The 144,179-nt window shown below is 40.1% G+C and overlaps 6 protein-coding genes across 13 annotated transcripts in view; 2 read left to right on the forward strand and 4 right to left on the reverse strand.

Moving 5' to 3' along the window:
* Positions 1-18,751, forward strand: part of LOC121325227 (glutamate dehydrogenase, mitochondrial-like) — a 24,224-nt gene extending 5,473 nt beyond the window's left edge. The window contains exons 2-13 of the mRNA XM_041267604.1: positions 3,067-3,147; positions 3,700-3,755; positions 4,930-4,993; positions 6,248-6,342; positions 9,060-9,239; positions 10,285-10,422; positions 10,812-10,949; positions 11,429-11,509; positions 13,218-13,341; positions 15,429-15,520; positions 16,884-16,946; positions 17,742-18,751. Of these exons, the coding sequence (XP_041123538.1) occupies positions 3,067-3,147; positions 3,700-3,755; positions 4,930-4,993; positions 6,248-6,342; positions 9,060-9,239; positions 10,285-10,422; positions 10,812-10,949; positions 11,429-11,509; positions 13,218-13,341; positions 15,429-15,520; positions 16,884-16,946; positions 17,742-17,861 (1,232 nt within the window). The 3' untranslated portion in view covers positions 17,862-18,751. The remainder of the gene's footprint in view (positions 1-3,066; positions 3,148-3,699; positions 3,756-4,929; positions 4,994-6,247; positions 6,343-9,059; positions 9,240-10,284; positions 10,423-10,811; positions 10,950-11,428; positions 11,510-13,217; positions 13,342-15,428; positions 15,521-16,883; positions 16,947-17,741) is intronic.
* Positions 18,752-27,565: 8,814 nt separating this feature from the next.
* On the reverse strand, positions 27,566-34,381 carry LOC121325147 (synuclein-like). Of its 2 annotated transcripts, XM_041267458.1 has the most exons (6): positions 33,983-34,381; positions 32,408-32,449; positions 31,572-31,699; positions 30,547-30,564; positions 28,922-28,984; positions 27,566-28,308 (listed from the first exon to the last, which is right to left on the reverse strand). In XM_041267458.1, exons 1-6 carry the CDS (start codon positions 34,101-34,103, stop codon positions 28,297-28,299), a joined length of 384 nt encoding a protein of 127 aa, XP_041123392.1. In that variant the 5' UTR covers positions 34,104-34,381; the 3' UTR covers positions 27,566-28,296. The 2 variants fall into 2 exon arrangements, with proteins under 2 accessions (XP_041123392.1, XP_041123393.1); XM_041267459.1 differs by lacking the exon at positions 30,547-30,564 and having other exon boundaries at positions 33,983-34,378.
* A 5,708-nt stretch (positions 34,382-40,089) lies between these two features.
* LOC121325645 (multimerin-2-like) lies at positions 40,090-49,598 on the forward strand. Its single transcript, XM_041268480.1, has 8 exons — positions 40,090-40,637; positions 42,746-42,868; positions 43,224-43,330; positions 43,614-43,697; positions 44,319-44,462; positions 44,889-45,265; positions 45,831-47,403; positions 47,895-49,598. The coding sequence occupies exons 1-8, from the start codon at positions 40,381-40,383 to the stop codon at positions 48,287-48,289; spliced, it is 3,060 nt and encodes a 1,019-aa protein (XP_041124414.1). The 5' UTR covers positions 40,090-40,380; the 3' UTR covers positions 48,290-49,598.
* A 3,421-nt stretch (positions 49,599-53,019) lies between these two features.
* LOC121325704 (bone morphogenetic protein receptor type-1A-like) lies at positions 53,020-107,976 on the reverse strand. Of its 4 annotated transcripts, none has more exons than XM_041268573.1 (13): positions 107,735-107,976; positions 82,394-82,537; positions 68,731-69,064; positions 60,016-60,178; positions 59,573-59,675; positions 59,190-59,289; positions 58,975-59,071; positions 57,488-57,626; positions 56,752-56,944; positions 55,931-56,228; positions 55,000-55,175; positions 54,422-54,552; positions 53,020-53,564 (listed from the first exon to the last, which is right to left on the reverse strand). In XM_041268573.1, exons 3-13 carry the CDS (start codon positions 68,786-68,788, stop codon positions 53,439-53,441), a joined length of 1,584 nt encoding a protein of 527 aa, XP_041124507.1. In that variant the 5' UTR covers positions 68,789-69,064; positions 82,394-82,537; positions 107,735-107,976; the 3' UTR covers positions 53,020-53,438. The 4 variants fall into 4 exon arrangements, with proteins under 4 accessions (XP_041124507.1, XP_041124508.1, XP_041124509.1 ...); XM_041268574.1 differs by lacking the exon at positions 107,735-107,976 and adding an exon at positions 101,144-101,165; XM_041268575.1 differs by lacking the exons at positions 82,394-82,537; positions 107,735-107,976 and adding an exon at positions 78,443-78,616.
* Positions 107,977-114,904: 6,928 nt separating this feature from the next.
* Positions 114,905-124,174, reverse strand: LOC121325180 (LIM domain-binding protein 3-like). 2 transcript variants are annotated; one of them, XM_041267503.1, is made up of 8 exons: positions 123,433-124,174; positions 119,732-119,794; positions 119,211-119,323; positions 118,381-118,720; positions 117,942-118,122; positions 116,917-117,037; positions 116,275-116,390; positions 114,905-115,665 (listed from the first exon to the last, which is right to left on the reverse strand). In XM_041267503.1, the coding sequence occupies exons 2-8, from the start codon at positions 119,779-119,781 to the stop codon at positions 115,576-115,578; spliced, it is 1,011 nt and encodes a 336-aa protein (XP_041123437.1). In that variant the 5' UTR covers positions 119,782-119,794; positions 123,433-124,174; the 3' UTR covers positions 114,905-115,575. The 2 variants fall into 2 exon arrangements, with proteins under 2 accessions (XP_041123437.1, XP_041123436.1); XM_041267502.1 differs by having other exon boundaries at positions 123,379-124,174.
* Positions 124,175-132,946: 8,772 nt separating this feature from the next.
* LOC121325181 (LIM domain-binding protein 3-like) overlaps positions 132,947-144,179 on the reverse strand; it is a 30,012-nt gene continuing 18,779 nt past the window's right edge. Inside the window, exons 6-10 of one of the 3 annotated variants that reach the window (XM_041267505.1) lie at positions 142,700-142,903; positions 140,126-140,155; positions 137,804-137,976; positions 137,399-137,435; positions 132,947-136,466 (exon numbers count right to left, since the gene is read on the reverse strand). In XM_041267505.1, coding sequence (XP_041123439.1) covers positions 136,376-136,466; positions 137,399-137,435; positions 137,804-137,976; positions 140,126-140,155; positions 142,700-142,903 — 535 coding nt within the window. In that variant the 3' untranslated portion in view covers positions 132,947-136,375. The remainder of the gene's footprint in view (positions 136,467-137,398; positions 137,436-137,803; positions 137,977-140,125; positions 140,156-142,699; positions 142,904-144,179) is intronic. The other 2 variants (XM_041267507.1, XM_041267504.1) reach the window with 2 other exon arrangements.

Consider the following 144,179-nt stretch of genomic DNA (forward strand, 5'->3'; position numbering starts at 1 on the left):
ATTTTGCCATTAAACCTTCTCTCAAGTGCTGCAAACAGTCGGCTGTAATGTACTGGCACTGATCAATCTGTCTACCTTCCTTCAGCCAAAGGAAGGGGATTCAAATCTTAACTGTTCAGAAAATCATAAGTTGATCTGCTCCATTTGATTCCTAATTTTGGGATCCTTGTGCTATAATTGCTGTATTCATTGCACCTGGAGGGATTCTAACCAAAACTGTCTCCAAGCTTCAAACTGAGTGAAACCAAAACATGTTGAATTAAAATACTGTGTTTCCTGACTGCCTTTAACGTTGATAATACTTTTTTTTACCTTTTGGTTTATATGTAAAAAAAAAAAAAAAAAAAACCTGTACTGTGGCAACACAAGACTAAAGCTATATGTATAATAAATATAAATAATGTCTTAATCTTCTTGTACTCTGTGTTCTGACCAGCTGCTGGCTTGTTGGTCTAACTGATGTAAAACATGTGACGCAAAGAGATGGGGGGTCAGCTGTGGGCTTTGATACCTGAGCCAAAGGCACCCAGCCGTTCTTGCATGTCACAGTATGACAGGGTTCCTGTTAATCGTGCTCACGCACCCACCGACCCACGCACGCAGATACAAACACAATGTTAAAAGGACACTGTGTAATATTACTTTACGTTTGTTTTAAATTAAGTTGCCAGCATTTGTTGGGAATTTTGGTTAAGGTGATCTAGCTGGGCTTTGCTTTCATCAAAATGTTTCTATTTTTGGTTTTAAACATTTTGATGCTTGATGGTAAAGTAGCTGAGTTAAGTCCTGTGTGTTTCTCCAGACAGCAGGAGTAGCACAAATGGTGGCACGTAATGCTTTTAAGCAAAGTTGTTTTTAACTCTGTATTAAAGTATTATTTCAAACCTTCACGGTGGAATTCGTACAGAACCACACAACTTTTTTTTTTTTTGTATCCATTTTAAGTATTCTTTATGCAAACTCCCTCTACAAAACAACATTTATGCAGGCAGCCAGAAGGGAGAGTCACCCTGCTTGAGGTTTAGCAGCATGCTGATTTGAGACACAAACTCTTTTCCGGTTTCTGTTTTGGGCAGGGCTGTGCGTCCATTTTAAACAACTAAATGAAGATTGCACATCTATTCTGGTTTGCTGCAGCATATGAAAATAAATTCATGATACAAAATGTGTACAATACTTTTAAGTTCAATTGCATTTGCAGGCTCAATGATTTACCCTAATACTGCTCTCTCTAATATACTGTTCAAGCTACTGTTGAATTTGCTTCCTTGGATCACCAAGATTGTTTGTTCTGTAGAGTGCACATATTTAAAATACAAAGCTGCAGACAAACTGCTGCATCCTGGTTACTGTTTCTGTTGATTGCATCTAAGCCATTGTAAGTTTGAACTGCACCACCTGAAGGATTAGGCACCAGTATTGCTTTTTGAAATATCTTCCAAGTATAAAGTACATGTAAGGAACAAGAAGATCCTAGTGGTAACATGAGATAAGAAAATGCATTTCAAAACCTTAGCTAGCACTTCTTTAATAGATCATGCTGAATGCCTGTTGATCCCAGTTCTGTGCAGCGATACAGACTTTTGTTAGAGGTCTGGATACTTTGTGTGAGGTTGAGTTTCCCTGCTCTGAAATCCCCAATTTGATAAAAACACTCCAAGTGGCACATCTCCTGCTTCATTCTTTAGACATTTTGTTGTTGTCTCATGGGGGGTGAAACTGTATCTTGAACAGACTGTGTGAGCTTTTTGTTTTACCTTGAGGCAAACGTATTAGGATTCACTTCTTTTATAAAACTCACGAGGAGAGGTGAATATGATGTGGGTTAGGAAATTCAGAAACTGCCACAGGCAGATAGCGAGGCATTCAGTATATCTACTACAGTACAATAGTAGACTGTTCACTGCTTCCTACAAAATGTCCACCTTATCTCTTTCCACACGTGCTTCCCATTTATATTGAGTCTTTCTAGCGACATAGAATGATGTAGATATTTGATCTCACCACAACAACAATTTAAATATTTTGCCTTGTGAGCCATTTCATATCCCGCCCTATTGTACTTTACCCACACAGTGTACTGTACAGGGTTTCTGTCCTTTGTTTAAAAAGTAATTTGATGTTGGGTTTGTTTTTTGTTTTTTCAAATATTTTAACTTGAGAAACCCGAGCTGGCCTCGTCACTGGTCCATTATATTCCTACAGCGCTTGTTCTCCTTCACTGCAGTTGTTCAGTCATTGACTGCTGCACGCTCTTGGTAAAGTTCTGATCAATAATTCTCAACTTTTGTGCGGCAATAAGTGAATCGTGCAATGCTGTGCTCAGACACAGCACTCCACAGTAATTTCATCTCCATTCAGGGGCACCGGTTACTGCACGCAACGATCATACCGGATCAATTTATTACGTAGGTAGAACATGTGAGTGCAGCTTACAGCTCCCATATTGGTAATCCATCTTACAAAAAAGATTTCTTCTTTTCCCTGGGGATGAAATCTTGAAATCTTGTGAAAACACTGTCCCTACACATGGATCACTTCTGAAGACAACGTGCATGCGCGTCCAAAGTTTTGGCATAAGTGTGTGGTGTGTGTCACATACACTATATATATCTATATATATATATATATATATATATAATATATATATATATTAATATATATATTACAATATATATATATATATATATATTATATATATATATACCCGACTCGGTTGTGCAATTGTCATGAAACTTGATATTAATTTTCTATTTGCTTTTTAATATTTAATCCTTAAACTAGTGACAAACTTGGCGCACCAGTCAAACTTAATTTCCACTGTTATTCAAGCAGTGCTGGAAAATTTGCTCTGGTTTGTCTCTAGTAGTTTTGTAGTTGTGTCCCAAGCATTTGATATTTTGTAATCAAACAGGAACATGGAAATGACTTGCCTGTTTTCAGATTTTGTAAAATACAGATTTAGAAAAAAAGATGCTAACTGTAGGTAATGATACAGTCCGGGAAGAAACGATTGCAGCCCGATCAAAACAATTCTCAGTCGGAGTCTTTTGCTTTGTGTTGCAGGTATCCGTTACAGCACGGATGTGTGCGTGGATGAGGTGAAAGCCCTGGCCTCCCTGATGACCTATAAATGCGCCGTTGTTGGTGAGTATTAGCAATGTTAACAGTTTGGAGTCTAGGTGTTGTGAAGCCTTAAATGCTTAACTGTTGTCAAATATAGAGGTCTGCTGTAGTGTTTATACCTTAGCATGAGTGCTATATAAGGTAATTTATTTATTCAAAGTCTTTTCCATGTACATCAATTTTGTACAAATAAGTACCAGCACTCCAATGGGTGGCGCTTGAATGGTATCATTTAGAATCTGTTAAAGTCTGAAATGTGTTTTTCATTTAGACGTTACTCAGAACTTGCATTCCTAATGAGTATCTATACTTCTAATGAAGCTTGCTTATAAAATTAGGCCAACGTCAGTCTTCTGTCCAAAAGATCTTTTTTATGTTCAGAACGAAAGTGAGAAGTATTCAAGCAGGCAGATCCAGACTCCAGAAGAAATGCGTGCCCACTGCCTGTAAAGGTTGTCGCCCACATTTAGGCAGAGCGTGTCGATTCTTCCTGGCTGCCTGCCAGCCTTGCCTAGATCAGGATACCTTGCTGTATAGGAATCCAGCTAATTTGTGTGTGTGTTTGTATTTCAGATGTACCGTTTGGAGGAGCCAAGGCAGGAGTGAAAATCAACACAAGAAATTACTCTGTAAGTCCTCTGATGCATTCCAGACTTAATCAGCTGAATGTGGTGTTCTTACTCAGACAAAAACGTCAAATTAAAACTTTAACTGTTTTATTTATTTATTTATTTATTTTTAGAAAGGAATTGGAGCAAACTGCGTGTGAATTCGCTCAGAAATGCATTAAATGTGTTTAATACTGTAGCTTGAATGGCATTCAATATTAAAGAACACTTTTACCAGTTATTCATGATGAAGTAGTTTGGTATTTGTTGGCACGATTACCTGAGTACATTTTTACAAAACAACCTGAAAGTTGATAAAGTCAGAACCTTATTGAAAAGACATTCTATGCCATGTTTCAAAGTCAGATTTACTGTCCACCCTCATCAAAAAAATAAATACAAAATACAGATGGCCATTTGTTAACACTGGTTAGCTGTCCTGCACCATAAACTAGTGTACATTATAAATCCTGGTTCTCACTGTGCACCATGTTTTTCTGTGCGTCCTGCTCCTTCCACAATGTACTGAGGTACGTACCTGCTGTAGTTCCAGCTCTTCCCATATCCAGCCAGCCTGCCCTTTTACTAAGAACTGGTGTTTCCTGTAGATGAGCAATTTGCTTGGCATCTGAGTTGAAGGACTGGGATTCTAACAGAAAGCATCTAAAGAGAGTCTGCTCTGTTTGAATGCAGGGGCTAGGATGTGCACTGTAGGGTTCGCATTTTCCATTTCCTAGTAGGACTGGCCACAAATCCAGTAACCAGTTTTCACTACAGTTTATTATTAAGCGTATTTCACACAGTCAGAGTTCCAATATTATATATATATATATATATTTTCTTGTGTTGATCTTTTGGTTGTTTACGTGTGTTTTTAAATATATTCCGGACATGCAAATATTCAGCAGCAACTGTAGTTCAAACAGTGCTGCTGCTGGTTACCAATGTCTTCCTGTGCTGTAGGTCAAACTCACTCAAGTGGTCTAGCAGGACTAATATGCAGCAGTTTATCTGTTGAATAGCATTTAAAATGCTTGCATATCCTGATTTTGTATTGATAAGTGGAGAACCAAAAGATTCCCATCACAATTCAAGGGGGGTGGATCAGTGATGTCAAAGTTAAAGCTTCTGAAGTGAAAAGTGTACTGCACAAGAGCACTAAAATGAACAGTGTTGACCTTTTTGTCTTGCATAGGACACTGAATTGGAAAAAATCACAAGAAGATTCACACTTGAGCTGGCAAAGAAGGGGTTTATTGGTAAGTTAAGTTTTCCATTGAGTTGTGCATATTTTATTTATTTATTTTTTAATCCATGCTCTAACCATACTGACCTGTATTAGACTTGTATGTGGTGCTTTTGGTTGTGACTTCTCAAACGTTGCCATATTGTATGCACAGTAAGACTCCCTGCAGCAGAGGTAGATCCATCCCAAACTTGGTCCCCTCCACTTCAGTCTATTCCATTTCAAGATTTTCTTCCAGCTGGATCCTACATTTCTTAATTGATGTTTTGCCCGGTCAGTTAAATAAGGGAGCAGGTTGGAACACATTGTGGCAATGGGTAGCCAAGGTTCCCTACCTGTACACACACTAACACACAACATGTTAACATGAGGATCATACTCAGGGAATTGTATTTTAAAGTTTTAAAATTGTGCTGAACTGTCGCATGCACTGGCTCCATACACAGTAATTTTGACAAATTAAAACAGATTGATTGTCTTTTATGCAATTTTACAATGTGATGTAACCAGACTACAGAAACGGCTCCCTTCTTGTTTTCTCTGAGAGTTCAAAGAGAGAATGAGATTGATGTACTCTGCAGTTAGGACCCACGGAATTCACCCGGGCTATAAATAAAGCAGGGAGGCCAAACCATGTCACAGTTCAGCCTGCCAAGCACACATGGTTGTGGATATCAGAGATAACTTCCTGTTCTCGGAGCTGAGTTCCTATCTTTCCTCTCTCCTCCTCTTCCTGGTCTATATATGAAAGTCCTGTGACACAGATCGCTTTCTAGGAGCCATATTTTTTTTCCCCTCAATAATTTGACCTGACACAGAGAGTGTATGATGAAGTATTGCTGTGTGGGTATGCAATCTGTTTTGCTTTAGTAATTGTGTGACTTTGGGCCTCCAAAACCTGGAAGGGGGGTATGGACTTAAAATGAAAATGAAATAATAATTTAACTGTGGCAGACAATCCCAATTGTAATCATTTACATGAAAACAAACTTATTTATTTCTTTGTCCAAGTGGTGGTGCTGCATCACTGTTGCAGGCAAGAAAATAAGACTGTCATTGCTTTTAGCAATTTCAATGAGTTCTATGTTTTCTTATGAGCTAAATAAAGCACAGCACAAGGGTCTGGTTTGAGCTCTCTGTAGAACCTGGAACAGCTCAAACTACTATGCAATGGGAGTCTTATTTCTATCCCTGATAGTGGGAAAAGGGACACTAGTAGGAATTGCCTGAATCGTGGTTTCCTCCTCTTCCCCCACCCCACCGGCAGGACCTGGCATCGATGTCCCTGCCCCTGACATGAGCACTGGAGAGAGAGAGATGTCCTGGATCGCAGACACCTATGCCAACACCTTGGGGCACAATGTAAGTATCTGCCATGCTTATTAAACACTCAGCCATGAGGTCTGTAATGGTCACCTACAGCATTGCAAAGCTCTTAGCATTATGCTGAAATGATTCCATATTTCACACTATGTCTCAATCCAGGTAGGTGGTGGAGGTCATTATTACGCAGGTGAGGGATTGTGGGAAGTCTTCAGTGTTTGGATTTATTGTCTGTTTCAGTGTTCTAAAACCAGCTGCTGCTCGCAATGTTTAATTTTTACTGCTCCCACCTGCGCCTAATGTTGCTGCGGCTAATTTCCTAACATTTAAAGGTTGGGCTTTGTATTGGAGTTTATTTTTTTAAAAAGCATTTTAAAATAAATAAATGTTGTTGTATGTGTACACGCCGAAAGCACACACAGCATTGTGATACTCAGCTGAGGTTAACTGGAGTGAAGATGGTTCAGTCTGTATTTTGCAACCCAAATTTTCTTAATCGGTGATGGCGCAGGGGTCCTTCCTTCATCTCTGGTTTAGTATGCCAGCTTTCCACAAAAAAAATGTGGCTTACTTTAGTCTACCATCTGTGGGAGATAATCTTTGAAGCCTCTGTCTCTTTCGTCCACCTACTGAGTGCTTGAAGGATCAGCTCTGAGTTGCAGTGTGTTGTCTGTGCTGCTTCATTAGAGTTCTTTAAAATCCCATTGGGGGCATGTGGGGATGAGAATAAATATTTTACTAGAATAACCTGATCAAATCTTGGTTGGTGTTGGCTATTGAGAGCAGTTTATAATGGTGCACACAACATTTTAAGTATCCCTCCACAAGCATCCAATGGAAATTTATGTGCCTTCCGCCCTGTGGTGGACTCCGAACAAAACCTTACATATCTCACCCTCTCTGTCAAAACTTAATTCCACATTCCATTCTAGGGCAATGGTCTCAACTTTTGAGTTGTTTATTTGTGGAGTGCCAATAGCTTTTCATTTTCATTCTAATATATGAATAAAAATGTGTGTAGTATATCTGAGCCTTAGTGTTTGTTCCCCTGCTGTTAACCCCACCACTCTAGTAATACTAAAGGAAGTTTCTAGTCAATTTTCTATTTCTGCATATTCTACCACAACAGTTGAGGGTTTTATAGTTGTGGATAAACTTAGTGTCTTTGTGTGTGTGTGTGTGGTGTTTTTTTTTTTTTAATTCTGTAACAAGAATATTTCGCCTCTGGAGCGGAAAAAGATTCAACTACCATGCCAAGATTGAGATTGAAGAAGTTTGTCTTGCATAAAAGTTTTGCTAGTGCCCTTCCATCCCAATTGAAATGCTCGCTTAAGGTGATTTCAGCTGCTCTGGCCTGCACAGGAAACCCTGTTGCTACAGCAACAAAGGAAGTTCTATCAGGATTGTGCTGAAGTTGATTTCTGGAGCCCAGTTCCCATAGTTAACCAAGAAAACAAAACTGATCTCTAACTTGCAATGTCTTCTAAATGGCAAGATGGTGGTTTTTTTTTTTTTTTGTCCTTTTTTAGGTTTTTAAAAGGCAAACAGTATCGACATTGTGTGTCATCTGCATTTTAAGAAAAGGCTGCTTTTTAAATCAAAAAGTTCAGGGTCGAATTTGGCTGGTTTTGTGCCATGGTGTACTAGGTCAGATTTTTGTTTTTCTGAACAAAGTACACTAAGTACGCCTCTGTATTAAGGAGTCTTGCAGCAACTTATTTTAAGATTGGTCTGATTGCTCTAGCTGTTGTCTCCTGATCATCTCAATACTGTGTCGAGGGTAGTTATGATACTCTGGACCAGTACGAGTTTGAAAACCTGAACTCTCCTGACTTGGGTAGTTACCTACCTAGGAGCCTCATTGTTTGCTGTATTTACCAAAGAGAAATTCCTATACATCTGTAAGACTGTGCACACACATACGCACAGAGATCATTTTAAAATGAAAATCACAACCATTCATATAAGCATCTTGTAACTCCTGGGAGTAGCTGTGGGTTTGTTTCGTGTGAACATTGCCCCTCTGAGTCAGTCTCCAAATTTTCGTACAGATAAGGATACCATGGAAATGACAAACCACATCCAGAAGGGTAACAAAACTTTTCCTTTACACAGCGGCTCGCATGCCATAACCCTTAGTAACACGCTCTAAATACACAAGCCAGAACAAACTCTTTTAATGTTCTTTTAATAAATTAAATCACAGACATTTACACCACAGTGTGTCTTTTTCTTGTATTGGTAATTTTACATTTTAGCGCTATTGTTTTAATAGTTATGGATGTTAAAGTAACCAAACTTTTGGCTGTCAGACTTTTAATTGGTGACCTGTTTGGAAATGTTCATGAGCTATCTAGTGGGCTGAGGAGGTGTCTATTGAACAAGTTCAGGGTTGTTTAAACAGATACCTGATTGATCAAGCCCGGTCATTAAAGTTATAAATCTCGAGGAGCATTTTGAGGTTATCTTAACATCTTTTTAAACAGTCAGTCGTGTCCCCCCATTTATTTGTATGATAAACCTGCCCTACCTCCCATTGCAGAGCTGCAAGAACAATTAAAGAAGCATCTGCTTGAATGCCAGCTTTTCTCTTCAGAGGCTTAGAAAAGCTTTTCAAGTATCTCTTTCTTCAAGTGTTTCAACTAGAATAGCAAATCTAACAGCATTGACCTCCCCTGACGAGTATCATAATAATTAGCAGCTGTGGTGTGGTGGTGTAACAGTGTAACCATTCCCCCGCTGTGTGTCCTCTGCAGGATATCAACGCTCATGCCTGTGTGACTGGGAAGCCCATCAGCCAGGGAGGGATCCACGGGAGGATCTCGGCCACGGGCCGAGGCCTGTTTCACGGCATCGAGAACTTCATCAATGAGGCTTCCTACATGAGCATGTTGGGCCTGAGCCCAGGGTTTGGGGACAAGACCTTTGTCATTCAGGTACTATACTAGGAGCTGGGGGTGGGGGAGTGGGGCTGGCTTTAGATACAGGCTCAGGAGGAGGTTGTGATGTACTTTGCATGGTACCCATCTTTGGGGACATTGGGTATACGCTAGTGTGTAAGGGAATGATTTCAATACACTGTATAGTTTGTGTGGGATTATAGTTCAGAGCAATATTAACAGTAAACTACAATAAGGATTTTCTGTCTGTTTCATTTTCAAGACAATGTCAGGCTTTATTTAAACGCCGTATGCAGCCAGTGTTGGCCTTATGTGAAATCCCCATGCAGAGCAAGTTAATGTAATGCTTGGATCTGTTGCTGTTGTGCAGGGATTATCCAAAGTCTCTTCTGAGTCCTTACGCGGGAGGGATTTACTTAGTTGCGCAACTGTTTTATTTTTTAAGTCTCTTTTCCATTTTTGGAGTTTCACTTTTAAGTTGGTTTAATACATTGCGTATTTCCTGCACACTGTGTCCACAGCAGCTAAAATCATGTCGCTCTCAATGAGAGATGACTTTAGTTCTGTGTCTGTTTGCAGATAGGGGAGTGCCATTGTCCTTTGTGTATTTGCAATCCACCTCTTAGTAGTAAGGTTTTTGTAATTTTCTGTTACACAAAAAAAAAAAGCTTGGGTTTTTAAAATCCATTTCATTATCTCTTCCTGAAACTAGCAGCATTATCACTGCTGCCCTTTTCAAAAGAGTGAAAATCAAGATCGAGATGCATCAAAAACAAATAAAGAACCAAAAGACCTCGGCATAATGATTTTTTTAATTGCAAGTAGCGGTAGGAAGAACAGTTCATTAGTTAACACCTCTTTTAATTTATTTAACCTATTGTCTTCTAGCTGTTTCTGCCAGTTTAATTTCCAAAGTTTGTCATGGCTAAAGACTCAATGTTTTACTAAGAATTTATTTTTTAGTAATCAGGTTGTCTTGTGTGCATTTTAAATACTTTTGATGTGTTGGTATATGTGTTTTGGCCTTGTGATTTCCCTTACACACTCTCACCCTCTCTCTGTCTCTCTCTCACCCTGGCAGGGGTTCGGTAACGTGGGTATGCACTCCATGCGCTACCTGCATCGCTATGGAGCCAAGTGTGTGGGTATAGGGGAGGTGGACGGCTCTATCTGGAACCCCAATGGCATCGACCCCAAAGAGCTGGAGGATTACAAGCTGGTAAGGACTACAAGCTTCTCCCAGGCAGGAATACACAAATATTCCTAGCCAAGGTGGGGCATCTTGGAGTTCAACTTTTTCAACTAAGGTTGTAACGATTCGTCTTCGAACAGTGAGGACAATCCTTGTCATCATCACCTTTCTTGTTTCTGAAATGCATCACTGGGGCAAGGTCGCCATCTAGGAGGGTCTCTGTGGAACTGCATGTGCAGTCCTTTTAAAACCAAAGCACACTTTTCAGGCCATCTGCTGTTGTATAACGAATAAATAATAATAATAAAAAAAAATAAAAAGTCATGTTTGTTATACTTTTCATAGGTACTCCTTGATAAAATAAATTAAACAAAAGCGTAATAGTTTTTATTAACGTTTTCTCTTGTCCCTTCCAGCAACACGGCACGATTGTGGGGTTCCCCAACTCCACCCCCTACGAGGGAAGCATCCTGGAGGCGGATTGCAATATCCTGATCCCTGCAGCCAGCGAGAAGCAGCTCACCAAGGCCAACGCACACAAGATCAAGGCCAAGGTGAGGCGGAGGACGAGAGCATAGCTAACCTACCCCCACGCTCTTTATACCTGCTGCACACACTAATTTTTCACAACTGTGCTGCCACACAGTAGCAGTTATTAAATAATTACTTTTCACTGTGTAGTAGATGTTTCTGCCAGTTAATTTCCAAAGTTATCAAAGACATTGATAAGGACTGTCACAGAACTATGCCCTCTATGCTGCTGTACAGTTCTAGTACAGGAACACACCGGCACACAGAGAGCTATTCTCTTTGTCCTGCAAACACTGCCATTCAAACTGTCCTACCTTACACTGACTGTGATGCATGTACATAAACGCACGCACACACAAACCTTTAGGCAATGTAAATTTGTTTCCTTTACACAGTTTGCTTCTAGGCTTTCTCCTGCCCTAAAATACCCTGCTGCTGAAATGCATCATGTCATTTTTGTGATCCATCCTCTGTGTAACTCTGGCCACCTCTTTGTGTTCAGATTGTCGCTGAAGGTGCTAATGGCCCCACAACCCCTGAAGCAGACAAGATCTTCTTGGAGAGGAACATCATGGTTATTCCGGTAAGAGCTGACAGGACCCTGTCAATCAGAATACTCGCCTGTCTAAAGGGTATGAGCGATGGGCCCAGATGCAGCTTACGAAACACTTCACCAGTCACTAGAACTGCAGGAAACCATTAATTTAGTGAATTAATCTATCTGTTATTGCTTTCGATTTATTCAGAAATATAACACGCTGACAGACTATGTATTTACATATTTTAAAGATGTTTATTGCATACTGCAGTATGCTTGATTATGTGTGTGTCTGATTTACTGCAGCAGTACAACAATAAAGAATCTTTACAATTTATTAAGTACTGTTACTAATAGTCATTGAGGGTTTTTAGCAACCATATTGGGGGGAGGGATAGTGCATTGAGACCAAAAAATGCATAACAAAAGCACCGATTGGTTAGTAGTGTGAGGGGAGATATGATTTAATAGATGTATTGAAATATTAATGTACTACTAAATACAGTATTAAGGATTGCAATAACCATTGTAGCACTACCTGCAAGGTTTTATTTTTAACCAAATTTTATTAATCGAAACGGTCTTTAACAAAGCAATCTATAAAACAGTGTTTCTTTTGCATAGGGCTCATTGTAACTTCTTTTTTTGCAAGTTTTGGTTTAACCGCATGCAGCCTACTGCAGTGGGGTAACTATGTGCCCTTGTGCTGTACCTTCTGACTCTGCAGTAGAAGCAGCCATTTCCTCCTGGTTTTCAAGGGTGCTGAGGAAATGAATCGGCGGAGGGGCTGCGGAGAGCCAGGGAAGGTTAATGTGTTGATGCAGCAGAGTATGAGATTGAATACCTGTCAGTCGGACTGTGCTGCAACCAATTCAGTGATCAGTGCACACACACACAATCACGCACCCTCTGAAACTAAGCAATAAAAATGTAAATGCTAGTCTGTCCTATAAAGTGTATTTGCCCAGTATATGTGGTACTTTTGTTTCCTGTAATCCAGATGCTCTCAGGAGAATTAGCTAATGCAAAACAAGAAACCACAGATTGATAATGAAAGAACAGGTTGATTTAATGTTGGTTTACTGGAGAGGAGCAATGCCTAAAAAGTAATTTTAACGCTTCATTGTGTGGACGAAGGGGCAAAAAATAAATTGAAAGCGCTCTGAAAGTCAGTTAAATGATATTAGCCACTCCAGGAAAGTCATAATAAAAAATAAAAAAAAACACATTTTAAAAGCAATTAAGTCATTTAAATAATAAATGGTAGATTTGAGGGAAGGGAGGATTAATAAAATAAAATGTAATATTAGGTCCCCGCTGCCAAGTTCTAAATTAGGTTTCGTGAGATCTGTGGAATATAAAAGGAGTGTAATTTGAGGTGCTTTTTTTTATTGGTTTGTAACAAGTGCAATTTAGAGTCAAAACACAAACTGTAGAATCCAAGTACATAGTATTCATTAAATGATTTCCAGATGAATGTACAATATGTACATTAATACAGTACATATGTTTTATTCTTGCCTATGTCTTTCATATAAATCTACATGGTATGGCAGAAAAACTGGTACTGCAGTTTCCTGATTGCATACTGTATTTACATTTTACGCTTTTATAATACAAAACAAAGAGCAATTGTATGAGATAATTAGATTATTATTATTATTATTATTATTTTTATTTTTTTTACAACAGTGCATCGGCTTAATTGAAATGCCTCTGCAATGAAGGTATTGTCTGTATTGTCCCTCTGCAGGACCTGTACTTGAATGCTGGTGGTGTAACCGTGTCGTACTTCGAGTGGCTGAAGAATCTGAACCATGTGAGCTACGGCCGCTTGACCTTCAAATACGAGAGAGACTCCAACTACCACCTGCTCAGTAAGTCACTCTGGAGGGGGTGGGGACTGGGGGAGTGAGGCAGGCAGGGAACTGGTCAGACATCTTTTGACTTGAAGTCTTTCTCAATGTCTTGTGTGCTTGAATCTCTCACCAAGCCTGCTGGACCCAGTTCTGGATTTCAGAACTACCATCAATTAAGTATGTTTAAATTCTCAGGATCCAGGAGTTCGATGGTAAATTTAAATTGTTCCTCCTCATGTGAGTTTCAATCCCTGTGTTGTAAATGCTACATACAATAAAGTCGGTACATTTATTAAACTTAACAAATCGTTTTAGAAATGACAAATGCATTTACTGAAGCAGCTGTGATTTTCTGGGTGTTATATAGAGCTCAGTTTATAATGCAGAAGTTGCTTGTTTCATCTTTTTGGGTAGACTTTATCATACGGGACATGCAGTAAAACACCAGGTATGTGATTTAATCGATTGTTCACATGCTTAGTTTAAAATAATTAAAAGAATGCCAAGGAGGTGTGTTTTTTCAGGGGGGTAAATCTCCTATTGTGCTATAAATCTGCATGTCGTGCCTAGCCTTCATTTGTGCAGCTGTGAACCACAAGATGGAGCACTACATTGTCATCTGAATCCTTCACATGTCATTAAAGCACAAACTGCTGAATCCTGCATGGCGGAAACATATTTATGTATGTATGTGTGTGTTTTCATTTGGAATGGTTTTAACCATGATATTCCCTTGATATGAAACCATTTGTTTCTAAATCAGGAAGTCATTTGAGAGCTCATATTTGAAATTTTAAAATAAAAAGGAAAGGATTAACTGGAAACAGCTGTTAATTAAGCTTTATGCTTTCTTTTCTGTACATTGTACTTGGAGTCATTCATTGGTGCTGACTCCTTCTAAAGCAGGGGCGTCCCCACATGTCCTATTGTAAATTGGGATTAATGTGCCTGCATAATAATGCCAAATAAAACTTGGCAGACGTGCAGAGCAGATTATAACTTAATTTACTGTAGTCTGAATAGCACAGAAACTCAAACTACATGTGAAGGGAGGGGAAGCAGGGAAAAGAGATTTAAAAACAAGTCAGACTTGGCTCTGCACACTCATCTTTGAATTCTCTCTCTGCTGGGCTCAATGGGGTGTGGCATCCCAACCCACAGTGTAATAAATGTCCGATCTGGGCAGCACTGTGTGCCGGGGCTGTAGAGCCTTTAATGCATGTGTATCTCCAGCTCTCCCTCCATCCTCTCATTAGATTTGTCAATAAAAAGAGACTAAATGTTTGATGCCCAGAAGAGCAAGGAACGCTGCTCACATCCACTGGCCACAATCTTACATAAGCAAACAAGGGTCTTTTGTTAATCCCTAGCATAACAATAGCAGGCAAAGCTTTATGTAAACATGAAGACTTGTTTGTTCTTTCCTTTTATATATTTGTCCCTTCAAGGCATGACATATAGCCATCTAGAAATATCTATAAGCATATCAAACACTGCAAACCACAGTCCATCAACCGATCCCTAAAGCTAAACCATTTTGATCAGATTTTAAAGCATTGATCGTTCAATCTTTTGAAAGTGATTCTTCTTGACAACTTTTGGTGTAACTGTACAGACTGCGCACGCGCGCTCTCTCTCTCTCCCCCCCCTCTGTGTAGTGTTTGATTATATGTTTTTAATTTTTAGATTTTGTTTGGATTTTTAACTTCTAAAAAATGTGATAATTCAATAATTGCACACTACAGAACAGTGATACCTGTATAATTTGCAACACTGAACAATAAGAATGGTGGGTTGAAGCACAGATTTAGTTTTCATGAAGACATTGCTTACAGCAGTTTGTATTGTGCCATTTATGGTTTCCAAAGTACACTTTAAGCCTTGAGCTACCTGCAGTATTATACATACAAATTACTTAAATGGGGAGAGTTCACCAAATTACAGAAAGCTGTAATAGTTGGAAGTCAGCAGTTCTGTGGAGGTAGAGTATTATGTGAGTTGCAGACAGTACATGGTCTGGATCGGCACGCAGATGTGACACATACCCAGCTTGTAAGTCGCACCCACGTATCCCTGAATAACATTTCCTCTGTTTCCTCGTACAGTGTCTGTCCAGGAGAGTCTGGAGAGGAAGTTTGGGAAGGTTGGTGGGACTCTTCCAGTTGTACCCACAGAAGAGTTCCAGGCCAGGATAGCTGTGAGTATTTACTGTTACTCATATACAATGTAGATAAAGATGCCATACAGTACACATGTTTGATTCATTTTATTACATAAATAATAATATAATGATGGAATATTCTGTTAAAAGGCATATCATTTAACAGTCTGGATGATAACGTTTCAGTGGACATGCACATTAATGAATAAAGTCGGGTCAAAGACTTTCCAATTTTTTTACGTAAATTGTATATTTATAACCAGATAAACAACGCACTGGATAAAGTGCTAAGTGCAAAACTAAACACCTGTCAAGCTAGTATTTTAAAATGTGTTTGAGCACCAAGTTCAGATCGGAATGTTTTGCAGACTTAAAAATCCTTGTCTAGCTTTTTGTGTAACTCCCCCCCCCAGTTTTTGCAGCTGCTTTCCACATGCATTTCATTCTTTTTGATATAGTTCAGATTAGGGCAGTCAGGATTACCAGGGTTCAAATTTGCTAGTCTGTTTACCAGTACACTTTACCACTCTATCATACAAACATTACCTACTTATGAGAATTTAAATATCAAGGAGGTTATCTTAATACTGATACAGTACTACTTTGTCTGCTTATATTTTCTTGTGCTTTGCAAACTGAAACAAACCAGCATGACCAATTAAGCAAATCCCCGCCCCCCATTTTTAATAATGTATTTAATATTTTTTTGTGTTTTTAGAGTGCTGTGATCTGCCTGTGTCTCATTGCACACAGTGTTTTTTGTAGCGTGCTTGTTTTGCATTGTGCGAGACAGACAGGGATTATTGCGAGTGCCGCAGGAAGCATGTTTTGGCTACAGTAGAAACAGGTTAGGCAGCTGGAACTGGCAAGCACTTCACAGAATAATTTTTGTTTATGACTCTTCTTCTGTACTCTGGGCGTGCACTGCAAGATGGCAGCCTAAGGGTTCAGATGTACCCAGCATTCTTTGTTATAGAAACATGCAGGGTTTTATTTTTAAACACTTATTAACTTAAAGGAGAAATCCCCTTTTTTTTCTGTGTACTTCTCAATTTTACTCAGCAATGATGATCATACCTCGATTGCAAAAATTTCTCACATGCTGTCTTCTGTTGATTAAATCATGATGCTGGTACAGTGAAGTATACTGGTAAAACAAACCATTTTTTTCCTTTTGAAATGCAGCTTTTTAAAAATAAATAAATACATGTTTTAGATCTAATCTCATTCCATAACCCCTGCCCCTTCCAAAACAACCACATTTACTTTTCTTTCTTGTTACACGTCCTTATGCATGAGAAACAGTACAAACAGAGAAGATATCAAAGGTAGAAAAACTCCGTTCAGGTAAAGCATGCAGCACGTGAATAAACTGGAGTTTTATCTCTTCTGTGTCCAGGGTGCTTCAGAGAAGGATATTGTCCACTCCGGCCTTGCCTACACCATGGAACGGTCAGCCAGGGTAAGTGATCATCAGGGTTATTTGTTTGCATTATGTTGGTTGTGTTTTTAAATGCAACCACAGGACAACACTACTGCCAAGCTACATTTGTTTGCGTAGTTTTATTTATATAAACGCATCATTTTTCAGTAGCACACACTGCAACCACTTGTTTAACGGGTGCGTCTGTATCCAAAACAACTTGGAGGTTACTGGTGATTCACAGGGGAGGAGGAATTTGACCCACTTGTTTTGCATTTGATCACCTTCTTAGCACTGATGCCATCTCAATGGTCATGGTGATTCCTTTGATTTTGAAACTGTAAAACAATCGATGAGGTTTGCAAGGGAACACCCAACATTCTGCTATTCTTTTTAAAAAGGGAAAGAAAATATTTGATGTCATGCAAAACGGAGGGGAGGGGCGAGATAAAATGTAAAATTTAAAGTAAGTGGCTTTTGTTCAGGATGCCTCTAATCTCAGCCCATGCTCCAAGGTAAGTGTGAGTCTTCCTTGTGGTATGAGAGGTATGCACACATACTCCAACTCTTACTGACCATCACTGTTTGGAGCAGTGTTGTTAAAGGACTGGTTGAAGCTTCATTATAAGAGTTAATTTAAAAACAACCCAGATTTATTGCAAATATGGTACACTCAAATTATGTACTATGATGTGCATGGACATTTTGCAAAAAAATCCTATTTAAAAAAAAAAAAAAAAAGAATCCACCACTTAACCTTTTGGATCCCCAGTTTTAAGAACTCTGCTGTATTGTATTTCAGTTCAATGATAGGTCTTTTTTTTTCTTTTCCAGCAAATCATGCGCACCGCCATGAAGTATAACCTGGGATTGGACCTGAGAACTGCTGCTTATGTCAACGCCATCGAGAAAGTCTTCAAAGTCTACAACGAGGCTGGGCTGACTTTCACATAAAAGATTCCTGTTTATCTGCCCTCCTCTCAGTCAGACCTGGGACCTCCACCCCCAACCCAACCCAATGCAGCCTTTATAACATAACGTATCAAGTTTACATATTGTGTATCTGTACTTATTTACGCTAAATGTAACCAGAGAACCGTCCCAGCTTTGTGTTTTTAAAAAGTTCCTTAAAATTATATATAGTGATGGTTAACTAGCATTCTGAGCATGCCCAAAGCTAAACTGCACACTGTACCCCACCTCATGTTTAAGAAAGATAGATTTTTATTGTTGACCTTTTCTGTTTCTGACTTATTTTAATTATTATTCCTCCTCCCTATCTTTTTTTTTATCATTCTGTTCTTAGTCGGCATCCATGGAAAAACGTGTGTACCAAAATGGCTGAGCCACTGTTAACACACAGTGGTTAGCTGAACACTGATGAATTTGGATGTACTGTATGGTAGTATACAGTCTCTTTGCCAAAAGTTAGTTATGGCAAGGTTTTAACACCATGCCAATTTTTGTTGTGTGTGGTTTTTTGTTTGGTCTCTGGTTTCACAGCTAGTGTCCAAAAAGTAATGCGACATTCACTTTGCCTGTAATAATGCATGGAAATTTTACAAAAAAACAAAATCTTCAAAAATGAATCCACCCACCATCTTCTCCCACAGGTTATTATGCAATTTCAAGATCTTGATTTGATGCAGCGGAGCCCCATACGCCCCCATCAGTCTTAATCACCAACCACTTCAGAAAGACTTCACAATCTTCTCCTTAGTAGTAATGCCTCTGAGGTTTTGTTTTCTAAGCTGCCATGTGAGCCTTCATCTCCGATCTGCCTTGAGATGATCGGTTAATTTGTACTGCCATTTCTCAAACAAAATACAATTTATAGACGTTAACCATGTGTTTTGTGTTTTCTTTTCTTTGTTTTTTTTTTTTTTTTGGGGGGGGGGGGGTTGTGCTTTTGTGCTGGGTTTGTATTAATCCATGGATTAAAAGTATGTTTGCATGAGATGCTTCTAGACATAAAGTCCAGAACAATTTCTTGAATATGAAACTTTTTTTTTTAAAGTCTGGTTTGAAGGCACTTGTGAATTTTTTAAAGCTGAACAAGGTCTGCAGTAGCCTTCTCAAGAAGCTAGGAGATTTAAAACCTTAACTGCCATGCACAGAGTACAGCTCTGCCCTGCATGCTGTTCCCGCTCCTGCCTTGCTGCTTCGTGCCAGACCCTTGTGCTAGGTATAAAGTCGTTCAGTTTAAACTCTTAACAAAATTATTTAAATTCAAACTGCTTGCACGGTGTCTTGAAAAAAACAAATCACTACCCAGAGCTACAGAAACAATATTGTTTCCATGCTGTAGAAAGGGAAAAAAAAACAAGAATGCTGTAAAAACGACATATCAAGAAAATGTGCTATACAGCAGAACCCTTACATTGTACCCTACAGGTTGGGGGCTGCCTGCTATTGAGCTGGGAACAATAAGCAATGCTCAGCAAAGTGTTTGTGAACAGATATCAAACTGAAGTGCCTCCCACCCCCACCCCCCATCCCTTATGAGTAAGTTAAGACAACAAAATATCAAAATATATAGAAAAGCTGTGTGACAATGCAAAGGTCATACAGCTGTGTTTGTGTTTATTGTATGTCTTTTCAAAGGTGCGTTTACGCAAAACAGAATAGACTTTTTGATCAATTGACTTATTTTCAGAATCTTTAGTGAGACAGCACATACTGAAAGAGAATAACCTAGTTCATGTCAAAAAAGCATCTGCTGGTTGTTATTAACTGAACTAGGCAGTTATTTAAACTAGTACTATTATTAACGGCAACAGGCTCAGGATCAGTTCTGTGTTTCTATAAAAAAAAAAAAAAAAAAAAAAAAAACAAGAAAACAATTTAGCGGTGGGTCCAACAGAAGTTACAAAGGATTAAAGAAATGCACACACACACAAGGAAAGATCATTATAATTTTTATTCCAATATATATGTTGGAAGGTAGGTTCCAGTCAGGGGTAGGGGTAGGGTCAGGGGCTGGTTCTTGCAGCCGATCAGAAAAAACTCTTTGCCAACTTCAAGGGGTCCACAGCAGCATTCTCTGTCTGTTTGGTGCCTGAATCCTTCATTGCTCCCATCGCAGCATCCTGGGCTGGTTTAGCCAGATTGGATAAGAGACTGCCAGCATTACCGCCAGCACCTCCTGGGAGGGGAGGGGGGCACGAGAGAAAACAGGCTGGTTAAGGTTGGTTTACACTTCAATCGTGAGTCCATGATTAGGCCTGGTTTCTTTGTCTGCTGATCCAAGGATGACTGGTCAGCAGAGTTGGCTCTAGCTGGACTTCCTGGTGGTCATAAGACTGACACATGAACCAGACTTTACAGAATCTGAGCTTTTCACATAGCACAGCTTTTTTTTTTTTTTTTTTTTTTAAGAGAGGGTAAAATAAAAATAAAAAACCTAATATAATTGCCAAACCAGAAAAATACAACCCAGACATTAAATTCCATCCCAAAACGCTGTTTGATGTTCAATTGTGTGTATTCATTGTTTTAAGTTCCCAGTTACCTAAAAAAAAATATTTGCCTTATATATAAGATGATAAATAAACTAATTAATTATTTGAATGATTTAAACTTATGTTTTGGAGAAACCAAAAGTTATTAATACAAAATATTCCATCAGTTTAGCTATCATGCCTATAACTGTGTTGTGTCTGTGTCTGCTAAAAAGATGAATTGGTGTCAGCTGAGTGCTAGTTTCAGTGTAGCATTAGTAATGTCCAGCACTTATATAAACGGTGGGTTTTGTTTAGTGTGTTTATTGTCGTCAGGGTTTGGAAAAAGCTCTGGGGGCTCTCGTTTTACATTATGCAAATGTTTTGTTTTTTTAATTTTCAAAGGACAACATCAGGCTAATTAAGAATTTAAGCTTGTACAGATGAATGCACCCTTAAAACATTTCCACAATATTTTTGCAGTTTTCCCATGGATATAATATGCATTTACCATTATTTACCCTGGTTTGCCATGTTTATTAATATATTTTACTAAATCTTGCAATACTTTACAATGCTCACCTATGCTAAACCATGCAATCACTGCGCTTTATTACACTTTGCTGTGCTTTTCTATGGGATGCTTTTTCTAAGGAATTAATAAAGGCAGATAGGTGTGAATGTCTCAACAAAGGAAACTCACACAGGGCAGAAGAAGAGATATACTAACAGATGTGGTAAACATCTGAAATAGGAAGTACCAGTTAAAAGAGTAAGAGGGGCACACTAATATGCTGGCTGCTTAAATCCCAATTAAAAGTTTCATGTTCAGCTTTTTTTCAAGAAGTTTTGTTACCTGCCCCAGGTTTCTTCTGTCCACCTCCCATCATGTTGTCCACCATGCCCTGAGCACTTTTGGCTGGTAAGGAAAGAAAAAAATACATTAGAATAAATAAATAAATAGAGCAGCGCTAACAAAACAGCTCGTTTTCTGCAGAAGTAACTGTACATACACCTCTGCCCCCTGCTGGACATAGATGCCAGCTTACTGAATCAATAAAAGAAAAGAGCAGTCTCTTCCATGTCTTTAAGCATTCAGTCATACACTATGCAGTGGTACTTCCAACATGATTTCCAACAACCAGGGCGGGTGTCGGGGTTGCAAAGGACGCAACTGCACCCGGTCCCAGCGTTTGGGGCAGGCCTAGCCCCAAGCCCAGTTTTTTTTTTTTTTTTTTTTTTTTTTTTTTCTGAGCCCAATTTAATGACTAGACGTAAAAAAAAAAAAAAAAACATAGGTGCTGTAATGTAGTATTGGTGGACTGTCAATCAAAACACAAATTCACAAATTACAGCTGACAGATTGTCTGTCCCGCACTTACCTCTGGAAAAACTGCAGAAATACAGTGCAAAAATGTACAGCGGTAAACTTTTCTAGAGAAACTCAATCAATTGACATGCATACCATTTTTTACTATAGCCTCAGAGACACTTTAGCTCTGACCTTACATTGCTTGAACGTAATGAAGCAAAAACTGCAGAACTGATCAAAAATAGTCCAACCCATCTGAATTATACTATCACTATCAAAGTGAAGAATCAAATAATCTCTTTGTTATAGTAAACTGTTTTGGATCCTCTACTATAATATATATATATATATATATATATATATATATATATATATATATATATATATATATATATATATATGCATACCCTTCACAATGCAAGTACACTAACCCCGCTGTGCTTACGATGTCGTTACATTATTGAATACACATACTTGCAACAAAATGATAGTCAGGAAAACCGCTGTATTAAATGCATGCTGTATTCAGTGTGTATGGGGTCCTGTCCTCACAATCACAGAATCATGCGCTTAGTGCATGTAGTAAATATCAATGATAACTTCAGTGTAACTATGTGTATGCAGTGTGCCTGTGGTTTTAAATATGTTGATTTACTTAGAAGTGCCCAGCTGTCTGGGCAGCAGTGTGAATTAACAGTGCATAGAAAGAGAGAGATGAATGAAGGATGTCAATTAGACAGGAATTCCAGCACATAGACACTTTAATGCGTTCTGATTAAAAACATGCACTCTCTGTACCATGTGATGCAAAGTTGGATAAAAACAAAAAGTCCATGGATCGGATCAAACACCTCTAACATGGTCTGAACTCTAGTGTTCAGTCTGTAGTGTATTGATGTAAATGAAAAATAAAAAGATCTTTACAGATATCTGTCAGTAGCCCTCATTCCTGCCCCCTCCTCCCCCTCCCCCTCCCCCCTCCCCCTCCCCCCCCCCCCCCCCCCCCCCTCTCTCTCTCTCTCTCTCTCTTTTCTCTTCACCCCCTTACTCACTCTTCCCATCTCTCTCACTCTTTTCCTCTCATTCTCCCTCATTCTCTTCTACTTCTTTTCACTTCCAGTATTATTAAAAACAACCCCCAAGTCCCTTTTCAGCCTCCTCTCCCCAGGTCTCCCTGAAACTCACCAGCTTCGGTAATGACCACATTGGCCTTCTCCCTCAGCATCTCCTTTCCGAACTCCATCTCTGTGTGTCTGTGTGTCTGTCTGTCTGTGTAACTGTGAGAACTCTGACTGTGTTGGCTCCTCTTGCTTTGCTCACTTTTGATGTGTATCTCATCTTATAAAAGCTTAACTAGACCTGACCCTGCCCCAAGCTACAGGACCCGCCCTGCCCTGGAGCCCCTCTCCCATTGGACAGTTGGCTTTGGAGGGGTGTGCCACTCTCAAACTGAAACTGGAGTGAGAGAGAGAGAGGGAGAAGGAATTGAGGAAAGGAGGGCAGGGAGAGAGGGAAGGTAGAGTCTTGTGCATAGGCAAGGCTTCCTGTGATGTTATTTTTTTTCTTTTGTTGCTGCTGAATTCAGAGTTCGTTTTTGTTATGTGAATTACAGGCATGTCCACTGGGGGCTGTATTGAGACCTCTGACCCAACCTCATTCCACATGTGACCTAAACTAACTCGTATTGGAACACAGGACTCCAGGGAATTGCATCTGCGTGTGATATTCATGAAATTATGAAACTTATTCTATAATGTCGTTAAACATGCCAACTACAGTCTACAGCCAGGGGCATGGGCAAGGCTGCTGTATATATATATATATATATATATATACTTATACAACGCACGTGATTATTTGTGCTTATAAAAAAAGAATATTTGTCCTGCGTGTGGATGGTTTTCATCAATAGAAGTACATTTTGCTCCTTAGCTGAATCTAATTATACTGTTTTTCATTTTAAGATGAACTGTAGTTTTTTTTTTTTTTTAAATATGTGGTAAAAATCACTTTTATTGTTGAATTATAGTTGGTTAAAAACATTACAATATAAACCAAACCCCTTTGATGTCCACAGTATGTTTTAAAAACAAAACAACAACAAAAAATACCATTATAATTGTATTCGCGAGGTAAGGACGGGTTGTATGCTGATGTCAGCCTTATAAACTGATCAGCCGCTGGGTGGAGATGCATTACAAGTGGTTTAAACTTCAGTCGTCACAATATTCCCAGGTAGCCTAATGTATGGTCTCCCTGCTGCTGACTCTGCACTGTCCCCTGGACCAACCTGCTTGTAATGTTGAAAATAAATTCTGAATCCTGCTGGGCAATGCAGAGGAATATGCAACAGTGTGCAACCAATAGTGTTCAGTCAATAGTGTGTTCAGTCAGTCAGTAGTGTTCAGTCAATAGTGTGTTCAGTCAATCAGTAGTGTTCAGTAAATAGTGTTCAGTCAGTAGGGTGTTCAGTCAATAGTGTTCAGTCAGTAGTGTTCAGTCAATAGTGTGTTCAGTCAGTCAGTAGTGTTCAGTCAGTAGTGTTCAGTCAATAGTGTGTTCAGTCAGTCAGTAGTGTTCAGTCAATAGTGTGTTCAGTCAGTCAGTAGTGTTCAGTAAATAGTGTTCAGTCAATAGTGTGTTCAGTCAGTCAGTAGTGTTCAGTCAATAGTGTTCAGTCAATGTTCTGCCCCCTATGAGCAGTGCCTGTTTATTACCTTGTACTTTTCACAATCACCTAACCGATATCTGATAATAGTGCGTTCTTGACAAACCGTGATATCAAGATGTGAAACTTAAAGTCAATGTGATGTGCAAACCTCACTAGTGTTTCTGGTTTTGTTTTCTCATAATTCAAGGTTGAGTGCTTGAAGGTATAGAGGATATAGGGTGACACATTAAGATCAATATTATGCGAGATCACAAGATAAATTACATAAACACTGGAACAAATTCTTTATCTTTCTTTACACTCAGTCTATAAGTCATTTCAGTGCATTTCTCTAAATCAAGGAAATTAACGTTCAAAAACCCGTTTTTAGAACCACCGTACTCCTCCCCCCTTCCTCACATGCACCCCACAGCCCCCAAGTCTACCGATACTCACCAGCTTCGTTGATTACAGTTTTCGCCTTCGTCTTCACCAGGTCCTTTCCAATCATATCCATGTCTGTCTCTCTGTTTGTCTGTGCCTCTAGCAGCTCCTGTTGATCCGTTGAGAGAGGGAGTGATGGGGGCAATGTGTTTGGCATGCCACAGCGGACCAGTCTTATACAGACAGATAGAGCCCTGGTTCAGCCCCCATCAGGAGGGGGTTCCCTGGAACCGGACTCCCATTGGACAACCGGTCTGGGTGTCAGGGATCTGGATTCCAGCCAAGAACTTGGGCTGGCAGGGCCAGGGGCATGGGCAAGGCTGCTGTATGTTCTGTGATTTTTTTTTTATGTATTTGTATTTTTATTTTTAATAGTTTTCAGCTCTTGTACAGGCAGGCAGATTTTTGGCAAACTTAATTTCACCGTACTGTTTTACAAAGCAAGTATGTTAGCAAGAGGGCCAGTAAATCTCTGAGTTAAAGAACGGCGGTGTTACGATCCACCACTGTTTAAATCATTCAGATGTACTCCTCTGTGTTCAGTTTGAGAATTGGGTTGAATTGTGTTGGGTTTGTTTCATTGTATAGTACTGTTGCCCCTTTAGGAGTACATTGCCTATGTATGATTGAAGTTCATAAACTCAGCACAGAAACCAGGACCAGAGGACACAATTGGAAATGAAGTGGAGCCAGGCTTAGGACAGAGGATTGAAAGACACTTGTTCACACAAAGAGTTGTGAGGGTATGGAATGGGTTATCAAGTTGTGTTGTTGTTACTGAATCGTTGGGCTCCTTTAAGACCCAACTTTAAAACCAATTTCCTGACCTCTTATTAGCTCTGGCAGCCTTGTCACTCCCACCCCCCTTTAAAGGGGTGCTAAGGAAGGCCTCTTTAAAGAATCAATTTCACTACCCATTGTTAGCACTGCTAAATATCTTTGGGTGATATTGTCTGATTTTTGTAGTTTAATTTGGGATGCACCGGGCGCTGATAAGATAAAAAGTGACTTTATGCTTATACTCTCACTTGAAATCCACACGACTGAAGAATTTCTATCAGCTGACACAGGATTGTTTCTCCCCGCATTCCTGCTCAGGGCTCTGTCTCTGTGCCAAGGCGTTTCCAGCACACTGGTTAATTGCTGGTTTCAGGGCAGAGCCGGTTTGAACAAATACAATGTTTACTGTGGTGTGTTGTTATAAACAAGGCTCTTACAAACAAAGGGGTTTGGTAAAGTCTATTTTTTCTATAAAACAGAAAATGTTATCCCTGTTTGGTAAAGTTCAGGTTTTACGTTCATTCTGTAATAATAATAATAATAATGATAATAATAATAATAATACCTCATATTGAAGAGCAGTTTGAGAGCCAGTCCAGGTTTTACTGTAATCACAGGATAATCTTAATTGCAAGTAAGACATTTTACATTGGAATGAAAACACCAAGATTCAACTGTTGAGAGACGTTTTGTTCTGCTTCACTCTCATTAAGAAATTGTTCAAATGACAATCCTCCTAAAAGTTGTCAAAATTAACTTGTGGAGTCACTCATTTTTTAATTATTAATATTAAGGCTCAGTAATATTAATAGATCAAATAAGTGAGTTGGTCTATGATGTCATAGTCGTACGGTAAGCCAATTATTGACTTGCGCAGTATTTCTGACAAAGTCTTTGTTTTAAACCACTTTACCAGGCTTCCACAGATTTGGATTGGACATCTCATTGTCTCCTGGCTGGAGCCCTATCAGTACAAATGTAAACATGCATTAATGCAAACCTGTAATTTAAAGGTGTGTAGACACACGTTTCAAACATAGTGTGACCACACATTTCAAACATAGTGTGACCAATACAAAGGACTTATTTGTTTCTGTCCTACACTATTACCTTTCTTACCACAGTAAAAACAAATCTCCTTCAGCAAACTTTACTCCAAAGACCGTTTCATTTTTATTTTGGCCAGATGTGTTTCCTGGACACGCTGCTGCAGGTGCTCTAGCCTGACCTATGGTGTCCCTTCCGGGTAGTGCAGGTGGCTGACACAGTCTCTGTTTTTGCTTGGGGTGAAATAGACAAAATGACGGCTAATGTCTTTAGTGCAGGTGTATAGGTCTGTTGTAATCACGGGCGGGGCACAGGTGAAGGATAGCTGAAACGTTTGCCTAACTGACTCGTTCTCATTAGATTTACCTATGATCGAGTTGGCAGATAGTCTTATCTTTTAGAGGGATCCCTCAGCCTGCCTCCCAGCTTTCTCATTCCACTCCCAGTCACCAAACTGGTTTAGCAGCGTGCACAAAATATAAATAACGAGAAAAGGAGTTTAACTGCTGGGTGCGGACTGGGCGTTTACTGTCACTAGCAGATGCTGACGAACATCCCCGTTATGCAATACATACAGAAACGTATTTTACAATCTCTTGTATGTTTGTGAAGTTCCCTGTGACTTGCACATTGCAGTGACGAATAGCATGAGTTATCTGATTCTTTTCTAAAAGTTATTTTATTTTTTAAATGATACAAATCTAAGTTTATTCAAGTTGCTGATATGGAACGTTCATTGACTCTCACTATATTTTTATTTACTATTTCTAACTCCAGTCAGACAAAACTCCACACAGGGTGAAACTCGACAACAAACTAAATATTTTGGCAAATTTAAAAAAAAAAAAGGCATATTTAGGTCTCAAAAAGGTGTTTTACAGAGTGGGGACATCCCCACAACCTCCTTCTTTCAGGAATTTCTCAACTTTTGTCCACACATTGTAAATAATACCTGCGCGCGCGCATAAATACCAGGATGCCAGGGTTTGGTTTAAACAAAACAATTGTATTTATTTTAGTAGGTGTATTTATAAAATCAACTTCTTCTGCTTTGTATTGTTAGACGCCAGCAAATGTATTTTAAGGCAACATGCAGTCTTAAATTTCCATTGGCTTCAAAATAATAACAGTAGAGGTTTTGTCTAGAGACCTAAAGCAGACACAAGGGGACAGACATTGGACAAGGACAGATACAGTAATTGGGGACAGAGGGACGGGATCTGTTTTGGACAGTCCTAACAAGCAGGCTCCCCAGCACTGAAAACAGTGCGCTTTGAAATAAATAAGTTAATATAGAGAGAGGTCAAACACTGAAACTGAAAAGGGGCACAGATGTATTGCAAACATGTCGGTCTCACACACAATTTCCAACCAAAATCATTTTTTTAATACACTTAAACATGCTTTTCTTTTTGTAAACTTCTGTTAAAAAATGAAACAGAATCTTGCTGTCACCCCTTGTTTGATACATTTAGCTGGGGGCCTCATTTGTTTTGTTGGGGGTTGTGGTCACTGAATGGAAGAAGAGACCCATGGTGAGAGGGAGGATTTTATATATATATATATAAAATCAGATTTCGGTTTCCTTTAAATCGGAACAAACATTGAAGTCGACACCTGGGACTGTGGGGGTGGAGAAACAGCTTCCTGGGGTCCCCTGCTGGCTGGAGGAAAGGGGGGGGGGGGACTCCACGAGACAAGGCCTGAGGGAGAGGGCTAGTATCCAACCTGTGGAGAGAGGAACGGAGAGGAGAGATCATGCCAGAAGCAGTTCCTCTGGACGGTTGCTGCTCTGCCTTGCTGTTTGTTGGTAAAAACATTTAATGTGGCAGGAAGCGGCGTTTTTGTGTTTCAGAGGTGGAAACTCTAATACTGTTTTAACTTTAAGGACCGTTTTTAAGGAATGTTAAAGGGACTATTCTCATGTTTAAAGCACTGTTTAATCATATGGGCCAATTAATATACAGGCAACATACTGTATATTGTCAATATTTTGAGGGCATTTTCACAGTGACTGTATTTTTACAAAAAATGGCATACTGTACACCCATATATTTATTATACTGGATACCCATTCACAGTTATTATAGTGGATACCCACATAGTTATTATACTGGCTACCCATACAGTTATTACACTTCTGATATATCCCCTTTGGACACACTTTTTTTTTAAATGTAATTTTTAGAAATATTTCAAACTGTTTAAGCGGTATTAATAATATGGGGTAATAGGAGCTGCCTTGAAGACTGTATCTGCACAGATTGGAAATGTTAGAGTGGTGCAATTACACACGCAGTCACTGAACAGGGTTGTAAGTCTGGAACTCCAGTTCCCTCACCTGCTGTCCCCCGTCTCCAGCCTGCTCAATAGCACCCTCTGCTGCCTGGTAGGCTAAGTCCTCCTATGGAGCGCACAGAGAGAATGTGAGCCAGTCATAGAGGCAGATGCAACTGCAGCAGCCCTTATAAAAGTTGATTTTTGCACTTGCACTTTTCTCATGCATTTGTTTACCCTGGTTTGCCATGTTTATTAATATGCTTTACCATACCTCACTGTGCTTTGCAATGCTTACCTATGCTTCAGCATGCTTTCACTGTGTTTTTTACACTTTGCTACGTTTTTACAGTGGGAAACGTTCGCAAAAGTTAGTTTACCATAGTTTGTTTTTTAATATGTTTTACCATACCTCGCTATAATGCTTGCCTAAGCTTTGCCATGCTTTCACTGTGCTGTATTACACTCTGCTTGCTTCTATTATGGGACACTTCTATAATGGCATGGAGAGATGCAACGAAGAAGGGAAAAAAGCAAAATTATATATATATATATATATATATATATATATATATATATATATATATATATATATATAAATGAGAAAGGATTTGGGCAGTGCTGGAGACTGCTGTGCAGATAGTAGGGTGCAGTGCAGGCAGCTCAAGAAAATAAAACATGGCAGGAGTTGCACTGACTGTTCTTTTTAAGGGAGATGAAAAATGTGCCGGTGTTTAGTTGCTATTTAAAGCCTCCTCAGACTGCAATGCAGTTAGTGCAAGGTTTCTGCTGAGTCACGGCAGTAGCAGGTTAATGCATTCGTGCAGCCACCTCCTCCCCATCCTCCCGTCTCCATGCACTCCTCTTTCTCTCGCTCTTGCAGTCGACTGGTTTCAAAGCTGAATGTCTATCTGAGGCAGTGAGGAAGTGTCTCGGGGGGGGGGGGGGGGGGGGCTCTGCAGAGAAGAAGGTTGGTTTAAATACAGACATTGATTTTTGGGATGTTCTTATGGAAACCAGCAAATGGAGATTTGAAAGAGACAGAGAGAGAGAGAAGAGGTAGAAGGATCTTAAGGGAGGTCACTGCCTTTTGAATCAGAGCAAACTTAAGAGGACAATGCCTCTCAAAAACCTGACTGTGATAGCATCTAGCAACCCCAAACATTATAAACCCCCAGTTTAGCAGGATTTACCTAATAACAGCCTCAATGAATGCTTGGTCTTTGATACCTAGTAGTAGAGATCTTTTCGCAGTTGCCCATAATGCCCTACGCATGGCAGGGTTCCAGTTTGAAACAGCTTAGGCTTTTAATCAAAATCAAGTTGGGAGATTATTGTGTTGTTCTCCTGCACAGTGGTTGCTGTTTATTTGCACACGAGATCACAGGCAACTGCAAAATCACGAACCGAGTAAAAGATGAAACTGCTGCTTCCTGTTACCGAATCACTTCCTGTGTTGTTACAATCAGATCACATAACCTATGGCTGAGGAAGTGATGGGATACCAGGAACCAGTTACTTTCGAAGCAATGAACCAAAGATATTGTGCACAATGAGAGCGGGGAGCAACCAGCAGAAGCTGCCGTGACGTTAGTACATCACTACATCATTACATCATGACTTCGTTACATCATTGCATCATGCACCTCATCCCCCCCCCCCCCCCCCCCCCCCCACAATAAACAGCACCTGGTTCACTGGTACATCCTGAAAGGAGGGAGACAGACACAAATCAACAAAACACAAAGGCTAGCAAAACCAGGGAGAACATTTCATCCAAAAAAAAAAAAAAAAACAACTGCAGGAACAGGGATTTAGGGACAGAGGCAGTATAAATAACTGGTCCTGGGAAACAGTTACATTAATTCTGCTCTACAAAAAGAACATCCTTGGAGAGAGTCCAGCAAAAAGCATCTAATCTCAGGGTTTAAAGGGTATGCAGACAGGTGGAGGGAACTGAGTCTGTTTAGTTTGGAACAAAGAAGGATAACATATTTTTATGTCATTTAGTTAGTAATACAGAATCTAATACATTTTCAAGTAACAAAAACATATATTGAATGTATTGGCTGATGCCTAAGATTAGTTTAACAGTTTAGTAAAAAGCTAAACGTTTAACAGTATTAAACACACAACACAGTTAAATATGGCAACCTCTTAAACTGGAGTCAAATCTTTGCCAGGGGAAAAACTGTTATTAGTTTTTCTTTTTTGTTTGCTTTTTTTTTTAAAACTTTGACATACATTAAATCTCCTCGACTTTAACTCACAATTTTATCCCAAACCCAAACCTTCCTATAAATTACTATCAGATATTGCTAAATTGCTGTTATTACATCCACTAGGGACAAAAAAGTGTTGCAGTGGGGACTGGTTTAATGGTTACACCCAGGTGTAGCAGAGGTTAGACCAGATTCTGAGAGCTTGGTTTGAGGAAAGCGATTCTCAGAATTCAGCTGTTTTATTTTGTTTTATAATTAAGATACTTTCGTTTCAATATATTGCACTTGCTGTTATATAAACCAAATGCCCCATAAACACACATGGAATATGTGCAGTTCTCTGTGAATGTTTATGGAATGCTTGCAGTTCTCTGTGAATATTTATGGAATGCTTGCAGTTCTCTGTGAATATTTATGGAATGCTTTCAGTACTGTGTGAGTGTTCATGGGGTACCCAGTCTTCATTTATCCCATCATGTTAGGGGCACTCACCGGGTTTACCAGTCCTGTAGATGCCGCCACGTTCTCCACCCCTTCTACTGTCTTGGTGGAGACCTCGTTAGCGCCTGCCACGATGGTGTCGCCCACAACGTTAGCCTGCTCCCTGGTCTTGTCAGTCACTGAGCCCCGGGAGAGAGAAGAGGAGAAGGTAGGTGCATTATCATAAAGCAGTAAAACTTTGATTATCTAAACCCTGATTATCCAAACCCCTCTGTTATCCAGGTAGCCCCTTGTTACCCTGTCATGTTATGTGCTGTGCTCTTCTGCCCTGCTGTTACAGGGAATGCACTAACTAGCCCTCAGTCTCTGGTATTTACAGCACAGTGCAGTGCTGTAGGTTATGTATTTTTGGATTGGGAAATGAATGTGAAAGTTCCAATCTGCATCAGTGCTTGCCCAATTACTAGTAGCAGCTGATTGATCTCAAAACCTTGTCAAGCTAGGTAGCCCTTTCCATTCCCTCAGAACTCTGGGTGCAGAAGTGACTCAGACCCTCTGTCCTGATTGCATCTCCACTTCATTTCCAATTGCATTCTCTCTGGTTCTGGTTCCTTTACTGCGCTTAATTACGATTTTTAGACTATTGTTATGTATGTGGTGTAATACAAGTTTTTAAAACTTTTAATTCCATCACAGGGATGGAAGTAAGACTCCTACTGCATAGCAGTTTCACCCATTCCAGGTTTACCTACAAGCTTGATAAGCCCCAGTGCTCGGGTGTGTCTTACTAATCTCATAGTAAAACCAGGAAAGGATCAAGCTGCTGTGCAATAGGAGTCTTATTTCCATCCCTGAGTTCAACAGCAGTACTGCTGTGTGTGCCATACCTGTGTTTACACCCTGCACCATGCCTTCCTTTGTCTTTGAACCTGGAGAAACAAAACAGACAAAGCACTGTCAGTCTCTTGCATTGGATTTCAAAAGGAAATGTAAAAGTAAAGCTCTCTGTTAAAGAGAGTACCATTCAACTGCATTGTGTTGTTGTTCTTCTAAATTCCAGTGCTAACCAAGGATTTCAATTCCATGTGTTTTTTCACATCATACCTGAACAGTCAGTATTGTATTGGGCATGGGCATTATTCAGGGTATGCAGATATATCAAAAACCATGCTATGGGTGAACTGCTACATTCTGGTACCATTGCTGCAGGTCACGTGGTCGGATCCCAGCTGGACCGCTGGACTGAGTCTGACCTACAGCACATGATGAAGTGCTAGGAGGCAGCAGCAACAATCACACATACTGTAGTCTTTGAAGTGGGGGGGGGGGCAGAGGGTTACAGCTACAGTGAATCTCTACAGTGATTCTATTGAGATGCTTTTAATTAAGCTGACCTGGCTCCGAAGAGGACTGATTTCTCGCTAATTAATAAAGCCAGTTGCCTTTCAGTAGGCTGAGTGAGTAGGACTCAGTGTCCTCACTCTGCCAGTGGTATACTGCAGCCAAAACTGCACTGCAAGCTAAATCTGATTACAAGAATAAGAAAATAAAGTACAGGGTTTTTTTTAATTATTATTTGTACTTCATGCAGCTTAAAACACATTTAGATGTTGCTTATCTTAACTGTAGAGAGCAGTAAAAGCCATCTGAGATGTAATGCACACAGTAATACTGTCACTGGAGGTCTGCATTTTCTCTGCAATATCTAAACATGTCATCCTCCTTCTTGCTCCAGCTCGCTGCATTTTTACTGCAGTTTGAACTGCATGCAACCCTCAAGCTCCAGATCGCTGGCTATTTGCATGTCGTTCACTGCCATCCAGTCTATTTCCTAAGCTTGCTAGAGGTGTAGCATCGCCCTGTTTTGACCTCTGCACTAACCTTGCCCTCCCTGATCCCCCGCTCTACCCCACCACACCCTGTCTTCTCTCTCTTCTGTCCCACACCACCACTTAAAAAGAAAAAAGTCAACAGCTGTAAATGACTGCACTGCCAAAAACAAGACCTGCACATCTTTTCAATTATGTGACATTCAGTATTTTTGTCAGTGCTGTGAAAAAAAAAAAAAGAAAAAAAAAAAGCTGATTTATTGTTAGAATTTTTTTTTTTTTCAAAAGGGGTCGCACCAGTAGAGGTCAACACTCCTCTTCCCTCTTCCTCTCTCTACACCCCCTTCTCTCTGTGTTTGATACCCCTCAGTTTCAGTGCTTCTCACCCTGGAAAGCCTTGGGGTTCAAAGAAGGGGTGCTTACAAAAAATCCTCTTATGCGAAACGACTAATAATGATGCAGTAAGAGGCTGGCTCTATGACACTTTACAGACATTAAATACACATTGAATATCCTGCTGTCACTGCGAATCAGCGTTTCTTTCTCAGAAATCAGTTATGGTATTTTTGCATGGTACTTTTCCATGGTATTTTTGCATGGTATTTGCTGCAGCTTTATTTTCAAGGTACCTACCTACATACATGACCCCTTCTTTGGTCTTGGCTGCAGCCTCCTCTACTCCCTGCTTGGTTTTTTCTGCAGCAGCTACCACTCCTTCCCTGGCCATGGAAAACCCTTTCTTCAGCACGTCCATCCTGCAGACTCGGCTCCTTTCCCTGCCTCACGGGGTGGAGGCTTCGGTCTCTTCGTCTGTGTTTTGCAGAGCGTTTACCTTGAGATTCTCGATGGGTGTAGACAGGTATGCGTGTGTGTATGTCAGCTACAGGACAGCTAGCTGCTGCGACAAACACAGGAGAGACAGAGAGAGAGAGAGAGACAGCGATAGAAGGAACCCTCAGCAGGGACTGGATAAGTGAGTGAATGAGTGAGAGAGAGATGGAACTGTGGATGCTGAAGTACAGTTGCTTCTGGATGCTGCAGCCTCTATTTATGTTGCAGCCTCCCCCACCTCCTTCTTTAACCACTCCCTCTCTCCATCCCTCTCTCCCTCGCCTTCTCCCTCTCCCCCTCTCCCCTTCTCCCTCTCTCCCTTTTGCTCTCCCTCCCTCTCTCCCCCTCGCCCAGAGCGCTCTCTCTCACACACACACACACCCTATTCAAGCAAATGTCAAGCCTGCTCTGTTTACATTATTAATAAGATTGATTTTTTTGGTTATATTGAATACTGTTCTTTTTGTGTGTGTGTGTGTGTGTGTGTGGTCCTCTCTGATTGAGTGTCTGCTTCGATCTGTTTTATTTTGGTCATCATTCAAACGTGGATGAATGAGGGATATGAACTGATCACGTCTGTCCGTCCATTTGTCTTTCTTTCTGCAATGACACACTGAAAATAATAATAATAAGGTGAAAATAATAATGGCATTTCCATGTTTACCAATATTCTCTAAATGTTCATCATAGACTCCTAACTTAGACAGCTTGCATTTGGGGAACATCAGACACATTACTGATCCTATGCACATGTTTAACCTCTGCTGTACTGGCTGATTTTTATCCAGCCTAGTTCAGATGATGGTTTCCATGTGCCCAACCAGTGCTTGCTAAAATAGTGTGGGACTGCGTCAGAAAGCCACAAGTCTTGTCTATTGATTTTTTTTTTCTGTGCCATGCTTTCTAAGGGTAATGAGTTGGAGAGACTGCATATAGTAGGCACTCTAGCTATCAATTATATAGCTCCTGCTTGTTTATTTTCTTCAAAGAAATCTATTTTTTAGTTAAAACATGACTAGAAAAACAAACACCACGTGTCGAAACAGCGGTCTGTTGATTGTGGTGATCGTGACTTTATAGTGACACTGCGGCTCTAGTTTTGTATTTGTTGTAGGTCACTAACAGTCCTTTATGTTTGATGACTCGTGTTTCACTTCATAAAAGTTTATCTCTGTAATTTTGCACAGTAATTTTTCCCCATTATGAGATTTTGCATTTACCATGGTTTACCGTGGCTTTTACTATGCTTTACAATGCTTGCCACTATAGTTTATTACACTTTGCTGTGCTTTTACTAGTAAACTTTGATGAGAGTTTTATGTGTTTTCTCTTTTAGTAAAGCTGTGGATCCTGTAGAATTCCTATGAGGAAACTCAACAGCAAGCAGGCCCGTTTTGTATTTGTAATTGATAAAAGGGTAGTAAGCTTCAATCCAATAGCACTGCAGGAGAACTTCTGTGCTTGAAATCTGAACTCTCTCTTTGCTTTGACGCTCTTTCTCCGTGTAGATTTAGTCTGATTGTTACACAAAGCGGTTCACTAACGATGTCCATGCCTATTTTAACAAACACAGAGAGGAATACATTACAGGGTCGCTCTCTCCGACCATCGCCTCTCTTTCGTTATATAGCCTGTCCTTCCCGGTTTGGGTTCCAAACTGCTTTTCTGACTTAATCTCTATTAGTTTAGATATGTTTTAATTAATTCTATTGGTACTCCAAAAATTATTACATTTGAGCTGGGTTACATTTATTCTCCACAGGGTTTATAAATATAAATACACGTTTTAGGACACCACTGGAAACGATACCCTGTTATAATAATAATAATCAATAATAATAATAATAATAATAATAATAATAATAATAATAATAATAAAAGCAATTTCGTAGAATTGCGTTATTAAACGTAGTAGTTTTCTATATACATCTGTACATTCCTATTCCACTGAATACGCTAATATAACTATGTATGTCAGATGTAATGAAAAAGTATTATTTTTAATGTATTCTTTTTTTACATTCTCGATTATTGTATTTCGCTGTTGTTTTGCGATTGTTTTGAGTGTCCACGTCTTTCTCACATATAGATTTCTCACTACGGGCTGTCGCTTAAACGTCTGAGCTGAACGAAGGTCAGAAAGAAAAAAGCTGCATGTTTCAAAAAATCCCTGGCCTGCTATGCGTGCCTTTCCCTCCGAGAGTGTGAACAGACTTGCATAGTGAAAGCGCGTCGGCGATGGTGTGGCCCCTCTTGTTTTTAGGCACCCCTCTCTTCTCATTGGCTCTCAGCCAGCGCAGTCTTATTTATAGAGGTGCTAATTTGCCAACACCCTGGCACATTGCCTGTTTATTTCAGGTGGTGTGACTTTGTGCTGATTACCACTGGTGAAAAGAGCCCACCTCAGCAGAGTAGCTCGGGGGTTAAAGGTCACGGACATCATTTGACACCTCTTTGTGACATACCCAGGCCTTTCATTCTTGCAGGGGTATTACAGAACAATTTCCTAACTCGCTTTGTTATCTTTCATGGCTAGGATAGGATTTTTTCTAACTTGGTCTTACAGAAACATTTCCTAACTCAAAAGTGCTTACAATTTCCTAAGTGTCTTCTCCTATCCTAACATTAGTTAGGAAATCCTATCTAACGTTATCCATAAACAACTGATCAGTGGCACTAGAACAATTTTTAAAGTGGGGGTGCTGAAAGCCATTGAACAAAACTGTAACCACTGTGTATGATGGAAGCCATGCAAAGCCAGCGATCCAGCGCCCTTGCAACTGATCGGGTCTGAATAGAGCAGGTTAAGAGTACATAACACGAACCACCACCTCAAGAGGCAGGGCTAGATCTAGACGTTACACAATAAGACCTAAACGCACAGAAATATTTGCCCAATACAAAACTTAAAATCTAAAATACAACAACAATAATAAATGTGCATATTTTTTTCTGTTAGGAGAGAAACAGGAAATGACTAAGTTGGAAACTTTCTGTAATATGCCATTTCCTATCTTAAATTAACATAGAAAAATACGCTAGGAGTGCATTTTCTGTAATATCAACTCTCCTAAACTTGTAGTTAGGACACTGTATCTCTGAAAATCAGATAAGAATGTCACTTAGGATGCTTTTGTAATATGGCCCCTGAACATGATCGTGGATAAAAGAAAAACAAATCAAAAAACTAACTAAACAGCAGCAGCAGCAATGAGGCCAGTCATTAGATCTGGATTATCTGCAGATATTACATGGGGCGAGCTCCCTCAATCACAGCACTGAGCTCCCAAACCCTGCAGCGGCTCAGGGTCACGCTCAAGCGTGAAACAGCTTTCATAACATCAGCCTCTTGTGTTAAAAAAGGCAGATAAGTAAAAACAAAATGTTTGTTAGCGCTGTATTTGATTTGGAAAGTGCAGCACTCATAACCCCTTCGTAAAGGCTACAAAACACCCCGGCACAATCGGTCATAATTCCTTTCAAACCCTCATGACATGCATACATGGGTGCACAGCATATCTTATTATTATTATTATTATTATTATTATTATTATTATTATTATTATTATTATTATTATGTGTTCTGTTAATCAGCAGAGGATGCTCATCCTAGCTAACCTGCTGCTGCCAAATTCACAAATCGATAAGGAGGTTCCTTAAAACTAAACAGAGATTAAATATATATGAAAACAGCCCATTAGTGGGATTGCACCAAGAAAGTAGCGTAGGGGTTGAATGCACACAGCCTTCCTGCACTGATTTCTCTTTTATTATTTTTGAAAGGGTGTTAGTAAACAAGAGCTGCTTGGCTTGGTAGAGCTCAGCAGAGGTGTCTGTGCTGCTGCTTGGCAGCTAAGGATTGTAGCTCATACAGCACAGAGGATCACTTTTTTGAGCAAGAAATAGATCTGTGTACAATAGCAAGGAGTACTGAACTTTGACAAGGATGAGGTTTCAGGTACATTATTATCACCTCAGTTATGGATCAGCTAATTTATCAGTGTACTAAAATAGTTCTGCGGTACGAAGCATGTAGATATCACAGCTGAACAGATTAACAGATAACGTAGTGCCCCCCTTTCCCCCCCACCTCCCTGGCTGGACCAATGAAAATGACACTGCAGCATCCTGCTTATATCACCCACAATGCACTGCTCCTGCTGCTGTCGCCACGCCCTGTCAACTGCTGTAACTGCAGTCACTCCCACAATCCCCTGCTCCCCTGCTCCATACAGCAAGAAGATGCAGAGACAGCAGTTTTGCAGCTCTAGGGAGAAGGGGGGAAGGAAACAAAATCAATACCTTGAACCCTAATAGATATTAACTCATGACCACTGTCCAACATTAATTGTTGTTTTGTAATCCGTCATGTCAGAGTACGTCTGTAACAACACTCCTCATCTAAATATATAAGCAGCTCTTTAAAATACCTCTCCGTCAGATCAATAAAACAAGCAGTCATTAATTTCCTTTTTACTGTCTTGACAGAAGAACAAGATTCAGCATTACCTGAGAATGTGTAGCTTCTGCCTCGTCAGGCTGTTCCGTGCTTGTGAAGGTGCCGCTGTTAACTTGGTATACTATCAACGTCACATCTGGGATTTTAAAGGCTTGTCCTTGTTCATTTCATCTTGTAACAAATTCAGAACCTTAGGTCCAGTTTAGAGAATCTGAGAAAGCTAATTCAGTACAGTTTAGTATAAAGAACTCAACGCTGTCCTGAGGATCAGCCAGCTAAATCAATAGAGTTTAGAGAACTCAGTATTATACTGGGGATCTGAGAGCCAACTATTTCAATATAGTCTAGTATAGAGAACTCAATACTGTACTGGGGATCTGAGAACCAGCTAATTCAATAGAGCAGTCTAGAGATCTCAGTGCTGTACTGGGGATCTGAGAGCCAGCTAATTCAATAGAGCAGTCTAGAGATCGCAGTGCTGTACTGGGGATCTGAGAGCCAGCTATTTCAATACAGTCAGCCCAGTACAATACATTTTCTTATGTATTAATTTTTGTGCTTCAGTCTGACAGCTTTATTGGTTGGATGATTACATTTTTGTGAGCTGAAACAAATTGGTTTTGTCATGAAATTTGAACAGTGACTCTTCTTAGCCAAGAGGGGCGGGGCAGGGGGGGGGCAGTGTCACCCTCTGCATGTAAGTTTGGTGCCACCTGCTGATGGCTTCTGGAAGAGCATCAGTTAAACAAGGGTCTAAACTTTTATGTTTAAAACAGGCCATGTGACCCTCCATGGCTAAGGCATTAGGAAGCAGCTGTTGACCAGAGCACTGTCCATGGAGTTACATAGGAAGTACTGATCACTGCTCAACTACATATTAAAGTAATAACACTGGGAAGTGTTTCTTGTGCACAAACATGAAGGCATGTTGGTGTAGAGCCAGGGCTAAGGCACTGTCTCAGGAGCCTCCACAGTTGGTATTAAGTGGAGATAGAATAGGGTCAGAGATTAGGATGGGTTTTTTTGTTGTTGTTTTTTTACACAGAGAGAGAGATGAGGGTAATGGTTGCTAAATCATTGAGATCATTTAAGTTTTGAGATCATTCAACTACAAGGAACCAGACAAGCACAGCTGGGCTGAATCGTGGCCTCCTCTCATTCGGAAACTGTTCTTATGTTCTTTAAATTTGTAGAATTAAATAAAAAAAAATGTAAAAAGCGTTTGGAAATTTGGCCATTTATCTCTCTCGCTCTCTCTCACACACACAATCTTCCCCTTCCTTCTCTCTCTCACACACACACACACACACACACACACACACACACTCTCAAGATTTCCAGTAACATCCCTTTCCTGGTCTTGTGAAGAGAGGAAAAGAGGGAGTGTTGATAAGAATTCCAGAGACCTGCCAAGAGCAATGAACAGTTTCCTCAGGGCTCCTCGCACTGTCTTCCCTGCTCCTCTGAGGACCCGAATTCCCTTCCTCTCTGCTGCTTGCTTGCTCTCTCCTCTGCAAACAGAGCCAGCTGCATTGCTCGGGTCCTGTGACCTTCTGGAGAGAGGCAGGCGGTTAGGAAACTCATTTCCGATCATTGTTGGAGGCTTTGGATGGGGGGTCTAGGAGAGGCAAGGGAGGGAAATTCCAGGGACCCTAAAGCAACTCTCCTATAACTTTAAAGCAGAACTCTTCAGATTCATAAAAGGGAAGCAGCACAAGTGTTGAGCTAACTGTGAGGAGACATGATTTTAAAGCTGCTCATTCTGTTGTCCCTGGCAGTGCTGGTCCGCTCTGACCTAAGAGCGAGGGACCCAGGGTTAGAGGAGGAACCCGAGGAGGAGCTCCTGAAACGGGGTGACTGGCACCCCCAACACCACTTTGGGGTACAGCCTGAGACGCATGGGTTTGTGACCCCTGGGGAACCCCCAGCAGAAAGCGCACCAGAGCTTGCGCCTCCCACAGGAGAGACAGCAACACAGCAGCTTACAACCCGGACCGGGTAAGTCAAGCGCTGTGGCAACAGAGTTACCAGGAGATAACGCTCATGTTTTGTGTTTTATGTGTCTTTGACTCCAGAGATCTTGCTGTTTTACTGTTCCTCGAAATAATAGGTTACTTTCAGCATTTGATGAAGTTTAGCATGTTGGGCTGCAGTGTGGAAGACTTTCTTTCAAAGCTCCTTCCTCATCTGGGCCGTTTCAAAGTAAAGTGAGAGGATCATGGGAATGGGTACCAGGAATCTGCTCCCTCTCCTGGAAAGACTTTGCAGGTTTGCCTTGGGCTGTGCTGTTTCGACTCATCGATGTGTGATGTATACAAACATGGGTCTGTCACCATTGCATTTTGCCTCTCTGCTTTACAACTGCTGGCATGGTGACAGTCCTAGACACTTCCAATCCATGTTAGCAAGTGAAGTTAATGAGCATTTAAAGAATATTCCTTTTATGAGAACAAAGATAGCTAGGCCAGACATGTTTAATGTAAAGATCTCCTGAGCACTGGAATCGGTTACCGCTTGACATTCACTGCGTATTTGGTTTTGGTTTGGTTCAAATATTTGGTTCATAATGACTTTCTTGCTTAAAGTATATGTAATTACTGACGAAGGAGAAATGTGTGTGTGAGAATGGATGATCTTAAATGTATATTTGTCTGCATTATGTTTCCTGGGTCCCTCTTGAAAACAAACCAATGTTTTAGTTTTATGGTGTGTGTTTGTGTACATTTTTAAATAAAAATTAATAAATAAATAAATCCGAGCCAGAGTCCTGTGCATTGGAAGCTGCCAGGTTTGGGGGCTGGGGTAAAGTGAAATTTTTGATCATAATCAATTCTTCAATGTTTTTCTAATGCTACTTCATGACTGGAAAGAGGGAGGGCTGAAGATTGAGGGGCAGGCTGTGTTACCACTGTCTCCTCTCCAGTGTATCTTACCGTGATAATGAACCCTGGACATGATGGGCCCAGCCTGGCCAGTCTCTGCCTGGGCTCTAACCAGCAGGGCGGTGCTGAAGAGCAATGATGAAGTGAACTACCCCCAGCAACCCTGCAAGAGCAGAAAGACCCCTGCACTGCTCCATTTGTGCTCCAAACCAAAATCAGCAACTTGGAGCAACCAGGCTTACATGATTCGTCCTGCACTCCAAGCAGTGGTGCTTTCACTAGAGCAGACTGTCTAAAGAGACTGTAAAGGCAATAGTTAGTGACAGATGAAAGAGCATTCAGCGAATCTAGCTGCTCTCCTATAGTTCAGTACATTGTGTGGGGTGTCTCTTCTGGTACAGGAGATTACGAGCAGTTTGGGGGCAAAGCAAAGTGGAGCTGCTCAAACTGTGCCAAATAATTTTTTTTTATGATACTAGACTTCTGCTTCACAAAACGAAATCACAAAAACAAAGACCTATCATTAATCATAAAAATGTGGTGTTTTTTTAATTTTTTTTAAGTTTAGAACTAAGCAGTGCATTCTATGCACAGGATGACATCTGTACACAGGATAAGATACAATGTAATAGCGATTGGCTGATTTCTCATACTTAACTTGACAACTATATTACAATATATAAAGCGGGCAGATGCCCAGCAAGGCAACCAGTAATCCCACCGGCCCCTAGAAATCAGGGGCTGTTGCAACTTGTATATACTGTACTGCCACTGTGTTACAATCAGCCTGACATCACTTGGTCTGTGGGAACAATGAAACAATAGGGCATTTTTCAAGACAGCTATTCATTGCAATTAAACAGAAGTGCAGCCACTCTAGAGGCAGTCTAAGAAAAGCTGTATTGTGACTGACCCCTGGGAAAGGACTAGGTCCAGGTATGATGTAATCACAGCTGTGTGTGTGTTGGTAACTGCGTCTTTTTAATTGAATTCTTAATTTCGAGAGTTACTTTTTTTTAGTTTGTTTATTATTTGTTTACAACTTACTAACGCGTTAACCTGTTCATTTTTTTTTTATAGTTAATTCATAAATAATTATTAACTAATACAAAAAATGCCAGCTGAAATTGTGTATGGTTTATCATTGTGTGCTTACCTATGCTGGTTTTCACTGTGCTTTTACTCTGGGATACTGACGCTGTTTGCGTTCATGTTGTCCTTCAGGAACTGGTGTGCCTTCGTCCACTCTCGCATGGTGACCACCGTGGTGTCCTGCGGCACAGAACAATACACCATCCGATCCCAGAAGCCCTGCCCCTATGGCACTCCTGACTGCCAGCTCGTAATGTAAGATTCAGACACCACTGCCAGTGATGGAAGTAAGACTCCCTGCAGAGCAGTGTCAGCCACTCTCCAGTATCAGTGCTCAGGGTGCACTTGCACTCAGACAGTAGGGAGAGGGATTTTGGACTTTGGCAGTTTGTTTAAAAAATGATCCATAGCTTTAAAATAAGGAAAAAAAAAATGAATTGGTTGTTTTTATATTTTAATCAAATGTCTTATTTAGTTGTTTTTTTTATGTCATTTGGAAAGTAAATTCTCCCTTTTTAAAAGCGGTATTTATCACAATGGTGTTGCCAGTGAGGCTGACGCTGTACTGTGCGGTGTTGAAATGAGGCGCTGTCTCCTCGCTGTCTGTCAGGTACAAGCTGTCCCTGAGGCCAGTGTATCGGGAGAAGCAGAAGGTCTTCACAGCACTGCAGTGGAAGTGCTGCCCTGGACACACGGGAGCACACTGCGAGGAGACAGGTGTGGCTTCACTAGCATTACTCTTACTGATATTACTACAATTATTACTCTTAACCCTATTACTATAACTATACTTAGTCTTACTATTACTAGTATAACTACTACTACACAGTACAGTTTGGGTAAACACGTCACAAAGGCTCCCACTGACAGCATAATGACAGCAGCCAAACTCCAGAAAGATGTCAGTGATAAAGTCTGCTTCTCTCTCTCTCTTCACTCACTCTTCCTGTCTCTCATTCTTTTCCTTTCATTCACCCTCTCTCTCACTCTCTTTTCACAGTTGCAGCTTCGAGCTACGTGTCTGTACCAATCCAGCAGGGAGCAGGAAGCAGGGAGCAGGAATCTCACCAGTCTCCAGGCCCAGGTACATCAGCTTGTTTGTTTTTTGTGTTCATCTGCGGAGAGCAGCTGTTTCTTTCTCTCTATCTCTCCCTCTTTTGTGCTTTCTCTTAGCCCCCTCCCCCTCTCTCCCCTCCACAAACAGAGGAAGTGCTGTGGATTTCTGGAACAAACTGGATCTGATTGTGCGCAGGGCTCTATATATAGGGGGAGAGGAAAGGGTGTGCGAGACTTTCCCAGGGTTTGTATCAAAGCTGAATAATACACAGAGGCAAGTGTCACCCCAACACATACATACACACACACACACACACACATTAACTTCGTGTTTAGGGAAAATGAGGGTTAAAGACAGGAACATTCTCAGGCTGTATGCTTGGACACTCCGAGGCAGGCAGGCAGGGCCCTCGCCCCCTCTTTCTTTTTGTTATTTCCACAGCCCATTGCTGAAACCACTGAACTGCTCAAGCTCAATTCCTTTTACTCAAACCCATTACTTTCCACACTGCCCTGCAGCCCAGAGTTTGCTTTCGTTCATAACCATTGAGCCCCTATCCCTCACTCCCTCTCCTGACCCCTCACCCACTCCCTCCTGAACCCTGTTCCTCCTCTTTCCTGGCCACTCACTCCATCCTGCTCCCTGCAGATCCAGGGAAGGTGATGCGGACAGCTGGAGAAGAGAGAGGTCTGCAGAATGATATCCAGCACACAGGTAGCTTGCTGCAGGACCTTCACTCACTACTGGGGGAAAACAGGACCTTCGGGCTGGACCTGAACCAGAACAGAACAGGTATGGGATGCAGTGCGTAGGTGTAATAGGGTTGGGTTCGCTAATCCCTCCTTCGCTTCAGTGGCATGAAACTCTGCAGTTGTGTAATAAGATCCATGATTCTCAACTCCAGTCTGTAACAAGGACACAGGTGGTGCAGAAGGCTAGCTCATTATTCCTTTATTTTCAAAGAATTGGTTAAATTCCTATAATGTTAACAAAAAAGCAATATATGACACACAATAAGAATATTCACACAAGTGGAGACAAATATAGTTTGCATCCTTCCTTCTTCTCTTAAGCAGCAACAGCCCCACCTTCCACAAAAGGTACAGCTATAATTAACGCTATATGGAAGTCAATAAAGTTTTGAGATTAGTCAGCTATAAGGAACGAGTTGAACATTTAATGAGTTCTTAAGAGGTTCTTGCTCTCTCTCTATCTCAGACTCGGCTGACCCGCTGTCTCTCCTGGCCCAGCTGCTCCTGCCTCACCTGGAGGTCCTGGTGAAGGAACATGTGCAGAGGGCGTGGGACGGCTTCAATAAGAGCTTGCAGAGTGTGTCTCGAGAGGTGGGGGGGCTGGCCCGTGAAGTGGAGGTGCTGCGAAGTGAGCCGGGGAGGGGGGAGGAGGGAAGGCAGCACGTCGAGTCGAAGCTGCAGGAGAATGTGTACAAGCTGGACCAGCTGGGGGCGCTACTGAGCTCCCAGGGCTGGGAGCTGCAGGACAAGCTTCACTCCCAGCAGGCCGCATTCCACTACAACCTGACCGCCATCAAGACAGAAACGGACGTCAAGGTGAAGCGCAACCAGAAGATGATCCAGGTCAGTGGCAGCACTGAGGGACCCTGTGTATTCGATACAGGAACAGAAAGAAGACTCCCAGTGCATAGCAGTTTCACCCATTCCAGGTTTTACCACGAGCTTGATCAGTGTATAGATAACCAAGCAATGGGAGTCTTATTTCCATCCTTGTATCCATCCAGGTCTTGCAATGTCTTTTGTCTAGTAACAAACAATATAACAATGTTTGTTACTTCTTGTTGTATAAATTGAATTGTTTTATTTTACTACAATAAGACTGCCCTCTAGAGGAAACTGTAGTGCTTCTGCAGTATCCCACAAGCCAGTTCAATTCCACATCCCTGCATTATTTTGGATGCAACTGCCTCATTAATGCCACTTTTTGTACCATTAATATCATGTTATTCTGTAATAATGTGCTTACACCACCATACGGACAACACATGACATAGGCCAGGTAAAGTAAACTGTGTCTGAAAGGGAAGCTCAGGTATGTCTAATTAAATGCATAGTGAAACCAGGACTGGATCAAATACTGCTGTGCACTGGGAGCTTTATTTCCATCTCTTTATGAGTTCTCGTGCAGGTGAAGCTACAGGCGCTCAACAGCTCCCTGGCTGAGGTGAAGAGGGAGCAGGAGAGGCTGGGAGAGGAGCTCCACAGGCAGAGACAAAGCAGGAGAGAGGAGGGGGAGGAGGAGGGTGGTGGTGTGGGAGGACAGAGCGGACTGGGTGGGGTCGAGCCCAGTGTTTGGGAAGCAATCCGGCGGCTGGAGCACAAGGTGTTGGAGAACTCTAGGAACGTGACCTACCTTGCGGAGGAGAATGACTTCTCCGCGCAGAACATCCAGGACTTGCAGAGGGGGTTCCGAAACCTGGAGAGCGCCCTGCAGGAGACAGCCAGGGAGATCCGTGTGCTGTTCATGGAGTCTGGGCTGACAGTGGAGGACAGTAAGGTGGAGGTGCTGCAGGGGGTGAGGGGGCTGGCAGCCAACCTGAGCGCCCTGGAGAGCCAGCTGAGAAACATCTGCGCCAAGGTGGAGGAGTTCTCACTGGACATCGATGACCTCTACGGCCTCTACCCCAGCCACTGCAACTGCCAGAGCCTGGCCGCAGAGCTGGCCCTGCTAGGAGATGAGCTGAGGGAGGAACTGAGGAATTGCACCCGGGTCACAGAGAACAATAGGCACAAACTGGAGGACGCCAGCCATGGGGCCTGGAGGCCGGGCCTCACCAGCTCCGTGGAGGACCTGATCATGGGTCTACAGCAGGTGCAGCGCTCCCTGGCCTTCGAGCAGGAGAAGCACAGTGCGCTGCAGCTCAACGTGTCCCAGGTACAGGAGGCCGGGCTGGGGCTGCAGCGTGAGGTGAGCAGGCTGCGGGACAGGGAGGGGCACTGGACCACGGAGATCCAGAGGCTGTCCAGTTCGTTCCAGTCACTGCTAGGGGATGTTGTGAGACATGCCGAGGTGCTGGAGGCCCTGCTGGGGGCGGACGTGCTGGAGTTCACCAGCGAGATGTCCTCACAGCTGGGGGAGCTCTCTGTCCCTGCCCTGGAAGAGAGTGTGAGGGAGACCCTGACCAGGCTCCGGGCACACAACTCCAGCCTGGTGTCCCTGGAGAGGAGGGTGGAGGGGTTGCTGCTGAATCTAGGGAGGGAGAGGAGTAAACAGGCTGCTCCCCCCTTATCCACCAGCGAGGGGCCTCCCAGTGGAGACTCCAGAGCTGTGGAGCGCAGGAGTGGAGACCTGAGGCTACTGGAGCCACCAATGGGGGAGCTACACAGAGAGCTCTCAGCCCTGGAGGGGATGCTGAAGGCTCTAGGGGGCCAGGTGAGGAGACTGGAGAAGCAACAGCAGCCCTGCCCCCAGTCCTGCTGTAACTGTACTGCAGTGCCCCCTGGTGGTTGGACAGAGGAGCTGCAGAAACTCAGGCAGGATCTGGAGAGCCATGTGCAGGTTTTCCACAGAGTCTTCAGGGACGCAGAGGCACTGGCTGCCTCCAACGTGACTGTGGATCTGAGCCGGCTGTGGCGCGCAACTAGGAAGATGGAGAGGAGAAGGCAGAAGGGGAGAGAGAAAGGGAGCGAGGGAGGCAAGACATCGCGATCGGGGGCCGCGGTCAAGCACAACACGAAGGACACATGGCTAGAGGCATATGGTAATTATTTCTTTGCTTTAACTTTTTTTTATTTGTATTTATTTATACAGGGTACATACACAGGTCATATGTGGAAATGGAGATGACAATGTGGTTGCTCAGGGGTCTTTTGAGCTGAGTAAGACTGCTCTCTAGAGGATACTTTCATTTCTACAGTGTCTAACAAGCTTGTCCAGTTTCACATTTTAAGACTACACCATTTTAGAGATTATCTTTTTTGCAGAGAAGCCAATTCAGAGTGTCCAAATGAGTAATATTCAGGAATAAACTAAGTGAGATTTGTGATTTTCTATTAAAATGCATTGTCATCTTCTGACTTTTAGTCGTGAGAATTCTGATGAGTGTTTTGAAGGTATGAGTATGTATATATATTGAAACTATGATTATTGTTTTTTTTTGTTGCTATTGTCTAATGAAGTCTTCCCGTCATGTGTCTCATTCCCTTCCCACTCTCACCTGTCTCTCATCCCCCCCACTTCCCCCTCTCCCAGTGCCCCTGGACCCCCCCATTGTGTTCCTGGCAAGCACCCTCAAGGTGTCCAATCAGTCCGGGACAGTGGTGTTCGAGCGGGCGGTGCTGAACACGCGGCAGGGTTACTCCCCTGAGACAGGGGTCTTCATCGCGCCAGCCCACGGCCTGTATCTCTTCACACTGAGCCTGGATTTTAGGCCAGGCCCGGCACTGGGACAGCTCATGAGGGGAGAGGTCCTGGTAGCTAGACTGCACCAGAACCACAGGAAACCCGTGGGCCCACTGACCCGGGTCTGCCTACTGGAGCTGACCCAGGGCGAACAGGTCCGACTGGAGCTGCTGCAGGGGTCCCTCGAAAGAGGCAGCCAGGCTGACAACACGTTTGGAGGGGTGCTGCTGTTTAGAACGCCCTGACGACTACCCCATCCGCTTGTCGCCTTTAAAACAGACAGTGGCTGGTTGTATAAAAAAAACTCCTCATTAGAAATGTAAGTTATTATTCCCAAGGTATTCATTTAAGTGAATGAGGGTGGTTTGTGTAAACTACCTGTGTGGCTGGTTTCACAAATTAGTGCAAGGTTAGAGCTGATCGGGGTCTGTGAAACCAGTTTAGAAATCCACAATTCTTACGGCAAAGGGAATATTTTAATTTAAGGTGTTTTATGCAACTGTCCACTGGCCCTGAAACTGCAATGTATAATAATGCATAAAACTTGGGGACAGAGAATCTAATATCATCCTTAAACAGCAATAACTGGATAGTTTATTGCACAGAGAAATCAACACTGACCAGATACAGGCTTTAGCTCCAAATAGTTCTTTGTTATTTCTGATGAGCCAAATGTAATTTATAGCTTGTTCTGTAACTTTTTTGAAATGGATTTCCACTGGTGTTTTATAAACTGAGACATATTAAAAATGTACACCCCCTTGCTGCAACAGGTGGAGGTATTGTAATAAATAATACATGTATATGTGTTTCCATCTGTGTTTATCGGTGGATTTTACTGTACTTTGCTTGCTGTAACATGTTTGCTAATGTTACCAACATAAAAAAATAAGATGAAATTCAAGTGGGACAGCATATAGCCACAAACAGAAGAAAAACAAACTGAATAATCAATTGAAGGCTAAGTAATTTTAATGTGTCATTAAGCCATTTTTTTTAGTATGTGCTTTAAGTTTGAAGCATGAAAAGCTGAACCCCATTGATTTGACAACCTGGGGAAAGTGTGTTGTGAAAGGTGTGGAGAGCTGCTGTCTGTTTCATTGCAGCTAGATCACAAACAAATCTGACTGTCTGACTGTCAATCTTTCAGCTGTGAAAATGAGCCTTATCTGAAATGCTGATCCCATTCTGAACAGGACTCAACAGTTCCTGATCTCAGACGCTTGCTGAAACCAGTTGTGTTTTTTGACCCCTGCTGATTCTCTGGTGAACTTATGTCACTCCTGCATCATATCTGACACTTCTGGAACTAACAGTATAGAGTCCTAGCCTAGTTTAAGCAGCCTTGCATTTACTTTTAAAAAACTCAATAGTTTTCCTCTACATACAGGACAGGAAAAAAAAAAAAAACATAAAATAAAAACAAAACTGAAGAGGACAGAGATTTAGAAGGAGAGTTTGGAAAGATGGACTTTCAAAAGTAGAAAATAAACCACCTTGTTTAAAGACTGGTGATGTATACCAAACCCTCTACTTACATACCGGTGGATTAAAAAATAAAAAAAACTGAAGCACCTCACAAAAAGAGAGGGTTTCTAACAGAGATAAATAAAAGCCTTACCTACCTTTGTGAAGACAAGGAAGGTTTGGAGTACAAAAAAATAATAAAATAATCAAAACATCAAGACAACAGTGGTGTGTACTAAAATAAGGTTATTTTTACTTAAAAACTGATACATTGGACATAATCTGTGTACAGAACATAGTTCTCGCAAAAAGCTATCCTTGGTAAACTTAATAAGGCACATTTGAAAACTAGATGCTGTACAAAATACATTTGAAGAGTTACATTTGTTTTAAATTTTTTTCAGGTTATTCTACAGGTTTCTTTTTCTTGCATATACAACATAGGCGAAAGAGACCGCTCACTGCTCAGTGTATCCATCTTACAATTACTATGTACAAATATTCTAAATGAACTGCATGAATGTTTTATAATTCCACTTGTATATTTATTACACTACAGACTCGCTGGGCATTGGGCTTAGGGCACCCAACTGAAAGGAAAAGGAAGGTTCAGCATACATACAAACACAGACACGAAGGGCATAATTTTTAATGGGAAAAAACAAACATACAAAGGGGTCAATTCATGATCTAACACAGCGGTGGATCTGTGAGTCTCATGTCTGGATTCACTGACCTTGATTAAAAGTGGTGGACCACCTTACTACCGGACAGTTCAATACTGGTGCTAATCGGGGTCTGTCAAACTAGCCTCCAGTGTATTTAACTTTAGTCTTGAGGAAAATAACCAGTCCTATTTATGACAATGCATTTAGACCTGCTGCTGTCCAGATCAACTGAACTGACTCCAAATCCGTTCCACATGTCATAATAAAAAAAGTATTTTGTTTTGTTTTGAGGGCGTGGGGGCAGAATAACACAATCATGGCAGACAATAGATAACAGGTAAGGTTAACAGTGATGCTCCTTTAGGCTTGCCATTGCTTGCGCCCCATGTTTTCTAACTGAACCCAAACCTCCCTACTTAATTTCCTTTGGAAACTCTTGGCATCACAGCTACAGGGCAGTGAATAGTAGGCATCTATTACGATGCCTGCAGCAACATGCAGGGAATGCAGACACAGAGGGGTCGCTAATCTCAGTGGCAAGGATATCGGGAAAGCAAAGGCAGCACTTTTATCCCACCCCACATTAAAATGAATAGTCACCCCTTCCCATCTACATGCAGCATCTTACAGCCATGAGATTTTTGGCTGAAGCCACATAAGCAAAACAAAACAGAACACATTGTTGTCTGTCTGGCTAAGTTAACATTTTCAAATGTTGTTTGGCAAAAACCAAACAAAAAAACTGCACTTTTCTTCAGTGTTACAGATCACCAACGCTTCTGAAGATCAGAGGATAACTGAAATATCCCAGAAGCTAAGCTCTGTAACACTGAAGACAATTAAGGAAGACTTAAAACACAAAATATTCAAATTGACTTTGAACATATTTAGTAGCCAAAGGCAAAATTGCAAGCTACTGTAAAAACAGAAGCGTTCCGAGATATTTTGACACCTATAAATATTTGATACACTGTTTCACTGCTTAACAGTCTTTACACAATGAATTACTCTGGGTTTTCACACAAGTTGTTTAAATAATGAAGACACAATGCAAATAAATGCAAAGTCTTCTTCAGCAGTGCCAGCAAGCACACAGTAAGCTTCACCTGCGAGATAATCAACTCTGGCGACAGCGAGATGAAATAAGATAGCAGGAACTGGATGGCATTAGAAGAAACTAAGCTGCCAATTAAGATTCTGGAGTATGCTAATGAGGAGAGATCTGATCTAATTCTCTAGCATGATCTCTGAGGTTTATAATTAAGCATTGATTGGCCTAGCTTTGACTCGAGGTTGAGGGTGCTTCAAGGAGGTAAATTATCATCAAGCTGGAATGCACAATGCAGAGGGGATTAATGCTATAGGGGGAAAAACTGAAAATCTTTTGATTTTTTTGACCTGCGTTTTAAAAGTCAAACAAACAAGCATCTTCAGGTTTGGTTTGAATGACTCTTAAATAACAGTTACTCTATTTGAGAAACTCATATCAACATACTAACCCCGGAGACACTGGAGGAAAACCAGCTACACACACTTCTCTATTGTAGCCAAGGACTGAATAGGATTTTGTTTTAACAATGAATAATACCACTGTAATTGTAATTGAATTGTATCCGTCTCTGGGGTTATTTTTCCAGACTACAACACAGATTCATATTAGCAAAATTGCATTTTACACAGTGAGTGTGCAGTATGCAGGAGGTAGACCCAATGCTGTTCAGTATATGGCTACATGGATAAAATACACAGCTACTAAAACTACTACCATCAGGGTGAGAACTAACACTCGTGTTAGAGAGCAGAATAAGGCATTCCTGGTACATGCAATGCTAAACAAACAACTCATACTAGAGTGTCCAATGTTAATCTCAGGTGAATTCGGGGGTGTCTAAGATCACAGTAAACACCTGCAAGCTGATACACAATAACAGCATCCTGGAAAATAGTCACAAACAAAACAGAAGAGTCCTAAACAGCTGCATACAGAAAGCACCTCCTTTACCGCCCCACTGAGAACATGCAGGTCTACATCCATTCAGCATTACAGTAAAAAAAAAAAAAAAAAAAACAACAAAATAAATACTACAACTTTTGGCTCCCCCCCCCCCCCCCCCCCCCCCCCCCACAAAAAAACTAAAAAAGATTCGGATCAACTGTGGGTAAAGAAAATTCACTTTAACAAATTTAAGTTACTGTTCTTTTTAGTACACTTTACCGATTCAAAATCCCACTAGAGGTTGTTTTCTTTTTAATTTCAGTCATTCTAAAGTTGTTGTTTTTCTTATAATAAAAAGTGAAAGCTACCCGGTTTGAAGAGAGTCTTAGCTTGTTTGAATTTAATAGAAAGGGCTCTGTATATATTTTGCACAAAGACATTTTGCTAGTGGCACAAGTTAAAATCAGCTGGGCTTAAAACAACAAGAACAGTCAATGTAGGCCCAACATCCTGGGCTGCTCGAGTTTCTACTTACATGTTAAATGCAAAGAAAATCGTGTTAACTTTCCTATAATTATTTATTTGCATTAAAAGTTGGAAAAATGTTGGGAATCTTTTTTTTTTTTTATGACTGGAAAAAAAAGTTCTGGCACTAACAATAAGCTTGGCTGTAAACAAACAAACAAAAAGAAAGATATATTTCTTGACGACTGTGTTCATTTTCAATGTATATAATAATGTATATAACCCATTTTTTTTAACCTTCCTTTTTTCCTTTAAATGAGCCAGCTGCAAAGTAATATATATATATATAAAATAATTATAATTATATATATATATATAGATATATATATCTATATATATATAATGGCTTTCACAGAAAGCACTAAATGTCCGATTCACAGAAAGCACTAAATGTCCAGAGTTCATCCATCTCTCATTACCAGATTTTTCTGAAGATCAAGAGAAGGGGAACCAAGTCCTGCATTGTCTTTTTTAATCTCCCCTTACAGCGGCGCAGTATACAGAGAGCGCCGTAGAAAGCTGTCCTCAACAGTAATACCAAACACAAGCTCCACGTGTCTCCACAGCCATGCCCAGTCCTGTTGCTCTCTCTGCACTTCCTTTCAGCTGAAAGTACTTCAGTTTAGCCTCCTTACTTAGGCATGCAGTGGGAGTGAATATGAGTTTTAATGAGGCAAATCCATTCAGCCCCATTCATAACTGTCATTTTAGCAATAATAATAATAATAATAATAATAATAAACTAATAATAATAATAATAATAATCTTCAAGTGTCCTTCCCCCTTTCTTGCATGCGCTCATATCTTGATGTCCTGCGATTCTACCATTTTGGCAAGAGTCTTTTTGACCCGTAGTGCTGTCAAGCGCGAGGCGGGATTTTGGGCCCAACACTCAGACATCAATTTCAGCATCGCCCTCAGACACTGGGGGAAAACACAAAAGACAAAAACACAAATGAGGACGTTATCGTTGCTTTATTCATCCATTCAGAGACTTCCCCATGCTACTGTTAATATAACTTTCACAAGGGAGTGACGTGTGTTTGGAAACAAACATTGGAGAGAGTAAGTTTCTGAGGGAGCAGCAACTACTTGTAAAAAGCAAACCAATCCTACACCGCTGGGTGTCCAGGAAATAGGAATTGCCTCAAACACTTCATTATTTTGGTCTGGTGGGTATGTATAGGGCACATCAATTTTTAAAATGGCAGAGCTAAATTTTTTCAAAACTTATTTTCTCTAATAGATTAAATGGACCTTCCTGGTAGACAATTTCCTGTGTTTGTGCACTGTAGGTCAGAATCACACTACAATCAAATGGCAAAAGACCATAATTTACTTACAGCACTTGTCACATCAAACTTTAATCTATAGCCTGAATTTAAAGACCTGGATGGCATTCCATTAAGGCTGGTTCATTCTTCAAATGGTGCTCCATTCCATCTCTCAGTAGTCTTTAGTTTGTTATTTGCGGGGAACTGGTCACCAGAGTTACATTTCTCTCAACTGTAATTAAACTGACAACCTTGCACACCGCAAGCGAGTGTCTTAAGCGCTACACAAGACAGCCAGGTTCATCTGCATGCGTGGTTAAGGAGCTTTTAACCCCATCTCATCAACCCAAACAGGGGAGTGAATCCGTAACAGAAGTGTAGCACACATCACTGCGTGTTACATCTAGTTGGTCACACCACAGTCCCTCAGTGGTCGCGAGCCTGTAGTATGAACATGCTTTTAAACTGACCGAACCCAAGTACTGAAGCTGGTGCTCCAGTGCTTACCTCATCACTGTTCCACCGGTTGGACACAGCAGGACGGACACATTTCACACACACCACCTCCCGCATCTCCTCGTAGGTCGGGTCGCAAGGCACCATGTCGTGATAGGGCAGCTGGTACTCCTCCAAGATACCTGGGGAAGGAGAAGATCAGCGTTAAAAAAAAAATTAATAAAAAATGCAATAACTTTATTATTATTATTATTTTTATATTACAACTTCAAAATGTGTTTCTTTGCATATTTTGTCTTGAACTGCACCTGATCTATTTCAGTGAACTAATCAGCAACACTTTTAATGATCTCGTTTGTGATGTTAATGAGGAGAATCAATAAAACACCAGAAAGAACTGGAGTTAAAGACGGGCAGTATTTCGCTCGTCCGCCGGTCTGATCAGGGCTGGGCAACTCTGGCCCTACTAGACCATCCAGGTCCTAAAGCAGGCAACTACTTCATTAAACACACTGCAGAAAGGGCCTCCAATCCCTGGTTCAGATCATTAAAATAGACCCAACAAGTCTGTGATATTCAGATCCTCCACCGTTCACATCTTATCTGACCTGCCTTCAGGCTCTTCGTACCTCCAGTGACGCAGCGGCGAGCCATCTCCCAAATGACGAGGCCGTAGCTGTAGATGTCCGCCATGATGTAGGCTTGGAAGTGGTTCTTATTCAGGCTCTCGTCCAGCACCTCGGGAGCCATGTAGCGCTGCGTGCCGACGCGCGTGTTCAGCGGGATATCTACCTCATTTGTGTCACTAAAGACGAAACACATGAACATAAGAACACAGACAGGAACGACACACAACATACAACACACATTCCATGCTTGTAGCTGCTGGAACAACTTCACATCATTTGCCCAGTTTCCACAATCCCCCAGTGACATTTGACACATGGCAAGAATTTGCGAGGATGGCCAGGTTTGGGAAAAAAAGCACTGAGACACTTTTCATTTCAGTGGCAAGCCTTGGGCAACTGAAGCCTGTTGCGCCAGGCAGTGGAGAACAAGGCAATTGTCTTTTTACCATCTTTTGACAGTTAAACTTTTTTCTTTCATAAACTAAACCATACTGTACACAATATACTTTATAGAGTATAGGATCAGATGGCAATCTTGTAACTTCATTATTTAATTTGACCTTAGTTAACCAAGAGTGTGTTTTCATTCCCTACATCAATTGAAATGAATGATGAGAATTACATTTATAAAAAAGTACCAAATTAACACAAAAACACAACACAGTTGAATGATGATGTATGAATAAAAATCCCAGCACCCTTTAAAAGTGATACAATGGGTGGATATGAGGACATTGCATGGAAAAGTTAAAAAGATTGCTGTTCTAGACAGAATTTAAGAAAAGCAGCAACCACAAACCCAAGGGGCTGTTTCTTCACTTGATTCACATTTAATGGTACATCAACACCAATGCACCTCAGCTGATCATCACCACCTGATTTCTGTGGAGAGCCTGCGCAGCACTGGCTGTGTTTAAAGGGCGAAGCGCACCTGTTGAATTTGACGGCCAGGCCAAGGTCAGCGATGCAGCAGGTGCCGTTCTTCTTCATCAGGATGTTTTTGCTCTTGAGGTCACGGTGTGCAATGGCGGGCTTGCCCTGCGTGCCGTAGATCTCTGTGTGCAGGTGGCACAGGCCACAGGCCGCCGAGTATGCTAGCTTCAGCAGGGACTTGGTGTCCAGCGTGGTGAACTTCAGGTAGTCGTAGAGAGAGCCGTTCTCGTGGTAATCCGTGATCAGGAAGAGCTGCGTGAACGTGCCCGTACCTTTGATGTCCGCAGCAATAAAACCTGAGGGTAAGAGAGAAAGAGAGAGAGAGAAAGGTGAGAGAGAGAGAGAGAGAGAGAGCAAGAGAGAGAGAGAGAGATTTCAAACCTGCATCTCCAGAGGTGCAATCTGGTAACTTATTTCCTAATCGAATATCAGGCAGGTAATAAAATTAACAGATGGGTCGATAACAGTATTGTTCAAAAGCAAGCAGCAAAATTAATGACTTTAAGACTTTAAAGACTTTAAACAAAAGCCTTAACAAAATACATTTACTTTACTTAAAATCGGTTAATGAATGTCACAAAATAAAATCCATGGCGATCAACCGTTGCATCTCCATGCATCACTACTCACTGTCTGCACCACTTTAACCTTCCATAAAAGAGGACCAATCCATCATCATCATCTTGTTCCAAATTATGTAAGACTATGGCTTCCAACATGTTTAGGACTAATCACCTGCAAGTCTAAAAGCTTACCCCAGTATGCAACACTTATTAAACGGAGCCTTCTTTAGAAGTGAATCCTCAAATTAAGACCTACCCAGGATGTTCTCGTGCCTCATAAGGACGGTCTGATAGATCTCCGTCTCCCTGAACCAGCTGGCCTCCTCTCTGGAGAAGAACACCTTGACTGCCACCTTCTCTCCTCGCCAGCGCCCGAGCCACACCTCACCGTAACGCCCCTTCCCGATCTGGCGCACCATCTGAATCTGCTTGGCGATTGTGCGCTGTACCTGTGTGATGAAAAGAGAGAGAGAGAGAGAGAGAGAAAGAAAGAAAGAAAGAAAGAAAGAAACATGAGCAAGCAGGCTCTGCTACTGCAAGAGAGCCAAGACCTTTCATGCATAACTATATCTTGCCCCAGTTATATTTGAGGAACAAATTTAAAAAATCCTCAAGTCAAGCAGGTGAATTATCTAAAACCTTTCCCAGAGTTTTAGGAACAATAAACCCAGGATTGATTAATTGTTATTAACTTTCTAGAAGAAGAATGCACATAAAATTTAATAGGAATTTATTGTTACCCTACTGGTTAAATGAATGAAGTTTTTCCTCAATCTTAATTGACATGTTGCTACCTATAACAGAATCAGAACATCACAGTTGGCTCAATATGATATTTGGGAATCCACTACCATTGTAAATTTGCCAGCAATACAGTACTGAGGATATCATATTTAATAAGATAATACAAATCCGAAAGTTTATAAATCAATCTTCAATACTGCTGCACTACGTTTTGCTGTGAGTTTGGAAAGTGTTGTCTGTCTTCTTACCAGCAGGGGGAGCCCGGACCCACTCCCAGAGCTCTGTGAATGGTCAATCAGATCTTTAAGCGACTCCCCAACAGGGATGAAGGCCTCGTCCTGCTCCAGTTCCCTGTTATAGCGCCGTCTCTCAGTCTGCCACTTATACCTACACAAGAGAGTCAAAGTATCCTCTTTGCAGGCTCGGCTTGCAGATGAACACAGTGTGTGTGTGTGTGTGTGTGTGTGTTTACAACGGTACGCATGTACCCCAAAATTCAGGTCAAGATACATTCTCTCTCCCAGTGTGTGCTCCTGAAGAACTACTTTGCATGATATGTTAAAAGACAGAATTTGAAATGACAGGAAGACCATGTACAGTATTCATGAGAACTATAAATTATCAAATTGTTCATCATTTACAAGAATAATTTGATGGACTACAAGTAGTTATGCAGTGATTCTGGTCTTGTATCACGACACACACCTCTGTTACATGTTGCAGCTCATTGATATACAAAGGATCTTCACACCATCAGTCTCAGGGTCAGCTTAGTGATTTGCACTGAATTGAACACGACAGTTTACCATTATACAATTAATAAAATCAAACATGCTTTCTTTTTTAAAACCAAAAGCACAAGAGTGCACCAGGTAGTTGAGTATCTTCCTCTTCACGAGAACCAGTAAAAAAAAAAAAAAAAAAAAAAGAAAAGCAACAAACAGTTCCTTCTCAGGGGCTTCATATTTTCCTTTCTTTGTTTATTGATGAACAACATTTTACTTAGTCCTTCTTTGACGGTTGCAATAAAGGACTCTTAGTTTACAAATCTGTTTATTTTTAAAGTTATGCCTGAAGCAGACCTAGATGAGCAAAACTCGTGGTTAAGGAGTTCAGTTACATTCGCTACAAATGTCTTGGTCATAAAATACTTTAAGCTTGAGATGATGGTTGTAACAAAACAACTTTAAATCAAATCTGTTGCCTTCAAAAGCCTGTCCCCTCTCCCCATGTGTGTAAATATACTAAAGTCACATATTCTAAAATAAAAGGTCATTTGAGGACCATGCTTAAATTCGTACTTTTAGTTTTGGTCACCTTATTGCAAAAAAAGACATAATTGCACTTAAGATACACAGAAGGGCAGCTAGGCTGATCCCAGGATTTTTACTGACACGAGCTATGAGGAAAGGTTAAAAGCATTACATCTCTTCAGCCTACAAGAAAGAAGGGAACGAGCAGACTTGATTGAAGTCTATAAAATCATGAATGGTACAGATAACCAAAGACACGACTTCAAGAGATACAAATGCATGGAACAGCCTACCAGGGTAAGTATCTAAAACTCCAGGAACATTTTCTGTCCTTTTAAATTGGATCCCCCTAATTGGGGTGGATGGCGTGATAACAAGGGACAAGCCTTGGTGGGCAGAATGGCCTTTTCTCGATCCCAAACTGTTTGGGTTATGTTCTAACCCCTGCGCATGGTAATGAAACTGTGAGTCAGGTTTCTTACCTGTAGTAGCAGATGACAGTGATCAAAATGAGCGCGATGCTGCAGACTGTCACAGAGATCAAAAAGGCAAGCCAGTGGGCACTGCCAAAGAGGGGGTCTGTGTAAAAGCAAATAAAAGCATTATTAGTTAGTATCCCTTGACCGTCACAACACGATTATTATTACAGGCCTAAAAAGGGTTCATTCTGGTTTACACAGCCGCTTCTGGAACGCACCTTTCTCAATGCGTGGTGGCAGTGTGGGCTGCAGATCCCGGTTGCAGAAGTCTGTTTGGCAGCAATCAATAGTCCGTCTGAGGGTCACTCTTGGGGAGTCCTTTAAAACAAACAAATCAATAAATAATCACCTTTTTAAAACAACAGTCTGGCACAAGATACACTTTTGGCATTGCTAACTATAGCAGCTGTAATAGTGTTTGGTATTACTAGCTATAACACTTCAGCTATACTAGTGTTTAGTATCTCTAACTATAGCAGCTATACACTGTTTAGTAGTGTGCGGTACAATACCAATATTCTATGAATTACATCATATTTAAGATTTCCAGCCAACTCAAAATTAAAGAATATTCTAATATTAATTAAATGAGACGCATTACCTTGCACTGGAAGTCAGAGCCTTCGTACTTCATGCAGCCTGATGTCAAGAGAGTCTCTCCATGCTCATCCTCCTCTATGATGGCAAAACACTGCCCGTTCGTCCTGCAACATGCAACACAGACTCAGTATACAGCACACAACAACAAATTCAAAGCAAATCACAACACAGAATCAATACACAAAACAGGCCTGTAGCTGAGTAATGAGAAAGTGCTATAGAGGAATCAGAGAAAGGAGGATTGATACAGCAAAAAAAAAAAGGTGCAAGAAAACAGGGCTAGAAACCCCGACTGTGAGTGGCTTGTTCATACTACGTGTATTTTTGTATGGTAAGCTGTATGGCACTTGCCTGGCTTGTTCTCCACCTAGCTTTCAGACTGCGCTCGTGTGATTTACTAATTAGCTGCTTCACGCACCAGGTGTGTCTTAGTGAGCTACTCACTCGCAGGTGTTGTTAATGGCATCTTCGGGACAGTGCCCTGAACAGTAACAGCTCAGGAAGCGGGGCGCGTCCTCGGGAGACACCGTCGAGCCGCCCTGAGCCCTTTTGGACTCCCCGGGTTTGACACCCGTGCCGAGGAGCATGTGGTCTGGGTTCTGACCCGCTGAAGGGAAAAAAAGAAACAAAGCGGACAGCGCAGTTAGAGACAGACAGCACCTTAAGACATTCATCCATCATCTCCAAAATACAAGGTAAAACCTCTCAGCTAGCACCTTTTGATCTGGCTACTTAGTTTGTTATAAGGTTTAGCAGTATTCAGATTATCTTGGTTTAAAAATCAGTTCAGACTTTACATTTTCCCCAGAACTGATTTTAAGAATTAACAGCTTTGCTCCAGGTGTTCTCTGCTGCTGTTTTACTTTTACTGTTGTTCCTGGAATTTCCTGATGAGGAATCACTTTTCAAGCCAAAACATTTAAATGGTGGTCTTTTTTTAGGGAGTAGCAGCATAACGGAAGTGTTAACATCAGCATTGAAGAAAGGAAGAAAATAAAAAAACAACTACAAAATTAGGAAAAATGAACCTTGAGTGTCCAACTCCCTCAATAGCTGTTGACACTAACCTTCCTTCTGATTTAAAAAAAAAAAAAAAAAAAAAAAAAAAATTGATTAACTGAATTGATTAACTATTTGTACCGGGCACTACTAAACACTCTGTATAGCCGCTACAGTTGGCGATACTAAGCACTAGTTTTTAGTTTTTAAAATGGCTGTTCCTCTCCACAGCCATTGAGAAAGCTAGGGCTGTGTGTGCAGGAAGGTGGTTTGGCATCCACCCTAACCTTTGTTCATTCAAGCTTTATCACTTGCGAAAATCAAGAGAAATATAAACAGCTGCGTTGCATCCTGCAGTTCCCATGTGGGCAAGAGAAAGCTTTATGTTGTGGTCATGACTCAATAATAAGAGCTATGAAGATATCAAGTTGTGGAATGCGTTACCTAGCAACATTGTTGCTGCTGAATCATTGGGATCCTTTAAGACCAGACAGAGTTCTGGGATCAATCAACTACTAGGAACCAGACGAGCACTGGGCACTGAAGGGTTTAATTGCCTCCTCTTGTTTGTTACTTTTCCTATGTTCTTCATAAAAATACTTCAACGATACAACCTGTTCAAACAACTAAACATTACACAATTTACTTTATAATTATTTATTGGTCCTATATATATATATATATATATATATATATATATATATATATTATATATATATATATATTCTCATTGTTGACAAGTTTGTTCAAACAATAACAAAATTGTGCCACAAAATGACATTTTATTTCAGGACTAAAATAGTGGAGATTAAATGTTGCATTGTACAAAATAAGTGCCTTTGTGTTGGAAAAAGCATTGTAGAGATGAAAACAGATGCCACAATTACCCCCACCCGATACGATTGTACGATTCTATAAATCTCAAATCGCTTGTCCACATTTATACTCTGTGTATAAATGTATAAATACTCCAGCCATAAACCCAATGAAACATGACCCTTCAGTCTGCCTCCGTGCCAGGCCACACTCGCTCTCTCAGCAGCTCTGCAGACAGGCCTGCAGCAAGGCAGGGATTGCACAATTCGCTGTGTGTTGTGCGTGGCTGCAAGCTTTTCCTTTTAAAACAGTGTGATCCTTTAGTTCGAGCTCAGACACGTCTGCAAGTAGCCTAGCAACAAACCTACATTTTCAAAAGTCGAGGCTACAGCACAACGCTATTAAAACACACACACAAATAATAAATCAATCAATCAATAAATAAAAATCCAGCAGCTTCTGATGATATTGGCCTGCAGATTACCAAGTTAAAATAAAGATTATTTCCTAGGGAGGGATTGATTAACACCACACTAAATATTATGCCCTCATTAGCAAGATGAAAAGATGTTTTGTTTCCTTGCTTACCTATTTTACTGGACGACATCCCTTTGAGGTAAGAAGCTTCTCTTTCTCAATAATGTAAACACAATTACAAAGGCTTACAAAGCTGCTGACTGATGGGTCGAAAATTGGCCTAATTGGTCATTGCGTTTAGGTAATGAAGTCAGGGATGTCTATTAAGATTCATAATAAAAGAAGGCCTTATATCCACCCTTGAAGTTGCCCTTTATAGTTAAATACTTCCTAAACACATATCTCTAATATAACCAGGAAGGTCTTTGTTGATAAAAACCCAATTTTGGCAGATCAATCAATATTCTCAAGGAATTACTTAATGCGGTTTCCCAGCAGTGTCAAATCAGAATCTTCAGAGCAAGAATAGAGCTTCTCAAATCAGCCAACTAGGGAAGAGAGTTAGAGAAACTGTCTGTGTAAATTAGAGGCTTACAGTAAAAAGGTATCACCTTGCATCAGGTGTAGAGTTTTAAACATGGGGTAGCGTTCAAAAGTTATTTTTCTTCGTGCTACATTTCAGGTAAGTTAATAAGTACAGTTGACACTGTTTACTGTCATAAAAACTTGTTGAGCACTTTTTGTGGGTAGGAGGACCACAAAGCCAAACTGAACACTGAAAGTTTGGTTATGGAAGGTACAATAGACCAAACCGTAAAATGGCTGACAGTTTACCTTGCACGAGAGAACACTTCTGGCAAAATACGATGTACTGGAATGTGACTGTTTGATTGATTGAGGGGAGGATTCATGATTTACAGTTGCTTTATTGTGAAGCATCCTTATTTATTCTCCAGCGTGCACACCATGTTGACCCAGAAGCAACTTTCTAAGTGAAGAAGAACTTGTTACAGTGCACACTCTCTCCACTTTAAAAAAAAAAAAAAAAAAAAAAGGAATTGAATAATAATTTGATACATATTCATGGAAGGTAAAAAAAAAAGTACTCAAACAACAAGAGATGCATCTGACTCATTGCGCATATATTAGATAGACAGACAGACAGACAAAGTAGGTCCGGATGTAATAAATACTTGCATTTTTCTATGGCTCACCATCAGGGCAATAAATCAGAATCCTGCTATCTACCACAGTGGGATGAGTGCACATAAATAACCCATTAGCAGGAGCTGGAAGGAGGAGGCACGTCCCTAGATATTTTATAGCAGGACTGCAGGCAGCAGTGGAGCCACTGTGATGTTTTTCGTCTGTACACGAGTGTACAGTACTTGAGCCTGTTTGTGAGAGTGCAAGTTCTAACGGAGTTTCGTTATTTATGGGAGGGGGCCATTTTTGAATATTCAAGATTTTTAATCTTGAAGTAGTTATGCAAGCACGAAAAACAACATCAACTTCTATATAAAAGACAAGTTATTTTTGGTTGATCCTGGAGTACAAGTGATCAGCGTTTAATAGTACATAAGTAGTTTAAACCGAGGAATCTTTGTCCAGTCTTGCTGTTTATTATTTGTTTTAATGATTTTGTAGTATTTCAGTTTGCACTCTGCATGTAAAATAAATTTTAAAAATAAATAAAAAATGACAAGTCTTGTAAAATGAGCATTCCTAAATACAAAGCTTAAAAGAACCAACGCATTCTACCAAACCTTTGAAAACACAATACAGTGAAACAACTTGTAATTTATTAAAAAAAAAAAAAAAACACCCTTTGCCAATATGTACTGTACCGTTACGTAGTGAATACTTTCACTCAGCTCCAACTAATTCAATTCCAATTATAAAATAATAATGCTCTTTCCATAAATAATTCAACTTTTTTAGATTTTTTACTAGCTATAGGAGGGAGTATTTGGGATCCCTCCTCTTTCTCGCTCTCTCTGCCTGTATCCACATGTGAAACCCGTCAACAAGGAGTCTGAGGTCTGGCAGCACTTTCGGTAATGAGCCTTTCCAACTCCACTTCTCTCTGCCATCAGCAACACAACACACAAGAGAGAGAGAGCGAGAGAGAGAGAGAGAGAGAGAGAGAGAGAGAGAGAGAGAGAATAACCAGGGAAGAGAGGAGCAGTTCACGCTGGAAAAGCAAGCTGCATTTTGACTCACGAGTGATGGCTGATTCATACTCTATAGTTTCAAAACCTGTTTTGTTTTTTAATTTTTAAAATAAATCAAAATCAAAATACAAATATTTCTCACAAGAGATACAGTCACTTTATGTAAGATCCTGCAGAATTCGGTCAGTCTAGTCTAGTATATACATATACATACATACATACACACACACACACACCAGTGCACGTTTTAAAAGCTTACCTTGTATTTCAAACAAAGATTTTGAGTGGGTTAGATTGCGATTGTGGTTGTGAAGGCAGTACTGGACATTTCCAGCAGGTGGCTGCTGCACTTACCCAACACAATAGAAGCAGTCAAACAACAGTGCCACAGCAATGGTGTGACTCAAGGTGCTGTTTCATACCAGCTGGTTCCGCCCTTATGTCTCCAAAACAATAAACAGCAACATTTGCTGCTCACACCGGGAAGTATCTCCAGCATGGGTAAATTTTAAAAAAGACACATACATATTTATTTTATAAATATAATATATATATATTATAATATCTATATATATATATATATCTATCTATATATAAAAAAAAAAATTTTTTAAAAAATGTATACTTGGGAGAAATGTTTGGTTTTCTTTTTCTAGTAGGGCACATAGTTTCTCTAGGACTTTAGTTGAAAATTTTAAAAGCAGCTCAAAATCGTACAACATAAACTGGAATGGCGATGTACAATGAATTACATCCATTACACTCTGTATTTAAGAGAGCTTTTAAATGTTCACTGCAACATGAGCTAAAATTATTGGCACGTTAATACTGTGCTCTTTTTAAAGCACCTCACTATGGCTACTTATATTATGTATAATCATGTTAATAATTAAGGTACACTGCAGGACACCACAGACAAACTATGCCTCATTATGAAAACTGTCTTCTGCAACGTCTTGCACATGAAATAAAGCTATAAAAGTAAGTTACTTCTGCCAGGGTTTTTATTTTATTACTGAAATGATTATTAGACCCAGAGACACCTCAAGTGTCAATTACTACAGCAAAGCCACAGGTAGCCATAAACCTGTACAGAACTGGAACTTCAATCCTAAATCTTCTCTCCCCCTTAGCTGCTGTCCAGTCCCTAAAGTAAAGTAACTCTGCCCACAATCCACACATCTGTCGGCTTGTATAAAACAATAACTCATTAGCAAAAGTTTTCAGCGAGTTAAAATTTCCGGAGAACAATGAATGTTTTGAGTGTTTTTGTTAAATAACGACTCTCCAACATCATTCAGGAAACAGTTAATGCGTCAAGGAATGCAGAGCACCAACAATCAACTCAACAGCTTCCTGATGTGGGGTTTCCGCACGGCCAGTGGACAGAGTGCCAAGTGGTTTCAGGCTTTCAGAGCACCAAGCTGCCTCTGAGCTGCTCCAGCACGAGTTTCTATTGGGGCTTTGTGCTCATGCGCACAAACAACGCTGCTCATCTGGCATTAGATCTCTAAATGTATAAGTAGTGAGAAGATCCGTTCCTCGCCTTGTTCATTACTGAAAATGCTAAATAAAAGGGGAGGGAGTGAGTCATCAGCAGACTTTTAGCACGTTTCTCTTCATGTTTAACAACTGGGCCGTTCAAACAGAAACTGGGTTCTGTGGTTGTCGCATGACAAATTGAAGTAGCTGTTTCTATTAACATGCATTTCTCTGAAAATATATACGCATGTGGACACACACACACACAAGATCACACTGAGTTTTCTTATGATACCATTTGCGTTTTTGAGTTTGGATCTCCAAAAACCTCAGTCTTGAGTTGGAGAGATGCAACAGAGGAGGCTGGTATGCATAGATCTGCAGGGCCCTCCAGGAATACGGCACTATGAAAGGCAAATGTACGGCTTTGTATTACAGTACCATGTCCTGCTGTTTGGGTAACAAATCTCCTTCCCTCATACAGGTATTCCACTCTCCACAGTTTATCTAGGCAATTTTCCCGACACACCCACACGAGTACAATGATCGCTCTAAAATTGCTACAACACGAGGACTGAAAGAGATCAAATTGCTGCAAACAAAACACATGAGGAGAAATATATTCTGAAGCACGAATAAGAGAGAAGGTATTTCCTAACTTAAGAAATGGTCAACACCACATCCAAGGTGTTAAGTGCAAGGTAAACACTCTTTCTCTGCATGTACCAAAAGGTGCTAAAAGTAATGGGTGCACCAAAAGGTGCTAAATGCAATTCCAGTATTCATATCCTCATCAGATGACAACCTGAAAGTTAAACCTAACACCACCTGGCAGACCAATCAGCTCACTCAAACCCCACTTTAAAAGCATGAAGGCTACAATTTTGTTTTATTTTCCATTAAGCACACAGTTTAAGATTTTTCTTTCATGTATTCAGGTACTGTATTAGGCATTTAACGCAGAGAAGATCTACCACCTACTGCCCACGTGGGCCTCCAAGTTTGGCTCATAAAATCATTATTCATTATTATCCTTGCACCCAGGAAACAAATTCAGAACTAAACAATACACTGATCTGTGAAAGGTTCATTACAGAACAGTCAATTTTCCACTCCTAAAGCAGTCATGGAAAAAGTATGAATGAATGTGGACCGTCACCAGAATCTGGGTTTGCTGCCAGGTGGCACTAACAGCCACAGTGACGCTGGTGGGACAAAGAACTTGATTTAACGCTGAAATGTGGAGCTGGAAGCCAAGGTTCATTCTTGTCTCCCGATGGCAATGAGAATTAAAAAGGTAAAGAGACTCATACAATCTTTTTTTTTTTTTTTTTTAAACCATTGTTTTATCAAAGCCAAGTTGTTTCAGATTCAAAATTGATTTTACAGGAAATATAGGTCCAATGTTTAATATAAAGAGCTAATTAAAACAAATAAAAAAAAAACTAATACAAACTATCAACGTGTGTATGATTTTACTGTGTTTAATTTTTATTACTTTTACATCTGGTGAATGAGTGATTTTAACTTGCATTACACCTTCAATTACTCAATAATACTTACTATAGTACTAAAAAAAAGTGGCACAGGCAGACAGTAGTGAATACTTAGTGGTTACTTTGATGGACTCACAGTCAGAGTGAATAAAAAGGTATTTAGTGAATGTAAAGAATTGTGCTGTCAAGTGTCTATTTTGATACTTAAAACAGAGTGCAGGGAAGGTTGAACTGAGGAGTAATGTAGTAAACACCAAGGCACTAAGGAATTACAGTGTAACACTGAATATGATCTGGGAACACTGTTGCTTTGTGTGAAAGGTTCATTGATACCCAACATCAATTCGTATTTGCAAATTAACTTTACTGACACGTCAAAGTGCTGAAAACCCATGCCCTCACGCGCACACAATTTCTACATCTTCTGCAAGCAAAAAGATCATAAATCACAAGTTTCTTATATTCACGATAAGATTCAAATATATTAGATAATTTCCCAACCTACTTTAGAAAATACAATAATCACGTATCACATTTGATTTGGAACTAGCTTAATGCTGCATGACATATGATTCAGCTGATTCTTAATATTTATTATTATTATTGACTTAGTGTTTTATGGATTAGACAATATGAAATATTTGATATTTGCAAGTGACAGCTTGTGCACTTCTAGTCATCTCCTTCCACCTTCAAATAATAGGAAAAAAAAACAAAACAAAAACAACCCATCTAGAAAGTACTGGAATTACTCAGATTCCAAGCTATCCATCTGTTTAACATGAAGTCAAGGCACACAGGGAAAAGTATGACTTTGTTCATTAGTACAGCTTACAACATTATATGAAACTATAAAAACTACAGCTGAAAAGTTTGTTTGTTTCTGAACTTTGTGTTTTTAGTGTTATGGATGAACATCCATTAGAAACATCCCAATTGCACTGGCTCTGACCTGCAGGCAAACATACAAACAAACAAACAAACAGTAACATCTGAAGCAGGAGAGTGTTTTGCTGCGTGACCATGCTCCTGGAGAATGAAAGCTTCACACAGGGCCATGATGCTGCTTCCTTGCTGTAAATTACAGAGAAGCTGCTTGTTCCTTTGTGACATATTGGCAACACATTGCAGGAGACATCTGCCCTGACAACACATTTTGAAGTTAGACTTTTTTTTTTTTTTTTTAAGTAATACATTTAAATCTAAATAATTTCACATTTCAACACATCTGTGCAAAACTGCTGCAAGGTCAAATAGGTGCTCCTCATATTACTAACCCTCCTATTAATGTTCAGAATTTAGGTCTGTTAAGTTTCAGGTCATATTGACCCTGTGCAATTTCAAACAAATTGAAACAGCCTTTAATTTAATATTTCTTCTTTGCATAACATTTACTCTTATGCTGCAGAGAAAATGAGCCTCTACTAGCCTTTGCCTTCTAGAGATGTGTATAAACCTGTTTATAAACACCTCTCCAGAAATCGTAATAATAAAATATAATAATAATAAAAACACCAAACTACATAGATAAATACATATGTTTGTATACAAGATCAATTCTAAAAACAAAATAAGCATCTCAAAAGTTCATATTTTCTGTTTATAAGTTTGTGACCCCAACCTAAGAAAAGTCATAAAATGTTACAGGGAAAAAACAAGAGTAACATTTAAGGTCAATGGAAACCAATGTCATGTCAAACAGACCTGAAACATATCAGGGTTAATTGCAGACGGATACTGAGGTAGAGTGGTTATAGCAATGAAAGCCAGCTTACCTCTAGCGTGGAGTACCAGAAAGACATAAGCAGTGACGCAAACACGAATCCAAGTCATTCTCACAGTGTAGGAATTAGATCCTGAATCTATCGTTCTGCAGACAGTCAGCCTCCTTCCAAACTGTGTGATCGATCTGCTGGTCAGGCACTGTGAGTTTGCACAGCACAGCAGCAGCAACAGCTAGCCAGTGGGTCCTGGGTTGTGAGCGCGCGTGTGCTTGTGTGTGTGTATGTGTCTGTGTGTGTGAGAGGAAGAAGGGGATGAGTGGCTGGGGTAGGGACGGTGGGGCTGCTTCTAATGCGTACTTCTCACTGGCTCAGCACGTTGATAAGGCTGAAAAACAACAAAAAAGAAAAAAACAAGGTTAGTATGTATCTGTTATTCCATACAGTTAAAAAAAAGAAAACTAGGTTGGCAGCTTTTATATATTGTGCACAGTTCATTTAGAACAAGGTTAGATTCATTACCCCGTCAAAGAAAAAAAAAATGGTAGGCTATATTTGTTATAAATTAGTTATAACAAAAACAGCACACCTCTCTTCACAAATAGACTAGAAGAAAACAGTAATCAAAACAGGAGTGAGCCCGTTTAGCCCTCGCTTTTACTTAAAAGACAACACCACGAGGGAGACAGATTAGCTTTTAAATCCTAATAAACTCGGAAGACAGCACAGGCAGAAATATATCCATTTGAATGGTGAGGGCGTTAGGAGTGACGTGACTAAGGGGCTTGCTGGGACGCATACTGTAACGAGCCTGGTACTGAGCTGTTATCAGAAGTCCTATAGAGCGCATGAAAACAAAAAACACCAGGGACCTGCTGAGGAATTACAGCTCAGGTTTATCAATACAGGAACCAGCTATACAAACAACATGAAAACAAATACAGAAAAAACTCAAAAAACAGCAGGGGATGGGAGGCTGCAGATAGGATAAGATTAAAAACATCACAAATGTAAAAAAACTTCAGATCTTTGGGGGGGGGGGGATAAAAAATAAATAAAACCAAAACATTCTGCAGCGACAGGACGCAAACTTTGAAATTGAAACAGTGTAGACCGGATACTGGGGAACCGATTGTGTTCACATAATTCCATTCTTTGGAACAACTACAATACATTCTACTTGCATTGCCTTCTCAGTGCTGACAAGTAAGAGTTTTTTTTTTTTTTTACCCCCACCCCAAAAAGGGGCTCTCTCTAGCAAACCTAGTACAGAAGGCAACTTGTATTCCAAAATCTTCAGCTACAGTAGTACCTCCACCCACTCAGAACCAAAAGGGGACCCTCTACCATACTGGAAATGTGGGTACCATAGTTTAATTGCTGGATCAAATGTTTCACACAGGTTGTTACTACTCCCCAACCCTGGGAGCGCCAAAGCCAATGCGGCGCCCCCACGAAATCCCCAGCGAAGACTGACTGCCTCGCACGACCAGGATTCAAACTTGCGATCTCTGGCTGTATGACTCACTCTGGATGCCACGCTGTAATGCTTTTACCAGGTGAGCCATGCAGGGACTCCTATTGTGTTTTTAATCTCTATACAAATGTATTTTACTTTGACATTCTTTTGTCTTGTCTTGTACAGTGCTCTGATACTTTTTGTATGAAATGTGCTATATAAAAGAACATTTGATTGATTAAAAACACAGCGTACAGTAGCTACTTCTTGTACACCAAATGGTTCCTTTGAATGATGAATGCATACATGATTTATAACAGCTATAAATACAGGACGCTCCCTGCCTATCTTTTCAACTAGCTTGCAGGTTTTATTCAAAAGGCATATATAAAAAGAGATGTTGAGATTAAAGTTACTGCAAAACTAGAAATGAAGGTTCTGGGTTTCACTAACCTGAGGCAGTCATTCTGCTCACCCAATAGGTTGGCCAGTTGTGACATTTCAACCCCTGGGCCAGACATTTACACCTGCACATTCACATTGCATTGCACTGCACTGCCACATCCAGTCTGCCACTCAGCACCTCGGGTGCAGTGAGAAACACATCAAGCTGTTGAGTTAGATAAAGGGGTTCACCCCCACCACCCACATCCACATCAACTTCTATTAGAACAATTTAAAAAATCCAATCTTTGTGATCACTCTCTTTTCTGCGATAGCTTAATTGGACAAAAATGAAGAAAAAAGCTCATAAAAATGGGGAGAAGTTGACACAATGACAATTTTTGTTAAATACAAAACCCAACTTTTTTTTGTGTTTTTTGTTGTTGTTGCCTGTCTTTGGCCTCTTGTTTTTCATGGGTATGACCCTCTGACCCCTGTCCTCCTGGCGCTATTCTTGAATGGCTAAACATGTCCAAATTATTTGTTCAAGGACATTTCGCAATTACCGCCGTTGGCCCTGCCCAGCGTAAATAACCTGATCTGTCTGTTCTCGTGTAGCTCTGTGCCTTTCCCTGCAATTAGTGCTCCGAGTGGCATTATGGATGAGGACAAATTAGTGGCATAGCGGGGTGGTGTCTGTCACTTTCGATTTGTGTACGGGGGACAAAGCGCCCCGACCTGTGCCCTACTTTTCACACATCCATGACTTCTGGGTAATGAGAGAACAAAGGAGGGTTCCTCAAGGCAGACAGCCAGGACAGATAACCAACAACCCTTAATTCTTGATTGGGGTGGTGTGGCGTCTGGGCCCGAGATTGGGGGGGGGGGGGGGGGATTTGTACTGTGTTTGGACAGTTTCACTTTGACCCTGGCCATACTCTCCCCAACAAAAGGTAAGTAAAAACTGCAGTTAGCTGCAGGTTCCTGCAAAAGACTAACTGTTTAATTATAATTAAAGCTTCTGTTTTTATGAATTAAATTTTTCAGTGCTAGTTTAGCTATTTGAGTTATATGTAAAATCTCTTTTATGCTGGGCTTTTGCTTTTTATACACTGTATGAAATTATTGTTTTCGGCTGTTTTCCGTAATAATATGTATAGTAACTCGACAGTACTTGCACACTTCACTTCTTCCACAAATGAAAGCCATACAATCTTCCAACAGAAATGCAGAAATTTGCTGCCACTCAGTAGCTGGGGTGGTTTAAATTATTCAGAACGAATCAATGCAAGACACATGTCAGGAAGGAGGGACATTGCCCAACTGTATTGGGAATTATTGTTTTTAAAGGGGTCTAGTCAATGTGAATTGAGTAAACAGTTCCAATGTTTTTTTGCAGTGTTTACTGGATATACACCAATTTCATATTTTTTTTTCTATTGGTGGTGTTAAAACCAAAAATCAGAAGCCTTAATATTTTCTGTTACAAGAGGGAAGTGCATAAGCTTGCGTTCGCCTTGGGGGTACTGAAACACTCAAAAGAAAGGAGATTATATAAATCTAAAACTAGGATGATTAACAATTCGAACTTTTCCTGGTTTTACTATGAACTTAATAAAGACCCATCATGTAAATGTTACCTATTTATTGTTTGGATAAGTAAGATTGTTTGAGAGAAAGGTCTGCACATGTGCATTCATCAGATCCTAAAAGTTGAACAAAAAAAAAAAAAAAAACACACCTCAACAACTTTGTTGTAAATCTAAAATGCGAACCAGCACATCTTTTCCTGATTTAATAATCAGTTTATACTGTGATCAGTGTCGGGGCCCCAGGCCAGGAAGCAGCAAGGAAACCCTAGCCACACAGCTCCAAAACACTGACAGTCCCACTCAACTGTGCGACTCTCCTCCTCCTACACAGGTATGATGAAAACAGACTGCGCTCTTGACACTTCCACAAAACTAAACAGCCAAAGAATTTAAATTAATATTTAAAAATGACAACACATCATAGGAAAAAACTGCTTCAGCAGCATAGGTGCCTTTCTGGGTTCAACCAACCCCCTAAATTACAGTGCTCTCTCACTATAAGGCTCTCAATTATAATGCGCCTCGGATATAATGCTCTTACAGAATGTCCCCCAATTCCCTATACTAGTGATTCATTCAATATTTCTATAGTAAATACAGTACCGGTGTTATTCAAACTGTAAACAACTTCTCAGTCTAACTTCTGTTTCTGTCTCTCCCTTTTCATACAGTATCTGAACTGAAGAAAGGCTGTGCTGGCACTTTATAGCACAGACCTCTTATTCAGCATTTGTTTCATAACTATTAGGCCTATTACATGTTTATCATTCCTAACGTATTTACTTTTTTGCTGTAAGAGCAGCTGCAACTTTCTCTGGGAGACGAGACGCTTCAGCCCCACTCCGGCAGCCAAACCTGGGGCAGCCCATTCCCTCTTTTCCTCGCTCGACCCGCTCTCCTTCTCGCACTTGGTTTGCTTGTCTGTCACTTCGAACTGAACTCCTGACCACCGTTCAGCCAGGCTATTTATAGTTTAAAAAATGCTAATTAAAATGATCCATGAGTGGGAATGTTACTTTTTTTTTTTTAACAAAAAAATACAGCATTGATTACAAGGTGCTTTATGCATGGTTAATTCACAGAAAGTTACATTTTTGATTCACTATATGTGCATTAGAGAGGGAGTTATTTTATTTTGTATTTTAGTTAGATGTGTGTTGTTACGTGTCCCGCGGCACATTCACCCACCCCCTCCCCCGTTTATAACACTCTTCAGTTATAACACTCAATGTTATAGGTTTTAGGACAGCACGTATGAATTAATTGAATATGTATGTATGTATGTATGTATGTATGTATGTATGTATGTAATGTGTCACTGTCACAGGTCCTGCAAAGTTCACACTTTAAAATGCCTTCACTGCATTAGCTACAGAGTCTATAACACTATCAAGATAACCTGGTAGAAGTACAGAAAGCCATTGCATAAGTAGAGCACACAAGATGGGGAGAGGGAACACAAATGTGTTTTCTGTTAATAAAACTGTTGGGTTGTCCATCCACCAACAAAGATTAAGGTTAAATCAAGTTATGATATACTATGTCATGGAATGCACCACATGTGTGTCCTATTAATAGAAAACCGGGCCCCACTAAATATACAGTAGACATTTTAAAATGCTCAGTCTCACAAGGCTATCCACATGGGAGCTCTACACAGCAAAATACATTGTGCCAGACTTTACATTGTGCAAATTTTCAGCCCATCTGATGTAACAAAGTGTGGTCAATATTACTTCTGTAAACAGTGGTAGATCTTTAAGAGACAGTACCATGTCTATATGAAGTTAAAACATTACCTGCAAGATGCATTAGATCATGCTCTCTGATTAACTTGCACAACTATTTCAAAATAGTTACTCCGATCACCCCCCAAGCTTGGTGACTGGGTTTATTTTCTTGGCTGCTATTATGGAATTAGCATCATCAATAAAAGTCTGTGGATGCCTTTATTAATTCTCACTTGAGCAACACAGTCATAACTCTCCCATTAAACTATGCAGTGGCATTCTAGTTTCCCCTGAGCTAGCTGTGCTGGTTGACTGGCGTCTCCTGTAGCAAGACTAACAACGATTTACAACTGTGCTCCAGTTTACTCTATGGGCGTGTTTTATTAACTGGTTGTTTTTCCAGCTACACCAATTGTAATGCAAACTATTGCAAGCCAAATTAGACCACATAATACATGATCTACACATCTTTACAACTCTCATGATTTACTTATTATTGGAAGTGGCTAATCAGAGTGACATTAACCAATGACAAAGTAGGTGGCATTATTTGGGATACCGGTAAATCTTGAGCCCTTGTAGCCTATCCTAAGGTTTCACAGACCCCAATTAGCACTAATCTTGGATTGTTACCGTAGCTAAGGTAGTCCAAGATTAGTGCTAACTGAGGTCTGTGAAACCACCCCTATAGGTTTGCCCTGCAGCTCAGCTCAAGTCAATGACACCAATCTTCCCAGGAAACACGTTCACCCTTTTCTAGACATACTTTCATTTCCCTTTTGAAATGCATAAATGTATGAAATGATAGCTCAAGCAGGAAGCCCTGTAAAATCAACGTACAGTTTCACGATTCACTTATTCACAAATCCAACAATTCATTCCTGGTTAGGCCATGTCACCGGTTATTTTACATGAACTGTCTGTCACTAATTCACGAACTCTGGCCCTGAAACACTTTTCTCTGGGTGGTTGTTTGACCACAGAGCAGAAAAAATAGGCTTTATGTGTCCTTCTCTGTATCACTTGTACTTGGACTGTGACCTGCTCAGATCTCAGCGCAGAGAATTTCTTGCAGTACCCCCAGTTGAAAAGCATCTCACTAACATTCATTTAGATTACTTAATTCCATAATAATTAGTCTTTAAAGATTAAAATCTATATTTGCCTGCTTAACAGCAATCTACTAATAATACTGGTACATTAATAAATGGTCAGATTTTTATAACTGTTTACAGTATTTATCAAGTAACTGGCACTGTTTAGCACTGACCCTCCACTTTGCACCCAAGTCTGTCAATTCAGAAAAATCATTAGGTTTCTCTTGGTATCCATCACCATATATTTAACCCACTTATAAATCAAGGCAAAATAAGAAACCAAGTACAAGAGACATACTTTTCAGATTACCCCCTTTTGATATACATAGAGCATTCCTCTCCAGCTTTTCTAGTTTTCTGTGTCTTACACTTTCCTTCTCCCTTGCCCTTCCTGAGGCCCCTCCTTGCACAGGCAAGCCCACCCCACCCCCCAACCCAGCCCCCTCTCTTTCCCGGCGCCCTGCCTGACATGCCTTTCAAGGCTTGGTAGACTGTGGAGCAGACTTTCTGGCTCCACTGCCATTGTTTGCTTGGCTGCTTTGCTCCTCATCCAGAGCTGGATTAGCATAAAAAGAATACTGCTGTAGTGTGGAGAGCTGCTACCAACCTTTCCTCTACCCCTCTTTCTAATCTCTCACTCCAGCAATCACTCCTGTCATCTCCTTTAATATGGTGCTGCCTTCTTGGCTACATCATGACTTTCCATGGGGGGGTGGGGAAAAAAGGGAAGGAAAAAACCTCCCCCAAATCTTTTACACCGTAAGCATCCTGAGATTGAGAAATAAACATTTAAATTTGGTATGTGCCAGGCTATACAATGTTTTTTTTTTTTTTTTTACAATAATATAACTTGCCATGTTAGTTTCACAGATGGTTAATCCTTCGATTTTTAAAAACACATATAACACTGAATATATAAAAAGGTATTTTTAAAAACAATATGGGGGTACCAGCAGGTCAACAACATTCTTCATTTATACAGCACCCTTACAGTCACTGCCCTCTCCAGGTGCTTTCCAGCTCCTTCATCTGGTTTGAGAGAGCAGTTATATGACCCATGTCTTCAGTCAGCACATCTCTCAGCTATCATATCCCTCCTGGATAAAGCAGAGAGAGCCGAGACTCACGTAGCTGCCTGCCCGCCCTTAGACTGCATGTTTTAAACTTACAGAAAACAAAAACATACATACATAAAAATGTAACAGATTACAAAAAAAAAAAAAAAAAAACATCCAACACCTTCATGACAAAAAATATAATAAAAAGATTTAAGGCTTTTCCTAAAACATCAGGTCTCTGTATGGCAATGCTTCAAAACCTAGACCACGAATAGATTCCACACCAGATTTACAACTGTGATTTTATGCTTTCTTGCAGACAATAATGCAGACAGAGTTGCCATGACTAGCACTTGATCAAACATTTTTGGTGTTTGTCTCACCATTCAAGACAAAGCTAAATTCACAATTAGCACAGACTACAGGCAGGCACAACGAAGTCAGCACCAGAACAGCGTCTGGGCCAATCTCTAAATATTGTAGTGGTTTGTTTCGTGATGTGAATTACACTACAGTCGAAAAAGGAGCCACACTTTACTTGTGCACCTCTACTTTTTAGAAAGTGGATGTTATGTTTAAATCCACTCCACATCAGTCCAGTGCATGCATTCATTCCAGCCCTAACCCTGCACAGATGACAGCACTCAGAAAACCCTTTCCTCTGGCTGACTTGGGCTCATTACTGCTTAAAAAGCATTCTGTATTCACTGGTTATTCCCAGTGCTGAGGGGCTATTACTGCATGGTATTTGTTCCTATTGGTCAAAAGATTCAACTTGTATTATGATTCGATCTCTAGGGCCGGTGTTTGTGATCCTTTGTACATTCCTTCTTTAGCCAAGTACAAAGGCTCAATTCAAAGGATGTTTGACAAATTTGTATTCCAGGTTAGGGATCTCAAATTGGCCCTAAACTTGCTACTTACCACACCTCTTGCTAATTAACATGTTGCCCTAATCTTTAAAACAATGGGCAGATAAGGAACTTATGAAATCACTCAGTCACATGTAATGAATGGCTGTAGAAGGTGGCTTACTTCGGTCCCAATAACTTTTCTCCAAGGTCGTGCATCTCCATTTAAAAAGATTAAATGTTTTGTGAAAATGATTATTAACCATTTAATCCATTATACGCATTTCATTAAAGATTTCATTATAGTAGTCATATCATATTTCTTGTATTTATGAATTTTAAATACCATCAAATTTAACTTTTTGAAATAGAAAACTTATGCAGTAGTCGGAATACAATGTATTTTGTTATTAACAAAAGTGCAGAAATAGTATGACGTTTAGATTCTTTAATCTAACCTCTACAGTCTTACTTTTCCCACATGAACAGAAGTTCTGGAAAACTAATGGTAGTATTGAGTTTAAGGACTTATTTTATTGTGCACTCACACAGAGTTTGGTTTCAAAATCAATGCATTGCTGCCAGTTACAAACAGTGCAGTGCTCTCCTTTAGTCGTCAGCCGTGACTTAAATTTTCCATTACCTGCTAACTCATTCCTGAGGCCAGCTTGATAAACAGAAGCTGATATCTGCAGTACTCAAGAGGCCAGCCCTCCCTTCATCGCTCTCTAAAACCAGGGTGGCTGTTATAATCACAGCGCTTCAAAGGGCTGGCTTACACCCTCAGCAAGAAAAAGCAGCTCACTCAACAAAGGACTGGTCTCTTCTTTACGTATACTTTCCAAAACTTTTCATTCAGGCCTTAAATGAAGTTTTATTTATTTTTTTTTAATTTAAGACTAACATACACAGTAAAAGTTACCGCATGCATGATCTTTTATAAAAAAAAAAATAAAGAAAATAAAGAAAAAAGCTGCTCAACACCAGTTGGGCAAATTCAAAACAAAAAATTAAAGTACAAAAAATGCACCAAGTTAAAAATGTCTCTGATTACACACCAAAACAGCAATATTAACAAGAAACATTTCACTCAAACGGGTATACAAAACACATCTATAGCAGATTTTCCTACAGTACAATGATCATTTAATTCTACCACAGCACTGTATACATGTAACTCCAATCAGCTAATTTTCCTGTACAATAAAACTTTTACAATTTTTACAGATCTTCCATTTTAAAACATATCACCGTAATATTTTTCAGTTACTCCGTCATTTCAGTACTACCGCTGACAGGGGAAAAAAATGTATTCACTGCAACAATAAAAGAAACAAGTTATTTTCACTGAAGCATTCATTTGCTGGTCAGGCATTCCATTTCATATGTAAAATCCTAGAGCCAGCTCTGGCACGCCAAGTCAAATTGTAAAACAGGGCACAATCGAAAAAGCAACTGCACCTCTATTTTAAAGTGTGTCGACACACAAATTAAAAAGTTAAAATTGCTGAAGAGAAACTCCCCCCCCCCCCCCCCCCCCCCGATACTGTACCAGTTGTGGAGTAATAACTCTTCACAAAGAGGTCACAACTTACCTTTATAGTTGAATTCCCCCCAAAATGGGAAAGAAATGCACATTCCCTTCAAATCCTGTTAACTTCCAATATGTTCCCCAAAATGTAAATGAAAAAAAAGACCCAAACACAATAACATCCATGAGAAATTCAGGAAAGCAAAGGTTCACATGAAAATTCCAAGGACTGATAGATCCTCCACTACTTTAGGCATCTGGGAGAGTTTTGTGTGAATGTGTGAGTGTGTGTGAGATGGAGAGATGGGGGTGGGTAATGAAAGGGAGGTGGGGGCTGTTCCAATCTAACTGGCTATTAATCACTTCTTCCTGACCCTGCCACCCCACCCCCGTCAGTCAGTACTGAACAATGCATTACCTTCTAAAATACCTCACAGCAACTGACCACGGGGCCAAATGGCAAAGTTGTTTTCAGATGCTGCTTTTCCAAAAGTAGGTGTCAGATTTTCACTCACTTAAAGCAGAAAGGAGAATGGGACAAAATGGCATTCTTTTTCACAGCGTTGAAGCAGGCTCAGTGCTAGCTCACATTTAAGTGTTAAATTAGTCTGTGCTGATAATTAAATCAGCAAGCCTATTTGCAGTATGGTGTTATTATGTGTGGGCACAATTGTATTGACAACTATTTTAATTTTAATTTTTGCAAGCTTATTTAATATGGGCATTTGCCTTCAAAATTATTTTTAAAGAATACACAAACTGTACCTTTCCTAAATGTACAAAATATACTCTTCCATTTTTAGAAAACAATGGTACAAACACAGCTGAGTACAGTAGCTATGTGTGTGGGGTGGGCCTATATTCACATGTACAGATTTTTTTTAAGCCACTGTTAAAATCATTTAAGAAAGAAAATTAAACTTTTTTTCCCCCAATTTTAAAATTCACAATACACTTTAAAAAAAATAAATTATACTTTTATATAAGTTACTGTTGGATCTTATTTAAGTGTTACTACCACTGCTGCCAATTCACTGTGTTTTCAGATCAATATTGATGGGGTCGGCAACACACCTTGTACCCGTGTGGTGGTTTGTGGAGAGATGGAAAACAAAAAGAAAGCAATGAGGAATGGGCAGAGACTCTGCCATGCCACAGATGCCGAGGCAAAGGTAGCCTATATGCTGTAATTACACAGCAGACAGATGATGTCACTTCCACATTTTGCAGCAGTGAGTAAGTGTAACGAGTGCTTGACCTGCACGCTGGAAACATCATCTTGGGACTGCCCATAGGCCAAGTCCTGCTTAAAGTCTGGCATGTCAAATCATTTTGTTCAGCCTAACGTAATCCACAAACATATGGTTGTGATTTTACAAAACAGGCTCCCCTATCCCCTTTGCAAGTCTTGTCTGACTGCAAACAAATTTTGTTATTTCCCATCTTGTTGCACTGAAGGAACTATTTTAAATTAGTAATCCAACATACAACAGTAATTTCTCAGGGTCATCATTAAGAACTTGCGTACAAGAGGAATATGCTGTGGTTTTATCTAATGTTCAACTCTGAACCAAACTGGCCCAATTACCTGCTCTAGCATGGAAAGAGGTGTGTGTGTGTGTGTCTATGTGTGTATATACATATATACACAGACATACACAAACTCACATAACTGCTCCGTAAACAGACTCTGATGAAATTGAGCCTAGCAATGAAAAGGCAGGAAATGTGTTGATTACACAGGGCCTTCTGTGGCACTGCTTGGGTTAAAGGTTAAGCTTTGCTACAGACAGCTACAGTTTAAGGTAACTAGACCTTACAAACCACAATTGTGCGTGATTAGAACCTTACTGTCAATCTAAACAGATACAAATTATATACATTTTCTTTACAATATAGTAGCATTTTATAGGTTTCCACTGTTGCTGAACAAATTCGGCAGCATCCTGAATAGTCATACCATTTCTCATATGACTGATTAATCATCTGGATGGTCATGTCAGCAGTGATAGATATATAGTGTGTGTGTGTATGGAGGACCAGGAGCAGTTTCTTAGTTTTTTTGTTCCCCACCAGACCTCCAACAGAAGCCCTTTACTGTTTTGTTACTATTTGTTTTTGTTTGTGTGGGGTCTTATTACCTGTAATACACTAAAGAAATGAACTTTGCTCAAAGTGAAAATGAAGAAGTCTGGAAATCAACGAGATCAGCAACAAAATAATTATGGGACTGGTGAGATTGTCATCATGCCAATAAAACAGTGTTCTTCGAGAATAACACAAAATCCTGACAAAAAAAGTCATCTGAGTCTTCATCCTAACCCTATAAAAGGTGTCAACTGTGCACTCCTAATTTTGTTGGAGAGAGAATTTCAGAACTGTGGAGCACACTGTTGCATATGATCTGAAAGCAGTTCTGACTCTAGCACATTTGATTATATTTTTATTATTTGAAACTCTTCTCAATTGCAGTAATTGCAGCTCCCCTGCATTCTCCTTTTACTGTGATCAGCATCTATAAAAATGCAAAATGCAGTGTCACGATGCAAGCAATGCTCTGTGCACAGTACAACGCAGCTCTGCCAGGTACATAGCTGGTAATGTAAGGGCAACAGTATTGTATAGGAAAATATCATTACACACAGAACAGTAGAACTGTTTTAAGAAAGAGAATAATGAGAAGCAATAGGGATGGAAATAATACATTGTATAGCAGTTGCACCATTCCAAGTTATAATACATGCTTGATTAGCCAGACTAAAGGTAAAAAGCTCAGGTGCGTCTTATTGAATTCACAGTAAGGCCAGGAATGAATCAAGCTGCTATGCAATGGGAGTATTATTTCTATTCTTGAGCTATTACAAAAAGCTCATTTGAAGGCTTTACATTAACCTGGACAATGACACTTTGTGAATGAGGTTGGTGGTTGGATTAAACTCAACTGTCATGATAACTCAAGTAGTAAAGTGAAGAAATTAAAGGAGAACTTACTCAAAATAACAAGGCTCTCTAAACGCTCTGCATACATAACAAATGCGTCTCGCTGCGCCAGTTTTGTTAAAAAGGCAAGCATTTGGCCAGTATTTCAATTTTTCTGTCAGCTTTCTGGGTCAGCTGGAAATGCAGGCCGCCGCCATATTGGAACCTTTCTGGCGCTGCTGTTACGTCATATCGTTGACTGCCACCCACACCAGTGAACGCAGGGTGAATTACATCAGAATGCAAAGCGTTCGGGTGCAAAAATAACAAGGAAAAACAGTAACAAAGTATTTTTGTGTGCCTAAGCCTTTAAACCAACAAAGGGCAGCCATAACAAAACAATGGCTACATAATATAGGAACGTGACATACGCTCAATAGAATACTATGTGTGACTACAAAGCGAGTCAATGACAGGATGTCACGTAAAGCACGACGGAAGAGAGCTCCAATACATTCAGTGTTAACTTGTTTTAATGGTTTTTATATGATATACTGCTCAAGGAGGCTGAAAATGCATCAAAAGCTTTAGTTAACATATTTTCTATTGAAAAATTCATTTGCATTACAGTTCCCCTTTAAATGTACTTTGTTAGCCTAAGAAGACAAGGAGGTTCTGACTATCATTACCGCTCCAGTATTTGAAGTAATGAGCCGATGGTGTCAAAGTGTGGGTAAACAATGTACCATGGAGATAGTAAACCCTGCTGAGAAGACTCACAAGGAACTCCAGAGTAGGTTTGGATAAGCCCAGCTCCACACTGTCAAGGCGTTCATATTATTTCAACATGAATGGGAACTTAACAAGGGCAGAGCTGTTTCAAACACATGAGCACCCTGCATCCTTCCCCGAAGTCTGTACACAAGCCAAGATCTTCCACACTAAATCTAACAAATACAACTACATTTAAAGTGCTTTAACTAGAATAAACTGTTAAAGGAACAAAAAGAGCAAATAAATCCCTTATTGAAAAAAATTTGGGGTATGTGAATGGCCAAACGTTCAGTGAAGTGTTGACTAAATAGAAAAGTCTTACCTCATTTGTAAAAATTCTGACAACGCAGTCTGAAAATCTTCAAAACTAGTCCAGATGTGTACCATTGTCTTCATCATCTGTATCCTCCACGAGTAAATTCCATCTTTAACTTGCAGGACAAAATCAACATTGCAGGCAGAACACCTAAAGGGGAGAAAAGGCAACAACATGGTTAAATGACACCCAACATATGGAAATACAAATACATGTTAAACCGCATAAATCCTCAAACACTACCATTCAAACACATACCGGACCTGCTTGTGAAAGCACTCTTTGTTCAGCAAAGTTGGTAGTGCAAAAAAAAAAAAAAAAAAAAAAATGTAATTAACATTACTCGATCACGTCAGTGACAGCTAAGACGACTTAACTCAATCAAATCAAAGTTTATTAGACAGCAAACAATTGACCTGATCATATTCTGTAAAATGACTTCCTTATTTTCAGATAGAAAACTCCACTTGACCCATCAGCAGTAAAATGAGTGCAGGAAATCTGAACAGATAATTTTTTAACAGTATTTACTTGAAAGCAGGTTTACGTCTTGAAATTTTTAACTGAAGTGACAAACTTGGCTTTCGTATCCCAAAGCACACAGAACAAGTGGACGCTGAATGAATCATTGATGCATCGTACGCCACACCTATTTCTACCAGTGTCAGTCACTTCACATCGGTCCCCTTTGTTGTTAATACTTTCCAGTCCTTAATGTAAAGCCAAATCCAGCTCTAAATAGACAGACAAAAACAAGTCATCCCTGCCTACACCAAGACAGCATCACAGCCTACACAGTGCCCCTTCCCTGAATGTGCATTTGGCTCATCAGGGTTAGTGTATTCTTAAGCAAAATACAGAAAAACAAAACACATTCACAAAAAAGATTTCTTATTTAACACATAACTTTGTATATATATTTATGGAGTTCTGCTATGTTTTTTTTTTTTTTTTTAAATCCAACAATTACAAACTACACCAGGCTACAGTGCAACTTTGGCAGCCCACATTTCAAGGTCAAATAACCCCATTGTATCAGTTGAGTTTAAGGTGGCTTACATAACAGTCTCTGCTAAATCACTGCGCAGTATGGCAACCTGAACCATGCCGAGATATCAGATGGCACGGCTGGAGTCACTGCGCACAGACAGACTGTCACCGGACGGAGAGGCTAAATCTTTTCCAGGACAAACCAGGGGCTGACCCCTGCGACCTCTACAGAATGAGAGGCTTACTCAGCCTCCTGGAAACCCACTGTCTCAAGTAACAAGAAAACAAAACAGAGGGGGGAAGAAACAGGGAAAAATAACAACCCATAATGAGAGGAAAATAACCCTTTCATCTGGGGCCTCATGGTTCGGTTTCACTCAGCTGCTATATAACTTCTACACAACCGTTGTTTTGTTATGGCGTTACTTACAGGGATGGTGAAGAGGGAGTTTAACAACCAAACCTGCTCAGCAGTTTTCTTTTAATAAAATATTCAAATAATGCTTAAAAGGAGTGGTAACCAGGTTTTTTTTTTTTTTTACTGTTACTCACCCCAAGGCACTTGTTGATTATCTACAGTACAAATGAATAGATATCTATAATTATTTTAATTACATACAAATAAAGTTTACAAAGCATTTAAAATGTGCCGGTTCCCCTCAAGTTTATTTTTTCACTGCTCTTTTGTAATCTTCTCGCATGCATCAAAATGCAACCTGTGACTGGGAGTACAAGTGTAACAAAATTGTGTTCCATTGTATTTCTGTAAGTTTACTGCACTGACTGGCCACGCTGTGCTTGAATACTTTGAGCAGGCAGCTTCAATATTTAAACAGCACAATATATAACAGCACACCTATGCATGTATAAGCATCCCAAGGCACTGCTTGGTACCAATCAACGAGTAGCTAGAATTATAGGATAAACGGTGCAATGAAAACAATTCAAGAACAAGCTGCACCATGTATTTATCCATGGAGTTTTTCAGCTGTGCCAATTGCACTGATGTTTTTAATGCAAGTCCCTTCCCACAGGCTGTAAAAGTAAAAGACTAACTGGTATGAAACAGGCTGTATAATGACTACAGCAACAAGAACACCAACTTTGCTCTTCTAGATGCAATTCAATTTAAAAATGGTCAATCATTGCAACAAACACCTGAAGCTCACTCACCCTGGCCTGTAGGGGTCGCCGCAGAGAGATGAAGAGAAACGGTCTAAGCCTGATCCCACCTCCCCAACCCCAGGAGTGCCAAAGCCAATGCAGTGCCCCACAGAATCCCCAGCGAAGGCTGACTGCCTCGCACAACCAGGATTTGACACACTTGAAGATTTAACCAACAACCTAAAGACAACCTGCATTAATATATATTGAGGTAAATACGAATGGTTTCAGACAGCCCAGTCTTAATAAAATGTTGTCCTAAAAATAAGATCTTTAACAATTGTTTTTATCCTCTACCCCACATACTGTAGCTCTCTGAACAGGCATTATGTATGTGGAGTACTTTACTTTTAAGATAGCGAGACAAAAGTGAGGGGGGAAAAAATGGAAGTCAACAAGTCAGAATCTGATAAACCACTGCGTTGCGAAACTGACCAGAATAAACTTATTTAGTTATAGTTTTGTGTTTACCAGATCAACGTCACATGACTGGCTTACGGATCTCTTTTAGAGAGCAGTAATACAGTACATCAGAGAGTCAAACAATAGCTCACCCCATCACTCAATAAACAGCAGCCAGAGAACAGTGCAAAGAGCCATGCCAAATATAAATAGAAAATGAACAACTACCCTATCCCACACGATCTGCGTTATCTGTATATAAACAAATTAGACATCTCTCCCTTTCTTTCTCATTTCACATTCAGCAACTGCAGACTTCTTCCACAGGCTGGCAAGCAGAGGTCACTTGAGGGGGCAGAGGATAATTGCACCACTCTTAACCACAATGGCTATTTTTAGAGAGCTGTCTGTGTATACACAGGAAGATATTTGGGTTAGCTCTCTTACGATCCCAAGTAAATGATTCCCCAAAGACTGCCCTTTACTGAGCCACACCAGCAAATAAAAAAAAAAAAAGATCAGAGAATCATCAAGAAATAAATAAATAAATAAATAAATAAATAAATAAATAAACTAAACACAGACAAATGAGCTTTGCTGTCCAGCGAGGTTTTGGAAATCCCATTCATTCGATCGGATGTTTGATCCTTTTCAGTTTCAGATACATTCCCTGCTTTACTGAAAAGTGAGACTGGTGAAAGGATGGTACAGAATTAAACAGATTTTTTTAAAGGGTCTCTTTAAAGTGTTCATGCAGCTCCAAAGTTAAGTCAGAGTTAGCAAAAGCAACTGGAGTAATATGAAGGAGTAAACCATGTTAATGCTGATTGGTCAATCAACCGTCAATTACAGTGGTCAATCAACCGCAGCTAATTGCGAATATAAACCATGAGCATGAAATGGGTGGGGGGGATCTCAACTTACACTCTGGACATTTCTGAACAAATTAATATAGAGTAGGGGGTTATTACACACAGACTCTTGCTTTTCATTAAACCTTTGCTGACCTAAAAAAGTTAGAAAACAACCTAGTGACATTTTAACTGGACAATTACTCAGTGTCATGTCTCTATACAGCAGAAACATCATGTTTGGATTTCATAAGACAACAAATATAATGTTGACATCTGAAATAGTTTACTATGAGAGCTCCCAGGGATGCTTAAATATTGTCTGTAAAACTCCTATCGTTCTTTTGACAAATAGGATGACTCAGGTCAGTCCTCATCTGTAAAGAGAGTTCTGCAACAGAAAGTTACTTACCCAACATACAGTACAAGCAGAAACACGAACACAAAGGCATTTGAATTCACCGGCACAAAGCTGACTCTTTCCTCTGTCCGCGAGCACAATCATGGGAACATCTGCAAGTCATTACACACAGTCAAGCAGCTCTAGCATGAGGCCTCAACAAGAGTCCCTGGGGTCCACTGGCCAGCGTGGGCCAAGAGAATCTCTCACCATGATGTAATATCAGACTAGGCCTGGTCTTGCACATTGAGGGGCCCACAAACACACAGGGAGCAGGGGGCTAGCCTCAACTTTCAAATACCGGAGTCAGAACCTTAATCCCGCATAGTTCCTTCGTAATGAAACAAAGATTATCGAATCAGGCATACTGGTAAGGTCAGAATAAAGGAAAATTGTTTTGTTACATAGGAAGCCCACTGGTTACTAGAAAGCTTACACTTTTTTTTTTCTTTCTTAAAAGAGAGACATGGAATTTTAAGCAAGGTGGGGCTCTAGGGCTGTCTGGGTTAGGGGAAAATCAGTGAATTTAATTTTTTAAGTTCCTGATTTATTTGTTAGAAATCCTGATTTAACATGTCAGCTAAATGTTTACTCGCTAAGTGTTAAAAAAAAAAAAAAGTTGAATTTGCACTATGCTTATGTGTTTAGCTAAATCTGGACTTTTTGGGGTTAAATCCACGAAATAGTATGCAATTTACATGATATCTGCAAAAAAATACTACCTATATAACTAAGTTGTAACATTTTAACGCGTGTGTCAGTGGTTGGATAGGGAGGGGTTCGCAACAAATTGTATGTTAAAAAGGGGGGCGGCACTGCTGCAGAGTACCTGTGCATGCCAGGGGTTGCAGGGTCTACTGAGGGAGTGCTGTTGAAGTGAGCAAGAGAATTATACAGTAAGTCAAGTGAGTGATGAGTTTTACAGTCTCACACCGACATGCTGGTATTGTTTCACTGTGCTTTCCTACTTCAATAAATATTTAGCTTGACAACTTTCCCGACTGGATACAATCTCTGTGCTGACAGACTGAACCTTGGATACTGTGACAGTTTGCAAGAGACCGTGAGAAAGCAGCAACTGACTCGCTGAAAATAAACTGCACTTTCACAGAGGCACGGTACATGGCAACTTCTCCTCTGATGGAAGTTTCAGCAAGATATGGGTCTGTTTTAGTTATATAGGATAGTTGCGGACCTACATAGCCCCTTACACTACTTATGTCCACTTCTACAGTTCAAGCCAGGTCAAGTTGTAGCCTGTGTTTAAATATAACTAAGACACCAGGAAATGCTGCTCTTTTTGCAGAAGAGCAATGGGGTCTATAGACTTCATCTTGAAGGCACAGTGGGTCTACCAAGCCACCAACACAATTCAAGCCATCTCAAAAGCAAACAGAATGTGCTGTAGTATATTAAGGAACACAATCCAAGACCAGGCTGCTTAGTTTTTTTTTTAGATCTGTGCAGCTTAAAATGCAAGTATTGACCATGCCTGAATCTGCTGCTGTTCAGCGCTCTGAGATCTCAGTAGATCATAACCCAAGTAGGAACAGAAGAAAAAGCACTGACCAGGCCTAACCCTGCTGCTTTACTTCCTGATACCAACCACTATCCATTTAGAAGTGCTTACCAGGCTTAGCCTACACTGTAATTAAAGTTGATACAATAGTTGCAGGATTAATCAATGCAACATTAAACTTGTTACTTGTAGATTTAGCATTAAAATAATGACTCTTGCAGTTATTACTCAAGTCTTCTTGTGATTTGTAACAATCTGTCAAATCAATACAGGTCCTATGCCCCAACCAGGATGCTGGTTTCCAAACAGAATTCATCAGTTAATAATATGTCTAAACACCTAAATGTATTCCCATTTACTGCCACTAGCATTAAGGAATAACTGCCTGTCTGCGATATTATTATTTTTAATACAATACTTTAATATTGGAGGAACAATATCCTGCCAAATTCACTTTACCCTAAATCAAAAACTTAGAACAGAAAACCTTTTTATTTTCCAAATGGAGAGAACATTTCTGTGACTGGGATGTAAGATTCTGTATGACTGCTTTACATGCAGTGCACTCCTCCCAAACATTAAAAAATTCAGCAAGCTAAGTGACTTTTTTGTTGCTTCAAATTTGTATTCCCACCAACTTCAGCTACACACTTATAATAAACATAAAGTGTCTTTAAAAATATCATGAACAGACCACGAAGACTGTTTGGAAAACAGCAATGGAAATATATTAATGGAATTATCCCCCTCCTGCAAATACAAAAAACCTCTATTACTTAACACTAAATTCCATCTCTACAGCTTTGCTTTGTTGGAAAATACTGTACACATGACCTGGCTATTTTTCACACGCAGACAGACACAATCGCAAAGTTTGCCAGCTAAAGTTGGGAAATATTAAGGGGGTTCGCAACTCTGACTACAATGAGAATATTATTATTATTATTATTGTTTTTTAAAATCACCCAATATGGTCACATACTTTATATGCATTGAAACATCAAAAAAAAAAAAAAAAAAAAGGCAGGTCTGGTTGATGTATTTTAAAAAGATAGACAAACTCCCTACACCTCCACTACAAGCCCCGTTTTCTTCCAATTGCTTTTCAATATGTAAAAGCAAATCAGTGTTGCAGAAGACATCCAGCCTCATGCCGACAGCAGGACTGAAATTCATCTTGAATTCGCAGACATGGTCTTGTCTGATCCCTCCAGCAGACAGTGCTTTGAAATGTATCACCTTAATCCTGTGTGTTAAAATGTAAACCGAAATTCCTCAATAAAAAAAAGGTCAAATTAAAAGGAAGTGGCTACACATTGGATAACTGGTGTAAGTGTACTCTGCTTGCTCGAGCTACTTTCTGACAACACTGGCCTTTTGTTGCGTCCTGAGTACAAGACACACTTAATCAAGGAGGAGAGAGCCATGTTTCTATGCAACAATGTGCCTTTAATATATCCATGTACGCAAAGTTAAGCATCTCTGAGGCAGTGAATACTTCAGGATAACCAATTCAATAAAATTTGCCTGAGCTATACAAAAGAAAATGATGTTTTGCTTTAGGCAAAACGTACAAAATAAAACACAATTAAATGGCATGCTCCCATTATGCCAAAGCATTCCTGTAAAACAGAGCCAAATGATTCACTCAAATGCAAAAAGAAAAATTAAACACAGCTTGGTACAGTATTCATGAAATACATTCATTCAGAAATCTCCAAATGGACGTTAATGTTACACTTCATAAGGTGTGTTGCTTGATTCTGATATGGATAAAATATGCTGAGATAAGGTTGTTTTAGAAAGGTTTATGTTTTTATAACCTCTGGTCATCTTGCGGAGTACCATTGCAAAATATTTCCTTGACAAATACAATACCAACATTTTATTTATTAACATAATTATATTTTAAATAAAACATACAATTTAAATTTAACACTCGAGAACCAGGTGAATAAATTCAAGACCTTGAAAAAGTGTTCCCACCGCTTGCCTGCCCCCCATTCAAAGAGTATCTAAGTTGTTCTGGATTAGCTGGCACATAATAAACCAGATAAAACCATCAAACAAAAACCTCTCTGTGCCACTACAGTTCTGAGTCACAGACTCTGTGCCTGATAAGACAGGTTTCTAATAAAAGGAGAGGCAATAAAGAAACCAATAAAACACTGCAATCCCATTTTATGAGTTCAGATCATGATTTACACCATTAACAACAGGAAACCAGGATGCTTCAGAGTCCAAAAAACGAATCTGCCATCTCCTGTTACATGTGCAGCACAGAAAGAACCGGCTTCTAAAAATAAATAAAATGTACCCTTTGAATGCAACTGAATTCAAATTATAAACTACTGTCAAAATATGCCACTGTCCAACACACACAACCATCTCAATCATCTTGTATAGATGGGGCCAGAAGAGCCAGAAGCTTAATCTGAGACTCCCCTACGAAGGAGTGGAATTTCTTTACTATCTGATCTAGTGTAACACCACTAGTATAATTTTAAAGCTTGAGGCTTTCAAATCAAAAAAACTAAATGAATTCCGGGGTTGTGCAACCCACTCCCTCTTGGTACACCCGAGCAGGAACGACCCATATGCAGCACTGGTTTGCTGTTCTACTGCATTGAGCACAGTTACCTTTCCTATACCTGTATATGGTTGAGCATTGTTAAATGTATTAAAAAGCCTGTCTGTGGATAGAGCAGTCTCTTCTTTATTTTATTCCACAAAACGGGCAAGCCCAGGCAGCTCCAGGCTGAACCACGTTCCTGTCCAAGCTGCTTTAGTGTGGTTCCTACCAAATAATAAAAAAAAAGAAGAAGAATCTTATTCTGCAAAGCCCAAACACTTAGCAAAAGGTTGCTTATTTCAGGAATAGCTATCAAAAAGGTAAATAGGGTAAAACAAATAAATCAACAGATGAAAAAAAAAAAAAATGACATGCTGATATTAAGGAGAAAATACATTCCATTAGATTTCGTGTATTACAATAAGTCTTCATTCCAAAGTAAATGATGCTCCCTTTGTACAATAAACTATAAAATTATTTGTTCTTTTACTACTTTACATTCTTCGATAGTTTCCCCTCCCTACTTTGTCATATAAATCAGATCTGGTTTGTTTAGATTCTGTAAAAGGTAGTTTTTACTATCAGGACATAATCCCTTTACAGCTGCTTGCCACTTGCTTTTGTCTACAACCCAAAAATGTGTGCTCCTGCTTCTAAGTGTAGCAGTAGGAAGTTATGTTGCATCTTCAAGCTCAGAAATCACTCGCAAAACAAAACAAATAAAATAAAAAATAAAAGGAAATCACCTAACCTTAAATACCCCAAAATGGTGTTTGGATTATGTGGATAACATATTTCCACTGTTATTAGACATATTAGATATTTTCACACTGTTATTAGACAACTAAAATATTTTTAAAACATTATAGAAGGGATTTAATTGAAGCAGCTGTAACAGGAAATGCATCCATAACTATGAACCACTAAAAAAAAAAAAAAAAAAATCATAAAATTCTTCGAGAAACATTTGTCAAATATATGTATACCAACTTGCTTTGCCCAAACTGTGACTTGTGTTTGTTTGTCTCCCAGGACATCACTGAAAACACACCTATCCTGTGGTTTCAGCCATTCCTGACCATACTTTGAGCTTGAGCATGATTTGCATCATTATGAATTAAAAACTTTACATATTCATTACGGTCTAAAAAATTCAAATCAATCCATTACAAGAAAACAATACTGATCAAAGGACATATCTGCTTTAGTATGACGCATGCAAAAAAGCTGAATATGAAATCCCATCTCAGGTTACTGCTGGGGCACATTGTCTCATTATATACAGTAGGAACAAAACAAATGCCTGTAAAACTGAATTAGAGCCGTTTTAAAATGTTAAATGTGAATATTGGACCACCAGAGATGCATTACCAAAAACAAGACATTCTATCTCTGATAATAATCTTAGTCATATTGATAAAGATCTAGTTCAGAATGAGTTCTTGAAGATAGAAAATATACTAGTTGGGACAAATTCCAGAAAAAAGTGAATAGATCTTTGATACTAAAGGGCACATCTCTGCAGTTAGCACCAACTTCTAGTCAAAGTCTTGCTACCCGAGCCGAGCCTGACGGGACCCGATATTAAGTGTCGGGTGAAGTTTGTATATTATAATTCGGGCTCAGGTCAGTGTGTTATCAGTGAGTGGATTATGGGGTTTTTAATTTTAAGTGAGTCATTTTTTTCTGATGCTGCGTGGTCGGACTTCACTAAGTAACCACAGGATATAATTAATTTCCAACGCAACTAACAACCAATAATCATCTTGGCTGATACTCTGACATTTTGTGCAGCCAGTCAAATACTGCGTGGGCGGTCTTAACGGGATACAGTTCAGCTGCAAAATACCAACGTCACCAAATTTTAACAGTCAGTCCTACAAGGGCACACACCCCCCCCCCAAAAAAAAAAAAAAAAAACACCAAATACAATGCAATGCAATTGATAGCTGTCATCAGATTGACAGTTGATGCCTTTTTTTAGAGTATTTCGCTAAACATATCAGAAAGCATTTTGGGATATTGGAGGAACACAGCGTTCCACACTTCTGACAAACCGCACTACCTGATGCGATCCAATTTAAAAACGTATTCGAGACTACCCTAAGGTATTAAACACTTCGTAGTGTGGACGCTAACCATATTTAGTACTTTTAAGCCGGTTTAAAGCCAACTAATACGGTTTAAAGGTATAGTGTGGACAGGGCCTAAATGTACAGTATTAAAACACTGCTCTTTAATTCACAGTTAGTTTTCTTTATTTTTTTTTATTTATTTTTTTTTAAATCGCACTCATAATGTGCCGTCATAGGCAAACGTGAAATTCGGTTTATATCACGACCGCTTTATATCATGAATTATGCCTGCATGACAATCATGATATAAAGAGGGTTTATCTGCATATAGGCTGATGGAGTTAAAAAAAAAAAAAAAAAAAAACACACACACACAACAGGAGAATGTGTAGCAGGGGAACATTCCGTTGCTGGAAAGGGTATGTCTAAATCCACTGTTTGGAAAGATTATAACTTTGAAATATGATAGCAAAAAGATGGGAAATTCGTCTTTGCAGCGGCACACTAAAAAGTGATGTATTTGTCCTTTAGCTGTTTTAAAAGCCATAGTCGTAGTGTAATATTTGTTGTTGAATTTTAATTTTGCTCTTTGATAGGATATAGGCTTGTCCAAAATTAGTATGCGAATTTGCAAGGGCATCTTAATTGAGGTTATTTATGGTAAAGTTTTGAAGAAGCCTGTTCGTCTTTTAAATCATGCAGTGTTGGATTATTAGGAAAATAAGTAAATATATACGACTAATGGAGTGATTTGTTCTTTATTTATTTACGTTTTAACTGGAAACCGGGAATACTCTACATGAATGTTACTTTGTTTCAATAGCATATGTTTGGAATACATTTGGTCCGGTCAGCTCGGGTCAGGGTTGGGTATTTCAAAAGTCTCGGGTCGGGTTTGGATTTGTTCAGTCGGGTCAGGATCGAGTTTTAAATTTAGGCCCGAGCAGACCTCTACTTCCAGTGCATCTTTTTATTATGAAGAATGAAATCAGCAGCCTGTTGTTGACAACCACAATGTAGTCATTGAGGGCTTGATCCAGCAGACCCTTTTTCAGGTAAATGGCTTAAGACAGCTGATATGACACTGATGCTATCCAGGAAGCTGATCTAGTCCAAGCTGCCTATGAGGCTGTCATGTTGGCGGGGAGCATTAGCGAGGAGCTGCATACATTAAAATTCTTCCTGGATACAGGCTCTTAAATCACACACAAGTCATTATATTATCAAAATCTTAGATTTAGGTGTGCTTTCGGGTAATTCAATGATTAGCTTTGTACAGGTTTCCTTTAAAAACATTTTTAAAGCGTTGATAAGAGCCAGTAAGTGTTTGGCAAATTACTTTTTCTGTTGTCCTGGCTGTCCCGGGTTAAACCACACTCCCACACTCAGTTGTAACTCCTCATATTCCCTCAGAGACTGTAATGCTCCAGTGCTGTAAAAGCTACTCTCCTTTAGTAAAACAACACAATTACAGAGTACTTCAAGACAACCTCCCTCTGCACTGTCTGTGTTCCACATTTAATACAAAACACATGCAGTACAGCAAAGGCACTTTGCATGGGAACATTTACATTTTTATTTACGTTTAAAAGCCTGTCTGATACTTTTAAGAATTACTACTTTTCTAAAATGTATTCATTTGAATACAATTTTGCAGTTAAAATTCAGACGTACAACATACATATCAAGTATAGAACAAATTTAAAACCAACACAATTATTATATAAACATACAAAATAAGCTGGCTTAATTATTATTTTAGCTATCCCTCGCAAACACTGGAACTCAGACATATGCTGTGTAAACAGTATCAAACACCAAAAGTGAGGAAGAATAAAAAGGTACAAGGTCATACTAGCCGACAGGTCCCTCCACTCCACTCTTCCCCTAGGATACCAATTTATATCTGCAATAACAGACAATCCCTTTCAATTTTGTAACAAAATGATGATTGATGTCCAGTTATTTTTCCTGCAATCTACTCTAACCTTCTGAAAATTCTTTACATGCCACATTTGTAGCATTAGATTCAGGGACAATACTCCACAGGTTGAGTGACACATCATAAATGCCCGTTCAGCCAATTACAGAATTGCATAGGAGAGCCGTATCCAATCTATATAGAGCTAGAGGCATCAGTCACATCATTCCAACAGTGTCAACTTCAAGTGATGGAAAGGGTAACACAGGGGCAAGATGTTTAGGTAAAACCTGTCAGTACTTGCTCCTGCTGCTGAATCCTGTTACACAGAGTGTTGGCAGGGCTATTAGTCTGGACTCAAAAGATCCTGTGTTGCAGGTTACAGGGAGACATACTTCCTTGGACATTTGAAACACCAGCCAGTTAAATTTTAGACAAGAAGCTAAGCAATTACACTTCTGCTACTAATGTATCAGTAGGTGGCTATATACAGTATGACACCAGTGAGAGTAAAAATTGTTCACAGTATTTTTTCCTTCCTCCATCTCAAGAAAGTCTCTCTAGAACTCTTGATTTTATGTCTGCCATCACAGAGCAATGATCAAAGGTTCTGCAGAGGAAAGCAGTACCCTTCTCTCCATGGTGTGTGCTACCAAATAATGTACTGTACTCCTTGGTCAGATTACCCACTTAAAACAATGTTTACTCCCTTGAGCAGAACTGAAACCCGTGCTCTTTTCTCGAGGGTTACAATACGACGCGTTATGAGGAGTATTGAGATATGCTGGTCACAATACAATGTGTATCACGGTACATGCGATGGTCCTGATGGTCTACTTGTGTGATGTAATATACTATAAAATTGTGAATAATGGTCTATTTTGTTACAAGGCAAAATTAAAATGACATAAGAGGAGCATGTACATTTATACCAAATCAGAAGAAAAATCACAGTAAACTATAAAGTAACTAACTACCTAGTGTTTCTAGCCATGAACAGGAAGCATCACTCATGAACATCTGCAATAAAAATTTCATACACTGCTTCTGTGCTGTGATGATCACACCAAGGTCAGTGGAAAGCAGGAATCAATAGTCTTTAGGGCTAATGATCAGACTGGGAGGAAATCACAGTGCTTAAGGGAATCAATTACAACACTGCAAGTCCTTCCCGGACACTGGCTGCAGTCTGATTGCAGTATTAAAATCCCTCCATAACTTTTAAATACTCAATAGTGCTGAATTTAGAAATACTAACAACTTCATAACTTCAATGACAAACTATTCAACTAGAAGTCTTTTTCAATGTCTCCGAAAAGACGACATTTAGAAGACATCTGAAGACACAAAAAATAGACTAGCTGAAACGTTTGTTGTTGAAATTATGAAGTTTTTCCAAGGGTTTTGTTATAGCCATATGTTCAGTAATCTTCCAAGAGAAGGGGTAATGCTAATGTTCAGTCTTTAATGGTAATGGTTAGGGACTAGAGAATAATACTAACAACGATAACAATAACAAGTAAATGATAGAATAGTTTAACAATTGTGTTTGTAAACAAAGACGATATTCAAGCAGGTTAAACAAATATGTATAAATAAGATGTGCAATGTACTTAATATTATTTAATGTTGTGTCTTTCCTTAGGAGGGAGCAGCAGTACTATTAGATGGTCAGTCGAGTTTGTCTGGTGAATATCAGTCACTATGCAAAACCTGATAGTCATTTGCAATCTGAGTGAAGTATCCACTACGAAAATAAATATCTATACCTGTCAACACTTTCAAGTTGCTGTTTCCCGCGTTCTAAATACCTCTGTGTTTTTACAAGAATAATGTGATCGTGGGTCGGACTGTCACCCCTTTACACACCATAACAGTAAGTCAAAATAGTCAATTTAAAAAAAAAAAAAATACCATAAAATTGCTACTTTGCTGCACTGAAAAAAAAAAAAATCTGCTACAAAAGGATTACTGTACTGTATATCCCGGTGGCGCTTCCATTCTGAGTGTAGGCTATTGTGCCATTATCGTGCTTTTTAGTCACATATGTGAACGTGCAAAGGTGCCTTAAAAATGCAAATGTGAACGAGGTTGCAGACCTAAATATGGGGCGGGGTCCAACACACACAAGCATGACTGCATGTTTCTTGGCTCAGCCAGAGTGTCTCCAGACTGTGAGCACCAGAGCAGACAGAGAAACGCAGAACCTGAAACCTGATCTTTACACTCTCCTCCCCTCCCCCACTGCCTCTTCCCAGCAGCATTTCAAAAGCAATTCAATCTCCAATCTTCCAAAAGACAAGAGATTTAAATGATTCAGAAGGAGGATTGTAGAGTAAAGTGCGGGAAGAGAAGTACTAAAATAGCTGACAGTAAACCAAAAAGATCATTTAAAAGACTGCAATTTATTTTTTAGAAATAATGTAGTTTTACTACTGGCCCAGCCCCGACTCTCTCCTGATATTAGCAAATTTCTAGTATGCAGGTCTTTTGGCTGCTCCGGCATGCCATCACAGCTGAATTTGAGGCAATTAAGTAGTAGAGATTTGACAGGAGCTCAGAGGGAGGAGAGGGGGTTACTTCTATATAAACAAACAAAAATAAATAAATATCCCATTATATTATTGTTTGTACAGTTAGTAATATCAACGTATATACATATACACATATATACTGTAGAAAACACAAATATTTTATTTTTATGTTTGTAGAGGACACACTACTGATGCAGCGCTGCAGCTTACCTATAGTACTGCAGCATATAAACACACACTCTGAGCTATTATGTCATTAGCAGGCTTCCTTCGGGACACAGATGCTACAGTACATTAGAGAGGCTCTCTATTTTCATCTCTTTAATAAAGGATGAAGCATTTCTATTGCAGTTACTAATGATACCAACTGGCCACACCCTTAAATAGTGAGAAAATGCTGTTTGGGTGTGTACAGCTTTCTCACTGCCTGCTTTTTGTGTTGTTGCAGTTGTGTATATTGATCAGTGCCTTTCAGATGTAACACTCCTCTCCTGAGCACATTTAAAACAGACCGATCAAACACTTACCACTACGAGTGCCCAATTGAAACCTTCACTTTTATCCTTCTTTGACTAAATAACCTTACATACTGCATTATACTGATATTCCAACGTCACAAAAAAGTAATAACATTTTATTCCACCATTCGGGAACATACAGAACTATGCTAAACTATACAGTTCCGTTGTTTTTATAACTGAAAACCTGAAGCTTTCAAACACTGAGTGTTTAAAAGAGGCAATACTGCCTGTACAGTACTTTGATGCTCCTAGCTGTTGCTGCTCTGCTGGTATATCATTAGCAAGCTTCCTTTGAGACGAGACGGCACAGATCAGGAGGGGCTTTATGTTTCCATTCTAACAAATTATACAATAAAGCCTCTCAAAAAAAAAAAAAAAAAAAAAAAAAAAAAAAAAAAAACTATATATATCAAGACAACAACATCACAGCATATACATTATTTCAAAAACAATCTCTATTACATAAGCAACTGCTCTCCCATCCCCAAGAGAAAGCGCAGTTCCTCCAGTTCAAGGCAAACTAAGCATGAAGACTAAATTGCCCCTAAGAGTAGGCCCTCTAGTCCAGGGTAGGTTTGACTATACATTTCTCCTTTCACCAACTTCACATTTATACTGTTTAGGCAGAAAACTTAAAGAGAATCCACTCAGTTTACACAGAAAGAGAAAATGTTTAACGGATGAAATCCAAGATCCGTTTTTGAACATTCCCATCCCTGCGTTTCATTTTACCACCTTATTTTTTTTGCCTCCCGCCTTCTAAAACTATGCTCCAAACTGACACCTTTTTTTGCAGCAAAGGCCCCACCAACCACACGAATCATTGAGCTAAACTACATAAATAACCAGACACACTGACTGACTAATTGGTGATGGAGAGAGAGAAGGGGCCATTGAATCTGAACCCAATTAAAAGCAATGACCTCCTTGCCTGCAGACTATTATAAACTATAACTATTTCAGCTTATTTTCATTGGAATACCTAGAGCAGGCCTCACCCAGCCTTTCCTGCTCCTAAATACTCAGTCGTGTTATTTTTGTAACTGAGAACGCAGAGCAAGTCCTGGAATGCACAGCTGTCTGGCATATGTTTAATGTTAGCCTGTATATTCCATTTCTTTTGGTGCTTCTTTCTTTGCACTAGCTGCTTGCACATAGTTTTTTTTTTGTTCTTTTCAAAAATCTGAAAATGTTGTATATTATGTCAATCAGATTTTTATAACAAAACCTTCATCCAAAACACCTAAAAAGCCAACCAGCTGTTTTTTAATAGATCTATAAGCATAATCATTTGAGTCTGCATTGGTGTGACATGTTAACACCCTAACAGTTATTTTAAGAGCTGGAAGGTCCACAAACCATGCTCCATTTTACAAAAGTCCACAAACCATACGGAGGTAATTACAAAAAAAAAAAAAAAAAAAAAAAAAGAATTCCTTGGTGTCTGTTTGCTACACTCTTCCAAGTTCAGACTTCTATGTACATATTAGCATATTAGACTGAAAGAACACTGTTGACATGGACAGTACAATCTGTTTCAAGTCCCCAAATGCAGTTTAGGTGTAGGAACACAAGCTCCACCCATTTACTAGAAACCGTGTGACGCTACACCACGCTGCAAAAAATAAGTGCTTATGAACGTCATCTATGAGCTCTCTAAAAGTAGCACATAAAGCAAAGCAGAAATTAAATTCTTGCTTTCACAGTTTTTGTGTATTACATTTTACAGGAAATACCTAGAGTTCTCATATTTTCAAAAGTGTTTAATGTGAAATTGTATGAATACCATTCTTTTCTTTTTTACCTTAAAAATGTTCACTAAACTTCAAATTCTACTTTTCACCCTAGCATTATCCAGGCTCTTTTTTCCCAGAACCAGAACTCAATATTTCCATCTGTTTTCTGACCTCCCCTCTTCCTTTGCAGAGCTCCTTTACTTCGTCTCTGCCTTGAGCACAGGGTGGCTTGCCAAAAAACAGTCCTGTTCCCTTCTGCCCCCCCCCCCCCCCCCCCCCCCCCCCCCTCCTCTCCCGTCTAAATTAAAACCAGCCCTCCACTCTCCCTGCTGCAGGGAGAACAACAACATCGCCAAAAATGGCCTGTTCTAATCAGTCTGACGCTGCTGAAGTGAAGGCGCTGTGTAACAACTTAGCAAGAGAAAACACAGAACCCAGATGAACCAGACTACCCAGAAAAAAAAATTACATAAATGACAGAAAATTAAATATAAATCAACAGGTGCAGTCAAATCTTCTTTCCAGAAAAAATACCAATTGAATGCCCTTTCCTATTTAATTTGATGTCAAAAACCTGTTGTTCAACATCCTAAACAAGATTCACCACGATGGGACAACAGATATCAACATACACATTATGCTAGTGTGGTGTACAAAAAAATGGACAGTCTCCTCCTTACATCCCCAGACTCTGACATTCTTAGAAAGTGCAAAACAGTATCATAATATTCATTCAGGCATGAGAGTGAGCAACTTTCAAAAAAAAGTCAAGCTTTAAAACATTTCTATACATCTATGCTTTGAAACACAACAAAAAAAAACATTTTTTCTGGAAAGATATTAAGATGTAACGAATGATAAGCAGTAAGCATATTTTTTTCCGTCAGTAAAAGCAATTCTCTGTTGTAAAGAATTCTGCTGTAAGGCATATTATGCTTCAGAATCACAGCTTCTGTAACCATTGGGAGCTCCAGCTGTTCTGATAGCACCATAACATCTTCTGTTGCATAGTGAGCATCGTAAGTCTTTGTGACAACAGGCCAGACGAAGGAATCTTGCTTTTATGAAATTTTCCTGGATACCGTTGTTTGAACATTGGTAAAGTATCAAGAAATGAAACATTTTCAATGTTCTCTTCAAGATTAAGGGATACTGTAGCATGAAGTAATAGGAGATGACAACCACTCAAGGAACAGAAAGTGCCTCTTTCAAATATTCCGATCAAACAGATTCAGCCTTGTGGTACAGGGCATTTCTAATCTTAGACAACCTTGTTATTTTTGTTACTTTCTTTAGTATTGGATCATTTTGAATTACGTACTGATTAAATGTTCCCTTATCTCCACAGGCAGAAATCTGATTGATTTCATCACGTATTTCATATCAAAACAAATAATTTGATGTAACTGAACTTAACCTGTTGGCTCAAGAGGAGCTGGAGGGATTGCAGGGATCTCAAATTCATCATCATTTAAAAATCCATCGTTGGATTGATAAGTGTCCGTTTCAAGAACTTCACTAACACAATTTGAAACACACCTGTCAAGACATCTACACTTAGCTGCTTTCAGTGCACTTCTTGCTGCACAAACTTTCCTTCTTCTGTCAAGTTTTTGTGTGAACAATTTTGCATTGCATCCAGGTGAGAGGTTGCGTTTAGGGTACACCTAGTTACAGCAAAACACATTAGTTTGTATTTTCAAAACATTACAGGAAATTAAAGATTTAAGTTTTTACTTTAAAAAAACAGTTTTACTTAAATATTACTGGTAGAAACTTCAACAGTTGTAACTTAACAAAACAAAAAAAGAACAATGTTAGATATTGTAACATCTGTTAGTAATAGATATAATCAAAGGAGACTGTAAAATGAATGAAAAATCTAATGTTAAATGACAGATATTTTAAGATGAAGATAAGCAGAACTAGAAGACCTTATGGAGGACTCAAGGCACAAAAAGATGAGTGTGTGTCATTAGCACTCACGGGTGAAAAATCTGGTTTGCTTAGTTCTGGGTCTGTTATTCATTTTTAAAACTCTGTTCTACTCATGTGTTTGTACCCAAAATACCTGATGGATGTACAGATGTCCTTAATTTTTTCTCTCAGCAGTTGCCATGCTATGGTCCATTCTCCCACTTCAAGAAAAAAAAAAAAAAGTACTCTTGGAACATTTCCTGCTTATTATAAAATTCGGATTCTCATTAGCATTGCTGCTTCCTAGGTTTAACAGCTTTTTCAAATTGCTCTGATGCAAGGGTATCGTACATTTTCAATAAATCAGATTTGAGGTATTTCTTCACATTTAAACCCTTTTTCCTTCAGTTTCTTCACAACTCTGACAGAAGCACAAGCTTCGGTACCTGTAGCTGAACCAGAGTATTTTTTTCTGTAGCTTAGGGGGGTTGGCCTTCCTCCTGGCGACATCACAAATGTCACATCATTTTTTACATGTTGCATATGCAACACATTTCTTCCTCGTCTTGCTCACTGCAGTGACATGGCCAGAGTATGCCTTACTTGTCCCTCTAGTCTGTCAAGCACCATCAATGCTAATTTCATCATTCACTGCTGTTAGAGAACAAGGATGGCATTACTCTGCCTTTCCACAAAAATGTACAAAATCAATTAAATAGATTAGAAATGTTACATTTAATTTGTTCAACTGTGTTTCATTCTTTACTACCAAATGTTCAAAACTATGGCAATAATAAACAATTACATTTTATCTGACACTTCAATCTCAGCTGCATTAGCCTTGTGACACCTTCTGCAAATCACTCATGAGCCCTCCCAACCACCCATACCCTGCTTTTCAAAGAAGGGAATGAAATACCCAGAATATTCATTCCTGTGAGGACCATATTGATTTGTTGATGAGTTACTCCTGCATTGATCATAGCTACGAAAACCAAAACATTATATTAAGGATTTAACAGCATATGTAAAGGATTATTTTTTTTTACTCTTATCCATATAAGGTATTCCATTTCAAAATAACTGGCTGTACCACGACAGAAAAGCCCTGCATGTAAATAGGAGGCAGGGCAAAGCCCTGCTGATCAAGTGCGTTTGTCTGCACTGCTGAAGGCACTATGAGTTCAAATGTATTTGGTGTGCTGTTTTATTTAAAAGGAAATGTATTTTGTGTTTATTTAAAAACGAATATGTTTTGTCATTGTTTGGTTTAAATGTGGTCTGGCAGAGGCGGTGTTTGCAGCTTGTCTCTGCCAGACAGCTCGTGCAAACGCATGGTCGGCAGTCAGTGATTATTGACCGTCGGCCATGCAAACTAAAACCCTGTGCAGGTGGTGACCATCTCCAGATTAATTAATTGATTGATTTATTTATTGCTAATCTGGAGATGGTCACCAGTATAAAAACCAGCAGCTTTTGTTGTTCAGGGTAGGTGTACAGAGAGGCGCTACGTGAGAAAGGAAAGTAAAAACGAAACTGAAAGAAAGCAATTGCTACACATGCAGGAAGCACAATATTTGTTTGGTGTCAGTTTTGTGTTCGTCATTTTTTTTTTTTGTTTGAATTTTTTTTGTTGTTCTGTGTGCAGTTTATGTACAACCTTTTTATTTATTTTTGTTTGCAATAAAAAAAAAAAAAAAAAAACAGTGCACAAGACCGCTTTTCACCCGTAGTACCTATCTGTGTGTCTCTGTCAGCTTTCTGGTCAGGGAACATGATCAATGTTCGGCTACCCTGTCACACCAGAATATAAATCCAAAATATTACAATTATTATTTTTTATTTTTTTTTAACATGATTTAGATGCAAGTAGAATGTCAACAGTGACAGAAAAAATTGATTACTGAAAAAAGCACCGACTTCATGAATTCAGGCCACGCAGCACATTTCGTGTTGACAGAGTAGCATAATTTCTGAGAAATGCCTGCTATGGTGTGCGTGTGTGTGTGTGTGTGTGTGTGGGGGGGGGGGGGGGGGGGGGGTTCCCCAGTGTGTATAGAGTTCTGGAACTGACATGAAACATTGGTACACTGCATAAGAAAAACAAAACATATGCCATGTTAGTGAGTAGGTCTACAATTACACATGTTGTATTGTATTTGTAAAACAGACAAGTATGCTACTCCTAGTTTTCAAAAGTTAAATTACATAATTGATTTTTTCAAACAAACCCCAATAAACAGAATACTAGCCAAACACATCTTTCTCGCAACCTCACAGCAACTCAGATGTAACCTTGGCAGTGGTTCAATTGTTCTGCAAGGTATCCAAGCTTGACAATCCCACGTCCACTACTGCATGTACTTGCTATGGCAGGTTGATCGTCTTTTTTTGCGATAGCTGGTTGTGCCGTAAATGATAAAACACATGACACAAACTTACAAACACAAACTTAGCAAACGATAATGATTCATCATAAACAGATACACACGACCTTTCCTTAGCCGACTCCTTTTAAGACTTCAATCATGTCCGCCTTGATTTTTCTTTGTTACAAGCTAAATAGATTCAGTTTGTTCATCCTTTATTCATAGTTGTAGCCTCTTAAACCCTGGGATTAGTCAAGTTGCTCTTCTTTGGACTCTCTCCAGGGCCACAATGTCCCATTTGTGTCCCACACAATATTCTAAGCGCGGTCTCACCAGGGCATTATATAACCTTAGCATAACCTCCTTGGATTGTACACTACACTTCTGGCTATATACCCAAGTATTCTGTTGGCCTTTTTGATTGCTTCTCCCCACTGTGTGGTTGCTGACAGAGCTACATATTACCACACCAAGGTCTTTCTTATGGTGTGCCTTTTCTAGTTCTATCCTCCCTCATTTGGCATTTGTGTGACCTACATATAACACTTTCCATTTCTTGACATTTAATTCAATTTTCCACTTTGTATACTGTTCTTGTGTAGGCACCTCTTCCTCATTTTATTCATCTTTTTTAATACTAGTATAATTAAAATCAGGTACAATAGCTTTACCAGGAACTTTTGCACAATTCCTGTTTTAGTATTTTACATTCCAGTATGGTAAATCAAATGACACGTGTAACCGGCCTGATTACATCACAGTGTAATTGTTTGCAGCCCTAGTTTTCACACATGGTTCCTGCAGCTATCAGCTGAGAAAATTTAAGACCCTTTAAAAGATTGTTTAAGACCAATCTTTAGAAAATTTAAGACCCATTTTCACAGCACATATACCAAATGTAAATACCAAAATTGTGACTAGTTCAAATAACATCTAACAATTATTCATTCAAGCTGTACAAATTGTAAAAGAATCAAACCTTTCGATGCTTGTACAATACGTACAGTATCAATGCAGTGATAATAATAGCTGATGACAGAGTTATTGATCAATCTTTCTTTAATCAATAGATCAATAATTCATTCCAGCTGATCAACAAACATAATGGAATTACATATTTATGAAATTTTAAATGACAAACAGCTGTCAAAGCTGAAAAAAGACAGGAAATTCTATAAAAAAATACAACACCACCACTCCACTCTCTTGACCCATGTTCTGACAAGGCTTTCCAGCACACACTGCTTAGCTAACGCTGTTTTCCAGTAGAATGCTGTCTTTCACCAGCATTCCACTTAGCTTAGTAAGTGTTTTTATATATCTCTGAATATCTAAAAAACTACAAATGATACAGCAAAAGTACAAAGGGGTAATATGTTCCTTTTTTTGCAAGTGATGAAATGGTTGGTTGTAAATGGACATATTATATTATCTGATTTAAAACCTGGGTAAACAATCGGCCAATATAGGTAAATGTGAAAAAATAAATAAAAAACAATTTCCTAATGACTAAATACTATCCTATTGAAGCAATAGCAATACTATCTTATTAACAGAAGTTGTTTACAAAATATCCTTTTATATTTAATTAAATATCAGAAACTAAATCTCAATTCTTCACGAGAGTGATACTAATGGACTGCACGGAAAACCAGTCACATCACTTCACAGTGCAAGCACTGCCTCCTCCGTTTTGTTTGGCTGTCAGCAACTTTTTTTTTTTAGCAAATCACATTTGAAAGTGAATGACAGCATATATTCAATAATAGACTAATCAAAAGCAGCAGTTGTGCTGCTTATTGTGGTGACATTTGTTCATGCTTCTTGTTGTTTTAGTCAACAAGGTCTATTTATAAAAAGGTACAGCTACCTGTCACCGATTTGCACCACTGGTACAGACCCGCTGGGCGCTGAACGGCAACGTTGGCATCCAAAGTGTTAAATAGAAAAAATAAAATTAAAGATATATCTTTAACTATTATTAGGGCTTCGATTAAGATCTAATAGCATTTTAGGTTTGAAATATGTGAAAATCCTAAGGGGTTTACAAACTTTTTCTCTTCACTGTATATGTGGATATTGTCACCAGGGGTCCGCTAGCAAAGTACTTTGATACTGGTAAAATGGTTCAGTCGCGGAGTATAAAGCATCATGCTATAACTGTTGCCCAGTCTGTGAACCGTGTAAAGGAGGTGGCTGTAGTGTGACAGGCGACTAATTATTTATTTTTTCGTATGCGTGAAGTATTTACCACAGACAAAATAAGAGGGAATCTGAAAATCCTTTTTGCTCGCATGCTGCTGGTATCCAAGTCAAGACCAGAAATCAACCTAGAGGAAACTGAGGGAAGGCATGAGCTCCCAGTTGTGCCAAGGTCGATGTTTGCAGTTGACAGAGCAATGCTACACTGCCAAGTGAAGAGCAGTTTGATGGCCATTCTTGAGAAGCTGCCCAAAGGGGAAGACACAGTGCCTGATACAAATGAGCATGCAGAAGGACAAGGCAGAAGCAGGAATTACGCAGAAGACAAAGTAGACTCTGGTGATACACAAAGTTTATATGATGAGTGATAGCAGTACTTAGAATAATTTCTTGCCAGACTGTTCCATACTGTTAACATATCTGATAAGCCGTAAGAACTTTAACATTGTTTTACATGAGTGACAATTTTATTTTTCAGAAACTCATGTTATGAAGGCATAGCCAATGCCTGTGGTCACTCCGACTGCTGTATTTTCATTTTCCATACATATTGACATTTAAGGTATAAATGGTCCACTTTATACACCTACAACTGTGTTTATCTCTTTGACCGAAATGGCTTCAGACCGATATTTTGGATTTATTTCTCAATAATTCACAGCCCACACCAGAGCAGATTTCCTGACTGCCAAAAACTTTTTTATTGTTATTTGCGGTCCCCTTAAGACATCCAAATGGGTGGCTCGCTTTAATCACAAAATTCCCACAGGAATTCACATGCTCCCTGACTAAGAACTCAATTGGTGCACATCCAGCGACCTTTTAAAAACTGCTTCTGCACAAGCATGGAACCACGTCGAGATAAATAATTATATGCTGTACAGAAATCTGCCTAACACCTCATAACAATTCAATTCTGAGATACATGCCTAGGTTCGAATGTCAGTGAGTGAAGTTTCCAGTTTAGCCGCAAATCTGCATATGTTTAACACCAACACACACACACACACACACACACACACACACACAGCACCGTTTTGGGGGGGGCCCTTGAGTTCGGCCTATGCGTTAATTGGGCCCTGTAATCAATAAACATAGGGTCGGTAAAACGACAGTAAATACTTTTGCAATATAACCTTAAACCTCGAAAACGTTATCAATCAAAAATCTGTTTCTTTCTGTTCCCCATATGCAGTTCTTACATGACGTAGTCGTATTCCTGTTCGATGACACCCAAGTTACCAAGCGTTCAGTGCATAAACAACTAAAGAGAGCTAAAAACTGCTCTCTACAATCTGTAACGAGTAACGACTAGTGCTGGTGCGAGTCTTTAATTTGCGGCCTTTTCTCAATTCCACTCAGGTCACTCTACCTCACTCTGTGGCGCAGTGGGGTGCTGGCTGATAACTAAACTCCACATATCATCATCATCAACAACATGTATGGCGTGGTTGTGTCACGCAAACTGACTGACAAGTCTAATAAATAACAACAAATAAATGCATACAACACAGAACACATCCATCCGAGCTAGCTATCCAGTCGTTAATAATCTATATATATATATATATATATATATATATATATATATATATATATATATATATATATATATATATATATATATAAATAGAAATATATTTTATAGGGCTGTATACTGTCTGGAATATATTTACGTTTATTTGTTACTTCGCACATTAGGAAATACCTTTTTTTGAAAAACTATTAAAAGCACAGTAGTTTTATTATATAAAACCAATAGCCCCATTTTAAGCAAGGAAAAATACTGAATTGTGTACCTGTAGTCCGGTACACGACCAAAAACTGAATAAAGTACTGGATACATAACAAGTTATCAACACTAAACTAACAACCTGCGAAGCATACCATTTCGCAACGAGTATGTTAATGAACGCACTGTAATTAAACGCCACTGGTACTGACACACAGTCCGATCTGTCCTGACAAAACATAGTGTGGTGATAATGTGCTTATCACCACACATTAGCGTTTAAAATAGGTTCCTAATTGTCAGTTTTATCAAGTACTTTTAAAATATTCCACAATCTGCGGGCCCAGAAAAAAATTAATCCGCAAAACGACAACAACAAACTTTTTCTATCCTCTCGGCGGAGAAAACAGAAAAAAAAAATGAATCCGGATTACACACTTACCGCTTCAGATGTCAGTACTGGTACGGTGTAATCCCAATTCAAACGTTTAAACGTGTGAGCCCGACATGTTTTCTATTCTGAATGCAGATTTTGACCGTTTCTCTAGTACGGCACTTCTGTCTCTTTCTCTCTCTTTCTCTATCTGTCTCGATCAGTCCTTCTCTCTCTCTCTCTGTCTCCGCCTCGCGCAACAGCGCAGAATTCCAACCGTGCGCGAGGACCCATTCCCCGACTCAACCCTCCAATCACTGCAGCCCGTGCACGCGAAAACATTAAGAATGAAAAAAAAAAAAAAAACCCCACTGTCGAAGAGACGCTTCCTAGCGCGTGTGCGTGTGCGTGTGCGTGTGCGTGTGTTCAATTAAACCCATCATATACACTTGTCAACTGTATTTTAATTGCTGTTTGTTTTTGTATTTGTATGCGCAATGCTAAAAAAAAAATAGGTCTTTTCTCTTTAAAATGAGAGGGTTAAATGGTATTAAAAGTGTATTAAAATATTTTAAAAATCTGATGTTTTAAGAGTGATTGTAATTGTTCTTCAATCATAGGATTTCGGGGTCACGAAGTAATGAACATAAAATGAGAACTTTGAGATGTTTATGTATTTTTAGAACTGATGTCAGTGCGACCAGAGGTATTTATCGATGTAACCTTGTATGCAAGAAGAAAATAAAATGCCTTCACCTGGTCTATTATTATTATTATTATTATTATTATTATTATTATTATTATTATTGTGATGATGATAATGATGATGTCTGGAAATGTCTGCACCTGTCTGGACAGGTGTTTATAAGCAAGGTTTATATAAATCTCTACAAGCCAGGGGCTAGCAAAGGCTCATTTTCTCTGCCAGTAACAGCATCTCTCTGATGAAGAGGTTAAACAAGGAGCAGCTGATGTGATTATCAGACCAATACATTTCAGCAGAGCTGGACAGAGACAGTGAAGCTGAAGAGGAAGTGTCAGGAACTGAAGACAATAATCCTCTGATGAGTCTGAAGATACCCACACTGAATCTGCCATGGTGGAAAATCAAACTCTCCCCACCAGCCCATTGCTTCTAACGTGGATGAAACACTCAAGTCAGAAGATGGAAATATAACATTGTATGAATTAAGGTAGGCTGTCAATTACCAATGACATCAAAATGGTTCCTGGGCCCACTAGATAAGCTGTTACTTGCATTTATGATGCAGCCTCAACATTTGGTCTTTTCATATCACCAACAACTGAAAATATATAGTGGAAATGACCAACGTGGAAGGCAGGCATGTTGTTATGCATTCTTGCATACAGTGGATTACTTTAGTCAGCTGGAATGTACTCTGGCTCCCCTTGAGCAGCTGTGCAGGTTATTACTGTGAAGTCAGTTGTTCTGTTAGTGTGTCATGAAATGTATTTGTTGCACTTGCTAATAATGCTGTGAGTTTCTTCAAGGATTACCCTTATAAAGGCTTCCCACTGTAAAAGAATATCAAAGTACGATAGAGCATAGTAAAAAAATGGTAAAGCCCAGGCAGTCATTGTAAAGCCCAGAGAGGTATCGTAAAGCACGGCAAACCATAATAAACTATAGGGGTGTAACCATACATTAATCTCACAATACGCATGTATCACAATACATGCGATTCTAGTGATTGGCTGCTTGTATGATGCAAGAGCAAATGGTCATTTAGTGATGGATCATTTTGTTAAAAGACATTAAATGAGACAGGGAGAGCATGTATCCATATCAACTATAAAACACACTTAACAATCATTCAAGAACAATTTGGTGATCTACAATGAGCTGCTGTGTTGGGCTGTTGTTCTTGTATCACAGTATAAACGATACATCATGTAAAAATGGATCAATATTTATCTCTACACAATGCACCGTTACACCTAGTAAACCAGGGTCACTGGATAATAAAACCATGGGAACTGCATGAGGAAACTGCTAATTTACCTTGCAAACATACCATGGTAATCTTTTAGAAGGATATAAAGGGTTCCTATTGTGTAGGGTGCTTCTGCTTCTTTTCAGCGGGAGCAGGTGCGACCCTGTAGCTGCTGCTGGTCAACTCACCTGCAGACTAGAATTCCCACCAGGAGTAAAATGACAACAGGAGACTCCAAATTATTGCCAAAAAATCAAAAAATCGCTCCTATTTTATTGAAGCCAAATCATGACATCCATTCATGCACTCTTGAGTAACACCCAATTGAAAAAGTACAGGAGCTAGCTAGCTAGCACAGTGAGAGACCAAGTCACACAGGAGGGGGAAAACAAGTACAATTCCAATGGACTGGGCTCTGGAACATGCTCAATACGGTTACAGGACCAGCGAATACAGAACAACCTTTACAGAGACGCGTGCATCGTTCAGTTACTACCCTTATAAGAGTTCCCCATAGTAAAGCATAGCAAAGTATCAAAGCACAGTGAAAGCATGGTAAAAGTATAGGTAAGCAATGTAAAAGACAAGCAAGGTGACCCTTCACTTCACTGTTTTTGGTGTCAGAGCTCTTACTATCCCTTATAAAAGTTTACCAGGGTATTTTTGCACACTATTCTTGCAGTTTTACCTCACTTTTCTGATGGTTATACTCTGCATTTACCATACTTTACCCATGGTTTGCCATGTTTATTAGTATGCTTTACCATACTGTACCTCGTTATTCTTTACAATGCTTACCTATGCCTTACTATGCTTTCACTGTGTTTTATTACACTGTGCTGTGCTATTACTTTGGGAGACTTTAATAAGGGACGTATTCACATCACCCCGATGCTTCAGGAGAAAGTTTTTCCAGTCTTTGAGGAGTCGACATGTATCATGTTTTTACATATTTCTCCTTTTCCATTTGGTATTCCAAAATAAATAAACCAGCTACCTCGATCACCGCAATCACCTTCTGTATTAGTTTTTACAGAGACCCGCTATCCATACACTAATATTGCGCGATCGCCGAGCGTTACGTTCACGTGATTGACACCCACTTCATTAACTGTCACGTTTTCAGCATGATCGCTCATTATTGATGCACTGTGGACAGGGTATAAGGCTCTGTCTGAGACTTGATTGTAAGTCGTAAGTTGTTTAACAATTGTTTTTAGCTTTCAAATGTATCAATGACGTCTTGTTTTATGTCCTGAATAATATATATATATATATATATATATATATATATATATATATATATATATATGATATATATATATATATATATATATAAAATATAGACAATTAGCACAGTTAATCGTGTCAATCAAACCCCATGCAAAAAAAAAAAAATGAAATGTTAAAAAAACACCACATCAAATCAAGAACGCAACACATAAAAATAACAGCGAGTTCGAGGCCATGTATTAGTAACGTTTCAGTGCATAAAACAATTAAAACATTAAAAAGTGGCACAATCACTGCATGCTTTAAAACAATATTAAATGATTTTGATTTAAACATCAAATGATTTCATAAAAATAATATTAATAACAATCAGCTGTCACAATATATGATTACTTCTGGCAGATAACATCGTGTTTAACATATAGCAGCACAGTAGACAATTATTATACTGTGTAAACAGGCGCTTGAAGGACCAAGATCTTCACAACATAGGTTTTGATTTTTTCTTGGCTTGAATTAATAATAATAATAATAATAATAATAATAATAATAATAATAATAATAATAATCCTGAAGAGCCTGTTAAGGAGAATGAGAGGTTCATTAACAAAGAAAACAAAGAAGGGATGCAGGAGAGACTGGGAGTCCAAGCCTGATAGGAGGACTTGGAAGAAGATGAGGAAGGGAGACAGAAGGGATGAAGATATGGAAAGGAGAGAAAACAGTACAAACAACAAAGAAATAAACATGTAGAAATGATGAAAGAAGCAAGCAGAAATGATAAAAGAAGCACACAGAAATGATGAAATAATGTAGACATGATGAATCTAGAAATGATGAAGGAAAGAAGCATGTAGAAATTATGAAAGAAACAATTACCAAAGAAATAATGTAACAATTGCATACCACTGGAGGAGAGAAGAAAATAAACACTGCAAAAAAAAAAACAGAACAATGTCAATGGAAAAATATAGAAAAATACAGAAAACACAAATAAATCATTGGTTACCGGTGGAGGAGAAAGAAAGAAATAGACAAGTTTTCCAGAAGTACACAGATGAAAATGGAAAGAATAAAATGAAAGAATCATTGGATAGTCATGAAAGGTGGTAAATGTGGAGGAGAGAAAAACACAGAGCAGCTGGAGAGACAAGAAAGAGAAACAGGGGGAGAGGGTGACAATGGCTGAAAGAAGTCTAGTTCCCATGAGAGGAAAGTAACCAGTGAACTTAAACAAACACCTCTCTTACAGCTACAGCCTTTTTACTCATATGATTGACTCTGCATTAAGAAGGGACTCCTGGCAGCATTATTATATAAACCAGTCTCAGTATTGGAGGGTACAGAACTCAAAATGGTTGCAAACATCTTACACAGGTAAGGGGAGGGGTAGAGAAAGAATACCCCTTCCTTCCCGTGGTATATAAAGAATGTCTGGGAGACCGTGGTCCTTCAGATATCAAGAGACATGCAGCAAACAGCAGCATAGCGACCTAATTCAAACAACCTCTATCTCTAGCTATAATAACTGAACAACAATAGCTGCATGGCTGTGTGTGTGTGTGTGTTTGTGTGTGTGTGCACCCTTACAGAAAACACATACAGGTGCTTCATTAAACCGCTCCCTTCTACTGTGAAAGACATGCAGTCACTGGCTCAGGAGCACAAGGCTTACCTAGTTCATGCTAAACCTTGGGTTTTAGAAGCATCTCCAGGGATGAAAAGAAGACTCCCACTGTATAGCAGTTTGATTTCCTGGTTTTACAACAAGTTTAATAAGACACAACTTAGCTTGTTACCATCACACTGGGGCTAATCAAGCGCATTTTAAAACCTGGAATGGGTGAAACTGAGAGAGAGTCTACTCTCTGCTCCACTTAATCCTGTTGGAATCGTTTCACAGGTAAAATGATAACAGGAGATAGTGTCTGTTTCCCAAGTTCGTAATTTACCAGGAGCACATGCTTGAACACCAGGCTTTACTCTTCTGCCACCTAGTGGTGTCGCAGTATATAGCATACAGCCTTGCACAGAGGGGACAGGAGCCCACACATGGAGTCAAGGATGCTTCTTTAAGCAAATATCGACCAAGCTGCTTTTTATTCACAGCAGGTTAAGAATCAATCTTAAGAATTGTTTTTTTCACTTTTATTTTTGCTTTCGCATGATTTTTTTATTATCTTAAAAAAAAAAAAAAAAGTGTTGTCGAAAAGCTTTTGACGGGTGATTTAACAATGATTCTTTCGTGAATTGCCACGTTGAAAAATTCACATTCTTCTTTGTAAAGTATTTAATTACTGGGTTTCTTTTCTCATAACCACTTTAAGGAGTTAATGTTAACTTTACGTTTATTTAATTACGCAAATAAATTATTATTATTATTATTATTATAATTATAATAATAATAATAATAATAATAATAATAATAATAATAATAATAATAATAATAATAATAATATGGCTACAGCATTAATGTCGAAAGAAGAAAGCTGGATTTCTTTAACAAACTTTCACAGTTGGGCCTGTGTTGGCCCCACTGAAGTAAACCAGGATAAAGCACCCATCACTGAGACTGTGCTATAAAGATATCAGGGAGATATGGACCTCTTTGGCACTCTCTGCACAAAGATACAAAGGAGTGTGCAAACGCAAGTGTCCAAAGTCCCAGTATAAACGTGACAGGCTAAACATCTCTGACTTACAGGAAGATCCAATAATAAATAAATCAAATCCAATCAAAATCACTATGAGGGAGGACACTGCACTGCAAAAGAGTGTGTGGAGATTCTACACGCCTGTCACTTAAAACACAGTGGAGATTCTATGCGCCAATCACCTTAAACACAGTGGAGATTCTACACGCCTGTCACTTAAAACACAGTGGAGATTCTACACGCCAATCACCTTAAACACAGTGGAGATTCTACACTCCATTCACTTAAAACACAGTGGAGATTCTACACTCCATTCACTTAAAAAACAGTGGAGATTCTACACGCCATTCACTTAAAACACAGTGGAGATTCTACACGCCAATCACCTTAAACACAGTGGAGATTCTACACGCCATTCACTTACAACACAGTGGAGATTCTACACGCCAATCACCTTAAACACAGTGGAGATTCTACACTCCATTCACTTAAAAAACAGTGGAGATTCTACACTCCATTCACTTAAAACACAGTGAAGATTCTACCCATCAATCACCTTAAACACAGTGGAGATTCTACACGCCATTCACTTAAAACACAGTGGAGATTCTACACGCCTGTCACTTAAAACACAGTGGAGATTCTACACATCAATCACCTTAAACACAGTGGAGATTCTACATGCCAATCACTTAAAACACAGTGGAGATTCTACACGCCTGTCACTTAAAACACACTCAGGAACACCTGTGGTTTTTATTTCATTGGTTGAATGTCGCCATGGCAAAGGTTAATAATGCAGGCGTTATATTTTCTGATTGGATCACCCCTTTACTACTATCAGTCAATCTGTGTTAGAAAAATCTAAGCATCTGTCTTCAGTATTTCTAAAGAATCTTTAAAAAGTCTGTCTAACTACATTGAAATACACTGGGCAGTACGCATTAGAAATTATCATTCCAGTAAAATGCATCGAAGACCAAAGCATCAGCGTCAGTGCTTTGTGAATCAGCGCAGTGCGCCAATATATTAAATATAATACTCATGAATAGCTATCTGCCTTCTCATCTCTATCATTCAGTACACCCTGCAGAGGCAGCATCCTGACTGAAGTCATCTCTATCTGCTAACCCATGTCAAGAGTGAGATTGGTAATCTGGACAGAGGCAGATCTGAATACATGCCTTTCTCTTCACCGATTCCTGTACACCTCTGCTTATATCACTAACATAGCAGCAGTTCGGCCACGTTTTCAAAGCGTTCTTTAATTACCTCCTATTTTTTTTAAAGGAGAAAAAAAATATTGATGTTACAAAATGAAAAACACAAACACATTGAGAGAGCTTAAGAGGACTTGAAATATATATAAATTAGCGGTTTGGTTCTAGTTTTGTAAAATGAACAGGTGTTTTTACCTCTTTCAAAAAACAGGAGTGAATTAAAGACCTGAGTAAACGCTTTGAAAATGTGGCTTGTTGTGTTTTTGGGATGAGGCAAACAGTCACAGGTCAGGTGTGTACAGAGCAAGCCCATATAATGGATGCACTGGACTGGGTGAATCTTTTGTGGGGTTGGATAGATCTTGATCTGTACTACAGCTGAACCTTCAACATTATAATAGTTATTTGTTTCATACAATACATGTCAAAAAGAGCTGAAAACTTCAAAGCACTACCCCATTATTATTAATTATAAAACTATATGTATAATTATAGTTTGGAATACCTTATTTGTAATCTAAATAACAAACAAACTAACTAGCCTAAAACAGTAGTGGTACAACAACAAGCTAATACTGCTTTTAAAAACCGTCAATATATTATAGTAATACATGTTTTTGTCACTTCTGGTTGTAAACCCTGAAATATATTTTTATATATTTTTAAAATATATTTTATATATTTTTTTGCGATTCTCCTTTTTTCTTCAAATTTTTAGTTTTCGTTAATTCTGGGAAATCGTAAAGCCCTCGTTGACCTTGAGGATTCCTAGAGAGTTCTCAAGGTGGGCAGTCTGATCTGATCCGTGTTTTTGCCCTTTCCTTCCTTTGCTCTCCCTCTCTCTTTCTCTACACGTTGATGGCGTGAGCGTGCTTTTTACACAGTGGTTTGTCCTTCTTGGAGTAGAATGGCTTTCCTTCCAGATTCACGTTGCACACCTGCAAGAAACCAAAAGATGCCTTCAGCCCTGTAGTTCTAAAAGCAGCACATTTTAAAAAGCAATGTGTGGTTTTATCAGGCATGGGCAACTCCTGTTTTGGAGGGACATTCTGTTTTAATTATTTTTATTACATTTTCAAAATTATAAATTTATGATAGAATTACAAAAAGTATGTAACACTAACAAAATAATAATAATAATTAATATTTAATAAGACTAACTGAATTAATATTTTTTAAATAATTTGGCATATCATTTAAATATTTTGCCTAGAATAAGAATGTTTAAAAATTAAGAACATAGAAACAGGAAATCTTTGCTTGAAAAAGAAGTTCAGTCTACCACGATCACTCTGCTACAAGCTTTGTGAAGCACAAGATGTTTCCACTCTGAGAAACATGGTCCCTTTCCTCCTGTTAAGGAACTAGTCTGAGGGTCACACTGCACCAGATTTAACAGGCTTAAGTAGTAATAGAGTGCTTTAGGACCTGGTTGGAGGTTTCATTGGTTCAATTAAAACAATCACAAACTGCATCAGCCATTTATTTTTAGGATAAGGAATCAGAGCCGCCACACTGCCCCCTGCTGCAGTGGAGGAGAGACTTACCGCACAGACGAAGCAGGAGTCGTGCCAGGTCTGTCCCAGGGCCTCGATGAACTTGTCTCCTGCCTCCACTGGGAAGTCACAGCCGTGGCACTTAGTGCTGAACAGAGCGACATAGTCTGGAGATGGGAAGCAATGAGAGAGAGAGAGAGGAATCAAGGGGTGGGATAAACACAGACTTCTGGTTTCATACTGTACAATAATCCAGAAATTATAAAGCCATAACTATAGCAACTAGAGGAGCTGACAGTTTAGTTTTAAGCGTTTTGTCAAAAATATGCAGCCCAAATATATAGATATTTTATCCCAGAATTTAAATGCTGTACACATACAGTCTTGTGCACAAATACACATTGCACTAACTTATAAAATAGTCATGGAGGGCTTCCTATGATGGCTTTTCTGATTGGTTACAAATATCCCAGCTACGGTAAAGTTGAAATGTTTGAGAAATTAATTGGAAAATAAAATAAAAATGTACAAACATCTTGAAAAAAGGGAATTAATGGGTCCTATTCACCAAACTTGAAATACTGTTTTAAGGAATGTTTTGTTAAGGACTGTTAAATAAAAAAAAAAACCTTTCAGTTTTTAACTAAACATTCCTTTAAAGTCTTTAAAGTGAACCAGCCCGGGTAGAGATACCTTTTTCACAGTAGGGCTCTCCGTCCTCCATGTGGAAGAGGCTGTTTCCGAAGGGCTTGTTGCAGGCAGCGCACACGAAGCAGGTGGTGTGCCAGGTCTGCCTCAGTGCATGCATCACTTCCTGCCAGGAACAACAAAGGAGACAGGAAGTCAGAGCAGCTCTGAAGCACTAGGGCCAGGGTACGCGCGCTCTTATAAAAGGTTCCCCCATGCAAGCTACTGAATATATTTTCATGTATATTTTCCCCCTCATACTAATATTATTATTTTTTATTAATATATATTTTTAATATTATAATTTTTATGTTTATCACACACTAAGGGTTTAGTCCAGGTTGACCTGGTACTGAAAGGCAGTGTTAGCACAAACAGCCCTGTCGTGTTTAGAAGGAGCAGTGTGTACCATTAGTCTTCACATCAGAATGTGTTAAACAGGAGAGGCGGTTACCGGATGAAGCGTTTTATATTTAGTCAGTTCACATGCTGTGTAAAAAATTATTTACTTAAAAAAATGAAACTTATTTTTGGGGTACTGATTAAGCAATGCTAGCTGGTAAAAAAAAAAAAAAAAAAAAAAAAAAACAGGAAATACAGCCAGCATGCATAATATTCTACGTTATCAGGTCATGTGTAGGGTGTCTTATTATTATAAAAGATGTGACCTTGTGCAGTTTGAGTGAGAGGATTGTGATCGTTTGTCTGCTCAAACCGTGCTGACTGATTTGTGGTACAATAAGAGACCCTGCACAGGACGCTTATTATAAATCCCCAAAACTAAAGACAGTACTCACAAACTACACTGAACATAAGAAAGTGTTGTTTGTTTTAGTTTTTTTTTTCCTTTACAACTGTGCCATATGTTCTGAGCAGAGGATGACTTCTACACACAGACTGACGGTGATTGGTCGATTTCTAGCATGTGATTTGTCATGCAATTTGAAGTTCTTTAACTGAATATGAAGTTGTCGAACTGACTTTGAACAGTCCTTGCTTGCCCAGTACAGTGGGGGCCTGGGCGCACTCACCCCCATGATCTTGGTGCTGCAGCGGGCGCAGGTGGGCGCGAAGAACTGCCCGTAGCAGCCCTCGCAGTACACGTTGTTCTGCTCCTCCACAAAGGATGCGTCCGCCAGGGAGGTGTGGCAGTAGTGGCAGTTAAACTCCTCCGGGTGCCAGGAGCGCCCCAGCGCCACCATGAAGGGACCCCTTGGGTAAGAGATGGGGCAGTTAACAGATAAGAAGGATGACCAAATTTAATACTAAGAAAAATAAGAAGTAGACTAACAGTAATAATAATAATAATAATAGCTTCACGCCTTAAAGAGCACTTTGGTAAAGGCATATCATTGTCTGTTTCAGTCATTGCATCTTTCTGCAAATCTGTTATTGCGAGGTCGATGGCCACTGAAATATGAGGCCTGGTTGAGCTGGTGTAGCACTGCAGTGTGGTATGAAGCAGGCTACCTGATGATGCCATTGCAGGAGCTACACAGCGGGGTCCGACTGCCTGCCGGGAAGCGCTCTGCCCTCTGCAAGATCCCGCGGCCTACGGAGGGGGTGGAGAAGGGGGCGGTGCTGGGGGCTGGGTGATGGGGGAGGGAGGAGTTGGGAATGATGGCAGGAGGAAGCGGGGCAGCCTGGGGGAGAGGCTGGATGTGTTTGGTGAGGGTAGTGGTGCTTGCCCCAGGAACAAACTTCTGAGCGAAGGAGTTGTCCGTCACCCAGGGGGGGCGACCAGCAGTCGTCGGGGCAGGGGCAGCGGCTGGGACTGGAGCTGGGGCAGGGGTATATACTGGAGCTGGGGCTGAAAGAGAGAAACAGAACAGAGGGGTTGTTAAAAAAAACAACATCACGATGATATCTAAATATGACAGTGCAGTGCAGTGCACCTAACACACACTTTACTGCACAGATGCTTTTTGCATCACTATACTATACAGGGTCTATACCCGACCCTGCTGTCTATCCCACCTGTGTAATCTGTATAATGTGAATCAAGCTTTCTAAAACGATCCCGGAGTGCAACGCACGGCCCTGGAGCAAACGGGCTGTGAAAAGTACTGTTTACCAGTAAATACAAGCGAGGGATAGAGAAACAGAGAGAGAGGGAGGGATAGAGACAGTGAGAGGGATAGATAGAAAGAGAAAGACAGGGAGAAGATCTGCCATCACTTTATGCTTCTAACTTAATAAACAATGTGAAATGTTTTTAATCTGAAAGCGAGTTGTCATTTAGAAAGGGAGTTGAACTTTAAGATAGCAACACAGAGAGAGAGAGAGAAACAGAGCCTCACCTGGGGCGGGGGGGTAGGCAGTGGGCACAATATTGATGGTGCTGACGACCTTTGGAGGAGAGGCAGGGGTTGGCACTGCTCTCTGCTGTACCGCCGAGGGCTGGGGAAAGGAGCTGGGGGTGTTATAAGGGGAGCAGTTAGAGAGCATTGAGAGGCAGTGTCACCTCCCCCTCCCGCACCCCTGTTACCCAGACCTCACTTCACACTTCACTGTGGAGCTTGTGTATTATAGAACAAGATCGGAAGACGTGTGGGACTTTGCTTGCATGGTTAGTGGGGTTTTAACAGTGCAGAGAGATCCACGGAGAAGTAGCCTGCTACTGAAAGACAGTGTTAGCACAGAGAGCCAGGTGTCGTGTTTAGAAGAAGGAGTAGTGTGTGCAGTTAGCCTTCACTTCAGAATGTGTTAAAGTCAGTCCACATACTGTGCTAGAATAGAGACAAAGGAAAAGAGTAAAGAAATCCCAGGTGTTATTCAGAGGTTATACAAGACGTCCCACAAGCACTGCCTCAGTCTCTACCTGGTCGTGGTGGTTTTGGACTGGACGCTGTAGGAGGAGGAGGACTGCATGCTGAAGCTGGCACTGGAGAAAGACAGGTTTCCGTGTTAGAAGCAATCACGTGTTCCGCTACTGAACAGCAACAGACAGCAGGGGTGGAGTCAGAGACAGAGAGGCTACATCCCAGAGGCACTTGCCACTAGGGGGCAGTATGGGGTTCGATCTGCAAAACTGCTTTGAATGGCATTCCCACTGTGTAGATACAGGATGTGATCATTTGCTTTAATTTGTATATAGTAACATTATTTGCTTATTGTTTCCAACATGTGTGACACATTCAGATATAACACAGTAAACTGCATCCTGGGTAGGAGACTGTTGAGCGATCCATCTCTGATAACATTGAGAATTCAATCACTGATGTGTACATGTACCTCAATTACATGGCTATTTAAGTCGGTTTTATACCTGAGCTGTTTCACAATTGGAAAAGAGCAGATTAGGAGCCAAGACAAGATTGTACAAAGATTTGAGTAAAAACCTGAGAATTAAAAACACTGAAGACGACACATGGTTTAGAGAGAAATGTTTGCTTGTAAAAAAAGGAGACATGCAGCTGACCTGGTCAGAATTAGTGCCCGGATATGTGACTGATGAGACACTAGGTACTTTTCTTGTTACTTTGAATCAGCTCTTATTAAGCAGCAGCAATAGAAAACTACACTGAACAAAAATATAAACGCAACATGTAAAGTGTTGGTCCCATGTTTCATGAGCTGAAATAAAAGATCCCAGAAATTTTCCATACGCACAAAAAGCTTATTTCTCTCAAATTTTGTGCACAAATTTATTTACATCCCTGTTAGCGAGCATTTTTCCTTTGCCAAAATAATCCATCCACCTGACAAGAAGCTGATTAAACAGCATGATCATTACACAGGTGCACCTTGTGCTGGGGACAAAAAAGGCCACTCTAAAATGTGCAGTTTTGTCACATAACACAATGCCACAAATGTCTCAAGTTTTGAAGGAGCATGCATTTGGCATGATGACTGCAGGAATGTCCACCAAAGCTGTTGCCAGAGAATTGAATGTTCATTTCTCTACCAATGTCGTTTTAGAGAATTTGGCAGTACATCTAACTAGCCTCACAACCGCAGACCACGTTTAACCACGCCATCCCAGGACCTCCACATCCAGCTTCTTCAGCTGCGGGATTGTCTGAGACCAGCCACTCGGACAGCTGATGAAACTGTGGGTTTGCACAACCAAAGAATTTCTGTACAAACTGTCAGAAACCGTCTCAGGGAAGCTCATCTGCGTGGTCGTCGTCCTCACCAGGGTCGTAATCGACTTCAGTGGGCAAATGCTCACCTTCAATGGCCACTGGCATGCTGGAGAAGTGTGCTCTTCAAGGAAGAATTCCGGTTTCACCTCTACCGGGCAAATGGCAGACAGCGTGTAAGGTGTTGTGTGGGCGAGCGGTTTGCTGATGTCAAAGCTGTGAACAGAGTGCCCCATGGTGGTGGTGGGTTTACACAATTGCATTTTATCGAATGCAATTTGAATGAGATATCGTGACGAGATCCTAAGGCCCATTGTCGTGCCATTCATCCACCGCCATCACCTCATGTTTCAGCATGATAATGCACGGCCCCACGTCGCAAGGATCTGTACACAATTCCTGGAAGCTGAAAATGTCCCAGTTCTTCCATGGCCTGCATACTCACCAGACATGTCACCCATTGAGCATGTTTGGGGTGCTCTGGATTGACGTGTACGACAGCGTGTTCCAGTTCCCGCCAATATCCAGCAACTTCGCACAGCCATTGAAGAGGAGTGGGACAGCATTCCACGGGCCACAATCAACAACCTGATCAACTCTATGCGAAGGAGATGTGTCGCACTGCATGAGGCAAATGGTGGTCACACCAGATACTGACTGGTTTTCTGATCCACGCCCCTACCTTTTTTTTTTTTAAGGTATCTGTGACCAACAGATGCATATCTGTATTCCCAATCATGTGAAATCCATAGATTAGGGCCTAATGAATTTATTTCAATTGACTGATTTCCTTATATGAACTGTAACTCAATAAAATCTTTGAAATTGTTGCTTGTTGCGTTTATATTATTGTTCAGTTTATAAGAGGGCTTTTTACTCCAAAGAATAAATTTAAAAAAAAAAAACAGAATAAAAGCAAAAGGCCAGAATTTACTCCCGTCTTTAATTTACTACTATTTTTTTTAAAGATGAAAATTCAACAGTGATGTTCAAAACTAAGAAACAAGCAAATTGAGAGTGCCTAAGAGACCACCTTCGATTAAGTTAGTAAGTAAGGTTCTTCAACTAGGGCTGTGGCAGAGGTGGGATTTGAACCACTGACCCATTCTGGTTACAAGCGCTGGACTTTAACCACTGGACCACACTGCCTCCTTAAATTCATTCCTGATGTGTCCATGGGTGCAGTAACTTTAGCCCTAGTTGAAGAGCCAAATTAGGTAAATGGTGCTTTGGTGACTTGCACCATGTAGAACAGTTCTGTTTGGGGCCTCTGTAGGGTCCTGGAAAACCATGTTGCTAGGGCACAGTTCACCTCGCTGTGCAACAGTGACCCCTATTGTCCAGTCCTGGCCTGATAGTTTGTACAGTTTACTGCACATTTAATGTGGTTTAACCACAGTCACTTTAATAGGAGAGAATATCAGCCACTTAAAAAGCACCTCAACAAAACAAGGGTAAGTAGTGTAAGGCGATCAGCTGATCTGTTTATTAAGAGACTAATACTGTAAAACCCTGAAAACAATGGCGTTAAGACAGGATTTCCAACTGCTTCACAAGATACAGCCTTTAATAGCTCAGCCAATCAGATGAGTGGGATTTTCTACAATGATGAATCAGATTTGGGACAAATAGTAGGTCAGAACCTCTGCGGCCTGGCTGTCCCACGGGGGAGGGAGGGGGGCGCTGGCAGCTCGTTTGGGCAGGTTTCTGGTGTGGAACACGGGGGTGATGGCCAGAGCCTTAAGGGCTGTGGTGGGAGGCCTGGAGGAGGCACCAACACTGGTTCTACACCACAGGAAACGTGACAGAGGGGTATAATTTGTAGAATTTACCGGACAAGAATTTGTATAGTGCTTTTGGGGCCCCTCAAATTCGTAAGCTAGGCAAGATGCCTAGAATCGGTTAGATGAATCGGGATTCTGATTTCAGGGATAAAACCCTGTATAGGCCCAACAGCTACCCTCTTAATGTTATTTTTAAGATTATGGTCCAAAACAAATGAGTGTCAAAAGACTGAGTTACTGTATAAGATCATAGATCATTAGTGTTGTGTAGCAATGAATAATAATAATAATATTAATAATAATAATAATAATAATAATAATAATTTCAAAACATTTATCATACATGTTTAGCTGCTACAGTAGTATTGGTCCCAGAACCCAGAGACAAGAACAAAATGAAACACACACACAGAATCTGAAAGAGAAGGGAAAGGGGAGCCCTACCCTGTACCACCCCCAATTCTCCCCCGATGAGCATGGTAGAATTCCAAGCTACTACAGTAGTGCTGGTCCCTGAACCGGAGATAGAAACACATGCACACGGACTCAGACACACAGGATCTGTAAGAGAAGGGAAAGGGGAGGGGTGGCAAGGGTACCTAGCCTGCGCAGTGATAGCAGAGGAGATGGAGGTGGCTGCCAGCGACAGGTACCTGGACCCCGGTGAAGCCTCGGGCTGTGCTGTCGTGCCCCCTGCTGGGGCTGGGGCTGGAGCGCTGCGGAGGACAGAGCGACAGGCAGGTAAACGGAGGAGAAGGGCAGCTGCTTTCAGTCTCAACAACCAGGGACCAATTCTGAAAGGGTTTGAAATGTACTGGGGGCTCTTAGGAGAGCCAGCCAAGGCCAGCAGTGACAAGTGTCTCTATTCATTTTGAAATCAAAATATAGCTTTTACTGTATATACAGTAGGATATGGTATGCATCATTAAAACACATGGCATAGCACAAAAGCTTTTACAAGCAAACTGAGCTACCCTCATTGTATGAATCCTTAGCATGTGCTAACATATCCTAAAATGTTTTTTAAAACAAATAATTATTCTTGATCATCGGACACCAGCTCTAGTTGTTTGTTTGGGTGGAGGCATGGCCCTGCTGTATTTAGCTATTTCCTTCATTTTTTTGAAGGGTTTCAGAAGGATGTCTTTGCAGCTCTCTTGAAAAAAAGAGGAGTGAGTCGAGGAGATGAGAGAAGTAATAAAATCAGGTGAGAATCCCTGCTACTGCAGTCTGAAGAGCTGGCTGGCTGGTTGCTGTCCAGGTGTGGATTCAGGTAAGGTTACCCAGACCTGGGTTTCAGCAGCTGGATCCCTTTGAATATTGTAGTCAGAATGACTGCAGAACTTAAAAGTGAATGAAAGGGACAGTAATATTATCATTACTATTAATATTATTTTCACAAGCCAGTATAACTGACATTGTAGATATATATATATATATATATATATATATATATATATATATATATATATATATATATATATATATATAGAGAGAGAGAGAGAGAGAGAGAGAGAGAGAGAGAGAGAGAGAGAGAGAGAGAGAGAGAGAGATGTAGATAGAATTATTGCTTTTGCCAGTCTTGTACTGAGAGCTACACCTATCAATCACTGTCTGGTCCTGTTCTGTTCTGCTGGCACACAGTACTGTCTTGGGTTGGCTAGCTCACATGCACAGTATTTGTGTGTGTGTGCGTGTGTGCGTGTGTGCGTGTGTGCGTGTGTGCTCTGTGACTGGGCTCTCTGTGGTAACAGCGTCCTTGATATTGGGGTCACCTCTCTGAGGTTATCCCGATGTTGCTATTGAATTCCTCTGGGGTCTCTCTGCCCCTCTAATGCCCATTGTCATGCTGAATGCTCATGAAAATGAGGGATCAGTGTTGGGAACTCCCTCTGCGTGCAGTCACATGAACTGCATGCTACTTTCTGAATTTGCAATGGAGCAATCAGCAATCGGCGATTTATTTATTTCCCTTATTCTCATTCCAATTACAAGAAAGGTTGGTTTCGGGCTGGGTTTGACTGTTAATGAACTGCTTGACTACTTCATTAACATATTAAAGCCCAGGAACTATTACTTACCTGTTTCATATATTTTACTGTGTGTTCTGTATAATTCTCTATTGTCTTATTGTCAATAACAAAAAGGGCTTCTGAAAAGAAGTGAGGCAGGGATGCCTATTAGTGTTGCGCTGTGAACTGAAGCCTCAAGTTATATGCTTTTACTATGCATATATAATGTTTCCCCGCCATTTTCAGAAGCCTTAACGTGTTAGAATAGTTAGCAATTCTGACAAATAAAAATCAAAACTGAAACAGCAATAGAGAATGATAGAGAAGGAATACACATAGTATGACAGCCGGTAAGAACTTCAACACAAAGTGGTGCTTCAAAACACTTTTCATGCTCATATCTTTACACACACAACATCCATATCACACCCCTGGCCATACCCACAAAGCATTCACCACTGGGTAAAGTTTGCATCCTTTTTTTTTTTTTTTTGGTGAAAGTAAAAATCAAACTGTTATTTATTAGTGAACTAGCAAGAAAAAACTAAAAGCATGATCTCCCGAGTTATTGTGGCCTGGAGAGGGACCAACGAACCAGACTAACCCCAGGGCTTAAAGGAATGAGCTACAAAGACACTGCAGGTTGAGGGAACTGAATCTATTTAGCCTGGAACAAACGATGGTTTGGGAGGACATGATTGATGAGGACATGATGATCTTTAAAACCATTGTCACTATTTACAAACCAAGACTAGGGGACACACAGTTGGACATGATGTGGAAACAGACTTGGACAGAGGCAAAGAGACACCAGAGAGTGGTGAGGGGATGGAATGGGTTACCTACACATGCTGTTGATGCTGAATCTCTGGGATCCTTTAAGACAAGGCTTCTAATGTTCTTATGTCAATTATTTAAAGGTATAAATATCAATGTTTTGTTTATTTTATAGAAAACATATTGGTGCTAAACAAGCACGAAGGTGAATGCTTTGTGATGCGGCCCCAATGCGTGTCCGAAGCACATTTCAAACACTGCCGCACGATGCAAACATCCCATCTCAGAGACACAGACTCATCCCAAATCAGCCGTTACCTTTGGTGAGCGGGTGCTGCAGGGGCCGGAGGCTGAGGGGACACCTGACTGGCCAAGTTTTGTGCAGCAGAAGCAAGCTGATTGGCCGAAGCAGCAGGCAGAGTATCAAGGGCAGGGTTTGTGGACACTGGAGCATGCTCATTAGGAGTACTGGATAAGAGTTATGTTATAATGAAAAGAGAAGTCAGCCTCTTAAGACAAAATATAGAAATAAATAACTATATACATACACATACATGTACATATACACACACATTTTATATATATATAAATATAACATATATATAATTAAATATAGTATAATATTTTACATTTACACACACACACACAAGTTTAAAAAAACTGAAATGAAAGACCAAAAAAAACCTTGCAAATCATAACATGCAAACAGCAGCATCATTATTGCACAAGACCATGCAGATATTGATTGAAACAAGGGGAGGGGGGGGTTGTTAATTATCGTTGGTCCGAATTTCATTTTTGCACACCTGTTGAAGGGGAGGTTCAACTCACCATAAGTCCCTCATGAAAATAAATTCCAACAAGTAGGTTAAATGCAATTAAAAATGCATTAAACATATAGTTGGACCACACAAACACTCTGCACACTCTCAATCGCAGTATGCTTCACCTGGACTGGACACCCAGAATTAAAATTAAGTACTCAACTATTTTCACGTTCCCTGAATCATCACAAACAGTTGGTGGTTTAATAGAAGCTATGGAGACAGGTATTGTTAATGTACGTGTGGCAGAGATGGAAATAAGACTCTTGCTGCATAGCAGTTTCATCCATTCCAGGTTTTAATACATGTTCGATTAGCCACATTGTATTGCTAACAAACTCAGGTGCGTCTTATTAAACTCAAAGTAAAACCAGGAATGGATCAAACTGTTATGCAATGGGAGTTGGGTGTATTTAGCAATGGACCTGGGTGACAATGACATCAATGGTGATCAGGAAAGCTTGGACGGATATTTCCATGTGGGGCCTGAGGGCAATGACAGCAGGATCAGAGGAATAAAAACATTTTCCTATTCAAAGCCCTGGAGGTGTGCTCAACTGATTCTAATTCAGTGTCATTCTGAGTGGGGGATCTGCACTCTAAGTGTATGATGATGCTGATCGGCGCCAATGGGGACCTGACTCAGAATCAGTGGTGTAAAGATCTGTTTCTATCAATTGAAAAGGAACACTGGAGGAATGCAGAAACCTGAAAGGAGGGTTTTTTTTTTTAGAAGGCCAGCAATTGTTTTTCAAAGTGACGATCAGATTGGAAAATTGCCAGCGTGAAGATTGAAATACTGGTCTTTATAAAGAATGTATTTTTATTTGCAAAATCTGTTTTTATTAAAGAAATGAAGTTTGATATTTATGAAACTGTTCTTTCCTGTTGTTAACAAAACCATCAGCAGTTCAAAACAGTTTTGGGAATATCAAGCTTTATATAATTTATAAAAACAGACTTTAATAAACCAGTTATTTTCAGAAGATTTTCAAAGTGTGGAAACCTCCGGAGCACTTAGTAACCAGGCACACCAATAACCTGCAACATTGATACAATAAACAAAGAAATAATTCAGAGTGCATTATAAATGAATGAACAAATACAAAAAACACCTGCAAGAAAACTAAATATACCAAGAACCAACCAAGAAAACAAACTGTGTGTGCGTTTAAAATACAGCAATGTGCCAATCACAACAGTAAATGAAGCTCCATGCAGAGCTAACAGGGGGGAAAAGCACACAATTAAAATAAGTAAATAAATAAAAGATTAGTCAGGTTCAAGCTTTCGATCTCCCAGTAGGACGCTGTCAGTTAGTCCTGAAATCCCGGGGTGGGTGGGGCGAGAGATGGGGGTAAAGTATTTTCAGGAACCAGAGTGTATACAACAGTCAGGGAGGGCTGGGGCAGAGGGCAGGCATCTAGCAGCAACAGGCCTTGTGAATTTAGCTGACTAACAACCTTGTGAGAACTCCAGACTGGTTTGCAATGGCATTTATCATTTTAAGGTTTACTATTTTACTGGTGTGTGTGTGTGTGTGTGTGTGTGTGTGTGTGTGTGTTATACACATGGGCACAGTGTAAAAAAAAAGAAGCATGCCTGACTTGTCTTATATACACCAAATGAATGAAGCTAGACCACATTGGCCAGTAAAAAACAGTAGTAGCACAAACACAAAACATCAACTGCAAATCTCATAAGGAATTGTCCCCACGATCACTCGTGTGTGTGGTTAGGTTCCCGTGTGTTTTGATGTTGCATGTCGGAGTTGTGTGCGTCTGTCGGCAGGGGAGGTGGGAGGAAGCACAGACAGAAAGGGAGCCTCGCACAAAGAGACAGAGAGAGTACCAGCAATAGAGACTGCACATAAATAGAGAGGAGACTGAGCAATGCAGCAAGAAACACAGGCAGGCAGACAGACAGGATCTCACTATTCTTTACAATGTTAACCAATGCTTTGCCGTGCTTTCACTATGCTTTACTACAATTTGCTGTACTTTTACTAAGGCATAACAGGGAAGAAATGAAACATTCGGAAACTGTTGGTGCCACAAAGCATCCATTAAACTGCTTATTAAAAGACATATACGCAGAAGAAGCCATATCTCTCTTCCTCAGCCACAGCACATGAGAAAGTTGGGAGGGAAGGGGAAGTCAAGGCCCATGGCTAGGCTGGGCTGAGACCTACAGAACAGCGACCTCTACTGGCCGAAGTCCTCTTGGAACGTTGAACAACATAGGGAATCTGCCCTCTCCCCAGCCAGCAGGCAATGCAGTTAGTGCAGCCCTGCATGCAGACACCTGAAACCACACACAGGCTTGCAATATCTGATTCTATTGCAAACACCTTCAGAGATAAAGGGGTGAGAAGCCAGGGTTTAAAACACGTCACATGTCCTTTCCTTTCTCTCTCTCTTATTCTTTCTGCACATTGCTGCAGTTTTCCCAGACACTTTGAAATCTGGTGAAGCCCTTTTATCCTTAGCACTGTAGATTGACACTTCCTGTCCAGTGGCTATTAGGGGCCCAATGCCCTAATACCTGCTGCACAGGGTGGTGGAGCTAAAGTGCACTGTTGTGAGCAGCACAGTCAAAGTGAGCACCTGGGAAATTAAAGGACAATGGACTTATGGTAATGAGAGGGAGGTCAATGTTTGTTTGTTTTTTTAAATCCTTGGTTAGCGCCCATTTAAGTGGGAATTTCCTGCAAACTCGTATTACTGCCAGCAATGTGGATTAAGGGGATAAGGGCTCAGGGGGTGAGAGAGTTAACCAAACCACGTGCAGCCACAGGGCAGTCAGGGGGGAACTATTAGTTTAGGGAAGAAATAAAGCAAGCTGGGGACTGCACTAGCTATCAACGCTACCCTAGCAGAGATCAGAGTAAGAGGATGTGAGCGAGAAATAATCTCAAACACCTACTGAGCTACCTCGTTGTATATCACTGAAGTTATTATTATTAGTCATTCATTTTACTGCTAGTTCTAGGTACCAGAGTTTACAGTTTTCTGTCTAACTCCCCTCCCCCCACCCCGTTGTTTGTTTGAGGGGTGGACAACAGCTAAATGATCTCTTCACATCCTGACTTGTTAAATCACAGCATGGTCAGCACACACTGAAACACGTCAAGGCATGGAGCATGGAAGACAGACAGAGACAAATAGGACAGGACAGCAATGAACAGATGGAGTGACCGTGGTGTGTTGGACACACAAACAGACAGCCCAATTCCCGCTCAATAGCTAACACCCACTCCGCATTAACTACAAAACCCGCTGCCGACAGGAATACAAGCAAAGAAACGAAGGAATCTTGAGCACTGAAAGCAGAAAAACAGTAACACGTACACTGGGTGGAGGTGTACTGAGCTGAGCATTGCCGTCAGCGTTTCCACCCTTTACCCCAGTCACTGCCTGGCCGAAGGGTTGATTTTTTTAAAGCCTGTTAATGCCTCTGACTTGTGTGCAGCTGCCTGCCACATGTCATCAAAAGAGCACAACAGCTCAGACGTGAGAACTTTAAGACTGGGTAGGGAATGAAAATGGACCAATGTAAAGACAGCCAGCTGTAGGGAGAGTAGTTTATGTTCCCTCTGAAGCTGTACCGGGAACGTACTGGGCTAGATTCTCAAAACCATGATCTCCAAATTGTTGTTAGCATTATTTTTCATTAAAGTTAAAAACACCCTATAAAAAGAAAAAAAAAACCTGCAATATTTAGCGGAGGGGCTTGCAAGCAGTCTCAAGTCGTTTCCTGTTTGTTTTCGAATTGTATTTTATACACACTGCGCTAATGACAGTAAGGAATAAATAGCTTTTGAGAATCTAGCTCAATGTGTTTAAAACCCTCAGTGCAGAATGTGCTAGAATACATCGCTCGCCAAAGCATTCTTGGCTTGCAGCTAAAACCATATTGTCTGTGTCTCTAGAAATGTGCCAGTTCACTGCTCCTTTACTGGGAGTGAAAAATGTAAAGAATATGAATGTATCTGTAATATTTACAAAGGTCTGGAATGAGGTTTAATAAAAAAGAAAGGGGAGGATTTATGAGTTTTTCTGGGTGCCATTTTGTGACACCCTGCATACAACGGCACAGAAGAGTTCGTTCCAAAATGGCGCCTAAAAAACTTATTTGCATAAACCTTGCATGGAATGAGAGAGTGGCCTGCGTGAAGAGGAAGCAAGGAGGGAGAGATGGAGGGATGGAGAGAGAGGTAGAGGAAAGAGAATCGGCCACTTGAACGCACAAGCACACACGCACACCTACTCTATACCCAGCATGCAGTGCAGAAAGCAGCCCCCCCTCCACAGCTGGGGATCGGGGGTCAAAGAGCAGAGAAAAGGAATGAGGTTAGCTTTACTATCCAATTCAATACAAAAAGATTAATCAAGAAGCCCACAGCAGCCCTAAGGAGTTTCCCTATGTCACAACCAGACAAGCAGAATTACCTGGTAGGTCTTTAGCCACAGCTTCAGCCTCTTCTCTTACTAATCATGGACTCGATTTCTTTTTCTTTCTTTTTCTTTTTCTGGCGCTATTTTTTTCAGCAATAGAAAGGAGCCACGTCTTCATATAAACTCCAGCCTCTTGTGCTGTTCTTCACCAGCGTGTTGCTTCCCTTGTACCCTCTCTGAACTTTCCCGAAGCCTCAAGCCTGTTCTAAAGCATTTGCTATACCTGCTGGGGGTCTTACATCCTGTTGTCTGTTCTGATTAATTAAATAACTCTAGACTACAGTAGATTCTCAAAGCTGTTTACTCCAAATCATCAATAGCAAAACCTTTTTGTATAGATAAAAACATCAGTTACCAATATACATTTATATAAAAACAACAACAACAACAAAAACCAGCTCCAGCATTAAATGTCTGAGTTTGTTTATTTCTGGTTTGTTGGCTGTATTGGGTGTATTTCACCTTACTGGAAAAATTGTGACGATTTGGAGTAATGTCCGTCTATAGAAAAGTTTCATGCTTTCAAACGATATTCAACCCATCAAAATCAAACCTTAACTAGTGAGTCTCAGCTTTGTGATATTCCTGAGATAAGCAATGATTAAACTTTGAACACAGAGATACGGAAACTAATATAAGCCTGCCCCTGCACTGCGTCCTCCTCTTTCAGTAACTATTCCTCACACTCACAGTGCTGTAGGCAGGAGGGAGGGGTGTGGGCTGGACTGGAAGAACCTATGCAACCCTGGCCACCAAGCTCCATTTAAAAATCAGTTAGCTAACACTTATAAATAATCAGTAACGCATTTAGGAATATGTTATAAAGGAGGTAACAAACAATATCATATTGCCGTTATTAATAAGAACATTCTAGAGCTATGCAGTGTAACTAAGGCATGTATAAGAAACCTTTATGGAAATTGTAATAAATTGCTCTTTTGTTTAATAATCCTCAAAGCCGTTAAGTATATATGTTTTATAAATGGATGCATTACAGCACTCCACCCTCTATTCTGTGCTTTATTGCAGTTTTCTGTATTATAAAGTACACTAGTGTGCTGTCCCCTGCTAAAGCATTCTATTCGCATTGCAGTTGCCAAGTGTATATGTAACTTGTACTTGCCAAGTGTGTACGTTACAAGCTCTGATGTGTCGAACTAATCCAGGACTGGCTGAAACTGCTCTGCAATCAGAGTCTTATTATTATTATTATTATTATTATTATAATAAGCTCACAAAATGATTGTAAAACCTGGTCTGGCCCAGAATGCTCTGCAATAGGAGTCTTATTTTACACCCCTTTAATACAAATGTACCAGTTACAGTAGCTGCCCAATAATAAAAATCGTTATTATAGTAACACTACAGTGCAAGGGTGGGCTCATGAGGGCAGAGGCTATTGTATTAGCTATGAACATCACAGATAATTATCAGTGCGCCATTAACAGTTTTGCAAACCTTTCCAACTCATTTTGAATCATCCTTGATGGTTCTGTGTTTTGCTGTTTAAATATGAATGTTTAGTATTTACCTCAATTACTATGGGCAGCAGATTTAAACTGGAGACCTGACCTGCTTTTTCTAGCAGTTCAGTGTCCTCTTTTAATCTCAGAAATATCTCTGAGTGTGCAGAATGGCTGCTAGTTAAACATCAGGACTCAGAACCACCTTGAACGATTCAACACCTCACAGAGAATATACGGAAGGGACAGCTTGCTCTATTCAATCAAACTGCCAGTCACTGGAGGACACACCCCCAAGTGTCCATCTGCATTAGCAAAAAAGAGTCAAGAACTTGAGATGACATTCTATTAGTCCTTAATTGAAAACACATCTATAGAGTCTCTGAAAACTCTGAGTGAATGTCGCCAAGGAACACTGGCTCCTTAACAAAATATTCCTTAAAACAGTGCTTGAAGTTCTGTGAATAGTATTATTAAATGTAATCAGCTTCACCAGAGGCAATTTCAACAAAGAGTAGGAAATGTTAGAGAAAGTCTGCTTGAGCAGCGCCATAGAAGAGGCATATAACCCCCCCCCCCCCCCCCCCCCAGTCCCCAATCTTAACTTCCTCCACAACAGCCACAGAGCTTTTTGTTGTTTAAAGAATATCCTTTATTTCAGAAAAACAGTGCCACTATGTACAGGGTGATTTCGATGCTACAGCAGAAAAGTCAAATAGAGATTGCATGCAAACCTCTCGACATCCCCGCCTATCCACAAGGGGTACGGTGCCTCGCAAGCTCGCTGGGGCCCCCAAACAAGAAGGGGTGTTGGAGTTTCAAATGAGGTTTTATTTGCAATTCGTTGTAGAAAGTTGCACATTTTATTTGGCAGGGACCCAGTCCAATCAGCTAACCCAACACCCCCTCTGAATAGGAGGAAAGCTGAGGAGGCAAGGAAAATCCCAAACAGGTAACTGGCTTTGTACTGAAAACACAATCATTGAAACATATTTCTATAGTTTGATGGGAGTCTAAAACCTACCTTGATCTTTTCTTATTCCCTCAATTTAAACTCCTCCCTCACAATATAGCAGTATTTGAATAGTGGAGAGTATAGGCCAAGTAAACGAGACACAAACTTTGGGAGAGCACCCAACAACCAACCCACCACCAATACAAACCTGCCTGTGCATTACCGTGTGCTGGGTCATTCTGGTGAGGAATTCAAATGTATATACTTAAGGGTAAAACGTATCCTTCTTTTTAAGGCGCTTGGAGTATGAGTATCAACACACTTCTAGTGACAACGAACCCCACTTCCAGCTTCCAGACAAAGCGGCCTTTTACACAAGTCTGTACCAACCACTTATATCAGAATCAACCATAACCCACGGCAAAACCCACCAATATCAATATTACCCGCTACACGGTGCTGAACAGTGAGATCACTGAGGTTTTGAGGGGTTCGAATACATTCTAGATCTTCTATTTTTATAAAATCATTTTCTCCCACACATCCAGAGTTTAAGCAAAGACTATAACAGAGTGCCCGCCCATATGAAAAGGAACTGAAGTTTAACTGTAGAGGAAACTGGAAAAAAAGTGTCATTAGACTGTGGATCAACTGGACTGTAAATGCAATATAACAGAATTACGCTGATCTTAAAACTAGAGCTGTTATAGGGCAGCTAAGCTGCAGTCTAGCCATGCAGTTTCTACCAATTGAATTTTTCCAGCAGTTAAAGTGCAGCTGGGTTTTTTCCTCACATACAGGTGCTTTACATCAGAAAACAATTCTACTTCTACAAACCTGCACTGTCCTTCACCGACTCATTCAACGGCTTTTCATTCAGCACAAACTTTCATTCATGAAGAAAAAAATCCCTCTGCAACCTACGATCTGATTACTACACAGTGTTACGTTATTCTCACATTTTCTTTTCACATCCTTGCTAATAGGAAATCCACAAATCCACAATAATAAAGTGTCACCTAGTGTTCACACAGCGAGTAGGAGAGCCTATCTATACCCGCTACGAGCAGCACACAAGCAGGAACAATGAGATAAACTTTATTTCAGCCATGATCACAGAAGAGTGAAAATGGACCGAAAATCACTGGCTTCTAAAACGTTAGCTGGTACACCTTTAAAAAGCGTCTACACTTTTAAGTGAGATATCTGAAACACGGTTTATGCCTTGCTACAGCAGCAAGATAAGCCAGTTTACAGAAAAACTGAATTAAAAAGAAGTTAAATCAGGTGTGCCATCTGTCTGATTCAAAGGCTGAGCCCAGTTCTATCCTCTAATCTTTTTAGCTGATCTTTATCTGGCAGCTTGCAAATTAACTTTCACAATTAGTGTTTCGGTTCCAGGTCAAAAGCAATTAAGCAATTCTCTTATTGTACTCTTCACACTTCAAAAAAAAATGCCTACCCCCTTGTTTCGTTTTTTTAACTGCTTTAATAATCTCAAAACAGCAGCACGTTTTATCAGCTTCAGTCAAGTGATTGATCAGTTTCTAATAAATCCTGTCTTTCACAATACTTTGGGTAAAACATATCATATTGCACGCACGCATCTTTTTCATTGAATTTGCCTGACAATATATAAATGTTAGCATCGAATGCTTTTTACAAAATGCGGCTGTAATTGCCACACTTCTGAATATGTATTTTTCGGCCACATATAGACAATTAAAAGTAAAGGTACTTTGATGTACATTTGAGTTCCTTTCAAGGTGTATTTCCCAGCATTTTAAAAGAAACATTCCTGCCTCTTATTAGCTGCAACAGCGTGTACGATCATAGCGGAGCTGAAGCAGTGCTGGAAGTCTCTGAACCAGGGAGGTGGAGTGCTGCTCACAGTGAGTACAAGAGCCTGCCTCCCTCCCTCTGCTCTGTGTGTCCTCCGCAGCACAGACAGACACACAGACAGAGGGAAGCTCTTCGACATGTGCACACTGGATCTAGAGACTTCGTCGAATAAACACTGGGCTGCATGACCCAGGAAAGAATCTTCGGTAGGAAAGTGTGTTTTAAAATGCTAGCAAGTACACGCCCAACACAATCCAGCTTCTCCAATTAAAATGCTGGCTACCTCACTCATATTCACAGACAATTTCTTTCAGTGATTATAACGACACTGAGGTGGCATCAATTTTGGGATGAAACAGTAAAACTAGTGTACTGCAAAGTACGCAATCAGAAAATTAGCCACCATTGAAAAGGAGTGACAAACAAGTTTCAAAATCCATTGTTTTTTCACATGAAAACTGCTGCTGCCTCCTATGATGTATTCAAACTCACAACAATGGTCCAGCTTCAACCGCACCCTGTGACCTACAGCACAGGAAGCAGCAGTTTATTTTTCATTTTTTTAAACTGTAGCTTTGTACTAGGTCGTTAAAACTAATGTCCCTAAAACAAAGCAAAGAACATTAACAGATTTTAAACACAAGAAACGTGGGGCCAGTGGTAAGGTTTGTTCATGCAAATATGAAAGTAAACAACTGGATTTTAAAGCTCTGGTTGGCGCCCCTTAGAGTATAAATGGACAAGGCGAATTAAGAGCAAGTGAATGGCACAGTCTAAAAAAGGTGGTGGTGGTGGTGGGTGGGGAGAGGGTTACATTATAATACACAATATTACACAATAAGGGAAAGCCTGCCAAAATCTTTCTCTTTATTTTGAATATTCAAACTGGGAAGGAAAAGCTCTATAGACTTTCTTACATTTATATTTCCTATCTTTTTATACAATGACAAATCCTAATGTCGTTGTATAAAAAGAAATAAAAAAATGCAAAAAAATCCACAGCTTAAAAAGGAGCTGAGAGCTGCTGTGTTGCAATGCAGAGGGATATACAGCACAGAACAGACTGACTACAAACAATCGCAAAACTGATTAGCTCTTCTACCACCCACATCACAGAGGCTAAACACTCCTCGTTCAGAACTACCCTCCTCAAACCCGCTCCCTTTCAAATCTCAAACACAACCATCAACACGCCTCTAGTTCAGAACTTCTCTCCTCCTCCTCAAACTTGCTCCCTTTCCTCCTTTTCAAATCTCAACTGTAACTCTAAACGTTAAGGATTTGCGCAGACAGGCCATTGTGCCAGGTTTTCAATTTAGCAAAACGCGGGCCTTTTACTTCCGTTTCAAACTTTTCCCTGTGGCATGAAGAAAGAGAAAGAAAAAAAAGAGAGGGAGAGAAAGAAGGGGAAATAAAGATGGGTTAGGGTCTGTGGCCTCCACTCCCCTGCCTGATCATTTTTGGGATTGGATGTTTTCGTGTTTTAATCTGCCGACCCACGTACTCAACACAGGGCAGCGTTTACAGCGGGGTGGGCGGGCTTTAACCCTTTAAGGTACAAGGGTCATATGTCCCACAAATAAAATATTAACTTTCTTTTTTTTTTGTTGCAATGAGGTGCACAAAACTGGGTTTAAATTTTACTGACGGGTTGGAGCTGGTCATTCACGTGGTCAGTTTTCTCGTGACACCTGAGCCACTCTCAAATGTATTTAAAAGAAGAAAGCACTTGAGCAATCACTCAATTGCTTGTGTATCTTAAGGGGTTAAAGCAGGAGTTCGATATTTCATCTTCATACTGTGCACTTCAATGCCCATCATGGTAGAGTCTTGTGACATGTTGACATCAGAACCTACCAAGATGAGACCAGTAAAACAGAGGGTTGGAATGCAGCTCGGATAGGTGTGGCCTCCATTTAAATGAGATTAAGTGATTAAGTAATTACTTTTGTGCATATCCGTCTATCTGGTGGGGGTGGGGCAACAACCACGAAAACATTCAAATCCCTTAGCTTGCCCTTCACTCCAGTTTTACGGCACTCCTAAATCACATTGTCAGGTTGAAGTTTAACACAGAAAGAATCTGAACTGGAATTCTCTCAGCTCTCGGGATGGCAGTCCTACCAACGGGAATCACACCATGTCTATTGAGATCTCCCGAGAGCTACAGGCCGGAGCTTCAGTTCGGTAATGTGTCTGTCAGGTCTCGAGGTATCGAAAGACTGCTAAATTGGGATATTAAAGGAAAAAGGCCAGGATAGAGAGCTGCTGCTGCTGCTAGCTGCCTACCTTGATCTCATCAGAGCATCCACATCTGGGTCTTGCACTGAAAGAGAGAGGCATGGAAAGACATGATCAACACTTCAATGCATTACAATGTATATTTATTTATACATTTTTATAGGTTTATATATAGTATATCATGTAGAAATATTGACTTTCATTTTCTGTCTATGCTACCATTATTTCTGTTTAAACTTAAAGTTGTGTGTGTTATGATGCGGTAAGGATAAGAACGTTCAGTGAAACTCTATAATGGAAAAATAGTGGAATCACACTAACTAGCGGAATCGCACAAACTGCTGCCAGGGTGATGTGAAACTGCAAGGAATACAAAAGGGGGGAAGCTAAAGAGGTCAACCCAACAAAGGAGGCAGTCCCCAAACGAAGCACAGTGGAAAGCGGTATACTCACTGTACTCGGTTCCTGTGATGTGGGCCAGGATGCGGAAGGATTTGGACTGCAGGTTGGCAGAACGGCGAGACCACTCCTCCATCTCCTGGTCCGCCCCCTTACCCTGGTTCTGGATCACAGCCTGATAGACTGGGGAGGCACTGTCTATGAGAGGGTCTTTAACTGGGAGCATACTGCAACCACAGAGAGAGCAGCATGTGTGAATGGGAGCTGGGCAGGGGGCAGGGAAGTCCTCTCCATCTCACCTCTCCACCTGTCCTCCTTCTTTATCCTCCTCCCCACATCCTTCTCCACCCCTCTCTTTCTCTCACACTCTCCCTCCCTTTTATATCTGTCCCCTCTCTCCTGTCGCCACAGACCACTCCACTCCTCTCCTCTCATTCTCTCCCCTTCCCTCTCCACTCTTTCCCCCCTCTGGTCTCTAAGCAGCAGGCTGTGTTGTGATCTGAATCAACGGGACTCTTTGTTTATCCACACTGCTTTGATCCATGTAGTTTTGGGAGATAAAGAATACTTCAAGCTCAGTGAAAATTTTTCAAATAATAATAATAAAAATAAAATAAAATAAAAAAATTTCAGACAATGCCTAAACATTTTTATTGTAAGGATTAAGGGAATCATAAATGGAATATAAAGGGTTTTATAAGAAACCGTCTCATTGTAAGCTGTCAAAACAATTTTTCACTGGCAAGCTTGCATCTCAAATGTTTAAAATAAAAAAGTAAATGACAAGACATGATGTATCCTTTACACAGAGCACAGTCACAGCTATGTAATTCATTCCTCGTCCCTGTACAGCTGGCCATATTTTCAAAGCCTTTACTCCAGCCTTTAATTAACTCTATCTATCTATCTTTTGAAAGCTAATTTTACAAAACCAGATCCAAACCACTAAGTAACATAATCCAAGTTCTCTTAAACACTCTCAAGGTGTTTTTGTTTCTCATTTTGCAACATCAACATGATTTTTTTTCCTTTCAAATAGTTCATTAAAGACGGGAGGAATATATTTGAAAATATGGCCCGGTGTGTCTTAAACAGAAGGTGAAAAGAACTCAGAACATTCTCAGGAAAGTCGATCTCGTCAGGTTTAAATGCAACACACAACCACTTAGACAGCATTTCAAACTCTGAGAGCCTCTTCCCGTGGGATAAGCCAGTGTTTACTCTCAATAGGAATGAAACCTGGATCTGTGTTACTTTGTTTTTTCTTGGTTCCTGGTATATTAAGTGTATGCAATCAGGGCAGGAGAATCACGCAATTTGTAACTTTTCTCGTTCTCTTTAATTAATCCTGCTATGGTTGCGTCCTGTTCAGGCATTTTGACGCTGTGCACAACGTGACACAGGGGAGACACACAATTGCAGTTTTTTTCCTGCCATTTCCATTGCAAAGATCTTTAAGGCAATGTCAGTTTTTTGCACCCCTCCAACAGGCATCCCTCTCTCAAGCCCTGACGTGATAACATCACATGTTGCTGACCTCACTTCCTGTACTAATTCAGCCACAGGTGGGATTTTGGGAAATGTAGTTTATTTTTCTTAGAACATGTAGATAACATTAATATAGCTAATCATTCTAATCTACACCCCTGGTTCCAAAACAGTGTAACCAAATATCTAATTTTAAGAATGAGGAATCATACCTCTGCTGCTGTCAGTGGAATAGGGAAGCTAACAGCTCCACAGCGAAGGAGGAGGACAAATCTTATAGTTACCAAGGAAACGAAAATGAATGCTACACTGAGGTGGGGTGTGGTGGGGGAAGAACTGGAAAAAAGCAAAGCGAAATGCTACGCAATCTGCTGGAAGGGCAAGAAAAGAGTAAACTGCCACAAACATAGAAGAAGCTTGATTAGTAACAAAGAGTTTTAGAAATACAAGAAACCAATTAGAAGCTTGGAAAAGCCCTGAAAATTGTAGAACGAGAGGGCATAAAAGGGAACCAAACTTAAACCTGAACCACCCAGCTACAAAGGAATGGAATAGTTTACCAGGTGACATCTAATACAACAATTCAAGAGTCTGCTTAACAGGGCAAATGATGAGCTAGCCAAGCACAAGCTTTGATTGGACAAGCCCCTCTTTTTTCCAATGACATCATCGCTGCATCAGTTGCAACACAGACTACCTCATATCAACAGTAGCGCTGTAGCAAAGCTACTGCAAAACACACAAACACACATCCTGACATAAACAGGGTTTTCTCCACAGGTCACACAAGCCCATTGCAGATGAGAATGAGGCTGTTAGAAGGAGAAGGGGTTTGTAACACGCACGCAAGCACAAGGAACGAAACAAGACACAGATTAGCCTACTTACGCCAGGGGAGAGCCAGCCGCACCAGCATCACTGTGAATCATATGATCAATCACCGGGCAAGGGGGGGGGGGCGGGTCATTGGTTTCCATGGAAATGGGAGGTGGTAATTGAGGGGTAGGTTGTGGGGGGCGGAAAGGGGTGTGATTGGTGGAAGGAGTTGGATAGTGGTTGCAAGGGAAGAGAAAAAAAACAAACATGAGATTTGTAGAAACGCAGCAGAGGAAAAACAGGCTGCAATGGAGCGGATGATTGATGGATTGGCTTATTGATTGAGTGATTGTTTGATTGGTTGATTGATTGAATGGATGGCATGCCAGCCACAGGGGTTTTATTTAGTACCTCATCATACACTTTGCTGATGGAAGGATGTATTTGCAAAGCTTTATCTTGTATGCTAGTGATGAAGTTCAAGATGCGAGTATGTGTGTGTCATTTGCATTACACAGATTTCTTCCCTACAGTGTTTGCAGTTGCTCTTGTAACCTATCCAAGGTTATAACATAAATATCATTCCTTTATACCCTTCATACATGTTAACCCGCTGCACAGCCTGCTGCCCCAGGGGCTACAAATAAAATCACTTTCTATTTTCGAAGCCGATCTGCCTACAGTAAGTATAACATCTCTGTATAAATATAGTTCTAATAGTCATCTTATCAAGTAGAATGCATGAGGACATGCCGATTACCTGGAACTCGCATTTCATCCATGCTTTAAACCATGCAGGCCACACATTCTGGCTCAAGTGCATTCTGGTTCCAGTTTCAAAGAACCTGTACAGCACCTATATGTACTCAGCATTTAATGTGGTGTCTGTTTAAAAGCTCATGAGAACTGTGTCTCGGAGATTCTCTATTGCTGTTCTCTATTGCTGTTTCAAAAGGCTGATTTTCTGATTTTCTGAAGCATATCAGTGTTGTGCAGGTTTCAGAGCACAATACTTTACCAAGGAGCTTCAGAGCACAGTGCTTTTACCTAGGAGCTTCAGAGCACAGTGCTTTACCTAGGAGCTTCAGAGCACAGTGCTTTACTAAGGAGCTTCAGAGCACAGTGCTTTACTAAGGAGCTTCAGAGCACAGTGCTTTACTAAGGAGCTTCAGAGCACAGTGCTTTACCAAGGAGCTTCAGAGCACAGTGCTTTATCTAGGAGCTTCAGAGCACAGTGCTTTACTAAGGAGCTTCAGAGCACAGTGCTTTACTAAGGAGCTTCAGAGCACAGTGCTTTACTAAGGAGCTTCAGAGCACAGTGCTTTACCTAGGAGCTTCAGAGCACAGTGCTTTACCAAGGAGCTTCAGAGCACAGTGCTTTACTAAGGAGCTTCAGAGCACAGTGCTTTACTAAGGAGCTTCAGAGCACAGTGCTTTACTAAGGAGCTTCAGAGCACAGTGCTTTACCTAGGCGCTTCAGAGCACAGTGCTTTACTAAGGAGCTTCAGAGCACAGTGCTTTACCTAGGCGCTTCAGAGCACAGTGCTTTACTAAGGAGCTTCAGAGCACAGTGCTTTACCTAGGAGCTTCAGAGCACAGTGCTTTACTAAGGAGCTTCAGAGCACAGTGCTTTACTAAGGATGTTTCTTCCCATCTACCAAAAGATCACAAGAATCAAAAGACAGCGAAAGCCACCGCAAAATAAAACAAAACAAAAAGACAACTCTGCTGACCACAGCATCCACTTGAATACTTCTTTATCATGGCAATTTCATTGGTACGGCTTGCAAATTCAAAACCCAGAAAAAAATTTACCAACATCATTATTTTTGACAGCCCTGACTTGCCACCACTGCAAACAAGAAACACACACACATGCACGCACACTGAACCGACCCTAAATACTTACAGAAAACAAGCACATGCAAAACAAACTGCAAGGTGTTGTCCTGATCCAAAAGCAACACATTTTTAAACTAATAACCTCCACAGGGAGAAAGACAAGAGTACAACCAAGTAAATACCCAGCTTTAAAATCTCTCAAAGGAGGCACGAAGAACGGATTGCAATGCCTTGGTTAGCACTTCTTTAAGGCTCTTCCTGTGTTTCCTGCACAAACCACAGCACAGCAGAGCATGCACGTTCAGGGTTAGAACAATTACATCCACTACTGTCATATTAGCCATAATTTACATCTCATTAAATGGGCAGCATTTCTGACAGACAGGCAGTCATGAAAGGGATCAGCCACACTGCTGCTGCAGAACATTCTTCCCTCGCCTTGTAGAGAACCAGCTAATGCCACAAGAGTACTGCAGTCAGAGAATCCTATAGCATGATTGAGCAGCAGAATTCTGAGAAAGCCAGAAGAAACGTAGAGCCAAGTAAACTAATGGTTTGGGATAGCACCTTCTTCAGAGTACACTACAACAGGCAATCACTGAACAAGGCACCAGCTGAAACATTTGTCTACTTGTCTTGCGTCTGGTTCCACAGACCCCAATTGGCACTAATCCTGGACCACCTGATGATGGTAAAAGTAGTCCAAGGATGGTGCCAAGACCTGGTAATTTCACATAGTTTGAAGTGTAAAAATTGCTGCTCATGGTCCAGCCCTCATTGAGGGGAGGCTGTGGTCATCCTCACCTGGCTATGTCACTGCCCCTCGCCTGGGTCTGACCGGCTATGGCATCCATGATAGCGTCCTGTGAGTACATGCTGATGGGGGTGTTGTACTGGGCGTGGATGATGGTGGCCTTGCCTCCCGGGCCCTTCACCTCAATGGGCTTGTGTGTGGACAGGGCGGAGTCCTTCAGCACATTGGGGTTGAAGCTGGGCACGTACTCAGTGCTGGAGTGGAGCGGAGGGTCCAAGCGAGGGAGTGAGACAGAGTGTTCAGGAACATGAGAGAGGGGGGTGAGGAATTGTAAGGGAAAGAAAGAGAGTGGAAAAGAAAATAAGGAGACGGAAGAGGGTAAAAAAAGGAATAAAGAAGGTAAGAAGCAGAGGGGAAGTGATGTTAATTGTTGCACCATTTTATCTGAGGCGTGATTCAAGACTGATCTAAAAAAAGTATTCGTTCCTCCAATAAGAATTGAAAGGTACCCAACCATCTCCAGCGCAAGTCAATAATTTTCTGATAAGTAGACAGTGTTCAAAAACACCCACTAGCCAGTATATAGTAATTTATTGTTAGTTTGCAATGCTTTTAAAGTTTGTGCCTGCTTTGTGGAAAGAGGAGGTGACATGCAGGATATAACAATGGCTGCACCGCTGCGCTCATCCTGTTTCCACATAAAAGGTGCACGTCTTGAAATGCAGCAAATTGAAGGAAATAAAACAAATACACAATGAACAGACATAGAAAATGTATCTATAATAGAAAATCTCAAACTACCACAGTAACACAACACCAACATATTATTTTATATTCAGTCTGTCTTAAAGAAGTCTCAATCTCGCCTCGTTTAGAGAGAAAAAACAACAAACAAACCCATTGCAACATGCCAACTTCGAGCTCAAACAACAAAAGAACAAACTCCTATAAAATATCAAATATTAACAACACTGTAAAATGTGTCAAACACTTCTAGGGTAAAGTGTTAGACTAAATCATCCATCCATCCTTGGTAAGAGAATTGCATGCATGGCCAGTTACAACAGCCCCACCAAATGGACTGGAGTAGTCCATGCTGCGAGCTAGCTTCTCAAAGATTTATTTTACTCAAAATCGTGGGCAGCAGATTTTTTTTTTTGTTTGGGGGGGGGGGGTTTAGGATAAACACAATTAAGATATCAAAATAAATATCCAACTTTAATTTTAGGGTGCTTGTGCAGCAAGTAGTTTTGATTGGTTTCTTACTAGTTTCAGAATTGCTATTGGTGTTTTATCCTTTTCACAGAAAAATCATGAAAACACAGATTTGGAGTAAGAAATCTTTAAGAATGTATTCTCACATACAGGAGTAATTCATCACAGACTTGTAGCCCTCTACTCAACTCTAGTTGCACACAGTACCTACTAATGACGACTAAAGCACTGAAGGGCTCTACAACATAGTGAAGTTCTGTGAGACGCCTATAAATCAGAGAGTAACTGAACTGCAGGATAGCTACACTGGTATAA

This window comes from Polyodon spathula, chromosome 13 (genome assembly GCF_017654505.1).
Source record: "Polyodon spathula isolate WHYD16114869_AA chromosome 13, ASM1765450v1, whole genome shotgun sequence".
NCBI lineage: Eukaryota > Metazoa > Chordata > Actinopteri > Acipenseriformes > Polyodontidae > Polyodon > Polyodon spathula.

Bases quoted from the DNA above. Each gene is read 5' to 3' on its own strand.
- LOC121325147 (XM_041267458.1), bottom strand. From the start codon at position 34,103: ATGGACGTGCTGAAGAAAGGGTTTTCCATGGCCAGGGAAGGAGTGGTA. The intron at 32,450-33,982 runs GTAGGTACCTTG...TTGTTTCTCCAG, and splicing joins AGAAGGGGTCATGTATGTAG to GTTCAAAGACAAAGGAAGGC. The intron at 31,700-32,407 runs GTATGGCACACA...CCCGGGGCTCAG, and splicing joins GGTGCAGGGTGTAAACACAG to TGACTGACAAGACCAGGGAG.
- LOC121325645 (XM_041268480.1), top strand. From the start codon at position 40,381: ATGATTTTAAAGCTGCTCATTCTGTTGTCCCTGGCAGTGCTGGTCCGC. The intron at 40,638-42,745 runs GTAAGTCAAGCG...GTTGTCCTTCAG, and splicing joins CAGCTTACAACCCGGACCGG to GAACTGGTGTGCCTTCGTCC. The intron at 43,698-44,318 runs GTACATCAGCTT...TGCTCCCTGCAG, and splicing joins TCACCAGTCTCCAGGCCCAG to ATCCAGGGAAGGTGATGCGG.
- LOC121325704 (XM_041268572.1), bottom strand. From the start codon at position 60,245: ATGAATGTCTTAAGGTGCTGTCTGTCTCTAACTGCGCTGTCCGCTTTG. The intron at 56,945-57,487 runs GTAAGAAGACAG...TTCATCACACAG, and splicing joins GGTCCGGGCTCCCCCTGCTG to GTACAGCGCACAATCGCCAA. The intron at 54,553-54,999 runs GTACGAAGAGCC...CTCCTTCCCCAG, and splicing joins TCGCCGCTGCGTCACTGGAG to GTATCTTGGAGGAGTACCAG.
- LOC121325180 (XM_041267503.1), bottom strand. From the start codon at position 119,781: ATGCAGTCCTCCTCCTCCTACAGCGTCCAGTCCAAAACCACCACGACC. The intron at 119,324-119,731 runs GTAGAGACTGAG...TAACACCCCCAG, and splicing joins TCCAAAACCACCACGACCAG to CTCCTTTCCCCAGCCCTCGG. The intron at 118,721-119,210 runs GTGAGGCTCTGT...TCTCTCTTTCAG, and splicing joins TGCCTACCCCCCCGCCCCAG to CCCCAGCTCCAGTATATACC.